Source organism: Eretmochelys imbricata, unplaced genomic scaffold (assembly GCF_965152235.1).
Source record: "Eretmochelys imbricata isolate rEreImb1 unplaced genomic scaffold, rEreImb1.hap1 Scaffold_38, whole genome shotgun sequence".
NCBI lineage: Eukaryota > Metazoa > Chordata > Testudines > Cheloniidae > Eretmochelys > Eretmochelys imbricata.
The window spans coordinates 1-120921 of record NW_027554350.1 but is presented as its reverse complement, the minus strand read 5'-3'; the positions used below and the strand labels follow the sequence as shown (position 1 = coordinate 120921).

At 63.7% G+C, this 120921-nt stretch overlaps 3 protein-coding genes and 1 pseudogene across 5 annotated transcripts; 1 reads left to right on the top strand and 3 right to left on the bottom strand.

Annotated features, from left to right (window-relative positions):
- Positions 1-16096: 16096 nt before the first annotated feature.
- On the bottom strand, positions 16097-20561 carry ZNF574 (zinc finger protein 574). 2 transcript variants are annotated; one of them, XM_077806946.1, is made up of 2 exons: positions 20443-20561; positions 16097-19149 (listed from the first exon to the last, which is right to left on the bottom strand). In XM_077806946.1, exon 2 carries the CDS (start codon positions 19133-19135, stop codon positions 16637-16639), a length of 2499 nt encoding a protein of 832 aa, XP_077663072.1. In that variant the 5' UTR covers positions 19136-19149; positions 20443-20561; the 3' UTR covers positions 16097-16636. The 2 variants fall into 2 exon arrangements, with proteins under 2 accessions (XP_077663072.1, XP_077663071.1); XM_077806945.1 differs by having other exon boundaries at positions 16097-19152; positions 20443-20487.
- Positions 20562-31309: 10748 nt separating this feature from the next.
- On the bottom strand, positions 31310-61236 carry LOC144258824 (POU domain, class 2, transcription factor 2-like). The gene is made up of 15 exons (XM_077806943.1): positions 61209-61236; positions 59133-59198; positions 58833-58867; positions 58556-58612; positions 57590-57703; positions 54426-54531; positions 53880-53971; positions 53235-53396; positions 52937-53078; positions 52463-52611; positions 44332-44508; positions 42928-43000; positions 41312-41483; positions 40960-41033; positions 31310-32441 (listed from the first exon to the last, which is right to left on the bottom strand). Exons 1-15 carry the CDS (start codon positions 61234-61236, stop codon positions 32098-32100), a joined length of 1791 nt encoding a protein of 596 aa, XP_077663069.1. The 3' UTR covers positions 31310-32097.
- Positions 61237-100815: 39579 nt separating this feature from the next.
- Positions 100816-111382, bottom strand: DEDD2 (death effector domain containing 2). The gene is made up of 6 exons (XM_077806940.1): positions 111301-111382; positions 108527-109161; positions 108244-108354; positions 107646-107777; positions 102096-102514; positions 100816-101546 (listed from the first exon to the last, which is right to left on the bottom strand). Exons 2-5 carry the CDS (start codon positions 108993-108995, stop codon positions 102147-102149), a joined length of 1080 nt encoding a protein of 359 aa, XP_077663066.1. The 5' UTR covers positions 108996-109161; positions 111301-111382; the 3' UTR covers positions 100816-101546; positions 102096-102146.
- A 4041-nt stretch (positions 111383-115423) lies between these two features.
- LOC144258826 (uncharacterized) lies at positions 115424-119351 on the top strand (annotated as a pseudogene). Its single transcript, XR_013344796.1, has 2 exons — positions 115424-115504; positions 116863-119351. The product of XR_013344796.1 is annotated as an uncharacterized LOC144258826 (transcript).
- Positions 119352-120921: the final 1570 nt, after the last annotated feature.

Below are 120921 nucleotides of genomic sequence, written 5' to 3'. Positions count from 1 at the left end.
TGGGGAGGGGAGAGGGAGTTTGTGGGGACACAGGGCCAGCGAGGGAACTTGGGGCCCCGGCCAATGGCCTGGAGAAAGGAGACCCCAGCGACTGGGGACCGGGAGGCCCAGCTCGGGAGTCGCAGCCGGGTCTGGCCAGTGGGAGGACAAGGGGCTGCGGGGACCCCGATGACCGGAGCAGCCAGGTCCAGCCAGAGCGGCCAGAGGACAGAAGAGGGGAGAGGGGGCCCAGGTGACCCTGTTTACCGGGAGAGGAGACAATGGACAGAGGGGGGGCTTGGGGCCGGTGATAGCAGATGCCCAGCAGGGAAGCAGGGGGGCTCGGGGCTGGAGGGAGGGGCAGGCAGAGCCCCCCTGGATGCAGGGGAGACTGGGCTGGGGGAGGCCAGGCTGAGGCTGGAGAGTTTCCTGTGCTGGGTTCAGATGCTCAGTAAACCCCCCTGTGTTACCCCGGCTGAGAGTTGCCCCCGGACTAGAGAACGGGCCGGGGGGGCAGCAATCCCCATGGGAGTGGAGGCCCCGGGGGTCCGGAGCGAGGGGTCTCCCTGAGGGGCCCACGGCAGAGACAGGCGTGCTGAGGCTCCGAGAGGTGCGGCTCCAGGAGGTGGAGGGGCTGGACCCCCCCGAGAGAGTGGCCCCCCGAGAAGGGCTGTCGCGCTGAAGGGGGCTCCCCCCAGGGACCGCACGGGGCCAAGAGTGGGCACGACCTGTGAGTCTGTGACGCCCCCTACTGACCCCCTGCCCCACAGCTCCCCCTACTGGGCCTCCCACCCCACAGCGCCCCCTACTGACCCCCTGCCCCACAGCTCCCCCTACTGGGCCTCTCACCCCACAGCACCCCCTTCTGACCCCCTGCCCCACAGCTCCCCCTACTGGGCCTCCCACCCCACAGCGCCCCCTACTGACCCCCTGCCCCACAGCTCCCCCTACTGGGCCTCTCACCCCACAGCGCCCCCTACTGACCCCCTGCCCCACAGCTCCCCCTACTGGGCCTCCCACCCCACAGCGCCCCCTACTGACCCCCTGCCCCACAGCTCCCCCTACTGGGCCTCCCACCCCACAGCGCCCCCTACTGACCCCCTGCCCCACAGCTCCCCCTACTGGGCCTCCCACCCCACAGCGCCCCCTACTGACCCCCTGCCCCACAGCTCCCCCTACTGAGCCTCCCGCCCCACAGCGCCCCCTACTGGGCCTCCCGCCCCACTTCCTGCCACACGGCGCCCCCTGGCCAAGGTGACTCCTGGTGGCAGTGGGGGAGGGGGTCTCGCAGCATCTGGCACAGCTGCCCCCCCAGCACCACTCCCCCCGGCCCTGCCCCCCCGCGCCTTGCTCCCCGTTTGTGCCGAGTCAGCAGCTCGCGGTGTCCTCACGTCACCTTCACCTTGAGCAGCGACGTGGCTCCCGCAGCCGCGCTGGGCATGAGCGGGGGGGGGGGGAGCGGACGCCCCCCGGGGGCAAAGGCGCCGGGCGGGGGAGGGTGTGACCAGGCCTGAACCCTGAGGGCGTCCTCCAGGGAAAACTACCCGGCCTTGGCTGGGCACTGCTGGGGGAAGCTCGCAGTGCCAGGGCCCCCGGGGGGGGGTCTCAGTGCTGGGGTTCAAGGGGGGGATTTGGGGGGACGGGGCCGTGTCTCGGTGCTGGGGTTCTTGGGGGGATTTGGGGGGGACGGGGCCGTGTCTCGGTGCTGGGGTTCTTGGGGGGATTTGGGGGGGACGGGGCCCTGTCTCGGTGCTGGGGTTCTTGGGGGGGATCTGGGGGGACGGGGCCCTGTCTCGGTGCTGGGGTTCTTGGGGGATTTGGGGGAGACGGGGCCCTGTCTCGGTTCTGGGGTTCTTGGGGGGATTTGGGGGGGACGGGGCCCTGTCTCGGTGCTGGGGTTCTTGGGGGGATTTGGGGGGGACGGGGCCGTGTCTCGGTGCTGGGGTTCTTGGGGGGATTTGGGGGGGACGGGGCCGTGTCTCAGTGCTGAGGTTCCTGGGGGGGATCTGGGGGGCGGGACAGGGCCGTGTCTCGGTGCTGGGGTTCTTGGGGGGGATTTGGGGGGCTGGGGCGATGGGATGGGGCCCATCACCCATCTCTCCACGGTCCAGGAGTGGGGGGATGGGAATCCAGCCCAGTCACATGACCCCTTGATGCCCCACCAGCTGTATGGGGGAGGGGAGGGAGAAGGGGGCGGGGTCTCAGATAGCGTTGCCTGGAGACACCAGCTTCCTTTCTAGCCGTGTCCTGTTGCCCAGCAACCGCTACCGGCTGGTACAAAAGGTATCAACATCTGAGCAGGCAGAAAGGGCTGCGAGCTTCCCCACAGCAGTGCCCCGAGCCGGGACCCCTGGTGCTGCGAGCTTCCCCACAGCAGTGCCCCGAGCCGGGACCCCTGGTGCTGCAAGCTTCCCCACAGCAGTGCCCTGAGCCGGGAACCCTGGTGCTGCAAGCTTCCCCACAGCAGTGCCCTGAGCCGGGAACCCCATCACCATCAGCTTTCCCGCAGCTGGGAACCTGGCGCTGTGAGTTTCCCCACAGTAATGCCCCAGACGAGGACCCTGGTGCTGCGAGCTTTCCCACAACAGTGCCCCCAGCTGGGGACTCTGGTGCTGCAAACTTGCCCCCAGCAGTGCCCCAAACCAGGAACCCCTGTGGTGCAAGTTTCCCCCCAGCAGTGCCCCGAGCCGGGACCCTTGGTGCTGCGAGCTTCCCCACAGCAGTGCCCTCAGCACTGGCCCCATGAACCCCCAGCCCTGAGACATGGCCCCTGCTAAACCCAGCCCCAAGGAACTGCCAGTCTGAAGACTCAGCCCCAGCCCGTATCCGAGCCCCCCCCCGCCAAATCCAGCGCCGAGCCGCGGCCCCATAGCCCAGCTCCTGGGACCCCGGCAGGAGCCCCAGGCCCGGCCTGGCCTGGCTGGGCTATCGACTCAGGGCCGCCCCCTCCTGCCAGGCCGCGCCAGGGAGCCGGGTGACGCTGCCGTGGGGTGGCACCTCTGTGGGCCTGCAGCTGCGGGCTGAGCAAGGCCTTGAACTCAGGGCTCGGAGGCAGGAGAGAGACACGGAATCGGGGGGCTGCCAAGGGCCTGGGGGGGTGAATGTGTAGAGGGGCCCTCTGGGAGGGGGGCTGAGGTGGGATGAGACCAAGGGGGCTTGAGCACTGGGTGCTGCTGAGAGGGGGGAGCCCCTGAGAGAGAGGGGGTGAGTGCAGGGGGGCGCTGGGGGCACATGGGGGACCCTGCGTGTGTGGGGGGGTTGGTCAAAGGCTCCTCTCCCCCTCCCAAAGAAGAAGCAGGGCAAGCATACGGAAAGCCCCCTCCCCCCCGTGCACCCCCAGTCCCAGGGTGGAGGGGGGCTCGGGCCTGTGGCCGGCTGGGGTGCCTGGGGTAGGGGGGATCCTGCTGAGACCCAGTGAACTCAAGTCACACATGGACCCACCGAGCAGCTGCGCTAGAGGGTCCCAGAGCTCACCCCCAGTCCCAGCGGGGAAAGGCCCCGAGCCCCATTCCCTGCCCCCCGGAGCCAGCCCCTCCCCCCAGCTGGGAAAGGCCCCGTTTGCCCCCACCTGCTTCGTGTGCTCAGCCCTGGATTTGGGGCAGCGGGGGCCCCCTCGTGGAAGGGGGAAGGGCGGGGGGGGTCACGCCGAGCTGGGGGCGCCGAGGACGGAGCAGAGAGAAATAGGGGGGCCGGGGCCCGACGGGGGGCAGGCGGGGACAGCGTGCCCGGAGCAGAGCCGGGGGGGGGGGGGGCTGGCTGCAGGGGGGGGACGCAGGATACAGCCAGGGCCAGACAGGCCCAGCCCCGCGGTCTCTGCCCCTTGTCTCCCCCCCCAAACCACGGCAGAGGCCAAACGGGGTTCCCCTTCCCCTCCCCCAGCCAATCGGGGGGGCAGCTCCCCAAGCACCCCAATCCCCTCCATACCGCCCCCCGGCCTCACATACGCGTGCGCAGAGCTTCGGCCCAGGCCCCGCCAAAGTGCGGGGGGGGACACGGAGCTGCCCCCCGGCCCCCCTCAAACAGGCAGGAAAGTAGCGAGACTTACGGAATCCGTGATCGGCGGGGGCCCCCCCGGCTCGGGGGTGCGGCCCCCCCTGCCCGTCCGGAGGGGGGCGCTCGGCAGGGACAGTCCAGCACTCGCCCCGCTCCGGGGCCCCCCAAACCCCAATCCGGGGAGCCCTGGCAGCTGGCAGCGGTGAGCCGCGCGGGGGGCGGGGGTCGCAGTGGGGGGGCTCAGGCGTCGGCGCCCCTCATTTTGCAGGGGGGAGGGGAGAACTGCCGGTAGAAGAGAAAACGCCCCATGTCCGTCTGTCTGTCCGGGGGGGGGGCGCCCCGAATCTCCCTCGACCGCAGCCCCCGCTCGCCCTCCTGGGGGGGCCGGACCCCCCCCCGATCGCAGCCCCCGGCCTTGAGCTCCAGAGGACGGGGGAGGGGTTCAAATCCCGATTTTCCGCCTGGGGGGGGCGATGCAGAGGATGCGGGGGGGGCGCTTCAGGAGCCCTCAATCAACGAGGCCGGCGCATCGCGGCGACGGTGGGGGGCGGAGAGAGGGGACGGGGGGGGGCGGAGATGGAGGGGGAGGGGGCGGGGATGGAGAAAACGGGGGATGGGGGCGGCTGGACCCTCCGTCGGGGGCGGGGCGATATGTGGGGGATGAGGGGGTGGAGACACCCCCCCTTCTCACGGGCGAGCTGCCGGGTCCCCCGCACTGGCTGCGAGGGGCCGGGGGGCGGCGTGGCGGGCTCGGGGGGGCTGCTGGGGGGTCCAAGGGGCCGGGGGCCTGCTGGGGGCTGCGTGGTGGGCTCGGGGGGAGCTGCTAGGGGGGTGCAGGGGGGCGGGGGATTGCTAGGGGGCGGCTGGGGGTCTGTTAGGGGCGGGGGGCTGCTGGGTGGCTCCAAGGGGCGGGGACGGGCTCGCGGGGTGGCTGGGGGTCTCTGGGGGGGGCCGAGCTCGGGGGGGGGCTGGGGGGTCTCCTCATTGAGATTCGCTGCGGCGCTCGCGGGAGCGAGCTGAATCCTGATGAGGCCCCGCAGCGACCCGGCCCTGAGGGGGGGAGCGGGGGCGGGGTTGTGGCGGGAGGAGGAGGGAGGGCGATCGGGGGGCAGGGGGGGTTCTCTGGGAGTCGCTGGAGACTTGCGGGGGGGACGGAAGTGGCTTCAATAGCCGCTAGCTCCCTTCGGAGCCCAGCCGGCAGGACACAGCGAGCTGGGGGCACTGCTGTAGGGAAGCTCGCAGCACCAGGGGTCCCGGCTGGGCATTGTTGTGGGGAAGTTCAATACACTGAGATCCAAAGACCAGCAGCAGGAATGGGGGGCTAGGGCCTTGGGGCGCAACTCCCGTGGGGGGGCGGGGGGGCTGTCCATGCTCTGAGCCAGGTTAGTGATAAAGCAGAGACACCCAGACAGACAGGGACGGACAGACGTGCCCCGAGGCCAGCTGGAGAAGGACAGGGAGTGGGGGCTGGGAGCCAGGACTCCTGGGTTCCTCTCTGGGAGGGGTGGGGGGTCCGGTCCGTTCTCCCCAGGGCACAGCTGCCCCCCTCCCCCTTTCTAGCCCAGGCTCAGCTAGGCCGGCACCCACCAGCTCTGTGCCAAATGTGAGGATGCAGCCACCTCTGAGGCGGGATGCAGGGGCCGTTTAGTAGCCAGCCCGCAGAGCAGTTTGGGACAGGAAGTGAGGGGAAGCCAATCCCCTGCTGGAGTCCAGTGGGGAGAGAGGGGAGCAGATGGAAATACCCAGGGGGGGACCAGGCTGGGGTGCTGGGTTCAGCTCCTGACTCTGGGGCTCTGGAGCCTGGTTTTGGGGCTCCTACAACACATATGGGGGACGGTGAGTGTGCGAGAACCGGTGTTGGGTCGGCCTCCTCAGGGAGTCGCCTCGCTCTGGACCCCTGGGGCCTCCACTCCCAGAAGGAATAATGCCCCCCCCGATCCCTCCACTCCCAGAGGGAATTATGTCCCCCCCCCCGTTCTCTAGCCCGGGGGCAACTCTCAGCCGGGGTAACACAGCGGGGTTTATTGAGCATCTGAACCCAGCACAGGAAACTCTCCGGCCTCAGGCCTGGCCTCCCCCAGCCCAGTCTCCCCTGCATCCAGGGGGGCTCTGCCTGCCCCCTCCCTCCAGCCCCGAGCCCCCCTGCTTCCCCGCTGGGCATCTGCTATCACCGGCCCCAAGCCCCCCCTCTGTCCATTGTCTCCTCTCCCGGTAAACAGGGTCGCGGGGGGGGGGGGCCTGTCCCCTCTTCTGTCCTCTGGCCCCTCTGGCTAGAACCAGCTGCTCCGGTCATGGGGGTCCCCTCTCCACAGCCCATGTCCTCCCACTGGCCAGTCCCGGCTGCGACTCCCGAGCTGGGCCTCCCGGTCCCCAGGTCCCCAGGCGCTGGGGTCTCCATTCTCCAGGCCATTGGCCGGGGCCCCAAGTTCCCTCGCTGGCCCTGTGTCCCCACAAACCCCCTCTCCCCTCCCCCCATTAAAATAGTAACACCCAGGGAAACTGAGTCCCACCCCCTCTGCATGGAAACCGTTGGGAAAACAAGGAAAAACCAAGAACCCCCCCACACACACACACTTCATCACATCCAGGAGCGAGTGTGTCAGGCTCTTGGGGGGGGGCACTCGCACACGAGCCCCCACCGACACCAGAGGGGCTGGCGCTGTCCCGGGCTGTACCATCAGGGGCCTCAAGCAGGGGCAGGGAGGGGATCTCCCCTCTGGGCTTGGCCTGGGGTGGGCCCATGCCCCCCGTGCCCGGTGCTGGGCCCCGCGCTCCCCCCGGGCGTGTCCAGGAGTGTGCACACCTCAGCCCTGCCAGGGTGCGTCCGGACGTGTGCACACGTCTCCCCCATGGGCATTTTATCCCTGGGGGTCGCCCCCTCCAAGCAGAAGCCACTGGGGCAAATTTCTCTGCACCAGCCCAGACACAGCTGCCCCTGCCCTGCCCCTCCCCCTATCTGGTGCCCCTTTGGCTAGAAAAAGGGGGGGGGCTGTCACTGTATCGAGGTCCCTCCGATGAGGCCCCATGGGCTTTGGAGCCTTGTGCAAATCCCTGTGTGAGCCCCAGGGTATGCAGAGGGCTAGGTTGTGTTGTGTGTGCATCTTACAGTAGCACATTTGCTAGGGGAGTGTGCATTGCACTAGTGTGTGTGCAAATGGTGAGGCTGTGTTGTGCACAGGAGTCACAGTAGCATGTTGGCAGTGGACTGAGGTTGGGTGTGTTGCACTAATGTGTGTCCAGCAGGCTGTAGATGCGTGCAATGCACTAGCGTGTGTGCAGCAGGCTGGGTGTGCGTAGTGCACTAGCATGTGCAGCAGGCCAGGCCTGTGTGCATTGCACCAGCATGAGAGCAGTGGAGTGAAGGTGTGCACATTGCACTAGCGTGTGTGCAGTGGGCTGGGTGTGCGTGCATTGCACTAGCGTGAGTGCAGTGGAGTGAAGGTGTGCACATTGCACTAGCGTGTGTGCAGTGGGCTGGGTGTGCGTGCATTGCACTAGCGTGAGTGCAGCAGGCTGGGGTGTGCACATGTGGGCGTGCACTGCACTAACAGACGTGCAGCTGGCGGGGGAAGAGGGCAGCGATCAGTGCACGGGTGAGGCGGGGATATGGGTAAGTGTGTAAGAGCGGGCACAAGGCTGGTACCCAGGTGTGCCCCGCCGCTAGCCTTGGGCAGTGGCTGGGTGGCAAGGGGGCACGTGGAGGCAGGCGGGGGACACTGCGGCACCAGGAGAGAGCCTCGCCTCAGGCCCCTGAATTAACCCGGGCGGGGCTGGAGCAGGTCCCACGCCCCGTGCCCGCCGTGGCCCCCTCCACCCCGGCGAGAGGCTGCACTGCCGAATCCCCCTCCGCCCATGGCCGACACCTCCGCCCCCCTCCAAATGCGGCTGGCAGCCCTGGGAGCGCGTCAGACCTTTGGGGGCTCCTTTGCCGAGCCCTCGCCCCCCCCGGCTCAGGGCCCCCCCGGGCAGAGCTAGACCGGAAGCCAATTCCCCCACCCCACAGGGCAGGCTGAGCAGAGAGAGCCTGGGGAATGCCCAAGGGGGCAGGGGGTGCAGTGGGGAAGATGGCTGGTGAGAGCTGAGCACCAGGGGTTGGTCACCGCAGGTTGTCAGCGTGTGAGACGGGGACAGGTGGGCGGTGGGTGTTGTGTCCTCATGGGGGCGTATCACAGGAGGCGTGTGTGTGGGAGACCAGCCTGGCCAGTGCCATGGGGCAGGGGGCCCCCCAATGTACAAGACCCCTCCCCTCGGCCCCTCCAAGGCCTGGGTCCCTCACCCTGCCAGGGGAACTCACACACACACACCCCCGTCCAGGTGCACAGAACGGGACAGCCTGGTGGGGAAAGTGGGAGGGACACCGCACAGGTCTGGGGAGGAGGAAGCAGGTAGGGAATGAACCACTGCCTCTCCCCCCACTCCCTTCTCCTGCCCCGCTCCCAGCCACCGTGGAACAGCCCCACCTGGTGGCCGCAGGGGGGAATGGTGCGAGGGGACAGGAAGACCCAGGGGAGATACTGCCCGTGACCCCCCCACGTCCACCCATCCTACAGTGAGGGTACATTGCACCAGGTGAGGTGTCGTGGGAAAGGGCCCCGTTGTTCTGGCCAAATCCATGTCTCGGCTGCGGGATGAGATGGCGCCGTGGGGTCCGCTGGAGGTTGGAGCGTCTCTGCCACGGGGAGGTGACCCACACCCGGGGGGGTGTCAAGTGAGGGCTTTACCATGGTGTAAGGGGGCTGGGAGAGCATCGCCCAGTGGGAGATTGCTCAACTCTGTGACTCGGGAAAGCCCCCCAGGACATGTCTGGGCTAGCGTTGGCCAGGCACCTCGACTGAGGGTATATAACGGGCCTGTGGCATCATGCCTTGGCCTTTCTCCTCCCCCACCCGCGCTGGAAACAACAGGAAAGCTGGGGAGATCACACTTAGTCCCGCTGGGAGTGCAGGGACTGGACTAGAGACCTTGGACTCGAAGACAAAGACCTGAACAGAGGAGCCTGGTCCCAGGCTGACAGGGAAGCCTGTGTATGAAGAACTGTAACAAAGGCTGGAGGAGGAGCCGGGGGGGACGCAGAGTGAGACTGCGGGAGGGGGAGAGTTTCAGTTTGGGGCTGGCTGGGGACATGGAGTGAAGTGCAGACGTGGTTGTCTGGGTCACTGCCCCCCAAAATGGACCCGGCTGAGGGGTCCTGTTCTCTGCACCTACAAGCTCTGTGTTAGACCATGTTCCTGTCGTCTAATAAACCTCTGTTTTACTGGCTGGCTGAGAGTCACGTCTGACTGCGCAGTTGGGGGGCAGGACCCTCTGGCTTCCCCAGGACCCCGCCTGGGTGGACTCGCTGTGGGAAGCGCACGGAGGGGCAGAGGAGGCTGAATGCTCTGAGGTCAGACCCAGGAAGGTGGAAGCTGTGTGTCCTGAAGACTGTCTGCTCACAGAAAGGAGACTTCCCCAGAGTCCTGCCTGGCTTTGTAAGGAGCAGTTCCAGAGCATCGCCCAGGGACTCCGTGATAACTGGTGTCAGCGGTGGGATGTGCTGCACCCTGTGGATGGCGCCCTGCAGTAAGTGACAGCGGAGCAGTAAGACAAAGGGGGAGTAACGAGGACCAGGCGTGCTGAAGGCTCAGAGAGGAGCAGTTTCCGGGGGACGGTTACCCCTGGGAATGTGTGACCACCAACAAGGACTTTTGCAGTAACAGGGTCCCCCTGGGGATTGCAGCGAGCGGTCCCAGGGGCGGAGGAGTCTGCAGCTCGACCCTGGCAAAGGTGGTGACCTCGAGAAGGGCTGGCACACTAGGGGTTCTCCCTGGAAACTGTGGGGAGCGGCGAGCACACAGGCCTGCGAGTGGCCAGCAAGGGGATGTATAGCAAGCATCTTAAGAGCGACCTGGTGGAGCTGTGCAGGCAGAGGGGGCTGCGCATTGGGAGGTCCACCAAGGAACAGCTGATTGCCCAGCTGGAGGAGGGAGATCGCTGGAACAAACCGATCCCTGTCCCTGAGGGAAGCAGCCTGGCAGATGCAGGGCTGGCACCGGTGTCTGTCCCAGCGGGGAGCGAACAGGTGGCTGCTGAGGGCTTCGCGAGACCCCTCCGACCTATGCCTAGGGGAAGGGCTGGGAGGAGCCCAGTGAATACTGAGGGCACTGTGACCCCTGAGGCCCGCAGGGGATCCTCCCGGCAGAGCTCCCCATTGCTGGAGCTGAGGCGGCTGCAATGGGAGAAGGAGTTAAAACTGAGAGAGTTGGAGCTCAGGCAGCGGGAACTGCAGGAGAAGTGGGAAAAGCAGTGTCAGCATGAGCTGGAGGAGAAGGAGAAGCAGAGGGAGCATGAAGAGAAGCAGAGACAGCATGAACTGGAGCTGGCAAGGCTGAGGAGCAGCGAGCCCCTGGCTGCAGTGAGGGAGGGGGGACCCCGGACGGCACGGAGCTTTGATAAGTGCCTCCTGGCCCAGCGTAAGGAGCGGGAGGACATGGATGACTTCCTGGATGCCTTTGAGACAGCCTGCGAGCTGCACCAGGTTGATCCTGTGGACAGGCTCTGGTTTCTCACCCCCTTACTGGACCCCAAGGCCATGGCATTGTACCACCAACTGGAAGGGACGGAGAAAGGGGACTACGAACTATTCAAAAAGGCCCTGCTCCGCAAGTTTGGGCCAACTCCTGAGATGTATCGGGAAAGGTTCTGGAGTCAACATAAAGCCCCTGAGGCCTCGTATCTGCAACTAGCTGTTTGCATGGAGGGATACGCCACCAAGTGGGCCGAGGGGCCCCGACGAAGTAGGACCTGGTTAAACTGATCATACTGGAGCAATTGTATGAACAGTGCCCTTCCGACCTGAGGCTGTGGCTGGTGGACAAAAAGCCAGAGAACCCGCAACACGCAGGGCGGCTGGCCGACGAGCTTGTGAAGAGCCGGATGGGGATGGCAGGGAGGAGACCCTAAGGAAGAGGCCCCCCACGATGCAGAGAGAGAGCCACCATGGGACCTCCCAGCGGGGAAATATGGCGAACCCCCTCCCAAGGGGAATGCCTGGCATCAGGACCATCTGACCTGCTCGAGGGGACCAACGGGACATGGGCTGCTGTCACTGTGGCCAGAGAGGCCACGTACGGACCCAGTGCCCCGGGCTCAGGGACAGACTGAGCAGACCGAACCCACCAGGGTTAACTGGGTAGGGACCCAGCCGGATGAGGGGCAGACTACCCAGGCAAGGGGGGCTGGCAGCTTAACAACTGCTCAGGGGGGAGGAGGGCCCCAGACCAGCTCCTCTGGGGAGCTGGATGCTCTGGACTCAGGGTGCTCGGTTTACAGGGTGGGCGCGGGGCTGTCCCTCCGGAGAGAGTGCCTTGTTCCCCTGGAGGTGGATGGGAGGAAGGTCTATGGATACTGGGATACGGGCGCGGAGGTGACACTGGCCTGGCCCGAGGTGGTGGCCCCAGATTGGGTGGTGCCCAACACCTACCTGACCCTGACGGGGGTGGGCGGGACCCCATTCAAGGTGCCCGTGGCAAGGGTACACCTGAAATGGGGGGCCAAGGAGGGCCCCAAGGATGTGGGAGTACACCACCATTTGCCCACTGAGGTGTTAATGGGAGGGGACCTGGAAGACTGGCCAAGCAAGCCCCAGACCGCCCTGGTTGTGACCCGTAGCCAGAGCCGGCGAGGGGCATTACGTCCTGACCTTGGGGAGGGTACCGCACCGGAGGCGCAGGACTCTTCCCTGGTGGGGAGGGAGCGCCGAGGGGCACGGCTCAGAGAGGCTGAGGCCTCAGACCTGGCCACTGAGGGGGAACCGGGCCCCATCTCTTCCCCAGCCGCTGAGTTCCAGGCCGAGTTGAGGAAAGATCCCTCCTTGCGGAAGCTCAGGGACCTGGCCGACCTCAGGGTGGGACGGACCATGAGGAGAGGCTGCCAGGAGAGGTTCCTGTGGGAGAAGGGGTTCCTGTACCGAGAATGGGCTCCCACAAGGGAAGTAGAGTCCTGTGGGACCAGGAGGCAGCTGGTGGTCCCCCAGAAGTATCGCCGCAAGCTACTGTACCTGGCCCATGACATCCCCCTCGCAGGGCACCAGGGAATCCGGCGCACCCGGCAGAGGTTGCTACAGAACTTTTACTGGCCCGGGGTCTTTACCACGGTCCGGCAGTATTGCCGATCCTGTGACCCCTGTCAGAGAGTGGGGAAGGCCCGGGACAAGGGGAAAGCGGCTTTGAGACCTTTGCCCATCATAGAGGAGCCTTTCCAGAAGGTGGCCATGGACATCGTGGGACCTCTCAGCAAGACGATCCGGTCAGGGAAGAAATACATTCTGGTGGTGGTAGATTTTGCCACCCGCTACCCCGAGGCAGTGCCCTTAGCTTCCATTGAAGCAGACACCGTGGCCGATGTGCTTCTGACCATTTTCAACCGAGTGGGGTTCCCCAAGGAAGTCTTGACAGACCAAGGCTCCAACTTCATGTCGGCCCTGCTCCGGTGCTTGTGGGAGAAATGGGGGGTCCTGCATGACTGGGCCTCAGCTTATCACCCCCAGTCCAATGGGCTGGTGGAGAGGTTCAATGGGACGCTAAAGATGATGCTGAAAACCTTTATGAACCAGCACCTGCAGGATTGGGACAAGTACTTACCTCACCTGCTGTTCGCGTACAGGGAGGTGCCCCAGGAGTCTACTGGATTTTCACCTTTCAAACTGTTATATGGCAGGAGGGTGAGGGGCCCCCTGGACCTGATGAGAGACGAGTGGGAGGGGAAGGCCACTCCCGATGGAGAGTCAGTGGTGGAGTATGTCCTGATCTTCCGAGAGAGACTGGCTGAACTCATGGGCCTGGCCAGGGAGAATCTGGCCAGAGCCCAGAAGAAGCAGAAGGTCTGGTATGACCGCATGGCGCGGGCCCGGGCCTACGCCACCGGGGATCCGGTGATGGTTCTCATCCCCGTGAGAAAGAACAAACTACAGGCCGCCTGGGAGGGCCCTTTCAAGGTCGTCAAGCAGCTCAATGAGGTAAACTATGTGGTGGAGCTGTCGAACCGGGCGCACCACCGCCGGGGATACCATGTGAATATGATGAAGCCATATTATGCCAGGGGGAATGTGGTGTTGGCCGTGTGTGGGCAGTGGGAGGAGCAGGGAGATGACCCTTTAGTAGATCTATTCCCTGGGACCAGAGCTGGTTCCCCCCTGGAAACAATTCCCCTCTCGGATCAGCTAACCCCTGCCCAGCAAGCTGAGGTCAGCGGGGTGCTGCATCCGTCCCGACAGCTGTTTTCCAACCAGCCTGGACGCACTAATCTGACTGTCCACCAGGTGCAGACAGGGTCGCACCCGCAGATAAGATGCTCCCCCTTCCGAGTCACAGGGAAAACTGCTCAGCACCTGGAAAGAGAGGTCCGGGACATGCTGGCTTTGGGGGTGATCCAGCCATCTGCCAGCCCTTGGGCCTCGCTGGTGGTGCTGGTCCCCAAAAAGGACGGGTCGGTCCGGTTCTGTGCGGACTATCGGAAGCTCAATGCCATCACTGTATCTGATGCCTACCCCATGCCCAGGCCGGACGAGCTCCTAGACAAGCTGGGAGGAGCTCGGTACCTTACCACCATGGACCTTACAAAGGGCTACTGGCAAGTGCCGCTGGATGCAGATGCCCGGCTGAAATCGGCCTTTATCACCCCTCTGGGGCTCTATGAGTTCCTGACCCTGCCTTTCGGCCTCAAGGGAGCGCCGGCCACCTTCCAGCGCCTGGTGGACCAGTTCCTGAGGGGGATGGAGAGTTTTGCCGTGGCATATATTGATGACATCTGTGTCTTTAGCCAGACCTGGGAGGACCTCGTGTCCCAGGTTAGACAAGTGCTGGACCGACTCCAGGGAGCTGGGCTGACTGTAAAAGCGGAGAAGTGCAAGGTGGGGATGGCGGAAGTATCTTACCTGGGCCATCGGGTGGGGAACGGCCGCCTAAAGCCAGAACCAGCCAAGGTGGAGGTGATCAGAGACTGGCCCGCTCCCCACACCAAAAAGCAGGTCCAAGCCTTTATTGGGATGGCAGGATACTACCGAAGATTTGTGCCCCACTTTAGCGCCATAGCCACCCCCATCACTGAGCTATGCAAGAAGGGGAAGCCAGACAAGGTGGTCTGGACCGAGCAGTGCCAGGAGGCTTTCCGGGCGCTGAAGGAGGCTCTGGTCAGTGGCCCAGTCCTGGCAAACCCAGACTTTGACAAGCCCTTTGTGGTGTTCACCGACGCCTCCGACACGGGACTGGGGGCGGTGTTAATGCAGGAGGATGAAAAGGGGGAGAGACTCCCCATCGTGTACCTGAGCAAGAAGTTGCTACCCCGGGAGCAACACTACGCGGCCATCGAGAAGGAGTGCCTGGCCCTGGTGTGGGCCCTCAAGAAACTAGAGCCCTATCTCTTCGGGCGACACTTCACCATCTACACCGACCACTCTCCCCTGACCTGGCTGCACCCGATGAGAGGAGCCAACGCCAAACTCCTGAGGTGGAGCCTGCTCCTGCGGGATTACGACATGGACGTGGTCCACGTGAAGGGAAGGGCCAACCTGATAGCGGACGCGCTGTCCCGGAGAGGGGGCCCCGAACTTCCCCAGGTCACTGGTCAGAGTGACCCCGCTCCGTTCAGTCTCGAAGGGGGGAGAGATGGGACGCAGCAGGGAGCAGGGTGGACTGACCGGGGAATGGTGTCTACTTCTGCTGGGACTGTCTGCGCGGGGGATGGAGGAGCCGGGGGTGACTCCACTGGAGTGAGGAGACTGATCCTGTCACCGGAGCTGGGCGGGGTTGGACCCAGGTGACGCCTTTCCCCGGGAGAGTGGACAAAGGCTGGAGGAAGAGCGGGGGTGTGGAGGGAGTGAGACTGCGGGAGGAGGGTTTCAGTTTGGGCTGGCTGGGGACATGGAGTGAAGGGCAGACGGGGTTGTCTGGCTCACTGCCCCCCCCAAATGGACCCAGCTGAGGGGTCCCGTTCTCTGCACCTGCAAGCTCTGTGTTAGACCATGTTCCTGTCGTCTAATCAACCTTCTGTTTTACTGGCTGGCTGAGAGTCACGTCTGATTGCGGAGTTGGGGGGCAGGACCCTCTGGCCCCCCCAGGACCCCGCCTGGGAGGACTGGCTGTGGGAAGCGCCCGGAGGGGCAGAGGAGGCTGAATGCTCCGAGGTCAGACCCAGGAAGGTGGAAGCCAGGTGAGCTGTGTGTCCTGCAGACAGGCTGCTCCGAGACAGGAGGCTCCCCCAGAGTCCTGCCTGGCTTCGTGGGGAGCAGGCCCCGAGCGTCACCCCGGGACGCTGTGAGAGCTTCGGGAACCATCTCAGCCCCTTGTGCCGACCACTTACATCACGTACGATCCACCCTTCTGCAGTTAATAAACCTGGTCCACGTTCTACCTAAAACCGTCCTTTTGTCTGACGTGCTTGGGAAACCGGAGCCCACTTCACAAAGGCTGGTGTGTGTCCTCGCCCCAGCGCGGGGGGGGGGGCAGGACGGCAGCTCGGGGGCGCAAGGCTGGGGGGACTGGCTGGTGCTTCTGTCTGTGGGATTCGTGAGTGGCTCTGGGAGCCTTCAGCCAGTGTAGCTGGGTGGGGGGCTCCACCTGCTGACAGCTGAGTGGTCCCAGCGCCCAGGGGGGCCGCGGCTTGTCCCTGGCGGAGCAGGGGGAGACACAGCCCCTGCTGGAGAGGGAGGGAGGCCCAGCAGTACCCCAATTACAGGTTGGACCTCAGGAATCCCGTTATACACAATACATCTGAGCCCGGGAAGGGCCCTGTCCCCCTAGAGAGCCCGTGGAGCCCTCTCCCCTCCCCTGGAGACATCCCCCCCACCTTCCTCCTGCCCCTCCCCCCACCCGGGTGGGGGTCTGTGACGCCCCAGCTGTAGGGGAGGTGTTGCGGAGCAGTACAACAGGACAGGTCCTTGTTAATGGATCCCCCATTGGAACCCAGTCACCCCGGGCCCAGCACCCCCCCACAGGACACCCCACCCCGACCTCTAGCCCACCACCCTCCACAGGCCCTTGGGTCCCTCCACCTCCTCTCCCCTGCATCCCGGCTCCAGCCCCACCTCCCCTGGTTTAGCAAGGTGGCTTGTTTTCTAGCCCAACCCCATGCCAAACAAGTCACTCCAAGATGATTATTTATTTTTTAATTGTAACACGAAATACCAAAATGCCCCCCCAGGGAAGGGTCCAGTTAGCAAAAGTAGGGGGGGCTGTTATTTACGTTGGGGGGGAGGGCTGGCTGGGGGGGGTCAATAGAAAAAGCGAGCTACTTCCAGTCCAAGCTCAGCTACTCGGGGGGAGGTGGGTGCGGCTGTAGGGGATGGGGTGGCGTCATGGGGGGTGTTCCTGGAGCTGCCGCCCCATGGCAGCGGGGACATGGCTGCACTAGTGCGACGCGGCCCCCGGGGGCAGCCACAGAAGCCAATGGAAGTGCCCTTTGGGACGAGACTGTGGGCGAGAGGGGGGGCCAGAGCCGTGGCTGGGAGGAGCCGCGTGGGCGCAGGGACGTGGCCACGAGGGGAGCTGGAGAAGCAGCTGTCACCCCAGGTGACCCAGCCACGGCTTGAACAGAAGCCGTGGGGCCACCAGCCAAGAGCTTTGGCAGGAGCCGCGGGGGGGGGGGGGGGGGAGAAGGGGGGCTCTGCCACGCCGCGGCCCCTCCTCCCGGCTCAGACCCCTCCCAGCTGAACGTTCTCCAGGCGGCCGCCCTCGGGCTCGGTGGCCGCAGCGGGGTAGATCTCGATCGTCTCCATGATGGTCAGGGTGTTGCCGTAGTCTGGGGCAGCGGCGGCCGCCAGGGCGGCGGCTTCGGCCAGGGCCTCCTGCTCGTTCTGCAGGCGCTGCTGCTCGTGCAGCTTGCGGTGTTTCCAGAGGTTGGAGAAGGAGCGATAGGCCTTGCCGCAGTCGGCGCAGTGGTAGGGGCGCTCGCCGGTGTGGATGCGGCGGTGCTCGGCCAGCCGCACGGCGATGGTGAAGGCCTTGCCGCACTCCTCGCACTTGAAGGGCTTCTCGCCGGTGTGCAGGCGCCGGTGGTCCTTGAGGTGGGTGGACTGCCGGAAGGCCTTGCCGCAGTCCGGGCAGGGGTAGGGCCGCTCCCCGGTGTGGATGCGCCGGTGAACCTGCAGCGAGGTCTCCGTGCTGAAGAGCTTCTTGCAGTCGGAGCACTCGAAGCTCTTGGGGCAGGCGGGCCGGCGGGGTGCGGGGGGTGGCGGGGGCGGGGCGGGGGCCTCCTCTGGCGGGGCGGCCCCGGCGGCCCCGGCGTGGAGCAGCTCGTGGGCGCGGAGCCGGGCGGCCGAGCTGACCTTCTTCCCGCAGGTGGGGCACTCGAAGCGCCGGCTCGCCTTGCCGCACTTGTGCTCGCGGAGCTGCAGGGCCGTGACGAAGGCGGCGCCGCAGGCGGTGCAGACCTGGGGCTCCCGCCCGGCGTGGCTGAGCCGGTGCACGTCCAGCAGGCGCCGCAGCAGGAAGGAGCGCCCGCACTCCGGGCACTTGTAGGGGTACTCGCCCGTGTGGTGGTAGCGGTGCATCAGCAGGCGGTAGGGCCGGTGGAAGTCCACGCCGCACTCCGGGCACTTGTAGGGGAAGCGGCGGCTGTGGACCAGCCGGTGCTGCTGCAGCGTGGAGGACTGGGTGAAGGCCTTCTGGCAGACCTCGCAGCGGTAGGGCCGCTCGCCCGTGTGGGTCAGCCGGTGGCGCAGCTGGTTGGCCTGGGAGTTGAAGCTCTTGCCGCACTCCGGGCAGCGGAAGGGGCGCTCGCCCGTGTGGGTCAGCAGGTGGCTGCGGACGTGCGACTTCTTCTTGAACATCTTGCCGCAGGCCTGGCACTTGTGCCGCCGCTCCAGCTTGTGCACGAAGCGCTGGTGCCGCACCAGCTGCAGGTGCTTGGCGAAGACCTTGCTGCACATCAGGCAGCAGAAGCTGGGCCCGTGGGCCTCCGCGCTCTCCACCGAGTAGATGATGGCCAGCGGCACCACGTCCTCCGGCTTCCGGGGCGGGGCCTCGGGCGGGGGCGGGGCGGGCGGCAGGGGGCCGTGGGAGCGGCGGTGGTAGAGGAACTTGGTCATGTTGAGGAAGGCCTTGCCGCAGGGGCAGCGGTGCAGGGGGTTGGGCGAGTGGCCCCGCCGGTGGGCCAGCAGCACGGCCTCGGTGTCGAAGGCCAGGCCGCAGTCCAGGCACAGGTAGCGGGACTCGCCGCTGTGCTGGCTGCGGTGCTGCCGGAGGGCCAGCGGGCTGGGCAGCACCTTGCTGCAGAGCGGGCACTGGAAGGCGCCCTGCCGGTGGCACTGCAGGTGCAGCTGGAGCTGGTGGGCGGAGGGGAAGGGCTGCTGGCATTCGGCGCACCAGGGCTCCTGGCCGCCCCGCTTGGGCCGGCGCGCTGCGGCCGCGGCCGGCTCCGGCCCGTTCTTCAGCTCGTAGCTGTGGTCGCTGGCGGCGACGCTGGGCTCCGAGGGGGCGGGCGCGGCTCCGGGCAGCTCGGCCGCCGGCTGCGGGGGCTCCGCCGGGCCGGCGGGCGGCTCAGCCTGCTCCCCAGCGGGCACCCCGCCCAGGTGCGTGGCCTGGTGCTCCAGGAAGTCCTTGGGCGTCTGGAAGAGCTGCAAGCACTCGCCGCACTCGTACAGCAGCAGCTGCACGGCGCAGGCCTCGCCCCCCGGCCCCGCCACGGCCTCCTCCGGCTTGCGGTAGGAGTGCTCCAGGTCCACCAGCGCCTGGCTCTGGCCGGCGGGGGCCGCCTCGGGGGCGGGGGGCTCCGGGGGCGCCCGGTGGGCCTGCCGGTGAGCCAGCCACACCTCCTGGCTGAGGAACAGCGCCTTGCACTCCACGCACTCGTAGTGGATCTGGCTGGAGGCCGGCAGCTTGGCCGGCGCCTCCGGCTCCTGGCTCAGCCGCTGGAGGTGCAGCTCCTGGTGCTCCAGCAGCTCGCCCGGGGAGAGCAGCAGCTGCCCGCACTCCAGGCACTGGTACTGGCTGCTCTCCTGCACGGCCAGCGCCTGGACCAGCCCGGCCTCGGCCTCGCCCGCCAGCCCCACCACCTCGTAGCGCTGCTCCTGGCCCAGGTGGCTCTGCTGGTGCAGCAGCGCCTCCTCCAGGGAGCCGTAGAGCTGGCTGCACTCGGAGCAGACGTAGCGATGCTCCACGGCCAGCAGCGGCTCCTCCCCCGGTGCCGCCATGCCGGGGGCCTCACCTGCTGGGGAGGGGAGAGACGGGGTCACACCAGAGAAGGGGGGCGCCTGCCGGGGAAGGGGACAGATGGGGGGGCTCACGGGCGGGGGGGCTGACAGACAGAGGACTCGGGGGGCTCCATGGGGGGAGGTGACAGATGGGGGCTCTCAGGGGGTGACAGACGGGGGGGTCATAGGGGGACAGGGAGGGGCAACAGATGGGAGGCTCCGGGGGGCTCCGTGCAGCGTGACAGAAGCGGGAGTCCGGGGGGGGACGACAGGTGCTGTCTGGGGGGTGACACACGAGGGGGCCCTCTGGGGGGCCCCAGGGGGGCTGAGGTGCTGTCCAGGGGGCGGCAGGCAGGGGCTCGGCGGGGTGAGGTGCTGTCTGAGGGAGGGGCCCGGGCAGGGACACGCGGGGAGGAGGCGCTGTCCAGGGAGGGGGGCCCGGGGGGGGAGGTGCTGGCCGGGGGGGGGGCCCGGGGGGGACACACACACGCGGGGGGGGGAGGTGCTGGCCGGGGGGGGGCCCGGGGGGGGGACACACACGCGGGGGGGGGGGACACACACGCGGGGGGGGGGAGGTGCTGGCCGGGGGGGGGACACACACGCGGGGGGGGGGAGGTGCTGGCCGGGGGGGGGACACACACGCGGGGGGGGGGGAGGTGCTGGCCGGGGGGGGGACACACACGCGGGGGGGGGGAGGTGCTGGCCGGGGGGGGGACACACACGCGGGGGGGGGGGAGGTGCTGCCCGGGGGGGGGCCGGGGGGGGACACACACGCGGGGGGGGGAGGTGCTGGCCGGGGGGGGACACACACGCGGGGGGGGGAGGTGCTGCCCGGGGGGGCCCGGGGGGGGACACACACGCGGGGGGGAGGTGCTGCCCGGGGGGGCCCGGGGGGGGACACACACGCGGGGGGGAGGTGCTGCCCGGGGGGGCCCGGGGGGGGGACACACACGCGGGGGGAGGTGCTGCCCGGGGGGGCCCGGGGGGGGGACACACACGCGGGGGGGGAGGTGCTGCTGCCCGGGGGGGGAAGTGCTGTCCGGTGGGGGCCGGGGGGGACACACACGCGGGGGTGAGTGCTGTCCGGGGGGGGCCGGGGGGACACACACGCGGGGGGGAGGTGCTGTCCGGGGGGGACACACGCGGGGGGGGAGGTGCTGTCCGGGGGGGGCCCGGGGCTGCTGCCGCGTCTCACGCTCACGGGGGGGGGGGGGGAATCTGCTCCCCGGCCCCGCCCCCCACGCGGGTCTCGGCGCCTCTCGGGGGGGCGGGGTCACAGGGCGCTGAGCCCCCCCGGCCCATCTCACCTCCGAGCAGGCCCCGCTCGCTCTCGCCCGCACTCTCGCCGCCTGCCCCGGAACAAGCCGCCTGTCCATTGGCCCAGCGCTGCCGGCCAATCGCGAGGCGCGTTACTTAGCGCCCGACCAATCAGCGCGCCCGGCCCGCAGACTCCGCCCCCGTCTGTGGGGACCCGCATAGGGAGGTTTCGCAATGACGTTTGCCCGAATCAAAGCGAGGCTGCTCCGCCATGTTGTCAGCAAGAGAGAGAGGGAGCCTGTTGGGTCAAACCAATGTGAGGGGGGCCAGAGGGGGATTGGATCGCACCAAGGATCCGGGAATGAGAGGGGGATTCGGTCAAACCAATGAGCGGGGCCGAGGGGGATTGGACGATACAGCAATGAATTGCCCTGTTTCCAGGGCGAGGATCTGTATGGTGGTGGGGGGCGGGTTATTGCTGGCGGCCAGGGACCTGAGGCTGCTGGGAGCCCGGACTCCTGGGTTCTCTCCCGGCTCTGAGAGTGGAGCTGTATCCCCCCCCCCGCGGTCTGGTGCAAGTGTGCCGCTCCTGCTGGCCCCCGCCGAGGAGGTGGGCGGAGCTCCCTCCCCAGGCAGTGGGCGTGGCTCCTAGGGACCCGCCCCCAAGAACCATCTGAGCGCTCGGGCCCCAGCCGGGGGAGGAGGCGGAAAGCTGGGGGAGGGGACGGCACCTGCGGGGCGGGGCCCAGGGGCGGGGCCTGGGGTACAGACGGACAGACGGACACCTGGGCCCAGGGGCGGGGCCTGGGGTACAGACGGACAGACGGACACCTGGGCCCAGGGGCGTGGCCGGGGGGTGTGGACGGACGGACGGACACCTGGGCCCAGGGGCGTGGCCTGGGGGTGCAGACGGACAGACGGACACCCGGACCGAGGGACGTGGCCGGGAGGTGCGGACGGACAGACGGACACCTGGGCCCAGGGACGTGGCCACGAGGTGCAGACGGACAGACGGACACCTGGGCCCGGGCTGTGGCCTGGGGTGCAGACGGACAGATGGACACCTGGGCCCAGGGGCGTGGCCACGAGGTGCGGACAGACACCTAGGCTCAGGGACGTGGCCTGGGGTGCAGACGGACAGACAGACACCTGGGCCCAGGGGCGTGGCCACGAGGTGCGGACGGACAGACAGACACCTGGGCCCAGGGGCGTGGCCACGAGGTGCGGACGGACAGACAGACACCTGGGCCCAGGGGCGTGGCCACGAGGTGCGGACGGACAGACAGACACCTGGGCCCAGGGGCGTGGCCTGGGGGTGCAGACGGACAGACGGACACCTGGACTCAGGGATGTGGCCTGGGATGCAGACGGACAGACAGAAACCTGGGCTCAGGGATGTGGCCTGGGGTGCAGACGGACAGACAGAAACCTGGGCTCAGGGATGTGGCCTGGGGTGCAGACGGACAGACAGACAGAACCCCCTTGCAGATAAATGGACAGTGCTCTGGGCTGTGTAAAGAGCTGTGTTTCCGGGGGCCGGGGGGCAGGCGCGGACAGACGGGCAGACAGCAGCTGGGCTCTGTACAATTTTTTATTTCCCCGTGGGCAACACACTCAGTTACAGAAATGTCATTAAAAGAAGCGAAAAAACCACGAACAACAAAGGAGCTGGGAGATCGAATCACACAGACAGCGCCCCACTACCCCTGGAGGGGAGGGATGCCAGGGACCCGGGGAAACGGGGGTGCAGGGGAACCGGGGAGCAGGGGGAGCAGAAATAGGGGAGATGGGGGAGTAGGGACACCAGGGAGCAGAAGTGGGGGACCAGGGGAGCAGGGTTGTGGGGATCCGGCAGGGAAGGGACTAGGAACAGCACAAGAGGGAATCTGGGTCCTGGCGGGCCAGGGGCAGAAGGAGTTGGGGGGAGGGGGAGCTGCAGGGACAGTGGGAGACCAAGGAGGTGGGAGTGGGGGGCAAAGGGAAAGCAGGGAACCACGGAGATGGGGGAGGGGTGAGCAGGACAGAGACACGGGGGGAAGGGAGAGAACCCCGTTCTGGACTGGGGGATTCAGCAGGGGATGCCACGACATGGCCTCTGTCCGAAGGGCCCCAGCCCCCCACAGCAGAACTGGAGGGGGCGAGAAGCCAGACTCACCCCACTGCGATCCATGCAACTGCTCCAGATTCACCCAGAGCAAACCCCACAACAGAGCCAGAGCCTGCTACCCCACAGAATGGGGCAGAACCCAGGAGTCCTGGCTCCCAGCCCCCTGCTCTAATCACTACACCCCACTCCCCTCCCGGAGCCAGGGAGAGAACCCAGGAGTCCTGGCTCCCAGCCTCCTGCTCTAACCACTACACCCCAGTCCCCACCCGGAGAGAACCCAGAGTCCTGGCTCCCAGCCCCCTGCTCTAACCACTACACCCCAGTCCCCACCCGGAGCCAAAGAGAGAACCCAGGAGTTCTGCCTCCCAGCCTCTCTCCACACACCAACCAGGGACCATGGGTTCCTGACCTCAGGCCCTGGGCTGGGGGAGCCCTATTCTCTGGGGAAGGGGCAGAGCACAGGGGCAAGGGGGGATGTGATGGGGGCAAAGGCCCATTGGACAGGAGAAGAGGGTGAGACTGAGACAGGCAGAGCTGGCAGAGCAGAGGGGATGGGGCAAGGGAGAGTGTGGGGAGGAAGAGAAGGGGGCAGGGCAGACAGTTGTGAGGGGGGCCACAAGGGAAGGGGGGACAGGAGAAGCCAGGAGAGGGGGCCCTGGGCCCCAGAGAAGATGAGGAAGGTAGCGGAGGAAGGAGGGACCGAGGGAGCCCCGTCACCCCCCCCCCGCCCACCCTTCCCACCCCAACGTAAGCCAGAATAGTTGGGGGGGGCACGAGAGACAGACGGACAGAACCACAGAGGTACACGGCACTCACTCCCATGCCCAGCCCGCACCCCGGCGAAGAGAAGAGAAGCTCGAATCCCCCCAGTAGGTAAAAACAGACATTTCTGTTCTCGTCCCCCTCTTCCTCAGGCTCTGGATTTCAATGGGATCGAGAGTTTCCACCCAGCGAGAGGGGCCGGCGCTGCCGGGCAGCGAATTGTTGGGGGCACCTGGGATTTTTTTAAGTATTTTTGTTGATTATTTTTTTTTTTTTTAGCATTTTTGTCATTATTTGTATGCATTCGTACTCCGGTTATTTCCCTGTCTCTCAGGAAAAGGGGGCAGGGCTGCGTGTGGTGAATGGAACATCTTTGGTTTTTACTTCTCCTAACTTCTACCCTGACAAAGCGATTCCTATTTACTCAGGTTCCCGCGTTCAGCCTCGTCTGGTCGCAAAGAACCTTTGGGTTCAAGCTGCGTTTATGACTTCGAGGTTTTTTTCTTTAGTCAAAGCTGAGCTGAGGTCTGCCCGGGAGGTAAGGGGTTAAATCTACACCACGATTTGAATTTGAAGTAATTTGGGTCCTGGCCTCATTCACACCCCACTGCGCTGCTCTCACCACGGGGACATTTTCAAAAGCACCTAAATCTCCTAGGAACCTAAACGTGTTGCAGCTCCCATGCTAGGTCAATTGAAGAGTGACTAAGATCCACTCCAGAACAAACCCAGTTCCCAACAAGGGAGTTCCTCCAAGAGAAGTACATTGATTTAGAAACTCACAAAGGCATTTCCAGGGTGAATTCCACTAAACTGAATTAAGTTCACTTTAATTCTGAATAGCAGCATCCACACAAGAATTTTAACTAATCCGCTTCAAATTCACACCTTTAGTTTACTCGGATTAACTTCCCTGGATGTCCCCATGTAGACAAGCTAAATCCATATAAACGTGAGGGGTTTGCATTGTTCTACTAAAGCCAGTTAAATGCACTCTTTCGACTGTCTACAAAACCTGCTGCATGGGAAATGCACTGATTTGCCAAAGTAGGTTTCTAAAGCAATCTAGTTAAATGAGTACACCTCTCTTCTTTGGAGTTAAACCTGCCTGAAACCGATTAATCTTAAATCAGTACGAAACCAGCAGAATTCAGTACCAAAACAGGTGAATTCAGTACCAAAACGGGTGAATTCAGTACCAAACCAAATGAATTCAGTACCAAAGCAGGTGAATTCAGTACCAAAGTGGGTGAATTCAGTTCCAAAGCGGGTGAATTCAGTACCAAAGTGGGTGAATTCAGTACCAAACTGGTGAATTCAGTACCAAAGCGGGTGAATTCAGTACCAGAGTGGGTGAATTCAGTTCCATATCAACCCCAAGGTCTTATCCCCAAGAGGAAAATTTTTCACTGCGACTTCAGTGTTTTCAGCATTACCATCTCTAGCCCCACACAACGGAGCTCTTTCTGTTCCTCCAATGACAAGCCAGCTACTTCGGAAGCCAGCCAAGGTTGAACTTGTCTACCTGGGGAATGTGACCCACACAGATACGGCACGGCAGCTCCCCATGTGAATGCTCTGTTCCTGTCTTTTTCCAGGTTTAACTGAATCCACTTCCAAAGGGATGCAGCTAACCCGGGAAAGAGGGAAATCTACACACATGGAGTTAATCCGGAATAGTGTGAGTGCCTCCCATTCACACCCTACTTTAGTCCAGACTAGCTCCCATGCTACATGGGGACCCTCACTGTTAATCCGAATGAATTTTTAAAGGGGATCAGTTGAAGTCCGTTGAACCCCTTGTGCGATGCTCTCATTCCAAATATAAGTGGGCTTAATTTGATTTAGTTGAATTCACTTCCAAAATTAATGCAGTTTACATGCTTAATTCACTTTCAAAACTAATACATTTTAAAGGCTTAATTTGCTTCCAAAATTAATGCACTTCAGCTAATTCATTTTACATTCACACCTTTTGGATTAACGTCCCCATGTAAACAGACCCTAATTTGCTGTGAACCTCCCTAGTTTTGGCTAACCCAGAGCAATCTGTGTGAGGACTAATCCTTGGTGTAAATGGAAATAAGGCTTGTGTCTCTTTCTTTCTCTGGCCTGAGTCCTGGCCCTGATCAGACAAAGACTCGACTTGCATGGGACTCACGTTTGTGTGCAGGAAGCGAAATCTGGGCTTGGCGCTGGCAGGGGGCGGGACCCGAGCCCCTGGTGAGACGGTGGCCCCACCAGGCAGCCCCTAGGACATCACGGAGGCCAGTGGCGCCTCAGCGCTTGGTATTTTTGTCTAAAAACAAGCAGTCTAGCTGGGAGGTTATTTCTCAGGGGCCTTTTAAATTGCCATCGATTGTGGGGGCTGGGATGGGCGGAAGTGCCCCCCCATTAAAACCGGCTTTAAATGGAATCGACAGCTTGTGGGGTCAGAACCCCCCAGCCGAGCAGAAAAGCCCCCCACACCATGCAGCTACAGGAGAAGGAATTGGGGGGGGGGGTAACCCAGCCCCGCCAGCATCCAGGAGGCTGCTCTGGTATAAGACTTTGGTATCTCTTCTTGTGTCCCAGATGTGAAGTCCCACCCTGCAGATAACAGGAAGTCCAACCCCGCAGAGAACAGCAACTCCCGCCCTGATGCAAAGAGGAAGTGCTGTCTTGGAGGGGACGAGAAGTCCCGCCCCGACACAAAGAGGAAGTCCCACCCTGCAGAGTACAGGAAGTTCCTCCTTGATACAAAGAGGAAGCCCTGCCCTGTAGAGAACAGGAAGTCCTGCCCTGTGAATAACAGGAAGTCCTGCGCTGATGCAAGGAAGTGCTACCCTGTATGGAAAAGGAAATTCTGCCCTGCCACCTCTGCTTTGCTTTTATCCTCTCCCACCTGGTTCTCAATCATGTTGCCCAGTGGCACCTTCACCCCGCCCCAGGAACCCCTTTCCCCACACACAACCAACGCTAGTGGCTGCCACACCCACACAAGCCATTTTCTCCAGCACCCCCTTTGGACGCAAGCCCCTCGGACATCCACCTCCACGGTCCAGCCCCACATCCAGGGTGAACTGGAGAGTGCAGGTTTACAACCATGAAAACTAAAGCTAGAACAATCCGCACAGCAAGCTGGGAGAGCTAGGCCAGTTAGGAGAACTCTTGGTTACCTACATCCAGGAGGACTTGGAGCAGCTTGGGAAAACTCAGAGGTCTCGGTGTTACCTGGAGGGCAACCTGGAATAGCAAGAAGGAACATTTGATGTGACTCAGAGGTTCTGTTAGTACTTGGAGACTCAAGCGTAACCTAGGATGATGAGTCACCTAGAATGCCCAAACTGAGAGACAACACTAAGCTTGACCTGAAGAACCCAGAACTGCTTAAAGAATCTAGAGTAATCTAGAACACCAAGCATCACCTCGAACATTCAGCACATAGCTAAGAACAGCTTGATATCTTAGAGAGCTACTTAAAGAATCAAGTGTCACCTAGAACACACCCAGTGATTTTGAACATCTGGAGTAACATATGCCCTACAGTTCTACTTGGAGAACTCAGGTCCTATCTGGAATATCAAGAGTCACCTAGAAAGCCCAACACAACCCAGAACAGTTGGAGTGACCTAGAGTCTCCACTAAAACACAGAAAATTTAGGAGTAATTTGGAACACCAAGAGTCACCTAGAACATCCAATGCATGGCCCAGAACAGCTAGCATGACCTGAGATTCCAGAGTTGCTTAGAGAATCAAGAAAGACCAAGAAAATCAAGTGTCACCTGGAACATCCAGCACATGTGCTAGGTCATGCCAGAAGCCCAAGACATGGCACATCACAGAGGAACCTAGAATTCCTCAGTGTAGGAGACATCCTGGATCAGCAAACACTGAGTGATTCAAAGTCCTTTATGGCTCCATTGACCCAGTTCTAGCATGAGAATTGTAAAGGGGCCAACATTTTCCCCTCCCGTCCTTCCTCATCACCCAGAAACCATGAGAGAGTTTGAGGGGGAAGAGTTGTATTTCTAGAGGCGGGCTTTGGCACTGCGAATGCAGTTCGCCTTCCTCCCCCCACACCTGCTGACAGGGTCCCGATCCCCTTTAACTCATCTTTGGTTGCAAGATTTTTTTTTTAATTAAAAACTTTTTTTAAAAAATGACGACAGGAAAAACAACACCCCCCGCCCACAGAACAGAATATAAAAAAGTCACTCAGAATATCTGTTACATTGTTATTATTAATTTTTCAAGTCACTTCTAAGTCCCACAGTTACAAATAAATTAACAAGACAGGATCAGACCCTGGAAGATTAAAACATAAAACGTTTAAACACTAGGAACTGACTACCTTTGGCAAAGTCATCGCGATTTTCCACCCCTCCTGGGTCAGTCACTGTGACAGGGCGGCATGAGGCAAGGGTTTGGATGCTGGCACTGCCGTCTCCTAGTGTCCAGAATGGGCATCTCCCTGGCTCACAGACCAGTGGCAGATGCTTCCCCCAATCCACATGGGGGCGGGGTACAGCGAAGCACCATCATCCTGGGGTGATAATTGGGATTCCCAACCTGACAAGTGGCTGAGTCTGGACAGGGGCTGTCTAGGTTGGGGGATGGACTGGTGGCCTTGTGGGCATCCTCCCTCCCCCATCAAGATTCCTCCAGCCTTGCGCCCGCACCCCTGCCCCAAACAAAAAGGAAAACCCACGAAGGAAAGGAAATGGAGGGTTGCTCCTGGGGGCTCTGCGGGACAATGGGAGAGGTCGCCGCTCCCCTCACCCGTCCGGCACGCACCCTAATAAAGCATTTCTATTTGGTTTATCTTTAAAGTAGATGAGGTATATGGCAGGCTATCTCCAGAGAACCTCGCGGTGGGTTTCACGGCACCGTGGGGAGGAGGGGATCCCCAGCCCAGCCGCTCCCTGCTGCCCCCAGTCCTGACTGGGTTGCTAGCACGGAGGTGTGTACGTAAATATTTGGTTTCACAGCTGTAGTTTAAAGCTTGTTTGGATACTTATTCTCAACCCCGCCTCTGGGGAGGGGCATTGGGGGGCTGGCCCAGGGGAAGTGGGGGGGCCACAGATGCATTTCATAGGGATTCATGAGCCTCCCATCACATACCCAGACAATCTCTGGCAACCATCATCATCTCGCAGGGAGACAGTGGGAGAGCCGGGGAGAGAACCCAGGCATCCTGGTTTCCAGCCCCCTGTTCTAATGCATTAGACTCCACTCCCCTCCCAGAGCTGGGAAAAGAATCCAGGAGTCCTGGCTCCCAGTTCCCCTGCTCTAAAACACTAGACCCCCTATGAAATGCAGTCCCAGTGGAGGGTATACCCCATGGCTCGGGTTAGCCATGGACAGACTCACAGACACTGTAGAAATCCCATGGCCCCCTGCCCCATCCCTCATGACAGCCATCCCACTTGCCCTCTTTCACTCCTCTTCCCCATTAGGTTTTGAGGTTGCCCCCCGCCAATGCCGAGTGCCCAGCACTCCCTGTTCCGCTCCTGGAGATAGGGTCATTTTTGGTCTAAAATCCTTTTTTTTTAAAACAATTTTTGGTTTTTTGGGTTTTTTTTGTCATCTCAAACTTTTTGCGTTTGGGTTTTTTGTTTTGTTTTTTTTTGTTTGTTTTTTTTGTTTTTGTTGTTTTTTTTATATATACAGTAAGAAGCGATAAAGCAGAACATAGAATTTCTCTCTATAAAAAAAAGGGAAGCATTCCCTCTCCCCCCACCCCTGAAACCAAAAATTTTCCCAAAAGAAAGAAAGAAAGAAGAGAGTTCACTAAAACAGTTACATTCCACCTAGAAAACGCGTTCGGGCAGCACATCCGGGAGAAACCAGCCACCCCAAACGCCGTTCCTCTCCCATCGAGATGAGAACTGCAGCTCCAGGGGCTGGCTCTCTTCCCTCACGCACCTTACAGGGTGAAAAAACAGCGGTTTCAAGTCTGGTCTTTTTGTTTGGTTGTTGTTGGGGTTTTTTGGTATTTTCTGTGTTTAAACCTAGGTGTTTCAGTCAGTTTCTTTGTAAAGCAAAGTTTCACAGTATGTTCATTTTGTGTTGTCTCAAACCCACCTGAACTCTATGAACACCGCGAAAAGCAGGAGCTAAAATGAGGTCAAGATTCTTTTTTTCCCTTTAAAGAAAGGTTTGTTTGTTTTCAATGTTTTTTTTAACTTTTCCATTCTGTTCTTTAGTTGCCGGATGGCGTTTTCTCATGGCTAACTTCCTTCTCTGAAAGGAGCAAGACTTTGGTTCGCAGACGTTGAAAAAACAAAACAAAACAATCACGCACAAAAATTAATCCAACTAAAAAAAACACTCCAAAGAAAAAGTTGTCTTTGTGTTTTAAAAAAACCAAACAATATGTCAGCGTTTCAAGAAGCCGGTTTTTAAAGCTTTTCCGACCATGGGGAAGGGCGCTCAGGACTCTCCGTTAGCCCCTTTCCCATTCTGGTGATTTGGTTTATTTGGTCCTTTTGTCACATAAACCAGGGCTTCTTGACGCAACGTCCATGAGGTATTTTTTTCAAGACAGAGAAAGAGCGTCAGGCCATCAGTCTAGTCAGAAACAGTCGACATGCCCCTTTGGGTCCATTGTTTAGAATCCTTTCTTCTTCAATTCAAGGTTTTTTATTTGCGTTTTCTTGGTTCACTTCATTATGAATTTTTTTGGTTCCAAGTTTTTTCTCGCATCCCGAGTCACTGCGGTGAGAGCAAAAGTCTTCATGCCGTTGCTTTTCTGTACATAGATCCAGCGATTTTTTGGTTTCTTTTGGAAAATGTAAAGAAAGCTGAAATTCCCGTTTTTCTTTGCTTGTCTTTTTTTAGTCAGGCACTGGAATATGATTCTTTTTCAGAACGTAGATATAAAAATAAGAATAAACCGTTATATGTCCTTCCTCGGCTTCAGAAAAATAACCCCAGAGATACCCGCGCTGAACTGAAAACCGAAAACACGGAATGGAAAACGACTGGTAGAAAAAATTAAATGAGCAAATAATAGTTTCATCCGTTAAAAAAAATCTCCGCTTCATTGCTGCCTGCCTGGGAGGGCTCAAGGCTCACGGTTATTCTGAGGCCGTGAGTGGCTTGCAGCACTTTGAGTAGCCCCGTTGACAGCGCCGGATCTACGCAAAGCGTGGAAGCGTCACCACCCGCCAGAGTCTTTGCAAGGTTGGGAGCCGGGCATCTGCATGAAGACCGTGCAGCGGTTTAAGCCGGGGGGTGACTTTAAAGCGATTTAGCCAGATGGCTGCAAAGCCCCATTGGATGCTCAATCAGGCTAATCTTGGTTTCGCTAGATGCAGAGCAGCTTGAAGCTGCACCGTGGACACACGGCAGAGTCACGCGAGGACTCCCACCAAGCGACACAGGGTCGTTGATTCCCTCGGCTCCAACAGCTGCCTCTCGGAAAGGCATGCAGGCTGGATCTGCGATGGAGTAGCCCCCACCACCCAGGGGTGTCCGCCCCAATGGTTAATCCCTCGCACTGCCAATCACTGGGCTTTATTGGAATTTGTCTGCCTTTAATTTGGTTCTTGCTCTGCCTTTCTCCGCTAGGTTAAAGATTTTCTCCCCATGAAAGCACTTAGGTGCTGTGATCACGTCACCTCCCCAGCTCCTTTCTGAGAAGCTCCTGAAGTCTTTCACTACCAGGCGTTTTCACCAGCCTGCAGCTCCCTGTCTGATCTGGAAAAGCAGAACCCCGCGGGAAGTCTGTGCAGACCGGGGCAGTTCGGTTAAACTGAAGCACCGCATCCCCATGCAGATCCGGCTCTCACAAATGCGGCAGGCAGATCCAAAAAGCCCTTCGGAAACGTCTTCCCGAGCGCTACAGAAAAGTCACCTTCCCGCCTGGTTAGTTCTTTACAAAAATAAAAGCAAATTGAAAAAATAGAGATTTATCAAATCAAAAGCAAAAGAGAGTTTGTTAAGAGCGTGATTCTGACATGAAAAGAGTCTCCCACCCGTCCCCCGCTAGCCCCCTTCCCAGATGGCAAATAAAAATCAATTAATAATAAATAAAAGGTTTCAAAAGACATTCGACTGGACACAGAGGTTAGAAAAGTTTGTAAAAAGCCTTTGGGCGAAGCTAGGACTGGTCATGGGTTGGGATTTTTTGGTGTGAGATTTTTTTTTATATTATTTCCCCTATTTCTTCTTCCTGTGCAATCAAAAAAAGCCCACCTGTTTTTTCCTTATGTTTCCCCCCAAAAAATGTCCAATAAACACTCAGAGAAAAATCAAATAAAAGGAATTCCAAAAACCAAATCTGCTGGCCGAAGAGTGACTCAAGTCACCCATCTGGACAGCCCCCCCACTTTCAATGAACGGTAAATAAAAGGCGAGATTGCCATTGAAAATCACCAGATTTCAAATGAAACAAAAACAAAAACCGCAATCCACTCTGGGTTCTTTGCCTTCTGCTTTCGGCGCCTTCAGGGTCACGAGCGGCAAGATTTTCACCCGGGCGCATCAGAGCTGCAGATTCGTTTTTTTCCCCCTTGCTTCCTCGAGGAAAGCTCCAATTCTGCTCCAGCGTCGTGACCCCAGGAGCCAGGGCTCTGGGGAAAGCAGCAGGTCCCATGACAGACTGCGGCTGGGACTGTTTCTTGGGAGTGTGTCGGAGGGAATAAGAAATTCAAAGCACGTCCACGAGTCGCCAATGCCGGGGGAATTCGTTTTTGGTTTCTCCGTCTCTTGTCCCTTGGTTCGGCTGCTTTGGGTTATTTTTGGTTGATTTTTTCATTTGGCTGCTGCTGACAGTTTTGTTTTGCTATCACTCATCTCTTGCCGCCTTCCCTCCTTCTGCGGCACCGGTGGGCAGTGCCCGGCTGCCCCTCACTCCGTCTTGCTGTCCGGCTCAGAGGTTGCCGGCCCGGCGTGGCCTGGGGGCGGCCCAGCCGCCTCGCTGGAGGAGCTGCAAGAGGAGCAGGTGGAGGAGGAGGAGGAGGAGGAGGACGAGGTGAGGCTGGGGGATTTGCTGGACAGGGAGGCGGCCACGGCGGCCGAGACCAGCCCCACCCCCCCTGGGGTGGCGCTCAGCAGGGGCAGCCCCGCGTGGTTCAGGAAGAGCGGCGAGGTGACAATGCTCTGGCTCCCCGGGGTGCTGGCCGTAGTGCCCAGGACCAAGCTACCGCTGGCGTCAAGACTGGTAATGGGCAGGGTTCCACCACTGGCCAGTGCTACGGAGAGATTGGCGGATTAGCTGGAGAGGGCACCCCCCGGGAGGAGAACAGCCCCATTCCCTGCCCCCTGAGCCAGCCAGTCCCCCGCCCTGGGGCCAGATGGGAGCCGGCGCCCCCGAGACAGGAAAGGCCCCGTGCCCCATTCCCCGCACCGCTGAGCCAGCCAGTCCCCCGCCTTCAGGCCAAATGCTCCCCACAGAGGGGAAAGGCCCCGTGCCCCATTCCTCACTCTGCCCCCCAACCAGCCACCCCCCCTGCCCTGGGGTTGGCACTCCCTAGAGGGGAAAGGCGCCGTGTCCCATTCCCTGCCCCCCTGAGCCAGCCAGCCCCTGGGGCCGGATCGGAGCCAGCACCCCCTAGCGGGGAAAGGCTCTGCGTCACATTCCTCACCCTGCACCCCAACCAGTGAGACTCCGCTCCAGGCCGGATGGGGCCGGCGCCCCTAGCGGGCCAGCGTGTGCGACACAGAACAGACACAGTGTGCGAGGGGCGGTTAGTGAGTGGATGGGATGGATGGTTACTGGGCACTACGGCACCGGCTATAGGCCATGGATGGGATGAGGGGGGCCCAGACTGAATGAGCAGGTGGGGGTGTCTGGGGTGCCACCGGCCGGCCTCACACACTCCTTGCACGCTCAACTGCCAGGACGACACACACATCTGGCCCCCAGCCACAGTCCCCACACACACACTCCCGGTCCTCACACACACACGGATCTCTGCACACGTCCACCCTCCCCGCACGCACACTCCCGGTCCTCACACGCACACGGATCTCTGCACACGTCCACCCTCCCCACACGCACACTCCCGAGCCTCACACACACACGGATCTCTGCACACGTCCACCCTCCCCACACGCACACTCCCGATCCTCACACACACACGGATCTCTGCACACGTCCGCCCTCCCCGCACGCACACTCCCGATCCTCACACGCACACGGATCTCTGCACACGTCCACCCTCCCCACACGCACACTCCCGGTCCTCACACGCACACGGATCTCTGCACACGTCCACCCTCCCCACACACACACTCCCGGTCCTCACACGCACACGGATCTCTGCACACGTCCGCCCTCCCCGCACGCACACTCCCGATCCTCACACACACACACGGATCTATGCACACGTCCACCCTCCCCACACGCACACTCCCGATCCTCACACACACACGGATCTCTGCACACGTCCGCCCTCCCCGCACGCACACTCCCGATCCTCACACACACACACGGATCTCTGCACACGTCCACCCTCCCCACACGCACACTCCCGATCCTCACACACACACAGATCTCTGCACACGTCCGCCCTCCCCGCACGCACACTCCCGAGCCTCACACGCACACGGATCTCTGCACACGTCCACCCTCCCCACACGCACACTCCCGATCCTCACACACACACAGATCTCTGCACACGTCCACCCTCCCCACACGCACACTCCCGATCCTCACACACACACGGATCTCTGCACACGTCCGCCCTCCCCACACGCACACTCCCGATCCTCACACACACACGGATCTCTGCACACGTCCGCCCTCCCCGCACGCACACTCCCGGTCCTCACACACACACACGGATCTCTGCACACGTCCACCCTCCCCACACGCACACTCCCGAGCCTCACACACACACGGATCTCTGCACACGTCCACCCTCCCCACACGCACACTCCCGAGCCTCACACACACACGGATCTCTGCACACGTCCACCCTCCCCACACGCACACTCCCGGTCCTCACACACACACGGATCTCTGCACACGTCCACCCTCCCCACACGCACACTCCCGATCCTCACACGCACACGGATCTCTGCACACGTCCACCCTCCCCGCACGCACACTCCCGATCCTCACACGCACACGGATCTCTGCACACGTCCACCCTCCCCACACGCACACTCCCGATCCTCACACACACACGGATCTCTGCACACGTCCACCCTCCCCACACGCACACTCCCGGTCCTCACACGCACACGGATCTCTGCACACGTCCACCCTCCCCACACGCACACTCCCGGTCCTCACACGCACACGGATCTCTGCACACGTCCACCCTCCCCACACGCACACTCCCGGTCCTCACACGCACACGGATCTCTGCACACGTCCACCCTCCCCACACGCACACTCCCGAGCCTCACACACACACGGATCTCTGCACACGTCCACCCTCCCCACACGCACACTCCCGATCCTCACACACACACAGATCTCTGCACACGTCCGCCCTCCCCGCACGCACACTCCCGAGCCTCACACGCACACGGATCTCTGCACACGTCCACCCTCCCCACACGCACACTCCCGATCCTCACACACACACAGATCTCTGCACACGTCCACCCTCCCCACACGCACACTCCCGATCCTCACACACACACGGATCTCTGCACACGTCCGCCCTCCCCGCACGCACACTCCCGGTCCTCACACACACACACGGATCTCTGCACACGTCCACCCTCCCCACACGCACACTCCCGAGCCTCACACACACACGGATCTCTGCACACGTCCACCCTCCCCACACGCACACTCCCGAGCCTCACACACACACGGATCTCTGCACACGTCCACCCTCCCCACACGCACACTCCCGGTCCTCACACACACACGGATCTCTGCACACGTCCACCCTCCCCACACGCACACTCCCGATCCTCACACGCACACGGATCTCTGCACACGTCCACCCTCCCCGCACGCACACTCCCGATCCTCACACGCACACGGATCTCTGCACACGTCCACCCTCCCCACACGCACACTCCCGATCCTCACACACACACGGATCTCTGCACACGTCCACCCTCCCCACACGCACACTCCCGGTCCTCACACGCACACGGATCTCTGCACACGTCCACCCTCCCCACACGCACACTCCCGGTCCTCACACGCACACGGATCTCTGCACACGTCCACCCTCCCCACACGCACACTCCCGGTCCTCACACGCACACGGATCTCTGCACACGTCCACCCTCCCCACACGCACACTCCCGAGCCTCACACACACACGGATCTCTGCACACGTCCACCCTCCCCACACGCACACTCCCGAGCCTCACACACACACGGATCTCTGCACACGTCCGCCCTCCCCGCACGCACACTCCCGAGCCTCACACACACACGGATCTCTGCACACGTCCACCCTCCCCGCACGCACACTCCCGATCCTCACACACACACGGATCTCTGCACACGTCCACCCTCCCCGCACGCACACTCCCGGTCCTCACACGCACACGGATCTCTGCACACGTCCGCCCTCCCCGCACGCACACTCCCGATCCTCACACACACACGGATCTCTGCACACGTCCACCCTCCCCGCACGCACACTCCCGAGCCTCACACACACACGGATCTCTGCACACGTCCACCCTCCCCACACGCACACTCCCGGTCCTCACACACACACGGATCTCTGCACACGTCCACCCTCCCCGCACGCACACTCCCGATCCTCACACACACACGGATCTCTGCACACGTCCGCCCTCCCCGCACGCACACTCCCGAGCCTCACACACACACACGGATCTCTGCACACGTCCACCCTCCCCACACGCACACTCCCGGTCCTCACACACACACGGATCTCTGCACACGTCCACCCTCCCCACACGCACACTCCCGATCCTCACACGCACACGGATCTCTGCACACGTCCACCCTCCCCACACGCACACTCCCGGTCCTCACACGCACACGGATCTCTGCACACGTCCACCCTCCCCACACGCACACTCCCGGTCCTCACACACACACGGATCTCTGCACACGTCCGCCCTCCCCGCACGCACACTCCCGATCCTCACACACACACGGATCTCTGCACACGTCCGCCCTCCCCGCACGCACACTCCCGATCCTCACACACACACACGGATCTCTGCACACGTCCACCCTCCCCACACACACACTCCCGATCCTCACACACACACGGATCTCTGCACACGTCCACCCTCCCCACACACACACTCCCGATCCTCACACACACACGGATCTCTGCACACGTCCGCCCTCCCCACACGCACACTCCCGATCCTCACACACACACGGATCTCTGCACACGTCCGCCCTCCCCGCACGCACACTCCCGATCCTCACACACACACGGATCTCTGCACACGTCCGCCCTCCCCACACGCACACTCCCGATCCTCACACACACACGGATCTCTGCACACGTCCGCCCTCCCCACACGCACACTCCCGATCCTCACACACACACGGATCTCTGCACACGTCCGCCCTCCCCACACGCACACTCCCGATCCTCACACACACACGGATCTCTGCACACGTCCACCCTCCCCACACGCACACTCCCGGTCCTCACACGCACACGGATCTCTGCACACATCCGCCCTCCCCACACACACACTCCCGGTCCTCACACACACACGGATCTCTGCACACGTCCACCCTCCCCACACGCACACTCCCGGTCCTCACACGCACACGGATCTCTGCACACGTCCACCCTCCCCACACGCACACTCCCGAGCCTCACACACACACACGGATCTCTGCACACGTCCACCCTCCCCACACGCACACTCCCGAGCCTCACACACACACACGGATCTCTGCACACGTCCACCCTCCCCACACGCACACTCCCGGTCCTCACACGCACACGGATCTCTGCACACATCCGCCCTCCCCACACACACACTCCCGGTCCTCACACACACACGGATCTCTGCACACGTCCGCCCTCCCCGCACGCACACTCCCGATCCTCACACACACACGGATCTCTGCACACGTCCGCCCTCCCCGCACGCACACTCCCGAGCCTCACACACACACGGATCTCTGCACACGTCCACCCTCCCCACACGCACACTCCCGAGCCTCACACACACACACGGATCTCTGCACACGTCCACCCTCCCCACACGCACACTCCCGAGCCTCACACACACACACGGATCTCTGCACACGTCCACCCTCCCCACACGCACACTCCCGGTCCTCACACGCACACGGATCTCTGCACACGTCCACCCTCCCCACACGCACACTCCCGATCCTCACACACACACGGATCTCTGCACACATCCGCCCTCCCCGCACGCACACTCCCGAGCCCCACACACACACACGGATCTCTGCACACGTCCGCCCTCCCCACACGCACACTCCCGAGCCTCACACACACACGGATCTCTGCACACGTCCACCCTCCCCACACGCACACTCCCGGTCCTCACACACACACACGGATCTCTGCACACGTCCACCCTCCCCACACACACACTCCCGGTCCTCACACGCACACGGATCTCTGCACACGTCCACCCTCCCCACACGCACACTCCCGGTCCTCACACACACACACGGATCTCTGCACACGTCCACCCTCCCCACACGCACACTCCCGATCCTCACACACACACGGATCTCTGCACACGTCCGCCCTCCCCGCACGCACACTCCCGATCCTCACACACACACGGATCTCTGCACACATTCGCCCTCCCCACACGCACACTCCCGATCCTCACACACACACGGATCTCTGCACACGTCCGCCCTCCCCGCACGCACACTCCCGATCCTCACACACACACGGATCTCTGCACACGTCCACCCTCCCCACACGCACACTCCCGGTCCTCACACGCACACGGATCTCTGCACACGTCCGCCCTCCCCACACGCACACTCCCGAGCCTCACACACACACGGATCTCTGCACACGTCCGCCCTCCCCGCACGCACACTCCCGGTCCTCACACGCACACGGATCTCTGCACACGTCCACCCTCCCCACACGCACACTCCCGAGCCTCACACACACACGGATCTCTGCACACGTCCACCCTCCCCACACGCACACTCCCGATCCTCACACACACACACGGATCTCTGCACACGTCCGCCCTCCCCACACGCACACTCCCGAGCCTCACACACACACGGATCTCTGCACACGTCCACCCTCCCCGCACGCACACTCCCGGTCCTCACACGCACACGGATCTCTGCACACGTCCACCCTCCCCACACACACACTCCCGGTCCTCACACACACACGGATCTCTGCACACGTCCACCCTCCCCACACGCACACTCCCGGTCCTCACACGCACACGGATCTCTGCACACGTCCGCCCTCCCCACACGCACACTCCCGAGCCTCACACACACACACGGATCTCTGCACACGTCCACCCTCCCCACACACACACTCCCGATCCTCACACACACACGGATCTCTGCACACGTCCAACCTCCCCACACGCACACTCCCGATCCTCACACACACACAGATCTCTGCACACGTCCACCCTCCCCACACGCACACTCCCGAGCCTCACACACACACGGATCTCTGCACACGTCCGCCCTCCCCGCACGCACACTCCCGAGCCTCACACACACACGGATCTCTGCACACGTCCGCCCTCCCCACACACACACTCCCGGTCCTCACACACACACGGATCTCTGCACACATCCACCCTCCCCACACGCACACTCCCGGTCCTCACACGCACACGGATCTCTGCACATATCCACCCTCCCCACACGCACACTCCCGAGCCTCACACACACACACGGATCTCTGCACACGTCCACCCTCCCCACACGCACACTCCCGATCCTCACACACACACGGATCTCTGCACACGTCCGCCCTCCCCACACGCACACTCCCGAGCCTCACACACACACGGATCTCTGCACACGTCCACCCTCCCCGCACACACACTCCCGAGCCTCACACACACACGGATCTCTGCACACGTCCGCCCTCCCCGCACGCACACTCCCGAGCCTCACACACACACGGATCTCTGCACACGTCCGCCCTCCCCACACGCACACTCCCGATCCTCACACGCACACGGATCTCTGCACACGTCCACCCTCCCCGCACGCACACTCCCGGTCCTCACACACACACACGGATCTCTGCACACGTCCACCCTCCCCGCACACACACTCCCGAGCCTCACACACACACGGATCTCTGCACACGTCCGCCCTCCCCGCACGCACACTCCCGAGCCTCACACACACACACGGATCTCTGCACACGTCCACCCTCCCCACACGCACACTCCCGATCCTCACACACACACGGATCTCTGCACACGTCCACCCTCCCCACACGCACACTCCCGAGCCTCACACACACACGGATCTCTGCACACGTCCGCCCTCCCCACACGCACACTCCCGATCCTCACACACACACACGGATCTCTGCACACGTCCGCCCTCCCCACACGCACACTCCCGAGCCTCACACACACACGGATCTCTGCACACGTCCACCCTCCCCACACGCACACTCCCGGTCCTCACACGCACACGGATCTCTGCACACGTCCACCCTCCCCACACACACACTCCCGGTCCTCACACACACACGGATCTCTGCACACGTCCGCCCTCCCCGCACGCACACTCCCGATCCTCACACGCACACGGATCTCTGCACACGTCCACCCTCCCCACACGCACACTCCCGGTCCTCACACGCACACGGATCTCTGCACACGTCCGCCCTCCCCACACGCACACTCCCGAGCCTCACACACACACAGATCTCTGCACACGTCCACCCTCCCCACACGCACACTCCCGAGCCTCACACACACACGGATCTCTGCACACGTCCACCCTCCCCACACGCACACTCCCGGTCCTCACACACACACGGATCTCTGCACACGTCCGCCCTCCCCGCACGCACACTCCCGAGCCTCACACGCACACGGATCTCTGCACACGTCCACCCTCCCCACACGCACACTCCCGAGCCTCACACACACACGGATCTCTGCACACGTCCGCCCTCCCCACACGCACACTCCCGGTCCTCACACACACACGGATCTCTGCACACGTCCGCCCTCCCCACACGCACACTCCCGATCCTCACACACACACGGATCTCTGCACACGTCCACCCTCCCCACACGCACACTCCCGATCCTCACACACACACGGATCTCTGCACACGTCCGCCCTCCCCGCACGGACACTCCCGATCCTCACACAAACACGGATCTCTGCACACGTCCACCCTCCCCGCACGCACACTCCGAATGCTCAAACACACACACGGATCTCTGCACACATCCGCCCTCCCCACACGCACACTCCCGGTCCTCACACACACACACAGATCTCTGCACACGTCCGCCCTCCCCACACGCACACTCCGAGTGCTCAAACGCACACACGGATCTCTGCACACGTCTTCCCTCCCTGCACACATACTCCTGATACACACACCTCCCAGATCTCTGCTCTCCTGGGATTCCTTGCACACTCACAAAGGCAGGGTTTCAGCTCACACTCACACCTGCCCTGTCACACTTGTTCCCCCCCAGACAGACCTGGCTCCAGATATGCTCCTGAGCCCCCACACTCACACCCACACCCTCGCACACGCCCAGGCACGTCCACCCTGGCCGGCCGGCAGAGCAGATGGCGGCATGCCTGCTCGTGCCACGAACCTTGGATGGTGGCCAGCGGGTTGGTGGCCATTAGCGCTGGGTTTAACCCCGCGTTCACCCCTAGTACTGTGCTTCTGAAAATCAAACCAGACGCAGCAGGTTAAGCCGGGGAAACCCCCCAACACCGTCCCATGGCACTGGCCCTCCATGGCCAGGGGGGCACAAGCACCCCACATCATCGGTTAGAGGCGCGTACACCACCCGCCCTAGCTGCAGGCCCCTTGGCGAGGGTGCCACCCCCCCATGGCACCGGAAGCACCTTCCCCCTTAGAGGGGGAGTTACCGTGCCACCCTGGGGCAGTGTCGTTCCTCCCACCCCCTTCAGTCCCTGTCACGGCCCCCCACCGCTTACCCCGTGCCGGGATTCAGGCCGGACAGGCCGATGGCCGAATGGCTGCTGCTCTGGGGGCTGGGGTTGGTGCTGTTGGTGGGGGGGGGCGTGGCAGAATTGATGGCGGGGGGCCCCCCGCCCGCCCCCGTCCGGCTGGGGGTCAGGGAGCTGACCGCCGAGGACAAGGTAGTCACTGCAAGAGAGAAGTGGGGGCGGACAGGGGCGGAGATCAGGAGAGGGAGCGGCTCATCCCCACGGGCCTTGTTTGCATAGGCCCTATGCAAACACAGCGCCTTGGTCTGCCTCACCCCCGTACCCGCCCACCCACGCCTTAGCTGAGTTTAGGTATGTCAGACGTGGGCAAAGTACGGCCCGCAGGCCATATCCGGCCCGCGGGACCGTCCTGCCCAGCCCTTGAGCTCCCGGCCCCCCCTGCTGTGCCCCCTCCCCACAGCCCTGGGCCGCCAGCCTGCCCCGGTGCTCTAGACTGCACGGCGGCCAGTCCTGGTGCACTGAGCGGCATGGTAAGGGGGCGGGGAGCGGGCGGCTTGCGGGAGGAGGTCCCGGGGGGCAGTCAGGGGACCAGGAGCGGGGTGGGTTGGATGCGGCGGAGGCTCTGGGGTGGGGGAGTGGTCAGGGGACGGGAAACGGGGGAGTTGATAGGCATGGAAGTCCCGGGTGGCCTGTCAGGGGGCAGGGGTGTGGATAGGGGTCGGGGCAGTCAGGGGACAGGGAGCAGGCGGGGTTGGATGGGGGTGGGGTCCTGGGGGGGCGGTTAGGGGCAGGGGATCCCGGGAGGGGGCGGTCAGGGGACAAGGAGCGGTGGGGATTGGATGGGTTGGGAGTTTGGAGGGGGGCAGGAAGTAGGAGAGGGTGGGGGCCAGGCTGTTTGGGGGTCACAGCCTTCCCCACCTGGCCCTCCATACAATTTCGAACCCCGATGTGGCCCTCGGGCCAACAAGTTCCCGCCCCCCACCCAGCCTATGGTGACACAGGCCTCCAAGTACTCGTTCAATCTAGGCCCTCTTGGTCAGGTCCAGTTTGTGCAGGTCCTAGGTAAACAGGGAGCCTCGCTGGCTCAGCCTCCCGCACTGACCAGGTCCCGTTTCTGTAGGTCCTACGTAAATAAAGTGCCTCAGTCTCACTCTGCTGACTGGACAAATGGACGTAAATCAGACGTCAAGAATGATAACAGTCAAAAACCAGCCAGAGAGCACTCCCCCCCCCGGCGCTCCATGACCGATCGGCAAGTGGCGAGTCTTCGACAACGAAACCTCAGAGCCGGACCCCAAGGAGAGGCTGCAGAACCGGGCCCCGTGTGCGACCTGGGCACCATCCCATGCGGCCTGAGTAAAGCCTGGGAGCGGCTGGGCCCCGACACGAAGTGCAAACCGCTTCCCTCCTGCCACTCCCGCTTCCGCTGGGCCCCCCCGGGGACCGCTACGGGACGAGCCCACGACGTCCCGGGCTGCCTGCTCTCCCTACTGAACCTCCGCTCCGGGCACCTGAGGAAGGGGGCTCTAGCCCACGGAAGCTGAGGCCCAGGTCCGTGGCTTGGGCCCTGAGGGCCAGCGGCCTCCTCGCGGGCTAACCCGGCTCCCCGGCCGGTCCCGGGGCCGCGCGGGGGCAGGACGCACCTGTTGTGCTCAGGCTGCTGGAAGCCTGGGAGAGCGGGAGGCTCCCGCCGGGGCCGGGGCCGGGGCTCGTCACCTGGGCAGAGAGAGGGAGAGCCGGGGTCAGGGGCTGCGAGGCGCCCAGCTCTGGGGGGGCTCTCCCCCATGTGCAGGGTCGGTAGGTACCACGGGAGGGCTGGGCGGGGGGGTTGGCACCATGGGGGGATGGGCGGGGGTACGTACCAGGGTGGGGGGGTCATACCATCCGGGGGCTTTACAGAGAGGGTAGCTCATACCATGCGGGGATAGGACCGTGGGGGGGTACATACTATATGGGGTCTGTGGGGGGTACGTACAGTGTGAGGGCCATACCCGGGGGGGTCGGTACATACCCTATGGGGGGGTGTCAGTAGGTACCATGTGGAGGCTGTCCCCAGGATTCGGTACATACCATGTGGGGGCTGTACCTGGGGGGTCCGTACATACCGTGTGGGGGTTATGCCCAGAGGGTCAGTACGTACCATGTGGGGGGGGCCGTACCCGGGCGGAGGGGTCGGTACGTACCAGGCGGGGGCCGTACCCGGGGGGGTCAGTATGTACCATGTGAGGGCCATACCCAGGTTTGGTACGTACCATGTGGGGGCCATACCGGGGGGCTCGGTACAAACTATGTGGGGGGCCGTACCCAGGGTGTCGGTACGTACCATGTGGAGGCTGTACCAAGGGTGTCCATAGGTACCATGTGGGGGGGGCCGTACCTGGGGGAGGGGTCGGTACGTACCATGCAGGGGCCCTACCCAGGGGGGTTGGTACGTACCATGCGGGGGGGGCCGTACCCGGGGGAGGGGTCAGTACGTACCATGTGGGGGCCCTACCCGGGGGGAGGGGTCGGTACGTACCGTGCGGGGGGGCCGTACCCAGGGGAGGGGTCGGTATGTACCATGTGGGAGCCGTACCCGGGGGGGGTTGGTACGTACCGTGGGGGGGGGGGGGCCGTACCCGGGGGAGGGGTCAGTACGTACCATGCGGGGGGGCTGTATCTGGGGGAGGGGTCAATACGTACCATGCGGGGGGGCCGTACCTGGGGGAGGGGTTGGTACATACCATGCGGGGGTCCTACCCGGGGGAGGAGTCGGTATGTACCATGCGGGGGGGCCGTACTCAGGGGAGGGGTCGGTATGTACCATGCGGGGGGGCCCTATCCGGGGGAGGGGTCAGTACGTACCATGCGGGGGGCCGTACCCGGGGGAGGGGTCGGTACGTACCATGCGGGGGGGGCCATACCCGGGGGAGGGGTCAGTACGTACCATGTGGGGGCCGTACCCGGGGGGGTCAGTACGTACCATGCGGGGGGCTGTACCCGGGGGAGGGGTCGGTACGTACCATGCGGGGGGGGGGCCGTACCCGGGGGGAGGGGTCGGTACGTACCATGTGGGGGCCGTACCCGGGGGGCTTGCCCTGGGCGGGCAGCATGGGGGTGCTGCTGCAGGGGTTGATGCGTTTCTCCTTCTGGCGGCGGTTGCAGAACCAGACCCGGATCACCTCCTTCTCCATGTTCAGCTGCTCCGCGATCAGCAGGATCTCCTCTGAGGTAGGCTTCTGGTTCTGGGGGCCGCGACATAGGAGGAACAGAAGAGTGGCAGGGTGGGTCAGAGCAAAGGTCCATCCAGCCCCGTGCCCTGTCTGCCCACAGCGGCCCGTGCCGGGTGCGCCCGAGGGAATGACCAGACCCGGGAATCGCCCACCGATCCATGCCCTGTCGCCCATTGCCAGCTCCTGGTACACAGAGGCTGGGGACACCATCCCTGCCCAACCTGGCTAACAGCCGATGCTGGCCCTGGCCCCCATGAACTTATCTACTTCCTTCTTGAACCCTGTTAGTGTCTTGGCCTTCACACCATCCCCCAGCAAGGAGTTCCACAGGTTGATGGTGCGTTGGGTGACGAAATACTGCCTTTTGTCTGTTTTAAACCTGCTGCCTATTCATTTCATTGGGTGACCCCTCGTTCTTGTGTTCTGAGAAGGAGTAAATAACACTTCCTCATTGACTGTCTCCACACCGGTCATGATTGTATAGACCTCTGTCATATCCCCCCTTCGTCGTCTTTTCTCCGAGCTGAAAGGGCCCAGTCTTACTCATCTCTCCTCACATGGCAGCCCTTCCATCCCCCTCATCATTTTTGTTGCCCTTTTCTGAACCTTTTCCAATCCAATGCATCTTTTTTGAGATGGGGCGACCGCATCCGCACGCAGTGTTCAAGGTGTGGGCGTCCCATGGAGGCAACATGATATTTTCTGTCTCATTATCTCTCCCTTTCTTAATGAGTCCCAGCGTTCTGTTCGCTTTTTTGACGGCCGCTGCACATGGATGTTTTCAGGGAACTCTCCAAAGCGACGCCCAGATCTCTTCCGTGAGTGGTAACAGCGAATTTAGACCCCATCATTGTATATGTGTAGCTGGGACTACGTGGGTCTTAACTACCTTGAGTAGTTTTGTATCATCTGCAAAATTTCTCACCTCACTGTGGGACGGAAGTGGGGGATTTTCTTAATGGTTTGCATTAACACTGCGTATGCCCCCGTTTCCCTGTGTGCTGCACAGACCCAAGTGTGACCTCAGCTGGCAGCCGGGACCCCAGGCACTGGCCTGGAGATGGGGGACCCAGCGACTGGTGAGCAGGAGACCCAGCCCAGCTTGGGAGCCAGCCGGTTCTGGCTCAGGGGGAACAATGGGCTGAGGAGGGAGGGGCCCAGTGACCTCTTCACCTGGGACCAAAGACAAAGGACAGAGGAGGGGCTGGTGGGGGAGGGGATTTAGGGGCCTGCGCTGGGCTGGGGACAAGGAGCAGCCACAGCCCATGGGGACGGGGACAGACCCAGCTGGCCGGGGCTGAGACTGGCCAGGCCCCAGGGCCCCGAGAACTGCCCAGGCTGGGTCCAGACCTTCAATAACCCTCCTGTGTGATGCTGACGGGGAGTCCCTGCAGCTAGAGATCGGGGGGCGCTGCACCCTCTGGGGGTGGGGGCCCCGGGGGCCCAGAACAAGGGGACTCCCTGAGGGGCCCCTGGCAGAGCAACGGCTGCTGGGGGCTCGGAGGTGTGGTCCCAGGAGGTGGTGAGGCCCAGGGCCTAACCCCGCAGGGGAGTGCACCCCTGAGATGGGTTGTCATACTGGGGGGTTGTGATGAAGTGGGACTGTTCTTATTGTTTCCTCTGAATAGTGTGGGGGTGCCTCAGTTTCCCCTATGCAGTTCTTAAGTATCTGGGGGGTGGGGTAAGGGTGTCTGATCATTGCAGAGCCCTAGAGGGCAGGTGTGTGCAGGGGTCTGGACACAGAGAATGGCCGACACCCTGTTTCCTGGCCACTGATGGCCTGGGCCCTTCCCCCCTGCGAGGTGAGAGCTAAAGGGCTGGAGAACAAAGGAACTGAGAAGGAGGGGCTGGAGATAGTTTCAGTTTGGGGCTGGCTGGGACACGGAGTGAAATGGTGGGCCTAAGGGGGCCCCAAAGAAGTTGGGGTGCAGGATCAGCTACCTGCAGAGATGGTTTGGAGACCTGGCCAGATGGCGTCCTGGACATTGCCTGTGGCTGGAGTCAGGGCAGGCCGCTCGGCCCGGCACCGGGGATCCACCCAGCAGGGGCTGGAATCTCCAATGGGGTGTGGGGACGACAACAGAGGATGGGGGTGGACAGGGGACTGGGGGTGGGGGACGGGGACAGTGAGTACTGGGGACAGGGCTTAAGAGAGCTGAGACTGAGGCTTTGTCCTGAGGTGGGGAAACTGAGGCACAGACAACAAGGACTGGGTCCTCAAATCCATCAGCTGAATTCCAGACCGAGCAGCAGGAGGGTCCCTCCTTGGAGAAGCTGAGGGCCCTGTGGGCCCCCATGTTGCAAGGCCCCGGGCAGGACTGCAGGGAAAAATCCCTGTGCGAGAAGGGATCTGGTACTGGGAAAGGGCCCCTGAGGAAAATCTGAACCGTGGGGAATCAGGAGGCAGCTGGTGGTCCCCCAGAACTGCCGCTGCCGGCTCCTGTACCCTGCCCACGGTGCCCCCCGCTGCAGAACCTGTAGTGGCCCGGAGTCCTTGATGCTGGCCGGCAGTACTGCCGGTCCGGTGACCCCTGCCAGAGGGCGGGGAAGGCCCGGGACAAGGGGAAAGCGACTTTGGGACCCTTGCCCATCATAGAGGAGCCTTTCCAGACGCTGACCATGGACATCGGGGGGCCCCACAGCAGGGCGACCCGGGCAGGGAAGAAATACATTCTGCTGGAGGTAGATTTCGCCACCCGCTACCCCGAGGCAGCAGCCTTGACCTGCATCGAGGCAGACGCCGCGGCAGATGCGCTGCTGACCATCTTCAGCCGAGGGGGGTTCCCCCGGGAGGTCCTTACAGACCAGGGGTCCAATGTTGTGTCAGCCCCACTCCAGTGCCTGTGGGAGAAGTGTAGGGTCCGGCCCACTTGGGCCTGGGCGTATCCCCCTCAGTCCAACGGGCTGGTGGGGTTAGAGATTTAACGGACCCTGCCGACGATGCTGAAGACTTTCGTGGAGTGGCACCCGCAGGACGGAGACAAGTATTTACCCCACCTGCTGTCCGCATACCGGGAGGTGCCCCAGGAACCCAGGGGGGTCTCTGCTTTGCAGCTACTATATGGGAGGGCAGTGAAGGGTCCCCTGGGCTTGGTGGGGGACGGATGGGAGGGGAAGGCTCCCCCGATGGAGAATCAGTGGTGGAGCATGGCCTGACTTTCCGGGAACAGCTCGCTGAGCTCCTGGGTCCGGCCAGGGAGAACCTAGCCAGGGCCCAAGGGAGGCAGAAGGTCTGGTACGACCGCTCAGCCTACGGCCCCCGCAACGAAGATGATCGGGGGCTGGGGCACGTGACTTATGAGGAGAGGCTGAGGGAACTGGGGATGTTTAGTCTGCAGAAGAGAAGAATGAGGGGGGATTTGATGGCTGCTTTCAACTACCTGAAAGGGGGTCCCAAAGAGGGTGGAGCTCGGCTGTTCTCAGTGGTGGCAGATGACAGAACGAGGAGCAATGGTCTCAAGTTGCAGTGGGGGAGGTCTAGGTTGGAGATTAGGAAACACTGTTTCACACGGAGGGAGGTGAAGCCCTGGAATGGGTTCCCTAGGGAGGTGGTGGGATCTCCATCCTTAGAGGTTTTTAAGGTCAGGCTTGACAAAGCCCTGGCTGGGATGATTTAGTTGGATTGGTCCTGCTTGGAGCAGGGGGTGGCACTAGATACCTCCTGAGGTCCCCTCCAACCCTGATATTCTATGGTTCTATGACCAGCTGAGGGGTCTCATCCGGTGAGGTAGAATAAGCCACGAGCTGCCTGAGACGAGCCCTTCAAGGTCACCCAGCAGCTGAATGAGGAGAACGATGTGGTGGACCTGCCCAGCCAGGCTCACAGCCACCGAGGGGACCAGGTCAACATGATGGAGACGTACTGTGACAGGGAGAGGCTGGTCCTGGCCATGTGTGGCCAGTGGGAGAAGGGGGAAGATCCCCTGCATGGGTCTCTTCCCTGTGACCAGAGCTGGTCTCTTGCTGGACTCAATTTCCCTCTCTGATCAGCTAACCCCTGTCTGGCAGGCAGAGATCAGACAGGCCCTGCATTCGTACCCACAGCTGTTCTCCAACTGGCCTGGGCTCACAAACCGAGCTGTCCACTGGGTGGAGCCGGGAGGCCGTCCTCCCGTCAGGTGTTCCACATTCAGAGTATTGGGGAACACAGCCCAGGCCCTGGAGGGAGAGGTTGGGGACATGCTGGTTTTAGGGATGATCCAGCCACCCACCAGCCCTGGGGGCCTCTCCCATGGGGCTGGTCCCCAGGAAAGATGGGTCGATCCCAGTCTGTGTGGCCTATCGGAAGCTCAGTGCCATCACCGTGTCTGATGCTGGCCCATGTCTAGGCCTGACGAGATCCTAGACAAGATGCGGGGGACTCGGTACCCCACGACCAGGGATTTCACCAAAGGCTATTGGCAGGTGCCTTTGGATCCCAATGCCAGACAGAAGTCGGCTTTCACCACCCCATACACGTTCCTGGTCCTGCCTTTCGGCCCCAGGGGGGCTGTCAGTGCTGGGTGGATCAGATGCTGGGGCGGGAGGGTCGAGGACGCTGCCCTTCCATATCCTGACGACCTCTGTGTGTTTAGTCAGACCTGGGAGGACCAGGCGTCCCAGGTGAAGAGGGGGCTGAGTCGCCTCCAGGAGGCAGGGCTGACGGTAAAGGCTGGGACATGCAAGGTGGGGATGGCAGAGGGGTCGTACCTGGGACACAAGGTGGGGAGCGGCTGCCTAAAGCCAGAGCCGGCCAAGGTGGGGCAATCAGAGACTGGCCTGCTCCCCGGACTATGAAACAGGCCCAGGCCTTTATCGGGATGGGGGGGCACCACTGGAGCTCTGTGTCGGCCCCCATCACTGAGCTATGCAAGAAGGGGAAGCCAGACAAGCTGGTCTGGACCGGGCAGTGCTCAAGGGCTCTCTGTGCGCTGAAGGAGGATCTGGTCAAGGGCCCAGACTTTGACAAGCCCTTTATGGTGCTCACCAATGCCCCAGACACAGGGCTGGGCGCGGTGCTGGTTCGAAGGGAGAGAGACACCCTACCGGGCACCGGAGCAGGAAGCTGCTGCCCCAGGAGCAGGGCTATGCAGCCGTAGAGAGGGAATGCCTGGCCCTGTGGTGGACCTTAAGAGGCTGCAGCCGGATCTCTTTGGGCCTCACTTCACGGTGTACCCGGACCACTCGCCCTGCCGCGGTTGCACCAGATGAGAGGGGCCAGCGTCAAGCTCCTGAGGTGGAGTCTGTCCCTCCAGGAGTATGAGATGGGGGTGGTCCACGTTCAGGGGAGTGCCAATGTTCTAGCTGATGCTTTGTCCCGGAGAGGGGGCCCTGAACGTCCCCTGGTCACCGGCTGGAGTGACCCCGCTCAGTTCAGACTCGAAGGGGGGAAAGATGTGACAAAGTGCGGGATTTTCTTAGTGTTTTGCATGAACACTGTGTGTGCCTCAGTTTCCCTGTGTGCTGCATGTGTAACAAGGTTGGGGGAGGGGGTTTGTTGTTGCAGGGGACCAGGTGTGACCTCGCTTAGCAGCCAGGACCCCAGACACCGGCCTGGAGATGGGGGACCCAGTGACTGGTGACGGGGAGGCCCAGCCCAGCTTGGGAGCCAGCCGGTTCTGGCCAGTGGGGGGACAATGGGCTGAGGAGAGAGGGGCCCGGGGCCCTGACCAGCCAAGTCCTTGCAGGGGGGAACAAAGGAGGGAAGAGAGGGGCCCCAGCGGCCTGTTTATCTGGGACCGAAGACAAAGGACAGAGGAGGGGCTGGTGGGGGAGATGATAACAGCTGATCGGCTAGAAGGAGGGGGCTGGGCTGGGGACAAGGAGCAGCCGCAGCCCATGGGGACGGGGACAGACCCAGCTGGCCGGGGCTGAGATTGGCCAGGCCCCAGGGCCCCAAGAACTGCCCGGGCTGGGTCCAGACCTTCAATAACCCTCCTGTGTGACGCTGACGGGGAGTCCCTGTAGCTAGAGATCGGGGGGCGCTGCTCCCTCTGGGGGTGGGGGCCCCGGGGGTGGGGGCCCCGGGGGTCCAGAGCGAGGGGACTCCCTGAGGGGGCCCCGGCAGAGCCAGGCTGCTGGGGGCTCGGAGGTGCAGTCCCAGGAGGTGGCCAGAGGGCCCAACCCCGGAGAGAGCTGACCCCCAAGTTGACCTCGGAGTATTGGTTGATCACAGGATGACTATGAGCCGCCAATGTGATGGGGCCGGGAGAAATGCGAATGCGGCCTTGGGATGCACCAGGCGAGGCGTTTCCAGTGGAGATAAGGAGGCGTTAGCACCGTTACACCAGGCCCTGGTGAGACCTCGTCTGGAATACGGGGTGCAGTTCTGGTCTCCCGTGTTTAAGAAGGATGAATTCAGACTGGAACAGGTACCGAGAAGGGCTACGAGGATGATCCGGGGAATGGAAAACCTGTCTTATGAAAGGAGACTCAAAGAGCTTGGCTTCTTTAGCCTAACCAAAACTAAAAGAAGGCTGAGGGGAGATAGGATTGCTCTCCATACATATATCAGAGGGATAAATACCAGGGAGGGAGAGGAATTATTTAAGCTCAGTCCCAATGTGGACACAAGAACAAATGGATATAAACCGGCCATTGGGCAGTTTAGACTTGAAATTAGACGAAGGTTTCTAACCATCAGAGGCGTGAAGTTCTGGAACTGCCTCCCAAGGGGAGCAGTGGGGGCAAAAGACACATCTGGTTTCAAGACTAAGCTTGATAAATTTATGGAAGGGATGATATGATGGGATTAGCCTAATTTTGGCAATTAATTGATCTTCGACTATTAGCGGTAAATAGGCCCAATGGCTTGTGATGGGATATTAGATGGGGTGGGATCTGAGTTACTACAGAGAATCCTTTCCTGGGGGGCTGGCTGGTGAGTCTTGCCCACATGCCCAGGGTTTAGCTGATTGCCATATTTGGGGTCAGGAAGGAATTTTCCCGCAGGGCAGATTGGCAGAGGCCCTGAGGGGTTTTCTCCTTCCTCTGCAGCATGGGGCCCAGGTCACTTGCTGGAGGATTCTCTGCTCCTCAAAGTCTTTAAACCACAAGTTGAGGATTTCAATAGCTCAGACACAGGTCAGGGGTTTATCGCAGGAGCGGGTGGGTGAGATTCTGTGGCCTGCGTTGTGCAGGAGGTGGGACTCGATGATCACGATGGTCCTTTCTGAGCTTAGAGTCTATGAATCTGATTCTAAGAAGGGCTGTCACCCTGGGGGTTCCTCCCAGGGGCCGCAGGGAGCCGAGCGAGCACAGGGGCCTGGGAGCCCGTGACACACTGTCTTCCCCTTTTTCCAGATCATTTATGAGTATGTTGAATAGGACTGGGCCCAGGGCAGACCCCTGGGGGACACTACTATTTACCTCTCTCCATTCTGAAAACTGACCATTTCTTCCTCCCCTTTGTTTTCTATCTTTTAACCAGTTACCCATCCATGAGAGGACCTGCCCTCTTATCCCACGACTGCTCACTTTGCTTAAGAGCCTTTGGTGAGGGGCGTTGTCAGAGGCTTCCTGACAGACCACGGACACTATAGCCACTGGACCCCCCTTGTCCACACGCTCGTTAACCCCTCGGAGAGCTCTGGTGGGCTGGGGAGGCCTGACTTCCCTTCACAAAAGCCCTGTTGACTCTTCCCCAACGTCTATGTTCTTCACGATGGTTTCAGCCAGCGTGCCCGGGACTGAAGTCAGCCCCGCCGGCCTGGAATTGCCGGGGTCCCCTCGGGAGCCTTTTTAAGGATTGGCCTCCCATGAGGCCCCCTCCGGTCCTGTGGTGCAGAGGCTGATGGAACCGACAGGTGACGGACCACCACTACAATGGGGGTCCCTCGCAACGCTGCGGGATGGCAGGGAGCACCATGGGAGGGGGTTCCCCAGGGGGATGGGGGGGGTCTCTCCAGGAAGGGTCTTCCTGGGGCGGAGGGTCTCTGGGGTCCAAGTGAGGCCGGGGGTGGCGGGGGGTCTCTCCGAGGGGGCTCACCGCGAGAAAGCTCTTCTCCAGGGCAAAGCGCACGTTGGTCTCGATGCTGGTCCGTTTCTTGCGCCGCCGGCCCGGCAGCCCGTCAAAGCCCAGGCTGGGGCTGCTCAGCTGGTTGGGGCTGGGGAGGGTCGAGTCCACCGACATGGTCTCTGGGGGGCGCACAGACCACTCACTCAGGCCCCCACTATCCTGCCCCCAGCCTGCGCCATCCCGGTCCCAACCCACCAGACTCACTACCCTCCCAGAGCCAGGAGAGAACCCAGGAGTCCTGACTCCCAGCCCCGCCCTGACCCACCTTCTGGGCCCCAAAGCCCATAGACACCCAGCACACAGACATCCACCCCAGGAGTCCCCCAGCCCAAAGCCTGATACTCCCCCTCTGTGTTGCCCATCCACAAAGTCCCAGGCATGACCAGCTGGGCCCCCCAGGTCCCCAGACCTCCCTCCCAGAGGTCCCAGCTGTCCCCCCCTCACCGGCATCATTGAGCCACTTCTCCAGCAGCGGCTTCAGCTTGCACATGTTCTTGAAGCTGAGGTTCAGGGCCTCGAAGCGGGAGATGGTCGTCTGGCTGAAGTCGTTGCCGTAGAGTTTCCCCATGGCCAGCCCTACGTCGCCCTGTGGGGGGCAGGGGTGTCACAGTCAGCAGCAGGGCCCCCCAGCAAGAGAGGACCCAGGAGTCCGGCTCCCAGCCCCCCTGCTCTAACCACTAGGCCCCCGTCCCAGAGCCAGGAGAGGACCCAGGCGTCCTGGCTGCCCCTCCCCCAGCTGTACCTGCGTGAAGCCAAGCTTGATGCGGCGCTGTTTGAAGGTGCGGGCGAACTGCTCCAGTTCCTCCAGGTCGCTGGGCTCCTCGGGGTGCGCCGGCGGCTCCAGGCATTTCGGGGGCTGGGGGTGCGCAAGGTGGGACTCGGGGAGGCCCGGCCGAGTCACTGGCTGGGGGGGACAGGGGGTCACTGGGGGGCACAGGAGACAGGGGGATCCATGCACCCCAGCAGCCAGCACAGACCTCGTGCCCCGTGCTGGATGGGGGGATGGATGGACAGACGGATGGTGTGGGGGGTGATGGACGGATGGACAGATGGTGTAGGGCTGATGGACGGAGGGACGGATGGATGGTGTGGGGGGAGATGGACGGATGGACAGACAGATGGTGTGAGGGGAGATGGACGGATGGATGGTGTGGGGGGAGATGGACAGACGGATGGTGTGGGGCTTATGGACAGGGACAGACGGATGGGGGTGGGGGGAAATTGACGGATGGACCGACGGATGGTGTGGGGGGGTGATGGACGGATGGACCGACGGATGGTGGGGGGGGTGATGGACGGACGGACAGAGGGATGGGGGTCGGGGGATGGACAGACAGACAGGTGGGAGGTGGATATCGACCCCTCTGCCCCCCCCCACCCGGCTCACCTGTGCGGGCAGCCCGGCGCGGGGGGGGGTTGGCAGGAGCCCCCCCGGGCTTTGCTGAGGTAGCTGAAAGAGATTTGGTGTCGGGAGCAGCCCTGCAGGAGAGGAGAGAGAGTGAGCCCGGGCGCCCTGCCCCTGCAATGCACCTGCCTCTGGGGGGGCGTGGGGCTGGGCATACAGGGACCCCTCACCCGGGCAGAGATGCCGCCCCTCTGGGGTGGTGCGTGGGAGCTGGTGCTAGAGGGCTCCCTGGCCGAATGCTGCAGGAGCGGCTGGGGGGCAGAGGCTGGGGGGCCTTGCCCAGCTGGGGGGGGAAGGCACTGGGGGGGCTGGTGGGGAGAGGCTGGGGGGCCGTGCCCGGCAGGGAGGGTAGGGCGCTGGGGGGGGGGCTGGGGGGGAGAGGCTGGGGGACCGTGCCCGGCAGGGAGGGTAGGGCGCTGGGGGGGGCTGGGGGGGAGAGGCTGGGGGACCGTGCCTGTCGGGGAGGGCAGGGCGCTGGGAGGGCTGGGGGGGAGAGGCTGGGGGGCCGTGCCCGGGGGGGGGCTGTACCTTGCTGTCCTTGCTGGGCCTGTGGCAGCAGGAACTGGGCGGGCGGCTGGAGGTGATGCCCAGGGACAAGCACCAGCTGCTGGAGCTGAAGGAGCTGCTGGATGTCCTGGGGGACAGAGAGAGGGTCAGGGGGAAAATGGGGGCAGGGCCTGGCACCGTGTGGGGCTCAGAGCCACAGTGCGGCCACGGTGCATGGCAACTGACTGCTCTCCCCACCTGTGGTGCACAGCGAGACGCAGTGACCCCCCGCAGTGCCCGGCGCAGTGCAGTAACATCTCCTGCAGTGCCCAGCTGGGCGCAGTGACCCCCCGCAGTGCCCGGCGCAGTGCAGTAACATCTCCTGCAGTGCCCAGCTGGGCGCAGTGACCCCCCGCAGTGCCCGGCGCAGTGCAGTAACATCTCCTGCAGTGCCCAGCTGGGCGCAGTGACCCCCCGCAGTGCCCGGCGCAGTGCAGTAACATCTCCTGCAGTGCCCAGCTGGGCGCAGTGACCCCCCGCAGTGCCCGGCGCAGTGCAGTAACATCTCCTGCAGTGCCCAGCTGGGCGCAGTGACCCCCCCCTGCAGTGCCCGGCGCAGTGCAGTAACATCTCCTGCAGTGCCCAGCTGGGTGCAGTGACCCCCCCCGCAGTGCCCGGCGCAGTGCAGTAACATCTCCTGCAGTGCCCAGCTGGGTGCAGTGCCCCCCCCCACAGTGCCCGGCGCAGTGCAGTAACATCTCCTGCAGTGCCCAGCTGGGTGCAGTGACCCCCCCCGCAGTGCCCGGCGCAGTGCAGTAACATCTCCTGCAGTGCCCAGCTGGGTGCAGTGACCCCCCTGCAGTGCCCGGCGCAGTGCAGTAACATCTCCTGCAGTGCCCAGCTGGGTGCAGTGACCCCCCCCGCAGTGCCCGGCGCAGTGCAGTAACATCTTCTGCAGTGCAGTGACACTTCCCCTTGCTTTGTGTGATGCAGAGACACCCCCCAAGATGCCCAGCGCCCTGCAGTGACACCCCCCATGCTCCCAGCAAGATGCAGTGCCCCCCATGCAGTGTCCAGCATGATACAGTGCCCTCCTCATGGTGTCCAGTGCGATGCAGTGACCACCTGCAATACCAAGCTCAGTGCAGTGACACCCCTTAGTGCCTGGTGCAATGCAGTGACACACCCAACAGTGCCCAGTGCGACATAGACACCCCCTGCAGTGCCCAGCATGATGCAGTGACCCCCCAGGGTGCCCAGTGTGATGCTGTGACAACCTGCAATGCCAAGCCCAGTGAAGTGATGCCCGACGGTGCCCGGTGCGATGCGGTGACACCCCCCTGCAGTGCCCAGCACACTTCTGTTATCCCCCCCAGTGTACAGCGCGATGCAGTGACCCCCTCTGAAGTGCAGCGACCCCCCACAAAGCCCTGTGTGATGCAGTGACCCCTCCGCAGTGCCCAGCACACTTCTGTGATACCCCCCAGTGCCCCGCACGATGCAGTGACCCCACACAGTGGCCCGTGTGATTCAGTGCTCTCCGCAGAGCCCAGCGCGATGCAGCACCCCCCACAGTGCCCCGTGCGATGCAGTGACCCCCGCAGTGCCCAGCGCGATGCAGTGACCCCCGCAGTGCCCCGTGCGATGCAGTGACCCCCGCAGTGCCCCGTGCGATGCAGTGACCCCCGCAGTGCCCAGCGCGATGCAGCGCCCCCGTGGGGCCCATCCCTTACCTGCGCGGTGAGCTGGATGGGCTGCGACAGAGCCAGCTGGGGCGTTTGCGGCTGGCTCTGGGGTGCCTCGCCCCCCGGCGGCTGGCTGGCGGCGTTGGCTGCAGCGGCCGCGGCCAGGAGCTGCGCCTGGGCCTGCTGCAGGAGGAGCTGCTGCTGGGCAGGCATCAGGGCCGTCAGCTGGGGGCCGGGCGAGCCGGGGCGCGGGGGCGCGGGGGGAGGGGAAGCAGCAGGTTAGTCCCAGCGCGTCCCCGCCAGAAGCGCCAGCAAGCAGCAAAGCAGCCCCCACCCCCGTTAGCCCCGGGGCACCAGCCTGGGACCCCCACTTACATGCCGCTGCCCCCGAGCCAACCGGGAACCAGCCCCCCTGCAGGCGAAGGGCCCCGTGCCCCGTTTCCTGCCCCCTGAGCCAGCCACTGGGCCGGCGCCCCCTAGAGGGGAAAGGCCCCATGTCCCATTCCCCGCCCCCCACCCCCGGGCTGGCGCCCCCTGCAGGGGAAAGGCCCCGTGTCCCATTCCCCGCCCCCCACCCCGGGCTGGCGCCCCCTGCAGGGGAAAGGCCCCATGTCCCATTCCCCGCCCCCCACCCCCGGGCTGGCGCCCCCTGCAGGGGAAAGGCCCCGTGTCCCATTCCGCGGCCCCCACCCCCGGGCCGGCGCCCCCTGCAGGGGAAAGGCCCCGTGTCCCATTCCCCGGCCCCCACCCCCGGGCCGGCGCCCCCTGCAGGGGAAAGGCCCCGTGTCCCATTCCGCGGCCCCCACCCCCGGGCCGGCGCCCCCTGCAGGGGAAAGGCCCCGTGTCCCATTCCCCGGCCCCCACCCCCGGGCCGGCGCTCCCTGCAGGGGAAAGGCCCCGTGTCCCATTCCGCGGCCCCCCAGCCCCAGGCCGGCGCCCCCTAGAGGGGAAAGGCCCCGTGTCCCATTCCCCGCCCCCCACCCCGGGCCAGCGCCCCCTAGAGGGGAAAGGCCCCGTGTCCCATTCCCCGCCCCCCACCCCGGGCCGGCGCCCCCTAGAGGGGAAAGGCCCCGTGTCCCATTCCCCACCCCCCACCCCCGGTCTGGCGCCCCCTGCAGGGGAAAGGCCCCATGTCCCATTCCCCGCCCCCCCCAGCCCCAGGCCGGCGCCCCCTAGAGGCGAAAGGCCCTGTGTCCCATTCCCCGCCCTCCACCCCCGGGCCGGCGCTCCCTGCAGGGGAAAGGCCCGTGTCCCATTCCGCGGCCCCCCAGCCCCAGGCCGGCGCCCCCTAGAGGCGAAAGGCCCCGTGTCCCATTCCCCGCCTCCCACCCCTGGGCTGGCGCCCCCTGCAGGGGAAAGGCCCGTGTCCCATTCCCCGCCCCCCCCAGCCCCAGGCCGGCGCCCCCTAGAGGCGAAAGGCCCTGTGTCCCATTCCCCGCCCCCCACCCCTGGGCTGGCACCCCCTAGAGGGGAAAGGCCCCTAACTCAACACCCCCCTCGCCACCAGGGGCCCCCACTCACCCCGGCCAGCTGGCTGCCGGCTAACATGAGCTGGGCCTGGGGCAGGTGGGGCTGCTGGGCCGGGGGGGCAGGTGCTGGAGCTGGAGGCAGGGCTGGGGGGTCCTCCGCCTTGATCTGGGGGAGAGGAGAGACTGGTCAGGGGGGCAGGGCACTGGGGGGGCAGGGCAGGGCATTGGTAGGGGGTAAAGGGTCACATCTGGGGGTCTGGTGTGGGGCGTCTGAGAGGGCCTGGAAGGGGGGTTGGAGCGGAGGAGTCGGGGTCACAGCAGGACCTGGGGGGTGGTCAGGGGTCAGAGGGGACATGGCGGGGGTCAGGGGTCACAGGGAGGCCGGGGGGTCGGAGTTGAAGGGTGGGGGGTCAGGAGTCGGGGAGGGGGCCTGGCAGAGGAGTTGGAACGGAGGGGCCAGGGATCAGAGGGGGGCCAGGTGGGGGGAGACTTTTGGCCCCAGGCCAGCCAGGGCCGTTCTCACGCTGATTTCTCCCTCCCCCCCGGGAGCCAGACTCACACCCCCCCCCCCGGAAACCCTGAGGTGCTGGGCGGGGAGATCCCCTCCCCCGGCCCCGCCGGCATGGGGGGGCATATGGGGGGGCCGGGCTGGGGAGCTGCGAGGGGGGGGAAGGACCAGGGTTACCTGACAAGGTTCCTGGGGGGTCAGCTCCCCAGCTTGCGGAGGGGGGTTGGCGGGGGGGGTGGGGCGCTCGCTCGCTCGCGCTCTCTCCCGCCCCCCCGCCCGCTGAGCCGCTTCCTGTTTTGCTGCCGCCCCGGGGGCCCCGGGATTTCCCCCCACCCCCACCCCCCTGAGTCATCGCCCGCAGCCAGCCAACCGAGCAAAAACAGGAACGGGGGGGGAGGGGGTGGAAACCCCTGGGAACCAGGCACGGCCCCCCCGCTAGCCCCCCGCCAGGCACAGTCCCCCCGCCAGGCACTGCCCCCCACCGGCCCCCCCGCCAGGCACGGCTCTTACCTTGGGGCTGGGGCCGGTGGGGGCCGGAGAGAATGGGGCTGGTTTGCTCTGCTGGGTCTGCGACAGACGGGGGGACCCTGAGTCAGTGGGGGGATGGGGACCCTCCTCTGCCCCCATGCTCCCCACAACCCCAGTGCACTCCCCCACCGTGACCCCCCAGCCCTGCACGCTGTCTCTTTCCCCCCAACCCCACTGCTCCCCCACCGCCCTCCCCTGCCCCCCCACCTCTCAGGCCCCTGCCACACTCCCCCCCAAAGAGCCCCCCCGTCTCACTCACCTGGTGGTTTGTGTCGGGGCCGTTTCGTTCTGTGTCTGGAACAAGAGAGAAAATGAACCTTCGTCTCCTGCCCCCCGCAGCGGGATCAAACCCTCACAACCCCCCGCCCAGGGCCCTGCCCCCCAACACTGGGCCCCCCAAACCAGGGCACCCACAGGGCCTGCTAAGGGCCTCGTTCCTGACCCCCTTCGCCAGCTCCGCTGCGGGAGAGAGACTGGTGGGGGGAGGGGGGCAGCCTCCGGTGAGGGGCAGCCCCAGCAGGGAGATGGGGGGCAGCCCCCAGTGGGGTCTCGGGGGTACCTGTGTGCTCCCCATGCAGCTGCCCTCGCGCCTTCTCCAGCTCCAGAGGCTTAGACATTCTTATTTCTAGAGAGAGAGACAGGGAGCGATGAATAACCGGGCCTGGGACCCAGGCGTCCTGGCTCCCCCCACCCCCGCCCCACTCTAACCACTAGGCCCCACTCCCCTCCCGGAGCCAGGAGAGAACCCAGGAGTCCGGGCTCCCGTTGGCTGCTCAGTGACAAGCCCTGAGACTGAGCATCCAGCCAGGGGGGGCCGGGTCCCTTCGCTGCGGTGGGGCACAGAACTGGCCCCGATCCAGCCCCAGGCGGGGGGGATGGGACATGGGGCCTGTCCCCTCTAGGGGGCGCCAGCCCAGGGTGGGGATGGGACATGGGCCCTTTCCCCTCCCCCGCTCAGTGCTCTCTGGCTGGGGCTCCCCCCTCCCACAGATGGAAACCTTCAGCCCAACCCCCGCCCCATCAGATTCCCCCCCCCACCCCCTCCCCCACCAACTCAAATTGGGGTGACCCATAACCCAGCCAACTCCCCACCCCCGCCCAACCCTGCTCCCCACCAAACACCCCCCAGCAATTACCTCCTGGGTGAGAATTTAACCCCTCCCTCTCCAAGCCGCCAGCCAGCCCCAGGGGGGTCCCTGCCCCCCAGGCCGCAGACACGGTCCCCCAGCTCCCGGCTGCTCGGCTGGCTCCGCGGCCCCGGGAGCAAGTGGGCCCGGAGCCTGGGGCTGTCAAGAGGCACCTGCTGCCTCATTTGCATGAGGGACTGAGTCACTGGTACAAACCCCGAAACAGGCGGGCGGGGGGGCGGGGGCAGGCCCCATTCTGGGGATCCCAGGGACTGGCTATGGGGGGGACGGGGGGACGGGGCCACATCTTGGTGCCAGGGGGCCTGGGTACAGTGGGGTGGATGGGGCCTGGGACTGGGGGGGGCTGGGGTACGGCGTGGGGCTAGGGCCTGGGGGGGCCTGGGGTACGGCAGGGGGCTGGGGCCTAGTGCTAGGGGGGGCTGGGGTACGGCGGGGGGCTGGGGGGGCAGGGTACAGCCAGGGGGCCCATCCCGCAGGTCATGGCCTGACGTTCCCAAGCTGTGACAGCCTCGGCCCCCCGCCCCCCATCGTCTCGCTTTCCGGGCCCCATCAGCATTCTCCATCCCTGGGGCCGCCTGGGGGCGAGGAACATGTCCCCCCGCCCCCGGCAGCCCAGCCCCTCCCCCATCCCCAGCTCTGCCCTGCAGGACTGGCCTGTGGAACTGCCCGCCGCAGGGCGGGGCAGGGCCGGGGGCCTGGGGGAGTCCTGCCTCCCAGCCCTGGACACAAGCCTGCCTGCCCCCTCGCCCTCGCCGGGGGCCGGGCCCTGCGGCGGGAGCAGGCGCCCCACGCCGGGCTGGGGGGCCGGGCCTGGCAAAGCCCCCCCGGCACTTTCACTTCTCCTATTTGTTTCCCTTTCGCATTTTTAGCTGGTTTAAAAACAGCCTCAGATTTACTGAAACCCCGGCTAAAAATACCCCGGGGAATCGGCCGGACCCCCACGGCCGGCCCCCCCCACAGCCAGCGCCCGCCCCCCACGGCCAGCACTCCCAGCCACAGCCAGCCCCCCATGGCCAGCCCCTCCAACGGCCAGCCCCCCAAGGCCAGCACCCCCACCCCACAGCCAGTCCCCCACGGCCAGCCCCCCCACAGCGAGTGCCTCCCACCCCACAGCCAGCCCCCCACGGCCAGCCCCCCATGACCAGCCAGCCCCTCACGGCCAGCACCCCCACCCCACAGCCAGCCCCCCACAGCCGGCCCCCCCCAATGGCCAGCCCCCCACAGCCAGGCTCCCCACCCCACAGCCAGTGCCCCATGGCCAGCCCCCCCACCCCACAGCCAGCCCCCCCCATGGCCAGCCCCACAGCCAGCCTCCCCCCACAGCCAGTGCCCCCCACCCTCCACACCCCACAATCAGCCCTGTCCCACTCCCCACAGCACCCCCTGCCGGGAGCCCCCCCACCCCATGAACACAGCCAGACAGAGAGGGAGCCCAGGGAGGGGAAACCGACCCAGCCCTGCCCCCTGCTCCTATCCCCACCCCCTACCTGGCATCCACCTGTTGGGGTTCACCATGGCGGGGGGAGCTCGGCTGCATGGGCCCCGGCAGCGTGGTGCCCGGCGGGTCGAGGAGGGGGTGTGACAGGGGAGGGGCAGAGCAGGGGGGGAGTTCCCAGCCCCCCCCCCGGGGAGGAGAGAGGGAAGGAGCATGGGGGGGGCAGGGGGAACGCGGCAGCAGGAAGCAGCTGGGAGGAAATTGCAGGGGGGAGGAAAACACCCGGCGTGCGACAGAGCCCCTGGCACAGACACAGGCACGCCCGGCGTGCGACAGGGCCCCTGGCACAGACACACGTACGCCCGGCGTGCGACAGAGCCCCTGGCACAGACATACACACGCCCGGCGTGCGACAGAGCCCCTGGCACAGACACACGTACGCCCGGCGTGCGACAGAGCCCCTGGCACAGACACACGCACGCCCGGCGTGCGACAGAGCCCCTGGCACAGACACACGTACGCCCGGCGTGCGACAGAGCCCCTGGCACAGACACACGTACGCCCGGCGTGCGACAGGGCCCCTGGCACAGACACAGGCACGCCCGGCGTGCGACAGAGCCCCTGGCACAGACACACGTACGCCCGGCGTGCGACAGGGCCCCTGGCACAGACACACGCACGCCCGGCGTGCGACAGAGACCCTGGCACAGACACACGCACGCCCGGCGTGCGACAGAGCCCATGGCACAGACACACGCACGCCCGGCGTGCGACAGAGCCCATGGCACAGACACAGGCACGCCCGGCATGCGACAGAGCCCCTGGCACAGACACAGGCATGCCCGGCGTGCGACAGAGCCCCTGGCACAGACACACGCACGCCCGGCATGCGACAGGGCCCATGGCACAGACACAGGCACGCCCGGCGTGCGACAGGGCCCATGGCACAGACACACGCACGCCCGGCGTGCGACAGAGCCCCTGGCACAGACACACGCACGCCCGGCGTGCGACAGGGCCCCTGGCACAGACACAGGCACGCCCGGCGTGCGACAGGGCCCCTGGCACAGACACAGGCACGCCCGGCGTGCGACAGGGCCAATGGCACAGACACACGTACGCCCGGCGTGCGACAGGGCCCATGGCACAGACACACGCACGCCCGGCGTGCGACAGGGCCCATGGCACAGACACACGCACGCCCGGCGTGCGACAGAGCCCCTGGCACAGACACACGCACGCCCGGCGTGCGACAGGGCCCATGGCACAGACACACGTACGCCCGGCGTGCGACAGAGCCCCTGGCACAGACACAGGCACGCCCGGCGTGCGACAGGGCCCCTGGCACAGACACAGGCACGCCCGGCGTGCGACAGGGCCCCTGGCACAGACACAGGCACGCCCGACGTGCGACAGAGCCCCTGGCACAGACACAGGCACGCCCGGCGTGCGACAGGGCCCATGGCACAGACACACGTACGCCCGGTGTGCGACAGGGCCCATGGCACAGACACACGTACGCCCGGCGTGCGACAGGGCCCATGGCACAGACACACGTACGCCCGGTGTGCGACAGGGCCCATGGCACAGACACACGTACGCCCGGCGTGCGACAGAGCCCATGGCACAGACACAGGCACGCCCGGCGTGCGACAGGGCCCATGGCACAGACACAGGCACGCCCGGCGTGCGACAGGGCCCATGGCACAGACACAGGCACGCCCGGCGTGCGACAGGGCCCATGGCACAGACACAGGCACGCCCGGCGTGCGACAGGGCCCATGGCACAGACACACGTACGCCCGGCGTGCGACAGGGCCCATGGCACAGACACACGTACGCCCGGCGTGCGACAGGGCCCCTGGCACAGACACACGCACGCCCGGCGTGCGACAGGGCCCATGGCACAGACACACGTACGCCCGGCGTGCGACAGGGCCCCTGGCACAGACACAGGCACGCCCGGCGTGCGACAGGGCCCATGGCACAGACACACGTACGCCCGGCGTGCGACAGGGCCCATGGCACAGACACACGTACGCCCGGCGTGCGACAGGGCCCATGGCACAGACACACGCACGCCCGGCGTGCGACAGAGCCCCTGGCACAGACACACGTACGCCCGGCGTGCGACAGGGCCTCTGGCACAGACACACGCACGCCCGGCGTGCGACAGAGCCCATGGCACAGACACAGGCACGCCCGGCGTGCGACAGGGCCCATGGCACAGACACACGTACGCCCGGCGTGCGACAGAGCCCCTGGCACAGACACAGGCATGCCCGGCGTGCGACAGAGCCCCTGGCACAGACACAGGCACGCCCGGCGTGCGACAGAGCCCATGGCACAGACACACGTACGCCCGGCGTGCGACAGAGCCCCTGGCACAGACACACGTACGCCCGGCATGCGACAGAGCCCATGGCACAGACACACGTACGCCCGGCGTGCGACAGGGCCCCTGGCACAGACACACGTACGCCCGGCGTGCGACAGGGCCCATGGCACAGACACACGTACGCCCGGCGTGCGACAGAGCCCCTGGCACAGACACAGGCATGCCCGGCGTGCGACAGAGCCCCTGGCACAGACACAGGCACGCCCGGCGTGCGACAGGGCCCATGGCACAGACACACGTACGCCCGGCGTGCGACAGAGCCCCTGGCACAGAGACAGGCATGCCCGACGTGCGACAGGGCCCCTGGCACAGACACAGGCACGCCCGGCGTGCGACAGGGTCCCTGGCACAGACACAGGCATGCCCGGCGTGCGACAGAGCCCCTGGCACAGACACACGCACGCCCGGCGTGCGACAGGGCCCATGGCACAGACACACGCACGCCCGGCGTGCGACAGAGCCCCTGGCACAGACACACACACGCCCGGCGTGCGACAGGGCCCCTGGCACAGACACACGCACGCCCGGCGTGCGACAGAGCCCCTGGCACAGACACACGCACGCCCGGCGTGTGACAGAGCCCCTGGCACAGACACAGGCACGCCCGGCGTGCGACAGAGCCCCTGGCACAGACACAGGCACGCCCGGCGTGCGATAGAGCCCCTGGCACAGACACAGGCACGCCCGGCGTCCGACAGAGCCCCTGGCACAGACACAGGCATGCCCGGCGTGCGACAGGGCCCCTGGCACAGACACACATACGCCCAGCGTGCGACAGGGCCCCTGGCACAGACACACGTACGCCCGGCGTGCGACAGGGCCCCTGGCACAGACACACGTGTGCCCGGCGTGCAACAGAGCCCCTGGCACAGACACACGTACGCCCGGCGTGCGACAGGGCCCCTGGCACAGACACAGGCACGCCCGGCGTGCGACAGAGCCCCTGGCACAGACACACGCACGCCCGGCGTGAAACAGGGCCCCTGGCACAGACACACATACGCCCAGCGTGCGACAGGGCCCCTGGCACAGACACACGTACGCCCGGCGTGCGACAGGGCCCCTGGCACAGACACACGTGTGCCCGGCGTGCAACAGAGCCCCTGGCACAGACACACGTACGCCCGGCGTGCGACAGGGCCCCTGGCACAGACACAGGCACGCCCGGCGTGCGACAGAGCCCCTGGCACAGACACACGTATGCCCGGCGTGCGACAGAGCCCCTGGCACAGACACAGGCACGCCCGGCGTGCGACAGGGCCCCTGGCACAGACACACGTACGCCCGGCGTGCGACAGAGCCCCTGGCACAGACACAGGCACACCCGGCGTGCGACAGAGCCCCTGGCACAGACACACGCACGCCCGGCGTGCGACAGGGCCCATAGCACAGACACACGCACGCCCAGCGTGCGACAGAGCCCCTGGCACAGACACAGGCATGCCCGGCGTGCGACAGAGCCCCTGGCACAGACACAGGCACGCCCGGCGTGCGACAGGGCCCATGGCACAGACAAACGCACGCCCGGCTTGCGACAGAGCCCCTGGCACAGACACACGCACGCCCGGCGTGCGACAGGGCCCCTGGCACAGACACACGCACGCCCGGCGTGCGACAGAGCCCCTGGCACAGACACACGTATGCCCGGCGTGCGACAGGGCCCCTGGCACAGACACACGTATGCCCGGCGTGCGACAGGGCCCCTGGCACAGACACAGGCACGCCCGGCGTGCGACAGGGCCCATGGCACAGACACACGTACGCCCGGCGTGCGACAGAGCCCCTTGCACAGACACACGTATGCCCGGCGTGCGACAGAGCCCCTGGCACAGACACACGCACGCCCGGCGTGCGACAGGGCCCATGGCACAGACACAGTCACGCCCGGCGTGCGACAGGGCCCCTGGCACAGACACACACACGCCCGGCGTGCGACAGAGCCCTTGGTTTAGACAGACACACCTAGTGTGCAACAGGACCTCTCACACAAACACATGCACACACAGTGTGTGACATGCTTCTGGCAGATACCTGCACACCTGGCGTGCAACAGGGCCCCAACAGAGACACTCACACATCTGGCACACACCCCCGTGCGACAGGGCCCCTGACAGTGTCACACACCCCCCCCCGTGCGACAGGGCCCCTGACAGTGTCACGCACCCCCCCGTGCAACAGGGCCTCTGACAGTGTCACGCACACACCCCCGTGCGACAGGGCCCCTGACAGTGTCACGCACCCCCCCCGTGCGACAGGGCCTCTGACAGTGTCACGCACCCCCCCGTGCGACAGGGCCCCTGACAGTGTCACGCACACACCCCCGTGCGACAGGGCCCCTGACAGTGTCACGCACCCCCCCGTGCGACAGGGCCCCTGACAGTGTCATGCACACCCCCGTGCGACAGGGCCCCTGACAGAGACACGCACCCCCCCCGTGCGACAGGGCCCCTGACAGTGTCACGCACCCCCCCGTGTGACAGGGTCCCTGACAGAGACACACACACCCCCGTGCGACAGGGCCCCTGACAGTGTCACGCACCCCCCTGTGCGACAGGGCCCCTGACAGAGACACACACACACCCCCGTGCGACAGGGCCCCTGACAGTGTCATGCACACCCCCCCTGAGACAGGGACCCTGACAGTGTCACGCACACCCCCGTGCGACAGGGCCCCTGACAGTGTCACGCACCCCCCCATGTGACAGGGTCCCTGACAGAGACACACACACCCCCGTGCGACAGGGCCCCTGACAGTGTCATGCACCCCCCCGTGCGACAGGGCCCCTGACAGTGTCACGCACACACCCCCTGAGACAGGGCCCCTGACAGTGTCACGCACACCCCCGTGCGACAGGGCCCCTGACAGTGTCACGCACACCCCCCCGTGCAACAGGGCCCCTGACAGTGTCACGCACCCCCCCGTGCGACAGGGCCCCTGACAGTGTCACGCACACACCCCCGTGCAACAGGGCCCCTGACAGTGTCACGCACCCCCCCGTGCGACAGGGCCCCTGACAGTGTCACGCTCCCCCCCGTGCGACAGGGCCCCTGACAGTGTCACGCACACACCCCCATGCGACAGGGCCCCTGACAGTGTCACGCACCCCCCCGTGCGACAGGGCCCCTGACAGTGTCACGCACACCCCCCCGTGCGACAGGGCCCCTGACAGTGTCACGCACACACCCCCATGCGACAGGGCCCCTGACAGAGACACGCACCCGCCCGTGCGACAGGGCCCCTGACAGTGTCATGCACCCCCCCGTGCGACAGGGCCCCTGACAGTGTCACGCACACACCCCCTGAGACAGGGCCCCTGACAGTGTCACGCACCCCCCCGTGCGACAGGGCCCCTGACAGTGTCACGCACCCCCCCCGTGCGACAGGGCCCCTGACAGTGTCACGCACCCCCCCGTGCGACAGGGCCCCTGACAGTGTCACGCACACCCCTGTGCGACAGGGCCCCTGACAGTGTCACGCACCCCCCTGTGCGACAGGGCCCCTGACAGTGTCACGCACCCCCCCCGTGCGACAGGGCCCCTGACAGTGTCACGCACCCCCCCGTGCGACAGGGCCCCTGACAGTGTCACGCACACCCCCTGTGCGACAGGGCCCCTGACAGTGTCACGCACACCCCCGTGCGACAGGGCCCCTGACAGTGTCACGCACACACCCCCGTGCGACAGGGCCCCTGACAGTGTCACGCACCCCCCCGTGCGACAGGGCCCCTGACAGTGTCACGCACCCCCCCGTGCGACAGGGCCCCTGACAGTGTCACGCACACACAATCTGCCCCGGGTCTGGCACCGACAGCAAACGCTGATCCAGCACCTGCACCTCAGCCTCTGTCCGCCAGGGGGCAGCAGAACCCCGTGAACATTCACACCCAGCCCCACAACCCGCCCCCCGGCCCTGCACAGACAGGGTCACACCCGGCTCCAGGCCGGCAGGGGCTGCGGGTCAGGGGTGCAGGGCACCCCAGTCTCCCCTGTGCCCATCTCTCAGTGAGCCCCCACCCCCCCAGCCTTAACCTTCCCCCATCCAGGGGTCAGCCTGGGGGGCTGGCAGCGGCTGGGGGTCAGAAGGGCTGCCAGCTGTCGAGGTGGGGGGGGGCTGGGGGAGGCGTTGTGAGGACAGAGGAGACTGGGGGAGCACCAGAGGCTGTGGGGTCCATGGCTGCTCTGGGGAGGCTGGGGGGGCGGCGCTGCAGGGTCTGGAAGGGGCGGGAAGAGTCTGGGGAGCATCGACAGGGACTTGGGGAGGCTGAGGGGGGTGTTGGTGGGGGGATGCTCTCTGGGGATGGAGAGGCCGTGGGCCAGGGTGAAGGGCCAGGGGATGCTCCCAGGGATGGGGAGGCCGGGGGGGAAGGGCAGGTGGGACAAGGGGGAAGGGCCGGGGGATACTTCCTCGGACTGGGGGGGCTGGGAGGCCGGGGAGAAGGGCCGGGAGAGGCTCCCTGGGGCTGGGGGCTGGGGGCCAGGGGGTGGGGCCAGGGAAGGCTCCCCAAGGATGGTGGGACCAGGGGGGAAGGGCCGGGGGACACTCCCTGGGGATGGGGAGGCTGGGGGGGATAGGGGAGAAGGGCTGGGGGACGCTCCCTGGGGATGGGGAGGCCGGGGGGACAGAGGGCCAGGGGGAAGGGCCGGCATGGGGAGTGGGTGAACCCAGGCCCTCTCCCAGCAGGGGGTGTTGTGGGCGAGGGTACGACCGGCCCCCCTCCCCCGGCCTCGCCCCAAGCTGGGCCAGACACAGCGAAGGGGCCTGGCGGGGCCTGGTGGGGGGGACATCTTCCATTTGCATGTCTGTGTGTATCCACCTGCACCCGCACACTCGCCTACCCTCGCACACTCATCTGCACCCCCCATGTCCTTTTCTGCCCCTTGGGTCTCCCCTCCCACAGCCCTGCCAAGGGGCACAGTGTGTGAGAGACCCAATATTGTAGGCCCCACAATAATTCCCTGTACACTGTGGGCGCCATGCTGACGCTTGCATTTCCAGTGCAAATAATTCTCACCAGTAACAGAGTGGGGGGGCTGCAAATTCACTGCGGGGGGGGGGCGGACTGGAGGCAGGGATGGGAGCAGTGGGGAAAGGACAGGAAGATGGAGGGGGAGAGAAAACAGCAGGTGAATGACTGGCTGGGTGTGAACGGGGGACGGGGGCAGCTGGGGGGGCTGTTCTTGGGGGGCATCGTCCATCAGTCACAGCCCCCCCTCCCACCGGGGCTGCCGCTGGGAGTTTGTCTGACAATGGGAAATGGTTCAGTGTCTCGGCTGCCGATCGATCAGCCGTGGGGGGGTGGCAGGGGGGGCTGCCGGCTCTGACCAGCCAGCCCATTGCACGGCCCCCCCAGCTCCGTCCGCCTTCCCTCGCTCCAGGTGCTTCTCCTGACCCCCCGCCCCCCACGGCACCACAGGTCACAACTGCACAAGGCTCGTTGCTCAGCTGTCTGCTCCCCCGGCTCAGGGATCGAGGCCCAGAACTGGGGGGACTCACCCCCCCCCCGCAAGACGGGAGAGAATTAAACCATCAGGAGAGGAGCAGATTCAGCCTTTGCAGGAACACGCCCACGCCAGCCACACGCAGGGAGATGGAGAAAAAGCCAAAGGGACGGGAATTGCCCAAGGTCACACAGAAAGAGCAGGGGAGAGAACCCAGGAGTCCTGGCTCTCAGCCCCCGCCCCGCTCTAACCACTAGACCTCACTGATCTGCCAATACCCCTCCTCCCTAGCCTGGCAGGGCACTGCTGCAGGGAAGCTCAGAAGGTCGAGGCCCCGGCTCAGCTGGGGTGGGGGGATGGATGGGGAGAAGGAGGCAGGGGCCGCGGGCCCCCACAACTGGAGTCTCCCCCCAGTCTCTGTGTGGCTCCCGGCCCCCCTCCCCCCGCCCAATTTGGCCGATTGGCAGAGCTGTCCGTCAGCCCCGCGTCCCTGCTGCGAGACTGGACACTGTCCCCTCAGGGGGCCAGGAGTGGGGTCAGGGGGGTCACGGGAGCCCCCCCCCCCCTACCGACACAAGGCCACAGACGTGGGGGGGGCCACACAGCCAGGCCTGATGCCTTTGGAGGCTGGGGGAATTTAGGGGAAACTCCTGCCCTGAGGGTGGGGGCTGAGTCCTGGTGAACCCCTATCACGGGTGGGCCACTGAATGAGTGTCAGATGGGAGCCGGCACCCCGCCCCCCCCAGCCAGCCAGTCCCCGCCCCGGGGCAGATCGGGGCCGGCGCGCCTAGAGGGGAGAGGCCCTGTGCCCGGTCCCCCGGCCCTGGAGCTGGCTGGCCCATGGGGGAGGGTTGGAGGCTGGGGGGACAGTGCATGCAGGGCCTCAGTGATGCTGGCCCAGCAGAGCTGACGCTAATTAAAACTCCATTAAACTTCATTAAGTGGCTCCACTTCCGACCTCATTAAATGCTGATGAGGAGAGAGACCCCCGCCCGCTCTCTCTCGCCCGCCCTCCCGCTCCCTCCCACCACCCCAAGCCACCTGCCCGCCAGGCTGCTCTGACCTCCGGGCCGGGGCGAGGACAGGGTGGGGGACGCGAGCTGAGGAGCCGGGCGATTGGCTGAGGAAGGGGACACCCCAAAGTGCAAACGGCTCAGTCCCCCCACTCCTCCGTCGTCCTGTGAACACAACGTACCGCCCCGGAACCTTCCCGCCCCCATTGTTCTAGTCATGGAACCTTCCAGCCCCATTGTTCCGCCTCGGAACCTTCCAGCCCCAACGTTCTGCTCCGGAACCTTCCAGCCCCAGTGTTCCGCCTCGGAACCTTCCAGCCCCAACGTTCCGTCCCGGAACCTTCCCGCCCCCACTGTTCTAGTCATTGAACCTTCCAGCCCCAATGTTCCGCCTCGGAACCTTCCAGCCCCAACGTTCTGCTCCGGAACCTTCCAGCCCCAATGTTCTGCCTCGGAACCTTCCAGCCCCAACGTTCCGCCCCGGAACCTTCCCGCCCCCATTGTTCTAGTCATGGAACCCTCCAGCCCCAACGTTCCACCCCGGAACGTTCCGCCCCGGAACCTTCCCACCCCCACTGTTCTAGTCATGGAACCCTCCAGCCCCAATGTTCCACCCCGGAACGTTCCCGCCCCAACGTTCCGCCCCGGAACCTTCCCACCCCCACTGTTCTAGTCATGGAACCTTCCAGCCCCAATGTTCCGCCTCGGAACCTTCCAGCCCCAACGTTCCACCCCGGAACCTTCCCGCCCCCACTGTTCTAGTCATGGAACCTTCACACCCTCTGGTGTCTGGGCTCCCAACCTGCTCTGTCCTGACCCCCCCACCACCCCGGGCCCAGGTCCCCGCCCCGGGCCAGAACTGTCCTCACTTGCTCCCCCTCCAGTCCCTCCCCCCAGCATCTCAGCCCCCCCGCCTTAGTGCCCCCCCAGCCCTGCGCGCCCCCGCCCTCCCACGCTCCCTAGTTCCCCCCACACTGGGACCCTCCTCTCCCTCCCTCCGCGTCCTTCCACGCTCCCTTGTTTCCCTCCACTCGGACCCCCCTCCCTCCTTCCGCGTCCTTCCACGCTCCCTCATTCCCCGCCCCCGCCCCCGCCCCCGGATCGATCGCCGCCGGCGGGTCGATGGCTGCGCGGTGACGCTCGGGATCGATCCCGCCGAGGCGAGCCGGGCTGGGCCGGGCCGAGCCGAGCCGAGCCGAGCCCGCTCCCCACCCCGCCCCCTGCACGTACCGGGGCGGCTGGGGGCCCGGGCGAGCGTGGGGCAGCGGCGCGGACGCGACCGTGGAGCCGGTGCGAGTGACAAGGCGCCTCCGCGCCCGGAGCGGGGGGGGGGGACAAGTAGCGACACCCCCCGCGAACACGCGTGGGGCCGGCTGGGCAGCGGCGGGGGGGGGTGCGAGGCTGCGGGGGGAGTGTCCGCCCAGGTCCGGACGGAGCAGGTGGGGGTCCCGAGCTGCGGGGGGGGGGGAGTTGTGGGAATATCCAGGGGGACCCCCCCGCACACTCGGACCCTGATCCAGCCCCCCCAGCCTCTGTGTCTCCCCCCAGCATATCTCCTGACAGGCTCCACAATGCGAAACCCCCCCGCCCCGTTTCCACGCCCCCCCCGTCACCCTCCACCCCACTGACACGTCCTAGCACAAGGCACCCCTCCCTGCCCCCCCTTCCCGCAGCCCTGCTGCGCCCCCGCCCCTGTTCGCCAAAAGCCAGTCCCCCCCCTCCCCGCACTGTGCTCACCCCCCCCCACACACACACACGCCGGCAACGGCGACGCAACGACCTGCCGTCCCTCGGAAACCCCCCGCGCCGGGGTCCCTGCACCCCCCAGGCCAGTCCGCCCAGACAAAAGCAATTACCTGGGTGCTGCCACGGGGGCTGACCCCCCCTCCCGACACCCCCCTCCCGCCTGCAAACTAACCCCCCGCCTCACCCCCCCTCCTGACGCCCCCTCTCCTCTCCCGACACCCCCCCTCCCGCCTGAAAACTAACCCCCCGCCTCACCCCCCCGCCTGACGCCCCCTCCCCCCTCCTGAAACCCCATCCCCCCTGCAAACTAACCCCCAACCTGACACCCCCCGCCTAGCGCTCCCCCGCCTAACGCCCCCATCCCGCCTGAAAACTAACCCCCCGCCTCATCCCCCCGCCTGACGCCCCCTCTCCTCTCCCGACACCCCCCTCCCGCCTGCAAACTAACCCCCCGCCTCACCCCCCCTCCTGACGCCCCCTCTCCTCTCCCGACACCCCCCCTCCCGCCTGCAAACTAACCCCCCGCCTCACCCCCCCGCCTGACGCCCCCTCCCCCTCCCGACACCCCCCCTCCCGCCTGAAAACTAACCCCCCGCCTCACCCCCCCGCCTGACGCCCCCTCCCCCCTCCTGAAACCCCATCCCCCCTGCAAACTAACCCCCAACCTGACACCCCCCGCCTAGCGCTCCCCCGCCTAACGCCCCCATCCCGCCTGAAAACTAACCCCCCGCCTCATCCCCCCGCCTGACGCCCCCCTCCCCCCTCCTGAAACCCCATCCCCCCTGCAAACTAACCTCCACCCTGACACCCCCGCCTGATGCCCCCATCCCCCCTCCTGAAACCCCCATCTCCCCTGCAAACTAAGCCCCACCCTGACACCCCCAGCCTAACACCCCCCCACCTAATGCCCCCATTCCCCCTGCAAACTACCCCCCTGCTTCACCCCCCTGCCTAATGCCCTCATCCCCCCTAGTGAAACCCCCACACCCCTGCAAACTAACCCCCACCTCACCCCCCCATTCTCCTGCCTGACACGCCCCTGCCTGACACCCCATCCCCCCTCCTAACACCCCTCATCCCCCCTGCAACCTAACCCCCCACCTGACACCCGCCATGCCCCCTCCTGACACCCCACATCCTCCCTGCAAACTAACCCCCGCCTGATACCTCCCTGCAAACTAAACCCCAGCCTGACATGCCCCATCCCCCTGCAAACTAATCCCCCCACATCACACCCCTGAGGGACGTTTGGGTAGAAGGGTGTGGGGATTGACGGATGAAGGGATGCTTGGGTAGAGGGGTGTGGGGATGGATGGATGGACGGAGGGATGGTTAGGGAGAGGGGTGCGGAGATGGACAGATGGAGGGATGGATTGTTAGGTAGAGGGATCCAGGGATGGATGGACGGACGGTAGCATGGTTAGGTAGAGGGGTGGTCGGATGGACTAACGGAGAGATGGTTGGGTGGAGGGGTGCAGAGATGGACAGACAGAGGGATGGTTGGGTAGAGGGGTGTGGGGATGGATGGAGGGATGGTTGGGTAAAGGGGTGCAGGGATGGATGAATGGAGGGATGGTTCGGTAGAGGGGTGCGGGGATTGACAGATGGAGGGATGGTTGGATAGAGGGGTGGTCAGATGGACTAACAGAGAGATGGTTGGGTGGAGGGGTGCGGAGATGGACAGACGGGGGGATGGTTGGGTAGAGGGGTGTGGGGATGGATAGAGGGATGGCTGGGTAAAGGGGTGCAGGGATGGATGAATGGAGAGATGGCTGGGTAGAGGGGTGCAGGGATGGACAGACGGAGGGATGGTTGTGTAGGGGGTGCAGGGACGGATGGACGGAGGGATGGTTGGGTAGAGGGGTGCAGGGATGGACGGACGGAGGGATGGTTGTGTAGGGGGTGCAGGGACAGATGGACGGAGGGATGGTTGGGTAGAGGGGTGCAGGGATGGACGGAAGGAGGGATGGTTGTGTAGGGGGTGCAGGGATGGATGAATGGAGAGATGGCTGGGTAGAGGGGTGCAGGGTTGGACGGACGGACGCAGGGATGGTTCGGTAGAGGGGTGCAGGGATTGACAGATGGAGGGATGGTTGGATAGAGGGGTGGTCAGATGGACGAATGGAGGGATGGTAGCATGGTTAGGTAGAGGGGTGGTCGGATGAACTAACAGAGAGATGGTTGGGTGGAGGGGTGCGGGGATGGATGGGTAAAGGGGTGCAGGGATGGACAGACGGAGGGATGGTTGGGTAGAGGGGTGATCAGATGGATGAACGGAGGGATGGTTGGGTAGAGGGTGCAGGGATGGACGGACGGAGGGATGGTTGTGTAGGGGGTGCAGGGATGGATGGACAGAGGGATGGTTGGGTAGAGGGGTGCAGGGATGGACGGACGGACACAGGGATGGTTCGGTAGAGGGGTGCGGGGATGGACAGATGGAGGGATGGTTGGATAGAGGGGTGGTCAGATGGATGAATGGAGGGATGGTAGCATGGTTAGGTAGAGGGGTGGTCGGATGAACTAACAGAGAGATGGTTGGGTGGAGGGATGCGGGGATGGATGGGTAAAGGGGTGCAGGGATGGACAGACGGAGGGATGGTTGGGTAGAGGGTAATCAGATGGATGAACGGAGGGATGGTTGGGTAGAGGGATCCGGGGATGGATGGACGGAGGGAGGTTAGGTAAAGGAGTGCGGGGATGGACGGAGGGATGGTTGGGTAGAGGGGTGCAGGGATGGACGGACGGAGGGATGGTTGTTTAGGGGGTGCAGGGATGGATGGACGGAGGGATGGTTGGGTAGAGGGGTGCAGGAATGGACGGACGGACGCAGGGATGGTTCGGTAGAGGGGTGCGGGGATTGACAGATGGAGGGATGGTTGGATAGAGGGGTGGTCAGATGGATGAATGGAGGGATGGTTGGATAGAGGGTTGCAGGGATGGATGGACGGATGGTAGCATGGTTAGGTAGAGGGGTGGTCGGATGAACTAACAGAGAGATAGTTGGGTGGAGGGGTGCGGGGATGGATGGGTAAAGGGGTGCAGGGATGGACAGACGGACGGATGGTTGGGTAGAGGGGTGATCAGATGGATGAACGGAGGGATGGTTGGGTAGAGGGATCCGGGGATGGATGGACAGAGGGAGGTTAGGTAAAGGAGTGCGGGGATGGACGGATGGACAGAGGGACGGTTGGGTAGAGGGGTGCGAGGATGGATGGACATATGGAAGAATGGTTAGGTAGAGAGGGTTGGGCATGGACAGACGAACAGAGGGATGGTTGGTAGAGGGGTGGTCAGATGGACTAATGGAGAGATGACTGAGTGGAGGGGTGCGGAGATGGACGGATGGACGGAGGGATGGTTGGGAAGTGGGGTGCGGGGATGGATGGACGGAGGGAGGTTGGGTAGAAGGGTGCAGGGATGGACAGGCTGAGGGATGGTCGGTTAGTCGGGTGCAAGGGTGGACGGACGGAGGGATGGTTGAGTGGAGGGGTTCGGGGATGGACGGATGGACAGAGGGATGGTTGGATAGAGGGGTGAAGCGATGGATGGACAGAGGGAGGTTAGGTAGAGGGGTGTGGAAATGGACGGACGGAAGGAGGGATGGCTGGGTAGAGGGGTGGTCGGATGGAGGGATGTTTGTCTAGAGGGGTGCAGGGATGGACGGATGGATGGAGGGATGGTTCGGTAGAGGAGTGCGGGGATGGACGGATGGAGGGATGGTTGGGTGGAGGGGTGCGGGGGTGGACGGACGGACGGAGGGATGGTCAGGTAGAGGAGGGCAACGCATAGATGGACAGACGGATAGACATAGGGATGGTCACGTAGAGCGATTCGGGGACCGACAGACGGAGGAGTAGCTAGTTGGGGGCAGGGAGCGATTGAGGGGGCTGGTTCCCCACCGCCCCCAGTGTGGGGAAGTGGGCAGCAGGCCAGTTCCCAGTTCTCACTAGCCCAGCCTGGTCTTCTCGACCCCAGCAGGCTCCAGCACGCCCCCTGCTGCCAGTGCCAGGGGAAAATGCCCCCCACAACACAAGGCAGCCAAGTCCAAACCCCGCCCCCCAGCTCCATCCAGGCCTCCCCACTGCTGTAGCATACAGCAGGGGGAAACTGAGGCACTCAGTCGACAAGAAACCCTGGCTCCCAGCCCCTCCTGCTCTGACCACTCAATTCCACTGCCCTCCCCAGTGCCGAGACAGAACCCAGGAGTCCTGATCCAGGTGAGATGCTAAACCAACACGGCACAGGCACGGAGACTGGGTCCCCCCTCCCTGCTCCCCACCAGCCAGCGCTGCCCCCCAGATCCCTCGGTCTCCGCGGGCTACACCCCTCCCCTCCCCCGCGCACTGACCTTTCAGGCAGAAGTGGCAGCTGTAAAACATTCACTCCAGTCCAGAACCTGGGGAGAGAGCAGCCGGGTCAGAACCGGTCCGGGACTGGGGGGGACCAGCCCCAAGGGTGACCCCCACCCCGAGGCACCTGCAGCCAGTCCCAGGGCAGGGGCCCACTCCAGGGGGGAAGGGGTTTGCACTCCAAAGGGATGGCACACACCCCAGGGAACACGATGCTTTGCACACTCAATCAGGCATTTGCACACTCGCCAGGGGACACTCAAGGGTTTTTACACACTTGGGGGTTTGCACACTCACCCAGGCACTGTGAGGGGGTTGCATCGAGGCCCACAGAGATTGGCAGGCAACCAGCCCAGTCTCCCGTCTCTGACAGCACCAGTCTCCACCCGCTGCCCTCACAGCCGGGGGCATCCGCCCCACACGAGCCCCCCCCCGACTCCGGGTTGCTCTCATGGAGCCTGGAAGCAGCCGGTTTCCAACTCAGAATCGCTCTCCTGAATCCCCCTAACTTGGGATCTGCTGGAGAAACTGCCCAGCTCCATCCCTGGCCCCTCAACTCTTGTGGCAGAGAGTTCCACGGGCTGGTCCTGCCGCAGGTTTCCCGCCCCCTCGCTGGAACTTACCATGCCCAGTTCCCTTGTCCTTGGGTTAGGCCAGAAGGAGAGACACCCCCTGCCCTCCCCAGTCACCTTCTCCGAACCCCTGCCATGCTGCACACTCCCTGGGGCACACTCACACCTTTGCTCTCACACTGGGTCAGACCCAGTGGGTCACCTGGCCATCGGGGCACCCTCACACACCCCCAGGGCACACTCAAGGGTTTGAACACACCACGCACACACAGCAGGTCGAGTGCACACCCGCACCCACACACACCCTGTACAAAATCCTGCTCCCCACCCAATCTGGGGAGAGAACCCAGGCGTCCGGCTCCCAGCACCACCACCACACCCCACTAGATCATAGTCCCCATCCAAAGCCAGGACAGAACCCAGGAGTCCTGGCTCCCAGCCCCCCCCCACTCTCATCACTAGACCCCAGCCCCTCCCAGAGCCGGGGAGAGAACCCAGGCGTCCTGGCTGCCTGGGACCGGGCTGCGCTAGGCCCTGCACGCGCCCGGCGGCTGCTAATCAGCGGATGTCATCTGCGGAGCGAAGTCTTTGCTTAAAGAGATTTAGGGCAGGAATCAATAGGAAATTTAAAAATCGATGCGGTTAGTATGAGAAAATCGATGGGTTTAATCGGGCTGCCGATCCCCGTCACAACAATTAGAAGGACGGGATGTTCTACAACCCGCTACACGCCATTAGCATCACCACGGCCCTGAGTGATGCGGGGCCCCAGGGAGGCAAGCCAGGCGGTGGGGGATGGGAGGGAGGCAGGGAGCGGGGCGGGGTCCCGAGTCTGCTTGGTGCACTCAGCCTGTGGGAGGGGGCATCCATCACCTGGGAGGTACCACCCACCGTCCCAGGGAGCACGGGGGCAGGAGAGGATGGGGTGAGCTTCCTCAGCAGTGCCTGGGAATGGGGAGGTCTGAGCGCCGGGAGCCAGGACTCCTGGGTTCTCTCCCTGGCTCTGGGAGGGGAATGGGGTCTAGTGAGTTAGACCAAGGTGGGCTGGGAGCCAGGACTCCTGGGTTCTGTCCCTGGTTCTGGGAGGGGAGTGGGATCTAGTGGTTAGAGCAGGGGGGCTGGGAGCCAGGACTCCTGGGTTCTCTTCCCAGCTCTGGGGGGAGCAGGGTCTAGTGGGGCTGGGTGGGGGGAAGGTGCCAGAAGAGGCAGCCCCGGAGCAAGGAGCTGAATCGATGTGTCAGCACCGGGGTCACTGGGAATCCCCGAAAATCAATGCGCAGCGTTTGCAGGCTGTGGGAGATCAGCCTGGGAGGGAGCTGACAGGCCGCTAATCGGCCTGTCAATAGCCCTGACCCTGGCACTTAACCTATCGACAGGCGGGGGAGTCCTGAGCAGCGCGGGGGGGGGAGCTAAGGCCCTGCCTGGGCGTGTGAGGGGACATGGGGGGGCACTGCCCACCCTGGGGTCTCTAACACTCAGGTCTGACCCCAGGAGATTATGGGAGGGGGCCTGGCACATCAATCCAGGGCCTGGCTACAGCCCAACCCCCCACATACACCCCAATCCAGAGCTCAATGACAACCCAACCCCCCACATACATCCCAATCCAGGGCCTGGCTATACCCCAATCCCCCGCCCCCCCCATTGATCCAGGGCCCAGCTACACCCCAACTCCTCCCCAGATACACCCCAATCCAGGGCCCAACTACACCCCAATCCCTCCCATCGACCCACAGCCCAGCTACACCCCAATACTCCCACATACACCCCGATCCAGGGCCTGGCTACACACCAACCTCCCCTCACATATACCCCGATCCAGGGCCTGGCTACATCCCAAACCCCCCACATATACCGCGATTCAGGGTCTGGCTACACCCCAAACCTCCCACATACAGCCTGAGCCAGGGCCCAGCTGCACCCCAACCCCCCACATACACCCCGATCCAGGCTCAGATCCACCCGGGGCTGGGGGCGGGGGGGTTTGCTCAGTGTTGTGTTTTCCATGGGCCACGGAATTCTTTCGCACCCAGTGGGTTAACCTCCCGGATGCCTGGGTCCACACTCAACCTTCCCGCCGCCCCTCCCCCAGGCAGAGCCAGGCCCTATAAATATGGATTCAAACTGGCTGTGGTAAAGGTCAGGGTGCAGGAGGGGAGGGGGCTGTGAGACGGGGGGCTGCCAGGCAGAGGGGGTGCTGTGTCTGTCGCTCACTACTGGGTGACACGGATTCACCATCGCACACTCACACAGGAAACCCAACGGGTCAGGGACTCACAGCTAAGGGGGTCACAGATACACCCCCTGCTACACAACACACAGCCACAAACACACCCAAAGAACTCACACAAGTGCAGGACAAAGGACAGACACACAAACCACACACACACAACAGAGACAAAAGGACAAACACAGCCTCCCCTCCCCCCCACAGAGCTGTGTGTGTGCATTGTACAATCACCACACCCCCCCCAGCTGTGTGCACATTTTGTACAATCACCCCCCCATGTGTACACACACCCCAACCACACACCCCAATAGCACACCCTCCGCTCCCCCCCTCCCCCCGGTCCCCCACACGGCCCGGCAGCACCAGGACTGTGCTGGGGTGGGGGTTGGTTTGGGGCCTGAGTGGGAACACAGGGACATCGACACCCCGCGAATGACGGCAACCTCCTTGGGGACCCCAGAACTGAGGGCAGGAAAAGCAAGCCCGGCCGGGTGAGGGGCTGGGCCCTTTTCACACACGGCAGGTGCAGCGGACCACAGGGGAGTGTGTGTTTGTGTCTGCGTGTGCACTGATGTGTGTCCTTGTGCAAGTGTTCACAACTGTGAGTGGGAATGGGTGTGCCTGGTGCACACGCTGCAGCCCCCCTGCACCCATCCACCGCCCCAGAAATGCTGAACCTGTGAAAAGCGAGGCTGAAATTTGGTTAGCAGAATCCAGTTACAGTCTGATGGCAAGGAGCGGGCGGGGAAGGCTGGTGGGAGCAGGGTGGGGAGCCAGGACTCCTGGGTTCTATCCCCAGCTGTGGGAGGGAGTAGGGTCCAGTGGTTAGAGCGGAGGGGGTGGGGGGTGGGCAAGGAGCCAGGGCTCCTGGGTTCTCTCCTTGACCCTGGGAGCAGAGTTGGCTTCACTCTGTTATGCTACTCCTAGGCAGCAAACCTCAGTGTGAACATCCACAAAATAATCCAAAGCTTCCACCACAAAATCATCCCCTAAACCCGGATTGTAACCCTCCCCCCCCACCCCCAGCCAACCCACATCTCACTGGGAGCTCTCTAGGGCAGGGGCTGTCTCTTGTTGAGTGTCTGGGCAGCGCCCGGCGCAAGGGGCCCCGGTCTGGGTCGGGGTCTGGGTGGCGCCCAGCACGAGGGGCCCCGGTTGTGAGGGGCCCTGGTCCAGGTTGGGGTCTGGGCGGCGCCTGGCTCGAGGGGCCCCGTTGTGAGGGGCCCCAGTCTGGGTCAGGGTCTGGGTGGCGCCCAGCGCGATGGGATCCCAGTTCAGGTCGGGGTCTGGTCAGCACCCGGCGCGAGGGGCCCCGGTCTGGGTCGGGGTCTGGGCGGCGCCTGGAGCCAGGGGCCCCGGTCTGGGTTGGGGTCTGGGCGGCGCCCGGCATGAGGGGGCCCCGCTCCGGATCTGGGCAGTGCCCGGCGTGAGGGGGCCCCGGTCCGGGTCAGGGTCTGGGCGGTGCCCGGCATGAGGGGTCCTCGCTCCGGATTGGGGTCTGGGCAGCGTGAGGGGGCCCCGGTCCGGGTTGGGGTCTGGGCGGCACCCAGTGCGAGGAGCTCCGGTCCAGGTTGGGGTCTGGGCGGTGCCCGGCATGAGGGGTCCTCGCTCTGGGTTGGGGTCTGGGCAGCGTGAGGGGGCCCCGGTCCGGGTCGGGGTCTGGGCGGCACCCGGTGCGAGGAGCCCCGGTCCGGGTTGGGGTCTGGGCGGTGCCCGGCATGAGGGGTCCTCGCTCCGGGTTGGGGTCTAGGCAGCGTGAGGGGGCCACGGTCCAGGTTGGGGTCTGGGCGGTGCCCAGCGCGAGGGGCCCCGGTCTGGGTCGGGGTCTGGGCGGCGCGAGGGGCCCCGGTCCGGGTTGGTGTCTGGGCGGAGCCCGGCGCAAGGGGCCCTGGTCCGGGTCGAGGTCTGGGCGGCGTGAGGGGCCCCGGTCCGGGTCGGGGTCTGGGCGGCGCCTGGCGTGAGGGGGCCCCGCTCCGGGTCGGGGTCTGGGCGGTGCCCGGCATGAGGGGGCCTCGCTCTGGGTCGGGGTCTGGGCGGCGTGAGGGGGCCCCGGTCCGGGTCGGGGTCTGGGCGGTGCCTGGCATGAGGGGGCCCTGCTCTGGGTCTGGGCGGCGCCCGGCGCGAGGGGCTCTGGTCCGGGTCGAGGTCTGGGCAGCGTGAGGGGGCCCCGCTCCGGGTTGGGGTCTGGGCAGCGTGTGGGGGCCCCGGTCCGGGTCGGGGTCTGGGCGGCACCCGGTGCGAGGAGCCCCGGTCCGGGTTGGGGTCTGGGCGGTGCCCGGCATGAGGGGTCCTCGCTCCGGGTTGGGGTCTAGGCAGCGTGAGGGGGCCACGGTCCAGGTTGGGGTCTGGGCGGTGCCCAGCGCGAGGGGCCCCGGTCTGGGTCGGGGTCTGGGCGGCGTGAGGGGCTCTGGTCTGGGTCGGAGTCTGGGCGGCTCCCGGCGCGGGAGGCCCCGGTCCGGGTTGGGGTCTGGACGGCGCCTGGGGCGAGGGGCCTGGTCTGGGTTGGGGTCTGGGCGGCGCCTGGCTCGAGGGGCCCCGTTGTGAGGGGCCCCAGTCTGGGTCAGGGTCTGGGTGGCGCCCAGCGCGACGGGACCCCAGTTCAGGTCGGGGTCTGGTCAGCACCTGGCGCGAGGGGCCCCGGTCTGGGTCGGGGTCTGGGCGGCGCCTGGAGCCAGGGGCCCCAGTCTGGGTTGGGGTCTGGGCAGTGCCCGGCGCGAGGGGCCCCAGTCCGGGGGAGGTCTGGGCGGTGAGAGGGGCCCTGGTCTGGGTCGGAGTGTGAGCGGCACGAGGGGCCCCAGTCCAGGGGGGTCTGGGCGGCTCAAGGGGCCCCAGTCTGGGTCGGGGTGTGAGCGGCACGAGGGGCCCCAGTCCGCAGGGGGTCTGGGCGGCGCAAGGGGCCCCAGTCTGGGTCGGGGTGTGAGCGGCGCGAGGGGCCCCAGTCCGGGGGGGGTCTGGGCGGCTCGAGGGGCCCCAGTCTGCGGGGGGTCTGGGCGGCGCAAGGGGCCCCAGTCTGGGTCGGGGTGTGAGCGGCACGAGGGGCCCCGGTCCGGTTCGGGGTCTGGGCGGCGCGAGGGGCCCCGGTCCGGGTTGGTGTCTGGGCGGAGCCCGGCGCAAGGGGCCCTGGTCCGGGTCGAGGTCTGGGCGGCGTGAGGGGGCCCCGGTCCGGGTCGGGGTCTGGGCGGCGCCCGGCGTGAGGGGGCCCCAATCCGGGTCGGGGTCTGGGCGGCGTGAGGGGGCCCCGGTCCGGGTCGGGGTCTGGGTGGTGCCCGGCGTGAGGGGGCCCCGGTCCGGGTCGGGGTCTGGGCGGCGCCCGGCGTGAGGGGGCCCCGGTCTGGGTCGGGATCTGGGCGGCGCCCAGCGTGAGGGGGCCTCGCTCTGGGTCGGGATCTGGGCAGCGCCCGGCGTGAGGGGGCCTCGCTCTGGGTCGGGGTCTGGGTGGCGCGAGGGGCCCCGGTCCGGGTCGGGGTCTGGGCGGCGCCCGGCGTGAGGGGGCCCCGGTCCGGGTCGGGGTCTGGGCGGCGCCCGGCGTGAGGGGGCCCCGGTCTGGGTCGGGATCTGGGCGGCGCCCAGCGTGAGGGGGCCTCGCTCTGGGTCGGGATCTGGGCAGCGCCCGGCGTGAGGGGGCCTCGCTCTGGGTCGGGGTCTGGGTGGCGCGAGGGGCCCCGGTCCGGGTTGGGGTCTGGGCGGCACCCGGCGTGAGGGGGCCCCGGTCCGGGTCAGGGTCTGGGCAGCGCCCAGCGTGAGGGGGCCCCGGTCCGGGTCTGGGCGGTGCCCGGCGTGAGGGGGCCCCGGTCCGGGTTGGGGTCTGGGCAGCGCCCGGCGTGAGGGGGCCCCGGTCCGGGTCTGGGCGGTGCCCGGCGTGAGGGGGCCCCGGTCCGGGTCTGGGCAGCGCCCGGCGTGAGGGGGCCCCGGTCCGGGTCTGGGCGGTGCCCGGCGTGAGGGGGCCCCGGTCCGGGTCTGGGCGGTGCCCGGCGTGAGGGGGCCCCGGTCCGGGTTGGGGTCTGGGCAGCGCCCGGCGTGAGGGGGCCCCGGTCCGGGTCTGGGCGGTGCCCGGCGTGAGGGGGCCCCGGTCCGGGTCTGGGCAGCGCCCGGCGTGAGGGGGCCCCGGTCCGGGTCTGGGCGGTGCCCGGCGTGAGGGGGCCCCGGTCCGGGTCTGGGCGGCGCCCGGCGTGAGGGGGCCCCGGTCCGGGTCTGGGCGGCGCCCGGCGTGAGGGGGCCCCGGTCCGGGTCTGGGCGGTGCCCGGCGTGAGGGGGCCCCGGTCCGGGTCTGGGCGGTGCCCGGCGTGAGGGGGCCCCGGTCCGGGTTGGGGTCTGGGCAGCGCCCAGCGTGATGGGGCCCCGGTCCGGGTCTGGGCGGTGCCCGGCGTCAGGGGGCCCCGGTCCGGGTCTGGGCGGTGCCCGGCGTGAGGGGGGCCCCGGTCCGGGTCTGGGCGGTGCCCGGCGTCAGGGGGCCCCGGTCCGGGTCTGGGCAGCGCCCGGCGTGTGCCAGTGGCATTTTGGAGCTGGGGACTCGCTCGAACTCTGGGCGAGTCGCTGTTAAACGCCGGGGAGAAGAGCGGAAGCTGCAGGGGTCACAGGGCACATGGGGGGCCTTTCGCTCCAGCCATGGCATGGTGGGGGGGATTTCTACGCTCTGCCCAGCAGCAAACTCTTCACCCACCGCAGGCCTGGCAGAAGCGACAACGCGCGAGGAGCAGCCCCCGGAGGCCCAGCGGCCTGACGCCGAGCTCCCGTGGCATCGGGGCCCGGTCCGTTAACGAGCTCGGCCAGGCTTGGAAATCCCAGCATCTCCGTGTCCGAGCACCTCCGGGGATGAGGATTATTAATTGCTGCTGGATCCTCTTGGCTCTTTATGCAAACGCCCCCACCCCAGAGCTGCTGAGTGACCCCTGTGCCCCCCACGCAAACTAGCTACAACACCCTCCCCCCTCCACAGAGCAGCCCCCAAATTACCAGGGCTCCCAGAGCAAGTCAGGGAAGCAGAGTCTGTCAGCAAAGGCCTGAGAGCGACTCGAGCGGAGACAGAATCCCAGCTGACTACGGATAGATAGACAGATAGAGGGGGGCGTCTGGGGATAGATAGATGGATGGATGGATGGATGGATGGATGGATAGGGGGTGTCTGGGGATAGGTAGAAAGGAAAGCGAGATTGAGAGCTATTTATTAATAGTTATATTATTATTCTCACTGCACCAAATTTCCGAAGACCAAGTCCCGGCCCCTCTGAACTAAGCGTCTGAACCCATCTCGCTACCCGCGAACGCCAAGCTGGGCGAGCGGACCTGCAGCGTCAGCACCCCACTGGCGATGGAGGCCTGTTCTCAGCCAGCCCCGATCCTGCGCCAGAGCCAGGACGCGCCCGGTCCTGGGTTGCGCGGCCAGAAGGGTGTTTACAGACGCTGGACCCCTAAGAAGTTGCAAATCGGTCTCTTTATGGAGGAAAGTCAATTACCGGCCCCGGCGAGAAAGATTTTGACACCAGCTCCGAGACTGGCAAGTCCAGAGCAGTCTAACCGGAGAGCGAAAGGGCGGGAGGCGCGTGCCTGGGCCGGCCAGCTCCCCTTCCGGACGCCAGGTAACCGGGACCGAGAGCAGGTCGTCACACGGCCAGGGACGCCACCCGCAGCATTTCGGGTGCCGCTGATCCCGCTGGAAATCGACTCCATCGAGCCGGTGACAAACAGACTGGGCTTTGTAAGAACCTGGATCGATTGGCAAATGGCGGCTATTTATAGTGACATTGACAGATATGCAAATGACGGCTATTTATAGTGACATGGACAGATATGCAAATGGCGGCTATTTATAGCCACGCTGACAGACTGGCAAAGAACTCCCAGCAAACCTGGAGAGGATTCGGCCAAGGCTCGGTCCCGCCCGGCTCAGGGACACTCTCCGAGGTGGGTTGCAGAGCCGCTGTAATTTAGGGGTAGATTTGGAGAGGTGCACAGAGCTCTGGGGCCGGGGCAGGGAGGCAGGTTTGGGACACGGGGGTATTTTTTAGGGGCCACTCCACACTGCTCCCTTTGCAAACAGACTCGTTATTTCAGGATCTCATCACGGGGGGGGGCGAACTCCCCCGCCCCGGCCCAAGGCTCTTTCGAGGGGCATGTTTCGGGCACTCATGGTTTGCGGGGTGACCCACCAAGTGGTGTGAGGGGAGCGTTGTGAGGACAGACGGCCGAGCCAGCCGGGGCTCTGGGCTTTGCTGGGCTCGTGGCCACTCCAGAGAGACAAGGTGAACACGGGGACACAACCCATTTCTCCGGCTCTTCCCAGGCTTTCGGACTCAGTTCCCGCCCTCCCTCGTTCTCCCGGTCGGAGGGGTTCTGTGCACCAGCCCATTCCCCCCACGGCCCCCCGTTCTCCTCCCCAGCCATGCCTTCTCCCCAGCACCACCCTCACTGGCTATTTCTCTCTTCGGCTTCCAGCACCCCCTCCCCCCGACACAGACCGGGAAGGGGGGCGCAATCCCCATGGCAATTGAGTGACGAGGGGAGGGCTTTGCTGGGCCAAGCGCCAGATCCCCCCCAGCCCAGGTGTCGCTGCGGGAAGAAAGGCCCTGCTGAGATGGAGAAGCCAACGGTCAGCTCTTGACCAGGAAATGGCTGCTGTCAGGTACCACCGATGGATCCCGCCATGCTTGGGGGGGTCACCCTGCAGACCGGGGGGGCTGCTGCGCCCCACAATGAAACGACCCCTGAATGAAAACCCTGGGGCTGCTGCTCCATTATCGCTCACACCCGGGGGACAATAGACAAGGGGCTGGGGAAGGTTGGAGGGTCCTTGATCAGCAGATAAGGTGCGAGGGGGGCAGAGGATGGTGGGGGTCCCCGATAGCATGATAGGGTTAGAGGGGAGCAGTAGGAAGGCGGAGCAGGGGGCCCCCACAGAGGGGAAGACTGAGCTGGAAGGGGGGGCAGCATGGATTTGGGGCGGGGACGGGCGAGAGCAAGCGGGGGAGGGGATCTCGGGTCAAGTGCAGTCAGGGAGAGGGAAGGAGACAGAGGCAAAGGAAAAGGGGGGGCAGCCTGGGGAAAGGGCTGAGCGAGCGGAGAAAGGGGGGAAGTGAGAGAGAGAGAGAAACCGGGAGGGGGGAGGACGAGGGTCTGGGGGGGTCTCTGGCAAAGCCAACCAGGACCTGCCCTGGGATGCTCTGGGGCCTGCGCTGCGGGGGGTGGGGGGGAGCGAGGGACCCCCGGGGGGACCCCCGGGAAGCCGGGAGAAATTCCCGGATTGGGGCAAGTGTGGCAAATGGCCAGAGGCAAAAGCCAGCGGGACGCAGCCCCCCCCATTCCCGGCCGACAGACCGATGCGCGCCCCCTCTCCCAGCCGACAGGCGGACCCCTCCCCACGCCAGCAGGGACCCCCAGGCGCTGAGTCCCTCTGAGGGGTCTCTGGAGGGAGCCGTGGGATGAGGCCGCAGGGGGAACGGCCCAGCTTCGGGGTGACTGGAAGGGGAGGTTTTGGGGGGGAGACAGACACAGACACACTGACCAGACGCACACACACAGACACACACTGACCAGACACACACACACACACACACACGCACACGCTGACCAGACACACACACACACACGCACACGCTGACCAGACACACACACAGACACACACTGACCAGACACACACACACACACACACACACTGACCAGACGCACACAGAGACACACACAGACACAGACACACACACACACACACTGACCACACACACACACACACACTGACCACACACACACACAGACACAGACACACACACACACACACTGACCACACACACACACACACACTGACCAGACGCACACACAGACACAGACACACACACACACACACTGACCACACACACACACTGACCAGACGCACACACACACACAGACACACACACACACACAGACACACGCACACACTGACCAGACACACACACACACACACACACACACGCTGACCAGACACACACACACAGACACACACACACAGACACACGCACACGCTGACCAGACACACACACACACACACACACACACACACACACGCTGACCAGACACACACACACACAGACACACGCACACGCACACGCTGACCAGACACACACACACACAGACACACGCTGACCAGACACACACACACACAGACACACGCACACACACACTGACCAGACACACACACACAGACACACGCACACACACACGCACACGCTGACCAGACACACACACACACACACACACACACACGCTGACCAGACACACACACACACACACACACGCATGCACACACGCACACACTGACCAGACACACACACACACACACACACGCATGCACACACGCACACACTGACCAGACACACACACACACACAGACACACACTGACCAGACACACACACACACACACACACACACGCTGACCAGACACACACACACACACGCACACACACACACACACGCACACGCTGACCAGACACACGCACACACACAGACACACACACACGCTGACCAGACACACACACACACACAGACACACACTGACCAGACACACACACACACACACACACGCATGCACCAAGCAGCAATAAAAAGGTCACTGCAGAGAAACGAGGTCTCGCTTAGCAGCAGAAGCCGCACGCCCGGGAGAAACGCACTGACACGCACCCCGCACCGTGACACACCACACCACACGAACACAGGGGAGAGAGACGCACACACCACAACCCCATGCTCACACACCGTGCAACACACACCACACCACAACCAGCCAACAGCAAGAGGCACATGTGCACACGCACACGGCGTGGAGACCCACACAACACAACACACACGGCACAAGGTGACAGGGACACACAGCACACACACGCCAGGTCCCGGTGCCCAGCCCCACACCCTCCTGGGGGTTTACAAGGAGGGGGGGATACGAGGGGTTTCTGGGGTGAAGCACAGAGCCCAGTTGTCCCCCCCATTGTCCCATGGGGGTTTATTTATCAGGGGAAAGTCAGCTACCCAGGGGAGAACGGAGCCCAGGAGTCCTGGCTCCCAGCCCCCCAGCTCTAACCACCAGATCCCACCCCCTCCCAGAGCTGGGGAGAGAACCCAGGAGTCCTGGCTCCCAGCCCCCCAGCTCTAACCACCAGATCCCACCCCCTCCCAGAGCTGGGGAGAGAACCCAGGAGTCCTGGCTCCCAGCCCCCCAGCTCTAACCACCAGATCCCACCCCCTCCCAGAGCTGGGGAGAGAACCCAGGAGTCCTGGCTCCCAGCCCCCCAGCTCTAACCACCAGATCCCACCCCCTCCCAGAGCTGGGGAGAGAACCCAGGAGTCCTGGCTCCCAGCCCCCCAGCTCTAACCACCAGATCCCACCCCCCTCCCAGAGCTGGGGAGAGAACCCAGGAGTCCTGGCTCCCAGCCCCCCAGCTCTAACCACCAGATCCCACCCCCCTCCCAGAGCTGGGGAGAGAACCCAGGAGTCCTGGCTCCCAGCCCCCCAGCTCTAACCACCAGATCCCACCCCCTTCCCAGAGCTGGGGAGAGAACCCAGGAGTCCTGGCTCCCAGCCCCCCAGCTCTAACCACCAGATCCCACCCCCTCCCAGAGCTGGGGAGAGAACCCAGGAGTCCTGGCTCCCAGCCCCCCAGCTCTAACCACCAGATCCCACCCCCCTCCCAGAGCTGGGGAGAGAACCCAGGAGTCCTGGCTCCCAGCCCCCCCGCAGACACAAGCCCAGGGGTAGCTTCATCCTTGTGAACCCAGGCAAAACGGTCCCATCCGGCTAGGCATTAAGACGTCTCCCAGTCACAGACACACGCGTACACACACGGTCACACACACGGTCACACGTGCACACGCATGCACACACAGCCACACACGTCCTGTCTCTCACGCACACGCTGTCACACAGGCTGGAAGGGCCAGGGGCCAGGTGAGCCACAGAGCTGGGCTGTACGTGTGTCCATCTCCCCCAGACTTACAGACACGGAACTGACCCCCCACCTCCGCCCCCCACCCCGGTACCCTCAGCCTACGGTGCTGCAAGCTTCCCCCAGCAGTGCCCACCTGGGACCACCCCTGATGCTGTGAGCTTCCCACAGCAGTGCCCACCTGGGACCACCCCTGATGCCGTGAGCTTCCCACAGCAGTGCCCACCTGGGACCCCCCTGGTGCCGCAAGCTTCCCACAGCAGTGCCCACCTGGACCCCTGGTGCTGTGAGCTTCCCACAGCAGTGCCCACCTGGGACCCCCTGGTGCTGCAAGCTTCCCACAGCAGTGCCCACGTGGAACCCCCTGGTGCTGCAAGCTTCCCACAACAGTGCCCACCTGGGACCCTCCTGGTGCTGCGAGCTTCCCACAGCAGTGCCCACCTGGACCCCCTGGTGCTGTGAGCTTCCCACAGCAGTGCCCACCTGGACCCCCTGGTGCTGCAAGCTTCCCACAGCAGTGCCCAGCGGAGAACCCTGGTGCTGCGAGCTTCCCACAGCAGTGCCCACCTGGGACCCCCCCTGGTGCTGCAAGCTTCCCACAACAGTGCCCAGCTGGGACCCTCCAGTGCTGCGAGCTTCCCACAGCAGTGCCCTATCAGCATTACCTGGTATTTCTAGCCTCAGTGAGCCCTGAGGCCAGATCCAATGAACCAAGAAGGAGGAATGAAATCTGGAAGGGGGAGAGCCGCCCACTTTCAGCCCTGGGGAGGGGGCACCGCAATAACTCCCCCCTCTGCTCCCACCCACACCCCAGCCTCTGGAATGTGGGGGCAGTGGGGCGTGCTGATCTGGGAAGGGCAAGGACTTGGGGTGGAGATTTGGAGGTGACTCTGGCTTTGGGGGCTCGGGGGCTTTCGGGGCTCGGGGGAATTCACTGATGTTTTATTTTCTCTTCAAAAGAATTTAATTTTAATATGACAAAAGGCAGGGAAAGGGGGGGCAGGAGGGAATGTGAACCCCCCTCACACCCCAGACACAGCCCCTTCTCCCCCTTTTCTCCCCAGGGCCAGAGTCCTCCTCCTCTCCCCCTCACCTTCAGATCCACCCTCTGCTCCCCCTTGCACCCCAGATCCACACCCCTCCGGCATCCCCGGTCATTCCAATTCTCCCCCCGCCTCCAGCTCCGCGGCGCACATGGGGGGGGCACAGCTCCCCCCAGGAACAACCGAGGGCTGCTGATCATTATTAATACTCCCCGGATGCCCCCTCCTCACTGTGGACAAAAGGCGAGTCCAGCGCTGGCTGAATGCATCTGCCCCCCCCCGCATCCTACCGTGCCCCCCCTCCGGCCATTGCCCCCCCCCCACTCCGGACAATCCACAATCCCCCGGCTGTGTGCATCAGGCATCCAGTGCGGCTGCACAAACCCCTGCAGCCGTGGGGTCAGCAAAGCCCCCCCTCCAAAGCGCATCAGAGCCCCCCTCCAAAGCAACACCCCCCAATTAACCCAGCCCCCCTCCAACGCAACACCCCCCAATTAACCACAGCCCCCTTCAACCCATCACCCCCCAATTAACCACAGCCCCCTTCAACCCATCACCCCCCAATTAACCACAGCCCCCTCCAACCCATCACCCCCCGGAGACCGAAGCCCCCCAGACAGTCAATTGCAATACAATTCCCACGCCGGAGATGCCGCTTTGCGAACGCCCCCCCCCGCCCCCCCCGCCTTTTTTCTCCCTATTCTTCCTTTCCCCCCCCCCACCCCCGGCAGCATCCTCCGCCCGGAGCCCCGAGGCATCGGCGGAAACGCCGCCGCCAGCCCCGCTCCCCCCCCCGGCCCCGCGGACGCTCCGGCTCGGAAGCCCGCCGGCTCCGCGGCCCCGCTCCGGGCGCGCCGCAGAAGCGAAGCGGAGCGGAGCGGAGCGGAGCCGAGCTCGCCCCGGCCGCCCGTGCCGGAAAAGCCAAGTGGAGAGAAAAGGCTGGAGGCGCCGAGGCTCCCCGCGCCGCGCTGCCCGCCTCGGCCCGGTCTCTCCCGGCCCGGCCCGGCCCGGCCCCGCGGCGCCGCTCCGGGCTCCCCCCGCGCCGAGCCGAGACAAGAAAGGGCTCGGGACCATCGCGGGCGCAGCGCGGCCAGGGGAGGAGACGAGCCGCGAGCGCGCCTGCCGCGGCCGGCTGCATTAGGCGCTTTGCAATCAATACGGCGCGGGGCTCTATGCAAAGCGCAGACATTAATATGCAAAGTTTTAAAGATTTTTAAATGGGAGCGAGCGAGGCTCGGAGCCGGGAGGAGGCGGAGGCGGGGGGCTGCCCGGAGCCTGCACCTACCTCTGCTTCCATCGGTGGGCGCACGCTGACTCCTCCATGCGCGCGGGGGTGCAGCCCAGAGACACGCGGGCCGGCGGGGGGAGCGGCGGCGGCCAGCGCGAGCCGGGGCGCGCGCCGGCTTCTCTCCATCATCCCCCGCCAGCCGCCGTTGCCCTGGCAACGGGGAGGATGCAGCAGCATCAGCACCAGGCATGAAGGATGCTCAGGAGCCGGGGATGGGGAGGGAGGGAGGGAGCGGGCGGCGGCGGGGGGGGGGGGCAGCCCCAGGGCTGGGGGGAGGGGTGGGTTAGGAAGGGGGAGGGGCAGGGTTAGGAGGGGGGCGGCCAGGGTTTGGGGGAGGGCTAGGAAGGGGGACTTGCGGGGCGGGGGCAGGTGAGCAAGGGGGAGGGGAGTGGGGAGGCCAGGGTTGGGGGGGAGAGCCAGGATATGGGGGGAGAGGGCAGCTGGGGGAGGGGGAGGGGCAGGGTTAGGAGTGGGGAGGGCTAGGAAGGGGGGAATCCCAGGACTTGGGGGAGGAAGGGGAGGGGCAAGGTTGGGGGGAGCCCCAGGGGAGAGGGAGGAAGGGGGGAGCCCAGGTTTTGGGGGGAAAGGGAGAGTGTGTTTGTGTGTTTGCTGTGCTTTTGCGGCTCTGATGTTGGGGGGTGGGTTGGGGGGTATGGCTGCATGGCTGTGGGTGTTGTGTGTGTAAGGGGGGGCTGTGTAACACAACACCCTTTTCTCCTGTTGCACCCCTCACTCCGGCTCTCTCGCGCGCTTTTCAGCTTCAAACTTTCACAGAGAAAATTGAGGGCATCATTTGCACAGTGATGAGGAGTTTGCATGCGGTAGAGACACTCCGAAGTCCAAGTTTTCCCTGCAACACTTTTGTGGGCAATCTGGGTTGAGGGCAGAGAGCAGGGAGGCGGTATTGCAGCGTACTGCCTGCAGGAGATGCTTTTGGAAATTAAGAATCCTACATGCCAGATAACCCAGAGACGTCGATGCATAGTCAGAATTTAAAGTGCTTCATGCAATAACGCGAATGTTATTTGAAATATACATTGGAAGTGGAGCTCATCTGTGCAGTATTTGAGAATGGAGCTTGGAAAATATCTTGGGAACTAATAATCTGACGTGGCAAAAATAACCAAGAACTTTTTATGCAATGCATATTCAGAACGTAAAGTGCTCTGTGCAATCAGATCAAAGGGCATTGGCAGTGGAGGGGGTGTGAGCAGGATTTTAGAATACTGGGTTTGGGATATTTGGGAAGTTAAGTTTTATATGCCAAAGAATAAAGACGTGTGTGTGTGCAATGCCCATCAGAATTAAAAATACTGTATGCAACAGTTCCAACTATTATTGCAACGTACACTGGAAATGGAGGGTGTGGGAGCAGTATTTGAGACTGCAACATGCAGGATATTTTGGAAATTAAGTTTTCCATGCCAAAAATGCAGAGGTGTTTATGCAATGCGGAGCCAGCGTTAGATGTACTAATTGCAATAATTCTGACTGTAACTGGCAATAGGTATTTGGGAGCGAACAGCATGGTGTGCCGTATTGTAACATATTGCATGGTGCAGATTTTGGAAATTAAGAGCATTGCATTAGAATAATCAAGACATTTTTATGCAACGCATATTCAGATTTAAACACATTGCATGCAATAATCCAGATTATGATACCCAGTACAGCACAAACCCCTACATAACCCGCTGTATAGTGAGGCTTAAGAATGTTGCCTGAAGTGGATATTGAGTGTCTGAAACAAAATAATTAGGCTGTTGTATGAAATTCATAGTTAGAATTAAGAATATTCTATGCCATCGTTCTGAATATTGCATGCAGTAGGGATTGGCAATGGAGAACATTGTGGCAAAATTTCAGAGTATTGAATCCCCAAGAATTTGGAAATTAAGTGTCTTTTGTGGGGAAGCAATGAAGAACATTTTGTACAATGCACACTTAACATTGAAAGCACTATAGTCAATAAAGAGTTTGCAATATGTATTTGGAAAGGTGAATATTGTGTGCTAGGCTCGTGAATATTACCTGTAGGGTTATTTGGAAATTAAGAGTTTGATATGCAAAAATAATGAAGAGATTGTTTCATGCAATGCATATTGAGAAAGAAAATACTCTATGCAACACCCCCCCTCCCATAATATTGTAGATAACACACTCTGAACTGACCATTTCATACAAGGTGTGTAGGGAAGGGTTAGAATGTTGGATACAATTAGTATTGAATAGTGTATGCAAAATAATTAATTGCATGAAATGCATATGTATAATTAAGAGTACACTAAGCAGTGGTGGAGTTTGAGATCCAATTAGTGTAACTATTGAGTGTTATATACAATATGTACATCTATAGTTGGTATGAAAGCTTTATATGAAAAATATTATTGTGTGGGATGCATATGGAAATTAATAGGATTATACAGAATAATTATATGCATTGCATCTTGAGAATGAGAGCGGATACATTAGTGTCAATTAAAAGTGTTGTGTGCAACTTTAATTTAGAAATGAAGTTTAGGGCATAAATCCAGTGAGATTTTACGATTATTATACGAAATAATTAAGAGAACCCAGAAATAAAAAATACAAGAGTGAAGATAGATTTTAAATTATTATATACAATACTTAACTGTACATTTGGGAGATTTTATATTAAAGAGATGGAAGGATACTCTATACAATATGTGGAAGGATATAATATGCAATATGTGGAAGTATTGCATGCAATATATATGAAGAATTAATGGTATTACATGCAGAAGTATTAAGAATATTCTATACAATCTAAGAGCATTATTCTGAGAGTTAGAAGAATATGAAAAATAACCCAGAGAATTGATAAGAACCGAGATCATTGTATGCCAAAATTATGAGTTTTACATGCGGTGAATACTGGGAGTTAATAGAATTATGTGCCAAAAATCAGAGCAAAATCGCAGCCTGAATGTTGGAAATTAAGACCATTACACACAATACTTGAAGTTGCTGCATCCGTGTTTCACAGACCTGAAGAACAATAAAGGGGATTGTGCGGCAGTATATACAAGGGATTTCAAAAGACCATTTGATGTATTTTCCACTGAAAATAAAGAGTGTGATAGGCAGAAATCATTCAGATGGGGTTTGGGGGTTTTTGCATGCCGTAGATATGAGATGTTGAGAGGAATAGGAGTCAAGATTTTAAAGCATTTTGGGCAAAATTGAGAAAGCAGCTTATTAGCCCTAGCACAGTGAGAATAAAGAGAATTGCATGTATGGAGAAATCAGCTAGAATTCAGCGTACAGTATCAAATATATTAAATTCAGAGCATCGTTAGAATTTGAAGTAATATGTGCAGAAATTAAGGCTAACCTTTGCAAAACTGGTTGTCTACAGTTTGTGCTCCGAAAGTCAAATTTCGTTCGTGAAATACAGTTTTAAAATATGGCTTTATCAGTTTAGCTGTAGTCACCCCCAACTTACGAAATTTTGGCCTAACTGGCTTGTGTGATATACATTCATAAACGGAGAGTACTGTACTGTGTATACAGCGAGATCGAGAATTAGAGTATTCTTTGAAAGATAATTGGGACCATGATAAACTATTGTAGAATTGAGAACATTTTATCCCAAGAATTGAGCATTGCATGCAATATATCAGAGTTTAAATTTTTTGCAAAATACTTAAAATCAAGAAAAGTGTTCCTCCCCGTCTGGAAAATTAATTGCTGTATTTGTAATCATGGTGTGGAAGAGAGACTGGGCTTGTGTGTGTCTGAAAACAGAGGGTTCGGTGCGATACATATTGGGCTTGAGGTCTAGTGCACAATATATATGACAATGCTGATTTCACTTCAAGTGCTCTGGGAATGAGAATTAATTTTATATAACATGATACCGAAAAATTGTGCATGTTGTAATGCATGTTGAAAATCGAGACTGGTGCGTGCAATATACATTAAGGACTCGGCTCAGATGTGAAGTCGTCTTATTGCAGGCAGGATAAATTCATCTTTCTGTGCTCACTGGAAGCGAAATTTGGAGATAATTTGAGATAATTACAGTCAAGCCATATTACATGCAACATAGATTAAGCATCGTCTGCATTTTGATAGTTTAGAATGTGCATGCAATAATTAAAATGATTGCACAGAATCAGAACTGGATGCAACATAGATTCACTGTTCTGTGCAATAATTGAGATTAGGGCATGAAGTGAAGCTTGGAAATGAAGACTTGCCAGCAAGAACACTGAGAATTAAGACTAGAATTCAATGCAGGGTTTTAGAAAGAGCAAAATCACTTCAGAAGCATTGGGGTTCATTAGCTAAAGTGTCACACTCGCGTAAAAGTGCTCAGAATAGTCTCAGGATCCGATGGTGAGGCTGAAGCTGGTGTGCACGACGCAGCGAGGCGTTTATACCGTGCAGCCAGGTCTGCCGACGGTGTCGCTCTGGGGAAACGGGCGGAAAAACACCGACTTGCACCAGCGCAGGGCCTGGCCCAGAGCCCTTTTCTGTAGTGTTTGTCGAGTGCTGGCCATAGCCGGGAATTCTCCTTTCGGGGGAAGAACACAGAGCCCGAGGAAACGGCCGCCCCAGCAGCTCCAGACCATCGGCACCCCACCCCGCCTGCTAACAGGCCAGAAAGAATCAGGAGAATCATTTCCTGGGGGAAAACAAACTGCACCCCAAATCGGCCTGAATTTTGGACCCAAACCTAACCCACCCCTTGCAGAAAGGCTGGCTCCCTCGCCGAAGGTCTCTATGTTCGTTTACTGTTAATTCATCCTCACACGCCCAGCCTGCCTGCTGCTGACATGTCTAATGCTTTGTGTGTCATTCCAGCCCTGCGCCTGACCGCAGAGCTTGTGTCCAGGCTAATAAAAAACAGACAGCAGGTCACGTCCGCTGCTAGGAAAGAGGCAGACACCTCGCGCATGCAGCTGCCTTGGAGGTGGGAGGGGGATCCTGGAAATTAACAGTGGCCTCTGGAAAAATCCAACTCCGAGTTGCAAGGAACTGAACCCCAACAGAGCATGCTCTTTGCCCACCCTCCAACTCAATGTAGGCTGGGGGTGGACAAGGTCTTTACAGTCTCCACGCAAAGCTTTGATTGAATGTTCGGTGTGGTACCTTCCACCCACGCTGAGCTGAAAGAGGAAACGCTTCCACCCCCGTCCCACTAGACCCACTCCCGTCTCAGAGCTGGGGAGAGAACCCAGGAGTCCTGGCTCCCAGCCCCCCTGCTCTAACCACCAGACCCCAGTCCCGGAGCTGAGGATGGGACCCTGGAGTCCTGGCTCCCACTGTGTGGCACATTCCAAAGTGGTTTCCTAACGACCTCGTCTCATTAGCCCAGAGGAGAATTCTATCTGGATCCTGTCCTGACCCGCCCCCAGTGTATCTCCACGGGATCCACATGGCTTCCTAGAGAGGGGTAAGGCCAATACCTGTCTGGGGGGCATAAGGGCCCTGGCACTAGGCCCAGCTTGGACACTCCCTGGCACCCTGTCCTGGCAGAGCGGCGGGGAGGGGCATGTCTCCGAGGGGATGGCACAGCTCCAGCCAGGTTTGGGTCACCACTGCTAGGGGCTGCCCAGCTCTGGGAGGGGAGTGGGGGTCTGGTGGGGCTAGGAGCCAGGACTCCTGGGTCCTCTCTCTAGATCTGGGAGGGAGCGGGGTCTGGTGGGTTAGAGCTGCAGGGGCTGGGAGCCAGGATTCCTGGGTCCTCTCCCTAGATCTGGGAGGGAGCGGGGTCTGGTGGGTTAGAGCTGGGGGGGCTGGGAGCCAGGACTCCTGGGTCCTCTCCCTAGATCTGGGAGGGAGTGGGGTCTGGTGGGTTAGAGCAGGGGGGGCTGGGAGCCAGGACTCCTGGGTCCTCTCCCTAGATCTGGGAGGGAGCGGGGTCTGGTGGGTTAGAGCGGGGGGCGGGCCTGGGAGCAGGACTCCTGGGTTCTCTCCCTGGCGGGGCGTGTGGGTGCCGAGGGGCGGAGGGGGACAAATATATAGAGGGGTGGAGCCACCTGGCGGCCGTTCAGCGCACAGCAAGAGCTGAGACAATGGCAGAGCCCGGGCTGCTGCCCCCTCGTGGCCAAAGCGGCGTCAGCAGCCCCCGCCCGCAACGCCTGAGGCTTCATTGAGACTGATCCGCCCCGCCCCGGCTGCCAGGGTCCCCCCCCTGCCCTGGTCCCCCAACTCCCCCCAGGCACCCACCTCCACCCCTGCCGGGCTCCTTCCCTGCCAAGCCCAGGATGGAGCCTGCCGGCCCCCCGCCCCATGCCCTACCTTATGGCTTGGGCTAGGCCGTGGCCCCAGAGCGCCCTCGAGCCGGGGCCGGGTGCAGATCCGTGGGAGGGCGCCACCCGCGGGGAGACCAAGCCGGGGGGAGGAAGCGTGGGGCAGGGAGGGAGCTGATGAAGCCGGGAGCCTGGCAGGAGCGATTCCTGCCAAACACAGGCAAGGGGGAGCGGGCCCAGCTTCCCCCCGTCCCGGTTGGGGTAACACCCCTGAGAGTGACGGGGGGCCTAATTTCCCAGCCACAGGACCAGGACAGGTGGTGTGGCCAGGAGAGGGCCAGCTTGGGGGAGGGGACAGGAGACACCCCCATGTGGCCAATGGAGTGGAGGGTGCCAGGGACCCCCAGCCTCTGTGCTCCCTGCTCCCCAATAGCCCCTCAGGGGCCCTGCAATGGGCCAGATCCCCAGGGGTCCGCCCTAGGGGAGGGTCAGCACCCCACTTCCCAGACTGAGCCTCTGGGCTTCAGCCCTCCTGCTTCACCCCGGGAGCTCTGCCCAGCACGGCCGGGGAGCCGGGCTGCTGGGGGGCCGCGTGCCTGCCGCAGGGATTGACGCCCCTCGAGCGGGGCGGGGCGGGGCAGGGCAGGGCCGGGCCTGCACAGCAGAGCGGGGCATGAGCACCCCACGCAGCCACGCTGCAGCAAAAGCCCCTCGAGCCAGTGGTTGCTGGGTAGCGGGGACCCCGCGGCTTTGCAGACCCTCCCTTGATCCCGCTCAGTCGCAGCCAGGCCTCCAACAGCCACTTCATCCTACCCTAGACAGGAGGCAGGAGCAGACGCCGGCACATCCAGGGCAAAGGCGGAACAGGGCAGGCGGAGGGAGAAGTTGAAGAAGTGGCCCAAGACGCCAGAACTAACAGCAGCGGGGCCCTGGAAGAGCAAGGTGCTAAAGAGCAGGCAAGGAAGACAGGGGAGACGGTGAACAGATTCTTTCCCTCAGTTTCTCTGCAGAGGATCTGGGGGAGATTCCCACACTTGAGCCAGGCTTTTGAGGTGACCCATCTGAGGCACTGTCCCAGATTGAGGTGCCTGTAGAGGATGGTTGGGAACAAGCTGATAAACTAAGCAGTAGCAAGGCACCAGGCCCAGATGGGATTCACCAAGGGTCCTGAAGGAACTCAAAAGTGAAACTGCAGAACTGCTCACTGGGGTAGGTAAACTACCGCTTGGGTCCCCATCTGCTCCAGACAACTGACAGAGTTAAAAGGCTCCCGAGGGGACCCCGGCAATTCCAGGCTGGCAAGGCTGACTTCAGTCCCGGGCACGCTGGCTGAAACCATCGTGAAGAACATAGACGTTGGGGAAGAGTCAACAGGGCTTTTGTGAAGGGAAGTCAGGCCTCCCCAGCCTACCAGAGCTCTCTGAGGGGTCAACGAGCGTGTGGACAAGGGGGGGTCCAGTGGCTATAGTGTCCGTGGTCTGTCAGGAAGCCTGTGACAAAGCCCCTCACCAAAGGCTCTTAAGCAAACTAAGCAGTCGTGGGATAAGAGGGCAAGTCCTTTCTGGATCAATATCTGGTTAAAAGACACGAAGCAAAGGGTCGGGCTAAATGGCCATTTTTCACAGTGGAGAGGGGTAAATGGCAGGGTCCCCCAGGGCTCTGTACTGGGATCAGGCCTATTCAACATATTCACAAGTGAGCTGGAAAAAGGGGTAAACAGTGAGGTGGTAAAATTTGCCGATGACACAAAATTACTCAAGATAGTTAAGGCCAAAGTCGACGGCGAAGAGTTACAAAGGGATCTCGCCAAACTGGGTGACTGGGCAACACAATGGCAGATGAAATTTTATGCTGATAGGTGCAGAGTAATGCGCATTGGAAACCACAGTCCCAACGATGCACACACAATGATGGGGTCCAAATTAGCTGTTACCACTCAAGAAATATCTCGGCGTCATTGTGGACAGTTTTCTGAAAACATCCACTCACTGTGCAGCCAGCGGCCGTCAAAAGCGAACAGAACGCTGGGAGCCATTAGAAAAGGGAGAGATAATAAGACAGAAAATATAATGTCTCTGTATAACCCCCTGGTACGCCCACGCCTTGAATACTGCGTGCAATCTGCTTGTCCCATCTCAGAAAAGATAAATTAGAACTGAAAAGGGTACGGAGAAGGGCAGCAGAAAGGATGAGGGGGATGGAACCACTTCCATATGAGGAGAGATTAATAAGACCGGGACTGTTCCGCTTGGAAAAAGAGTCGACGGGGGGAGGAATATGCTAGAGGGCTATAAAATCACGACTGGTGTGGAGGTGGTGAATAAGGAAGTGACACAAGAACCTCTGCTCACCAATGAAATTAACAGGTGGCAGGTTTAAAATAAAGAACAGGAAGTATTTCTTCATGTAGCAGTTAACCTGTGGAACTCACTGCCAGGGGCTGTTGTGAAGGCCAAAACTACAACAACCTGGAGGATAGGTCCCTCTATGGCTATTGGCCAGGACGATCAGGGGCCCAACGGAGATGTAAAAGTTTAACCAGTTAACCAATACGCATCAGTCTTATGGAACAAGCCCCCTTGTTCCCCATGTTAACTCCTTAACAGTTAAGCAACAGAATTTTAATAGGTTACACGGTTACTATTTTTAAACCCTATTCACATGCCTAGGACCCAACCCCATGCTCTAGGTGCCCCTAGCCGCTGCCTGCCAGGCGCTGGGCATGGATCCCTCAAGTCCTGGTCTGTTCATTCCCTTTGAAGCACCTGGCACCAGCTGCTGGGACCCTGGGCGAAGCTGGCCACTTGGTCTGGCCCCAGATGGCTGCTCGTCTCCTGCTCTGCTCCAAGAGCAGCTCTGGAACCCTTCTGCCCCCTGGGGTAGCAATGCAAAGTACATAGGGAAACTGAGGCATGCCTAGGAAATCAAATTACAGCAGTTCCCTCTGGGCAGATCCTTGGATCCTGGCTTGGGAGCTGTGGGTCCCCCAGACACCCCAGCTTTCAGCTGCACAGGGGCTGCAGTCTGGAGAGGTGAGAGGAAGAGCAGGGGGAGGTGATTAGCCCAGTGGCCAGGACATGCCCCCACCCTGTGGGAGAACCAGGGCACCAGCAGCCCAAGAGCTGGGCTGACGGGACCACGTCCTCTGGCACCGGCCCAGCACTATTCTCCAAAGGCCTGCACTGGACACGGAAAAGGCGGCTCAGTTCAGTCTCCTTCAAGGCGACTCAGCACCACCGGACTTCCCACTCGGGGAAGAGCCAAACACGTTACTACAGCTGGTCTCCTGGGTTCCAGTCCAGCCCGGGGAGAGGGGGGCTGGGAGCCAAGACTCCTGGGTTCTACCCCTGCACCGGGGGGGGTGGGGGGGGGGGGAGGAAGAGCAGCAGCCAGGACTCTGGGGTTCTTCCCCAGGCTGGCGGAGAAGGAACAGGCACTGTCCGCTCACGGAGAGTCTCCTCGACAAATTCTCTTTGTTTTATTGATTTTTCCACCCCCTGATACAAGACGCTGCAAAACCATTTGTCAGAAAGATCAAGTTGGGCTGTTTGGTTGGATTTTTTTTTTTTCTTCATCTTTTGCTTAAAAAAATACCATCTATTTAAATAATTACACCAGCTGACACCCCCTGCCCCTGGGGCTCAGAGGGCAAATTCCTGCAGCCGCTTCCTGAGCCCTGTCTCCCCCCCCCCCGATATATTTATATTATGTACAAATCACCAGAGAACAGGAAAACGTCCCGAAGAAAAGCGACTCCAAGGTTCCCACTCTCCAACTCCCGCCCCTCCCCGACTCTCCCCAGCCTTCGGGGGAGGCAGCCAAAACGACAGCAGGAGGAAAACCAGGTCTGCGTCCTCAAAATAATTAAAGGTCAAGTCTCCTTGTCACCTGTGCCCCTGCCCGGGGACACAAGCCACGGCACGCCGGCGAGGGGGCTGGCCCCATGCCCTGTGCGTCTGGAGTTGCCTGTCCTGCCTCTTCACCAATACAGGAGGGGCATCACTGAGTCCAGTGCTTGGCCCAGCCCTGGCTGAGGGCTCCCAGGGCCGGCTGGCAGCTGGAGGCCCGCAGGCTGGCAGAGGTTTGCCCCGTGGCAGCAAACAGACCGGGTCAGGCTGTTCTCAGGAGTCTCTGTGGCCCAAGTGGATGAGCTCCAGTGGCTCAGAAAAAAGTACAGACCGAGACCTGGGAGAGAAGAGAGAGAAGGGTAAGTGCCAGGTGCAGGGCAGGCACTGCCATGGCCCAGCATCACAGGGGGAGGGCTCAGGGCAACAGCAGAGGGACCCCCCCACGCACCATATGGCTCCCTACCCAACCCTGGGCAGATTCCTCTGCTAGCACCCTGAAGCAGCCAGGGCAGGAGTGGCAAGCACACAGAGGCCACGGCTAGCACCCAGGGTGACAGTGGCTAGCGTGGGGGGGATGATATGACGGGGGAACTGGGAGAGATGGTGGCTAGTGGGGGGGGACGGGGGGGCAGGCACTGGTGTATGTGTGTGTGGGGAGGGGAGGAGACTGGGGGGAATAGTGGCTAGCGTGGGGGGAAGGGACTGTGGGTGCTGGTGACTAGCATAGAGGGAGGGGAGGGGTGTGTATGCGTGGTGGGTGGGGAACAGGAGCGATGGTGGCTAGCACGCAGGGCGCTGGGACCCAGGGTCAGATGGGGCTGGTGTGTGTGTGCACGCGGCTACCCGAGGTGGCTAACACCCAGCAGGGGCAGGGAGAGCTACATACCCAGACTGAATTCCCCGGAGGCCAGGCTGCGCTCCCGCCCCACAGGGGCTGTCACTGGGGGCCGAGGCTCTCCAGCAGCAGCCGGCGCCCCTCCTCGTAGTCATCCTCGTCCACGTTGACCAGCAGCCGGATGGCCTCCTGCCCCACGGCGTCCTTGAGGGACTCTGTGAGGAAGACGCCCTTGAGGGCCTCCAGCAGCGAGCCGTTCATGTAGTCACTCCAGAAGGCGTCCAGGTAGGACAGCTCCGAGAACTTGATGTCGCAGATGATGGAGCCCAGGTCGCGTGACTTGAGGATGGTGTTGGACTGGCCGAAGATGTCGAACTGGCGCTCCAGCCGGTGCTGCTTGTTGGACAGCACGTTCTGCCGCAGGACAGGCTCGTGCTGGCAGAACTCGGCACGCACCCGCAGCCGGATGTCTGGGGGGAAGAGGGACAGAGAGGGAGGGGAGGGAAGGAGAGACATGGGGCGTTAGAGCCACAGGGCACAGGCCAGCAGCACACAGAGACCGCGCGCTCATGCAGTGACGTTGGGGGGGAGGGCGGCTCTGAACAGGCCTAGGGGCCGGCCCACCAAGGGCTCCGGATTCCCCCCCTAGAGCATCCTCTCGACACAGGGCTACAGCCAAACCTTGCCAAACGTTCACCTCGTACCCCTGGCACCTCAGACCCACCAGCCCTAGATAGCCAAGACCCTCTGGAGCAGCTCTGTGGGCCCACATAGCTCAGCCTTCCCCTGCCCCAGCTCCCACCCAGCCAGTTTGCCTCCCCACTGATCCACCAGGGCAGCTCTGCCCCAGCCCCGCTCTCTCCTTAGATTTCCCCCATCGCGAAGATGCAGCCCATTCTGGGACTGTGCCCGCTGTGAGAGATCAGCGCCCCACTGCTGCGGGGCTGAGAGTGACTGACGATCTCCTCAGCTGGCCCTTCCTGCCCTAGCCCCGCTCAGCTGGTTGGAAGATCTGCTTTTCCAGCCTCCTGTCCCCCAGATTTGGCAGGGTTTGGCTGTTGCCATGCGGCCGGGAAGAGGTGGGGTGTAGTTTTGGATCAGCCGCCAGTAAGGCCAAAACCAAACAGGGGGTGCCAAAGGGAAAATAAACAATGGCTACAGAGCAAGATACGGTCACATAAAGAACCCGAGAGGCAGGTGGGTGTTACATACGCTCTACAAGGCCGTCTGCTTTAATGGCTCTGTCTTGTGGTCCTCACCTGTAGAAGCATTAACTCAGAGTGCAGTCACAGCCCCGGCCTCCACTGCCAAGGCAACCCCGCCCAGAGCCCATGACCCCCAGAACCACACTGTTCTGTTGACACTGCGAGACACCCCCCACCTTCCAGCGAGGGGGCAGTGCTAGGGTCCTGCCCAATGCAGGCTGCCAGAGGGGCAAGGTGGTGGTGATGAGCTCCGACAGGCAAGGGGCTGGCAGAGGTGTGCTGAGACAGGATGCCCGTTTTGGCCACGTGATTGGGCTTGGTGCCCTTGCCCACAGCCCTTCTCACCCGTTAGGGCTGCGGTCTGTCTGGGATGCCAGCACAAGCTGTGATCAGAGTCCCTGTGTCTCCACGGTTCAGAGCAATCGGGAGTCAGGCAATCCAGACTGGGGGTGGGGGGTGGCGTCGCAGGGTGCCCTGGCAGCAATCCCCACCCCTAAGCCTCCTGCTCAGATCTCCCGCCCGAGCCTGCTCCTCCAGATGCCAGCGACACGCTGAGTGGCTGACAGCTTCCTTCTGTTTTACTGACACCACACACAGCTGGGACACAGCAACACCTGCTATGCCTGGAGGCTTGGCTCAAGGGATCCCTGAATCCAGAAACAGCAGGGGGCAGCCGTCCTGGGTGACGTCAACACACTGAAAGAAAAGGACTTGTGGCACCTTAGAGACTAACCAATTTATTTGAGCATGAGCTTTCATGAGCTACAGCTCACTTCATCGGATGCATACTGTGGAAAACAGTTTTCCACAGTATGCATCAGATGAAGTGAGATGTTGCTCACAAAAGCTTATGCTCAAATTGGTTAGTCTCTAAGGTGCCACAAGTCCTCCTTTTCTTTTCGCGAATACAGACTAACACGGCTGTCATTCTGAAACCTGTCGTTAACACACTGGGATCCTGCTCCCTCCTTGGAAGGGCTGGCAGGACAGGACTGGGGTCACCTCCTCCCCCAGGGATCAAGCCTGCCCACCTGTGGCTGGGAGAGATGGGGCCCTGAGTAGTTGCTGAGGTTACAGACATTTGGGACTGCTGCCCCCTCCCAGACTAGTGGCCCCCTGGGGCCCTGAAGGACCGGGACATGGACAAGGCATGCCCAGCCCCACAGAGGGGACAAACTGTTGCCAGCAGCTGGGGAAAGCCATGGGTAGCTCAAAGCAAGCAGCTCAAAGCTGTAAACGACCAACCACCGCGGAGTGGGGGCTGCTGCTCTGATGGCTCCCCACATGCTATCATGTGAGGGTCAGGCTGAGCAGAGCTCACTAGCAGGAGTGACCAGCTGATCGGGACTTTGGCACTAGCAGCCCGGAGTCCCCACACCTTGGGTGGGTGAGCTAGTCCCTCGCCAGGACGGGCACTGGCAACCTCTGCTGCCAGGTCTGCGCAGAGCTCATTACATACACGGACCTGGGCCCCACCAGCATCTGTGGGTCCTGTCCCTCGCAGCCCAGCTAACAGGCAGAGCTGCTGGGGCCAGGGGCTGCCCTGGTGCAGGGGCACCACGGGGGCTATGCTCTGAAGTGAGTTTGGGTTTTTACCAGAGCCTGGTACTCGGCCCGCTTGCATGGGCCGATACTTATGCTTTTCCAGGGGGGTGATCTCAACTGTGGACCGAGAGCAACAGGGTTCAAATTTTTTAGCACATGGTAACAGCAAGACATCACTCTGGGCATCAATACGGCAAAGAACCTCAGCTGCGGGGGGGGAGGGGGGCTGGCTGCTGACTGGACCCCAGGCTGGGGGGTTGAGAGGCACCCCCTGTCGAATCGGGGGAGCAGTTGGAGGCTCACTGTTGCTGGGCAGGAGTGTGGGGGAGCTAGTGACGCAGCAGGGGTGGGCTGTTAACCAGGCTGCGCTGAGGAGTGGCTGGGGGCGTATCAGCCTGGCGGCTGGCAGGAAGGTGCCAGGTTCCAAGCCTGTTCTGTGGCTCCAGCAGCGACCAGCGGCACGCGTTGGGGACCATTTGAGACATGAACCACCGGCTGTCCGCTCCTGGATGGAGTCAGGCAGGAATCCAGCACGCTGGGGATTGGGGGTTACTCGGTCCATCCCCCGTTCTCACTGGCACCCCAGCATGCGAGCTGGCATGCAGCAGCCGCTCCCATCAGCCCTGCTGGGGGTCTGTGGCACAGACTCCCCGCCGTGCCCTTCTGGAGCGGCCAGACCCTCTTGGCAGGGACATAGGCACTGTCCCAAAAGGGGGGGTGGGCTCAGCACTGCTGAGGTCTCTCTGGATCAGCATGCATGTGGGGGGAGCCCTCTGTCAGAGCCCTGCAGTGGGGGTTTAAAGCACACATTCAAAACATGATGGGTTTCACCGACAACTGCAGGAGAGATTGGGTGCGCTGGAGTCAGTTACCTTTGCGAGACAGTTCTGAGTAGCTTGCATTAGAGACACAGGGTCTCTTTATCATCAACTTTTGCTTAGTAACCTGGAATTTAAACGGTGGATTGAGAGAGAATTGGCAGAAATCAAGTAGCAGCAGCAGCAACAAAAAATCGTGATCCCAAGGAAAATCAGACCAGTCCCCAGGCCCTAGCCTGGAAGGCAGACAAAGGGGAGGACACAGCCTCCTGGGGCTCAGGAAAGTTATGAACGAAGAGCTGCCGTCTGGACCTCGCCAGCGGTCCTGGGACTTGTGCCCCCAAGAAGCAAGGTAACATTATCAAACAGACAGGCAACAATCTAGCGTGGAAGGGAGCTTAGGGTCCGATCCGTGCACCTACCCGCCGGATGGCTTAGCTGCACCGTGAAGCTGCAGTATTGACACTCACTGAATTATTTTTGAACCTTCTTCGTTAGAACCCATGGCCTGCAAATTGGTCAAACGGGAAGAGAGCGTTTTTGTGCAGTTTGCTTTTCCGGTCATTCGCATCGCACCGACACAGACACCAGGACACAGAGCGGTGGTGATGCTGGTGCTCGGCACCCGGCTGGCTGAGCGGGGCGCATGGGTTATATGCTGGTCTCGGAGATAGAAATCCAGGCCACCGTCTTGGAACTGAGACAGCTACCCCCATGAAGGGCAGCATCTGGGCTCTAATAAAGCTAGGGGAGCATTTGGGAATGGCCATGAGCCAGGCTAGATTCCTAGAATTTAAGGTCAGCCGTGATCATTCCACTACCTAGTCTGCCCTCAGGTCATGGCTGACACCAGACAGCTTCCATGTTGCTAGAAGCCACCCCCCGCAGAACCTGCTAGCGGGGGGCCCCCCCTAAGCAGGAGGAGCTCAGAGAACCCATGTTTGACTATCAGGCCCTGACCTTCTAGTCAGGTCTGTGAACTCTTGGAGCTGAATAATGCTAAGTCCTGGCTCCGACAGGGCTTTCCACTGATAGATCTCAAAGCACTTTACCAATCGGTCAGGATCGTTATCTCTAGGTTACAGATGTGGAAACTGAACCACACAGAGGCAGCGTGACTTGCCTAAACCCTCCCAGTAGGGCAGTAGCTGAGCCGGGCCTAGAACCCAGGAATTTGGCAGCACCTGGGACTGGCACTTTACACAACCACCTACTGCAGGAGCCAGCCTCGCTGGCCTTTGCGAGTCTAAAGGCAGCGTCTGAGAAATAAGTTCCTGACGAGGCAGACAGAGGGCAGAGCCGAACCCCATGGCACCCCAAGAGGGGACAAAGCACAGTCCCAAGAGCTAGGTTGCTGTGGGCAGGATTGAAAGGAATAAGCATCAATCTCAGCTCTCTGCTCTGCAATAGCACCCAAGCACCTCAGTCCCGCACCAGGCTCTCCCGCGCTAGGGGCTGTACAGACACGGAGCTGGAATCAATCTGGTTTGGGATTAGAATTTCTTGCAGCGGAACCAGCTTTCACTCAGTTATTTGCCTCCGTTAAATCCTCTGCTTCTTCCTCCTAGTCTGTACTGGCCCTGGGCTCAGCACCTAGACCAGCATATAACACAGGGTGGAAGTCAGGCCCCGTCCAGGCCAGCGCCCAACACCCGAGGGCCGGCACACCTCAGGCGTTTCCTCCCGCCCTCACGCGAGGTGTAGCCATTCGACAGTTAGAGCCACAAGAGAAGAAACAGAGCGGGACGGCCAGGGGGACGGGACCCACAGGCTCACAGGAGTGGGCCAGGACTCCCTGCTCCCCCACAGGGCTGGGGTGAGGCACCCCACTGGACTTGCGCAGCGCCCCCTCGAAGTCATTGACACGGAAGGGGCCTGCACTTTGGTTAGAGACTCAGACCAGTGTCCCTGCCCCACCCCAGCTGGGGGAAAGAGTAAGAGGCTCCAATCTATCCCCCACTAGGAACCAGAGCCTTTCCATGGCCTGGCCCAAAGGTGAGGGGGCCCTAGGCATGCGCCAGCCAGACACCTACCACAGGTCACTTTGGTGGGGGATGGGGGCTCCTGCTTGAGGGCAGGGACTGTCTTGGCCCCACGCCGCCTGCCGAGGGCACTGGCCCGTGCCCTGCCTCTGCTCACCCGCTTCCTCTTGCTGGAGTTGGAGCCTGGAGAAGAGAAGGAAGGTATGGGTAACAGGACAGAGGCAAGGGCTCAGAGCAGGGCAAGAGAACAGGGCAAGAGCTCAGAGCAGAGCTCCACAAGGGAAATGGAGTCTAGTGGCTAGATAAATGGCACTGGGGAGCCAGGACTCCTGCTTTCTACCCCTGGCACTGGGAAAGGAGAGGGATTTAGGACCCACCTCCCATGCAGCCCTTGCCCTCAGCTCCCCACACGTCCAGGGGGCGGGCACTGCTCCATGGGGAAGGAGAAGGAGCAGAATTTTGCACCACTACACATCAGGGCTGAGATCCATGCTCATTCCCCAGGGAATGGAGGCCTCCTCAGACGAGATAGGCCTGAAAAGAGGCCAATGGCCTGCGGTCATGTTCCCAGCTACGCAGAAGGGGAAGGGGTTGGTGATGGCAGAGGGCTATACATCCCCCCCCACCCCAGCATAGCCGGCCACCATACCTGTCTCCCACTGATCGGGCTGGGTCTCTGCAGAGGCTGAGCCGAGGCAACTGTCCATCTGCCGGTCGGAAGCTGTCACAGACGGGCCGTAGGTGTATCGCTCAGGGGACACTAAGGGGGAGAAGAGAGGTGAGTTCCCCTGGGACAGCACCACAGCGGGATTCAGCGGATGGAAACTGTCCCCTTGTATGCCTCACTGTCCCAAATCTGGCTCAGAGCAGGCAGACCTCAGAGCTCTCCACCCCCACAAACCCAGCCCCCTTCTCCTCCCAAGCCTTGGTACCTGTCCGCTGCCTCTTCAGGGTGACGTAGGGCAACAGGTCGTGCCTGGTCAGCAACCGCAGGAGCTGCAGTAGCTGCAGGAAATTGGTCTCATCACATCTCCCTCTCTTCTCCAGCTCCAGCAGCAGCTCCACCCCGTTCCTGGGCTGGTGCCGCTCGCCCACCACCTCTAGGCTCCCGGTTGCCTCCACCGGAGCTTGCCAGCACCGGCTCCTCCTTTGCCAGCTCTCCAGAAGAGGCGAGGGGGTCTCTACTCTGTCCTCCTCCACCACAGCCCACAGCCTGGGGTCCAGCGGGTGGGTCCAGGGCTGGGTCTCATCAAGGAGGAAGGAGAGCACAGCCACATCATTCTCCGTCAGCTGGGAGCCGATCACCTCGAACATGTGGTGCAAGGACACCATGCCGTAGTACTCCAAGCACTCCTCCTCCTCCCAGGGGTGGGAAATGACTGGCCGCTTCCTCTCAGCCATCCCAGGTCACAGGCCTGCAGATCAGCTCTGGCTTTGGGTAGGGCAGTGGATGGGAAGCGCTTTCGGGCAGGAGACTGGGGGTCTGACACGTGTTAGGGCTCAATGGAGAATCTGTGCAGAATCCTACAGGACAAGATCTCTCTGGGGACTTGAGTACAAACAGCATCTGCAAAAGGACACAGCAGGACTGTGAGCCGGAGCAGGAGAGCACCTGGTGCAGTGTTGGGGAGAGGAAAAGCCAGGAAGTCATGGTATATCCGGGGGGGGGGAGGGGGGGGGGAGGACCTCAGGAGGTCATCTAGTCCAATGCCCTGCTCAAAGCAGGCTCAATCCTCAATTTTTGCCCCAGATCCCTAAATGGCCCCCTCAAGGATTGAACTCACAACCCTGGGTTTAGCAGGCCAGTACTCAAACCACTGAGCTATTCCTCCCTCCAGAGTCATACATAGCTCTTCAGAACAGAGCCAGGAGTGACAACATAGCGCTCAGAACAGGGAACCAGGACACCTGGGTTCCCTCTCTAGTCCTCTGCTAAGCGTCGGGCTGCAATTCCCCCACAGACCTTAGAGCCCCAATGCCCTGCTCTCTCCCATTGGTCCCCACTCCTCTCCCTGAGCCAGAGATAGAACCCAGGAGTCCTGGCTCCCAGCCCCCAGCTCTAACCACCAGCCCCCACTCCCCTCCCAGAGCTGGGGACAGACCCCAGGAGTCCGACCCCCACTCTAAGCACCACTCCCCTTCCAGAGCTTGGGTGCCATAAATGGCTGTTTCATGGCTGAGTGGCATGATGGCTCCCCACAGAGGTCTCCCAGAGCAAAGGCGCCACAAGGTGGCAGCAACCAGACAGACAAGAAAAACAACACAAGCTGCCAACACAGCCCCACGCCCTTCGCCTGTTTCCCCCCAGGCAAAGGAGGCCACAGCCTAGCCCTCCCCCCAAGCCTGCCACAGCCCCCCCCCGCCTGCCTGAACCCTCCCCCCAAGCCTGCCACAGCCCCCCCGCCTGCCTGAACCCCCCTGCCCGCCTGCCACGGCCCCTCCTGCCCGCCTGCCTGAACCCCCCTGCCCGCCTGCCAGAACCCTCCCCCCCAGCCTGCCACAGCCCCCGCATCTACCTGTACCCCCCTGCCCACCTGAACCCTCCCCCCAGCCTACCACAGCCCCCCCACCTACCTGTACCCCCCTGCCCACCTGAACCCTCCCCCAGCCTACCACAGCCCCCCCACCTACCTAGCCCCCCCGCCCGCCTGCCGCAGCCCCCCATCTCCCTGAACCCTCCCCCCCAGCCTGCCACAGCCCCCCCACGCCTGCCAACCCCCCTCACCTGCCAGAACCCCCCTGCCCGCCTGCCAGAACCCTCCCCCCAGCCTGCCACAGCCCCCCACCTGCCTGTACCCCCCTGCCTGCCTGCCACAGCCCCCCCTGCCTGAACCCTCCCCCAGCCTGCCACAGCCCCCCCGCCTGCCTGTACCCCCCTGAACCCTCCCCCCCAGCCTGCCACAGCCCCCCTGCCTGCCTAGCCCCCCCTGCCCGCCTGCCACAGCCCCCCTGCCTGAACCCTCCCCCCAGCCTGCCACAGCCCCCCCACCTTCCTGTACCCCCCTGGCCGCCTACCACATCCCCCCGTCTGCCTGAACCCTTCCCCCCCCAGCCTGCCACAGCCCCCCACCTGCCTAGCCCCCCCGCCCGCCTGCCACAGCCCCCCCTGCCTGAACCCTCCCCCCAAGCCTGCCACAGCCCCCCCGCCTGAACCCTCCCCCCAAGCCTGCCACAGCCCCCCCGTCTGAACCCTCCCCCCAAGCCTGCCACAGCCCCCCGTCTGAACCCTCCCCCCAAGCCTGCCACAGCCCCCCTGTCTGAACCCTGCCCCAAGCCTGCCACAGCCCCCCTGTCTGAACCCTCCCCCCAAGCCTGCCACAGCCCCCCCTGCCTGAACCCTCCCCCCAGCCTGCCACAGCCCCCCCTGCCTGAACCCTCCCCCCAGCCTGCCACAGCCCCCCCCGCCTGAACCCTCCCCCCAGCCTGCCACAGCCCCCCCCGCCTGAACCCTCCCCCCAGCCTGCCACAGCCCCCCCCGCCTGAACCCTCCCCCCAGCCTGCCACAGCCCCCCCACCTTCCTGTACCCCCCTGGCCACCTACCACAGCCCCCCGTCTGCCTGAACCCTCCCCCCCAGCCTGCCACAGCCCCCCCCACCTGCCTAGCCCCCCCTGCCCGCCTGCCACAACCCCCCCTGCCTGAACCCTCCACCCCAGCCTGCCACAGCCCCCCCGACTGCCACGGCCTCGCCTGGCCCCCCACCTCACCCAGGTCTCGCCGCCCCCAGCCGCGGCTTGGCTCCTTCTGGCACCTTCGATACCTCTGCGCATGCGTCTCCCCTCAACTGCCACCCGCCGCCCCACCTTGCGCATGCGTCCCTCCAACTGCTGCCGCCCTATCCCCGCCCCCAGCGCATGCGTCGAAGCCGCCCGAAGAACTAGGCGCACGCGCCACTCTCGAACCCACCCACCGCGCAGGCGCGAAGCGCCCCCTCCGCTTAAATAACAGCTCCCTGCGCGTGCGCTTTCCCACTAACACACTGTCTCCCCCACCCCCCGCGTTCCAACCTCACCGCGCCTGGCACGCGGATGTTCAGCCTGTGTCCTCGTGACCCACGTGTGGGGGCGGGACTGACTCGCTCCGCTCCTGGCGTCACGCCTCGAGCATGCGCGAGGCGAGGAGTTGGGAAGAGGTCGGTTCAGGGAGCGAGGCCGCTACGCTACTAACGTAAGCGGGGAGGCTGAGTGGCAGCTGCGCGGCCGGCTTATAATGGGGCTTTGCGGCGTGATGGAGGTCGGGCTGCGCTACTGGCGTAAAGGGCTGGCCGTGGGGGCAGGGCGGTTCCGCTATTGACGTAAGAGGCCAAAGCGTGTAAACTGCTCCCCCCCCACAGGGCGGGGGGAGAGGCGCCCCCCACACACACACAACACAGGGCGGGGGGAGGGGGAGAGGCGCCCCCACACACACACAACACAGGGCGGGGGGAGGGGGAGAGGCGCCCCCCCACACACACACAACACAGGGCGGGGGAGGGGGAGAGGCGCCCCCCCCTCCCCCCACACACACACACACAACACAGGGCGGGGGAGGGGGAGAGGCGCCCCCCCCACACACACACACACAACACAGGGCGGGGGGAGGGGGAGAGGCGGCCCCCCCCCCCACACACACACACACACAACACAGGGCGGGGGGAGGGGGAGAGGCGCCCCCCCCACACACACACACACAAAACACAGGTCGGGGGAGGGGAAGAGGTGCCCCCCCTACACACACACAACACAGGTCGGGGGGAGGGGAAGAGGTGCCCCCCCCACACACACACAACACAGGGAGGGGGAGAGGCGCCCCCCCACACACACACAATACAGGGCGGGGGGAGGGGGAGAGGCGCCCCCCACACACACACACACAACACAGGGCGGGGGGAGGGGGAGAGGCGCCCCCCCCACACACACACACACAACACAGGGCGGGGGAGGGGGAGAGGCGCCCCCCCCCCCACACACACACACAACACAGGGCGGGGGGAGGGGGGAGAGGCGCCCCCCACACACACACACACACAACACAGGGCGGGGGGAGGGGGAGAGGCGCCCCCACACACACACACAACACAGGGCGGGGGAGGGGGAGAGGCGCCCCCCCTCCCCCACACACACACAACACAGGGCGGGGGGGAGGGGGAGAGGCGCCCCCCCCCCCCCACACACAACACAGGGCGGGGGGAGGGGGAGAGGCGCCCCACACACACACACAACACAGGGCGGGGGGAGGGGGAGAGGCGCCCCCCACACACACACAACACAGGGCGGGGGGAGGGGGAGAGGCGCCCCCCCTCCCCCCCCCCACACACACACACAACACAGGGCGGGGGGAGGGGGAGAGGCGCCCCCCCACACACACACACACACAACACAGGGCGGGGGGAGGGGGAGAGGCGCCCCCCACACACACACACACAACACAGGGCGGGGGGAGGGGAAGAGGCGCCCCCCACACACACACACACACACAAAACACAGGTCGGGGGAGGGGAAGAGGTGCCCCCCCTACACACACACAACACAGGTCGGGGGGAGGGGAAGAGGTGCCCCCCCCCACACACACACAACACAGGGAGGGGGAGAGGCGCCCCCCCACACACACACAATACAGGGCGGGGGGAGGGGGAGAGGCGCCCCCCACACACACACACACAACACAGGGCGGGGGGAGGGGAGAGGCGCCCCCCCCCACACACTCACACACAACACAGGGCGGGGGAGGGGGAGAGGCGCCCCCCCCCACACACACACACACAACACAGGGCGGGGGGAGGGGGAGAGGCGCCCCCCCACACACACACACACACAACACAGGGCGGGGGGAGGGGGAGAGGCACCGCACACACACACACACACACACAGGGCTGGGGGAGGGGGAGAGGTGCCCCCCCCCACACACACACACACAGGGAGGGGGAGAGGCGCCCCCCCCCACACACACACAGGGCGGGGGGAGGGGGAGAGGCGCCCCCACACACACACACACACACACACACAAGGCGGGGGAGAGGCACCCCCCCCACAAACACAGGGCAGGCGGAGGGGAAGAGACGCCCCCCACACACACACACAGGGTGGGGGGAGGGGAAGAGGTGCCCCCCTACACACACACACACGGGGTGGGGGAGAGGCGCCCCCCACACACGGGGGGGAGGGGAAGAGGCCCCACACACACACAGGGCGGGGGGAGGGGAAGAGGCGCCCCCCCCCCCCACACACACACACACAGGGCAGGGGGAGGGGAAGAGGCGCCCCCCCACACGGGGGGGGAGGGGAAGAGGCCCCACACACACACAGGGCGGGGGGAGGGGAAGAGGCGCCCCCCCCACACACACACACACACAGGATGGGCAGGAGAAGTGTGTGTGTTTTTGTAATGTGTATCTGTGTCTGTCACTGCTTGTTGCCTGGGCTTGTGTTTTGTGTTTGTGTGCAGATCTCGCTGTGTGTGTCTCTTGTTGAGTGCTGTGTGCGTGTGTGATGCTGTGTGTGTCTCGCTGTGTGCTCTGGATGTGCGTCCGATGTGGTACGTCTGTCATTGCAGCCTGTGTGAACATGCGTGTCTGTGTCTGCTGCGTACCTGTGCTGTGTGTCCTGGCAGCCTCTCCTGGGTGTGACTCTCGCTGTGTGTGTCATTGTGGTGTGTCCATCTGCATGTCTCTTGCAGTGCATGTGTTGTCATGTCTCACACTCCGTGTGCCATTGCAGTGGGTCCTCTGGGTGTGTGAGATTGCAGTATGTCCTGTCTGCCTGTGTCTCTCCTGGTACATCGCTGGCTGTGTGTGTGTCACTGTTTGTGTGTTGTGTCGCTCTGTGTGTGAGTGTGACACACGGGGTGTCGTGTAGGGGGGATGCTCCATGTGTGTGTCATTGCAGAGTGGGGCTGTGTGTGTGTTTGTCACTGTGTGTGTGTTGTGTGGGGTGTCGTGTGGGGGGGATGCTCCATGTGTGTGTCATTGCGGAGTGGGGCTGTGTGTGGGGTGTCGTGTGGGGGGATGCTCCATGTGTGTGTCATTGCAGAGTGGGGCTGTGTGTGTGTTTGTCACAGTGTGTGTGTTGTGTGGGGTGTCGTGTAGGGGGGATGCTCCATGCGTGTGTCATTGCGGAGTGGGGCTGTGTGTGTTGTGTGGGGTGTTGTGTAGGGGGGATGCTCCATGTGTGTGTCATTGCAGAGTGGGGCTGTGTGTGTTGTCACTGTGTGTGTGTTGTGTGGGGTGTCGTGTAGGGGGGATGCTCCATGTGTGTGTCATTGCGGAGTGGGGCTGTGTGTGTGTTTGTCACTGTGTGTGTGTTGTGTGGGGTGTCGTGTAGGGGGGATGCTCCATGTGTGTCATTGTGGAGTGGGGCTGTGTGTGTTGTGTGGGGTGTTGTGTAGGGGGGATGCTCCATGTGTGTGTCATTGCAGAGTGGGGCTGTGTGTGTTTGTCACTGTGTGTGTGTTGTGTGGGGTGTCATGTAGGGGGGATGCTCCATGTGTGTGTCATTGCGGAGTGGGGCTGTGTGTGTGTGTCACATGCAGTGTTGGGGGTTGTGGTATGTCACTGTTTGTGTGTGTCACACGCGGTGTGAGACAGGCTCGGGGGGGGGGGGTCACTGTCGGGCGGCCTCTCATACACGCTCCCCCTCCATAAAATACCATCCGGGGCGGGGCTTCCATGTGGCCCCGCCCCCGCCCCGTTAGGCCCCGCCCGCCCCCGCGGCGTCCCTGGGCGGGGCTTCCTGGTGGCCACGCCCTCTCCCGCCGCACAGCCTCGTTCCAGCTCCCAAGCTCCCGAGGTCGGGAGCCGCCCCGCCCCCTCAGTATCGCGGCCGCTGATTGGTCGCGGGCGTCTGCTCGGCGGGGCCCAATCAGGAGGCGCCGGGCGGCGGGGTCCGGCTGGGAGGAGACGGAGCGAGAGGCGGCGGCGGCGGCAGCCGGGCCGAGGTGAGTGGCGGGCCCTGTCCCCCCCCCCGGCCCCCCCGCGACTCCTCCCCCCCCCCCCGGCAGCTGGGCCCTGCGCGCCCCCTCCCCGAGACTCCTCCCCCCCCCCGCAGCTGGGCCCTGCGCGCCCCCTCCCCGGGACTCCTTCCCCCCCCCCCCGCAGCTGGGCCCTGCGCGCCCCCTCCCGGGACTCCTCCCCCCCCCCTCCCGCAGCTGGGCCCGGCGCGCCCCCTCCCCGAGACTCCTCCCCCCCCCCCTCCCGCAGCTGGGCCGGCGCGCCCCCTCCCGGGACTCCTCCCCCCCCCCCCCCTCCCGCAGCTGGGCCCTGTGCGCCCCCTCCCGGGACTCCTCCCCCCCCCCCCCGCCGCAGCTGGGCCCGGCGCGCCCCCTCCCCGAGACTCCCCCCCCCCCCCTCCCGCAGCTGGGCCCGGCGCGCCCCCTCCCCGAGACTCCTCCCCCCCCCCCCTCCCGCAGCTGGGCCCGGCGCGCCCCCTCCCCGGGACTCCTCCCCCCCGCCGCAGCTGGGCCCGGCGCGCCCCCCTCCCCGGGACTTCCCCCCCCCCCCGCAGCTGGGCCCGGCGCGCCCCCTCCCCGGGACTCCCCCCCCCCCGCAGCTGGGCCCGGCGCGCCCCCTCCCCGGGACTCCTTCCCCCCCCCCCCCCCGCAGCTGGGCCCTGCGCGCCCCCTCCCCGGGACTCCTCCCCCCCCCCCCGCCGCAGCTGGGCCCTGCGCGCCCCCCTCCCGGGACTCCTCCCCCCCCCTCCCGCAGCTGGGCCCGGCGCGCCCCCTCCCCGAGACTCCTCCCCCCCCCTCCCGCAGCTGGGCCCGGCGCGCCCCCTCCCGGGACTCCTCCCCCCCCCCCTCCCGCAGCTGGGCCCGGCGCGCCCCCTCCCGGGACTCCTCCCCCCCCCCTCCCGCAGCTGGGCCCGGCGCGCCCCCCTCCCGGGACTCCTCCCCCCCCCCTCCCGCAGCTGGGCCCGGCGCGCCCCCTCCCGGGACTCCTCCCCCCCCCCCTCCCGCAGCTGGGCCCTGCGCGCCCCCTCCCGGGACTCCTCCCCCCCCCCTCCCGCAGCTGGGCCCTGCGCGCCCCCTCCCGGGACTCCTCCCCCCCCCCCTCCCGCAGCTGGGCCCTGCGCGCCCCCTCCCGGGACTCCTCCCCCCCCCCCTCCCGCAGCTGGGCCCTGCGCGCCCCCTCCCGGGACTCCTCCCCCCCCCGCCGCAGCTGGGCCCGGCGCGCCCCCTCTCCGAGACTCCTCCCCCCCCCCTCCCGCAGCTGGGCCCGGCGCGACCCCCCCCGGGACTCCTCCCCCCCCCCCCGCAGCTGGGCCCTGCCCTCCCGCTCACCAGGTCTCTCCCCACAGGCCATGGCAGAGGAGCTGCCCCCCTCCCTCTTCTTCCAGCACCAGTACATGTGCTCGGAGTGCGGCCTGCTCTACAACACGCTGGAGGAGGTGCTGATCCACCAGCAGAGCCACCTGGGGGAGCCCTGCCAGCCCCCCGGCGCCGCCCCCGCCGTGGCCCTCGGCGCGGGGCCCCTGCAGGAGAGCCGCTACCAGTGCCTGGAGTGCGGGCGCGTCCTGCTCTCGCCGGACGCGCTGCTGGCCCACCAGAGCCTGCACCCCCGCCAGGAGCCTGCCCGCCCGCCGCCCCCCGCCTCTGCCGGCCAGATCCACTACCAGTGCAGCGAGTGCAAGGAGCTCTTCGCCGCCCCCGACCTGTGGCTGGCCCATCGCCAGAGCCACAAGGCCCAGGAGCCCGTGGCCGCCCCCACCGCCGCCGCCCCCGCCCCCGCCGGCCCCCCAGCCGACCATGCACCCCTACGAGTGCTCGGAGTGCGCCGGCCTCTTCCAGACGCCCGAGGAGCTGCTGGAGCACCAGGGCGAGCACTTCACCGAGACGGAGAAGGAGAGCGGGGAGCCGGCTGTGCCCGAGGGGGTCAAACAGGAGGCCCCCAGCTCTCCCGCCCCCTCGCGGCAGCCGCCAACGCCGGCCCCTCCGCGGGCCTGGCGCTGCGGCGAGTGCCAGCAGGAGTTCGGCCTGGCGGAGGAGCTGCGGCGCCACCGCCGGGAGCACGCCCCCGAGGAGTTCCTGTGCGGCGAGTGCCAGCGCGGCTTCACCACGGCCAACCGGCTGCTGGCGCACCAGCGGGCGCACGTGGACGGCACGCACGAGTGCCCCAGCTGCAGCAAGGTCTTCAAGAAGGCGGCCTCGCTGGAGCAGCACATGCGGGTCCACAAGGGCGAGGCCCTGTACCTGTGCGTCGACTGCGGGCTGGGCTTCGGCACCGAGATGACGCTGGTGGTCCACCGCAAGAGCCACACGGCCAACCCCCCTGCACCGCTGCGCCTGCGGCAAGACCTTCAGCAACATGACCAAGTTCCTCTACCACCGCCGCACCCACGCCGGCAAGAGCGGGGCCCCGCCGGCCCGGGCCCGCGCCCCGGAGCCGGAGCCGGCCCCCGCCGCCCGCCCCGGAGCCGGCCCCGCCGCCCGCCGCCGCCGCCGGGGCGCCCAACGGCTCGCCCGCCGCGGCCGGCGGCTTCCTGTGCCCGCAGTGCGGCAAGGCCTTTTCCAGCCACATCCGCATGGTGCGGCACAAGCGGGTGGTCCACGTGCTGGAGCGCAAGCACAAGTGCCCCACCTGCGGCAAGAGCTTCAAGAAGCTGGTGCACGTCCGGAAACCACCTGCGCACGCACACCGGGGAGCGCCCCTTCCAGTGCAGCGAGTGCGGCAAGACCTTCGCCTCCCAGGCCAACCTGATGCGCCACCACCTGACCCACACCGGCGAGCGCCCCTACCAGTGCGACGTCTGCCAGAAGCGCTTCACCCAGTCCTCCAACCTGCAGCAGCACCGGCTGCTGCACGCGGGCGCCGCCCCTTCCCCTGCCCGGACTGCGGCGCCGCCTTCGCGCGGGCCCGCCAGCTGGCCCTGCACCGCGTCAGCCACACCGGCCAGCCGCCCTTCCAGTGCCCCGAGTGCGACGCAGCCTTCGCCCGCAAGCGGCTGCTGGAGCTGCACCGGCTGGCCCACGCCGGGCGCGAGCCCCACCGCTGCCCGGACTGCGGCGCCCTCTTCGTCCGCCTGGCCAAGCTGAGGAGCACCGCTGCGCCCACAAGAAGCTGCACCCGTGCCCGTCCTGCGGCAAGGGCCTGGGCTCCCTGGCCAAGCTGGCGCTGCACCAGCTGGGGCACTCGGGCCAGCGCCCCTTCACCTGCAGCCCTCTGCGGCAAGGGCTTCCCCAGCCCCAGCGGGCTGAGCCGCCACCAGCAGCGCCACACGGGCGTGCGTCCCCACAAATGCCCGCTCTGCTCCAAGGCCTTCCTGGCGGCCTCAGGCCTGCAGCTGCACCAGCGCACGCACACGGGCGAGCGCCCCTTCCCCTGCCCCGAGTGCGGCAAGGGCTTCCGGCAGGCCACCCACCTGCGGGAGCACCGGCGGCTGCACACCGGCGAGCGCCCCTACCCCTGCCCCGAGTGCGGCAAGGCCTTCGTCCAGGCCATGCACCTGGCCGAGCACCGGCGCATTCCACACCGGCGAGCGCCCCCACCGCTGCCCGCACTGCGCCAAGGCCTTCAAGACCCTCTCCAACCTGCGCAGCCACCGCAAGACCCACGGGGCCGCCGCCCCCCCCGCCCCGCCCGCCGCCCAGCCCACCAGACCATCATGTGCACTGAGTTCGGGGAGACCATCGCCATCATTGAGACGGCGGAGCCGCTGCCCCTGGTGGAGACCATCGAAATCTACCAGCTGCCCTGGAGGGCAGCCTGCAGGTGGACAATCTGCAGGTCAATGCCTTCGTATAGGGGCGCAGGCTCCCCCTGTAAATAAAAGTTCTGGTTTTGCCCGTTCGCCTGCCCAGCCCCCCCACTGCGTCTCACCCTGGCACGGGGGCGGGGGGGTCGCTGCATGTCCCTGGGCTGCTGTCTGGGTATGGGGGGGCAGCGGGTCCTCTTACCCTTTCCGTTCCCTCTCTGCCCCAGGGCACTTCTTGGGTCCTTCCTGCTCTCCAGGCAGACCCCCCCCGGGCGGGGTGGGACCAGGGGGCTTTGAACTGGAGCCTTCCAAGGTTATTCTCCCCCACCCCTCCCCAGGCTGTAGGATTATCCTGAGGGGCTGGGCCCTTCCCCATAGGCTGTCTTGCTCTGGAAGGGAGCTTGGGGTTAGCAAACCAGCTAGGGGAAGGGCGTCTCAGTAGGAATCCCTTGCCAGGTTGTGGGGCTGGGCAGTGGAGCGTGTTCAGCAGTTGAGATTGACAAGGGGGGGATGCCAACGTGGGCCCCCTATGACTTGATGTGCACCGAGGGGCTAGGGGGGCTGGTTCAGGAAGGTTGGGAATAATGGGACATGGGGCCTCTCCCCACTAGGGGGGCACTAGCTCCCATCTGCCCCTAGGGCAAGGGATGGGAATGGGAGCTAGGAATGGGGCAGCATGCTGGCCCAGCCCCCGTTGCTCTGTTTGGCCTCGACTGTTCTGAGACCAGAATATGCCAAGCAATCTGTGACCTCATCTGTGCCCTAGGCCCCCTTCTCTTCGTGGGCTGGCCCCAGAGCCAGGGCCTCCCCCCAACCGTTGGCATATGGAGAAGGGGGCCCAGCCTTATACCTGGCTGGAAGGCCTATAGGGCACCACCCACACCTCCTGCTGGGTGACCACCTCCATCATGGGGAAACTGAGGCAGGGAGCCTGACCCTTAAGGGTTCCGAGGCAGGACAGAGAAGGAAGAGAACGCAGGAGTCCTGATGGCCGTGGTTCTGGTGTAAGGGGCCGAGGGCTCCCTGGGCAAAGCACCCCTCTCCCAGTGCTGGAGGCTCTGAAGGGAGTGCCCCCCCACGCCCACCCATGGGGCTGGAGCAGCACAGGGGGACTGAGTGATGCCCTCTGGTGGGGCTCTACACTTGTCCCTGCAGCCTGGGAATTGCTCACATTTCCCTCTGCCCCCTGGGTGGGCTGTTTGGTCTGGGAAAGGGGGACCCAGGAGCCGTGCCCCCAGGCTGCAGCAGTTCCATGGTCATTAGACCAAGGGTGGGGCATTAACAGATGAACATTTGGAGTTAGGCACCCCCAGCAGCAGGCACAGCCTCAGGTAATATCACCCATCAGTCCCCCCAGCAACAGGGTCAGGCACCTCCCCCTGGCCCCCCTGCAACCCACCCAGGCTCTCCACAGCCTCTGGCTCAGCCATTTAACACTCTCCCCTTTTCCTTTCAAGGACTCCCCCCAGCTTAAAGGTGGATTGTAACAGGGGGGCAGGCCACTCATTCTGCACCCCCAGGATCCAGGGGGGCCCATGCCCTAGCCCAGAGGAACTGCAGCAATGGGGCAGGCCAGGCTGAGTGCTCCCACTCCCCCAGAGGATGACTGTCACCAGAGCCACCCATGGGGCAGCTCAGGCATGGTCATGAGCTAGCCAGGAGCAA

What these genes read in the sequence shown, in the direction of transcription:
- LOC144258824 (XM_077806943.1), bottom strand. Translation starts at nt 61,236, where the DNA reads ATGGTGAACCCCAACAGGTGGATGCCAG. An exon ending in CCGGCAGCCAGCTGGCCGGG is followed by an intron (nt 54,532 to 57,589) that starts GTGAGTGGGGGC and finishes TCTGTCCCCCAG; the next exon opens with GACATCCAGCAGCTCCTTCA. An exon ending in CAGCAGCCTGAGCACAACAG is followed by an intron (nt 41,484 to 42,927) that starts GTGCGTCCTGCC and finishes TCTCTCTTGCAG; the next exon opens with TGACTACCTTGTCCTCGGCG.
- DEDD2 (XM_077806940.1), bottom strand. Translation starts at nt 108,995, where the DNA reads ATGGCTGAGAGGAAGCGGCCAGTCATTTCCCACCCCTGGGAGGAGGAG. An exon ending in CCTGAAGAGGCAGCGGACAG is followed by an intron (nt 108,355 to 108,526) that starts GTACCAAGGCTT and finishes TCTCCCCCTTAG; the next exon opens with TGTCCCCTGAGCGATACACC. An exon ending in GCCCGATCAGTGGGAGACAG is followed by an intron (nt 107,778 to 108,243) that starts GTATGGTGGCCG and finishes TCTCTTCTCCAG; the next exon opens with GCTCCAACTCCAGCAAGAGG.
- ZNF574 (XM_077806946.1), bottom strand. Translation starts at nt 19,135, where the DNA reads ATGGCGGCACCGGGGGAGGAGCCGCTGCTGGCCGTGGAGCATCGCTAC.